General features: G+C 39.2%; 1 protein-coding gene across 1 annotated transcript; it reads right to left on the bottom strand.

Moving 5' to 3' along the window:
* Window positions 1-11,398: 11,398 nt before the first annotated feature.
* Window positions 11,399-84,476, bottom strand: C6 (complement C6). Its single transcript, XM_068990434.1, has 18 exons — window positions 84,344-84,476; window positions 77,815-77,977; window positions 75,647-75,803; window positions 73,938-74,082; window positions 66,817-66,958; window positions 62,053-62,191; window positions 56,744-56,944; window positions 50,826-51,066; window positions 45,341-45,463; window positions 39,538-39,704; window positions 37,913-38,138; window positions 36,602-36,773; window positions 35,912-36,023; window positions 31,536-31,668; window positions 30,445-30,633; window positions 24,789-24,879; window positions 18,677-18,918; window positions 11,399-12,065 (listed from the first exon to the last, which is right to left on the bottom strand). The coding sequence occupies exons 2-18, from the start codon at window positions 77,955-77,957 to the stop codon at window positions 11,890-11,892; spliced, it is 2,799 nt and encodes a 932-aa protein (XP_068846535.1). The 5' UTR covers window positions 77,958-77,977; window positions 84,344-84,476; the 3' UTR covers window positions 11,399-11,889.
* Between the last annotated feature and the right edge of the window lie 20,790 nt (window positions 84,477-105,266).

Raw genomic sequence — 105,266 nt, 5'->3', positions numbered from 1 at the left:
CTTGTCCCTAATAATGCTTTTAGTAAACTCTCAATTGAATGAATAAATACTAAAATGAATTAGTGGATGAATAATTCAAAAAAGAAAATCGGGCTTAATTCTCTTAGGGAAATTATTTGCTTACATGGTTTTTTGTGTTGCTGGTAGATGACGTATACTTCTATATTTCTAATCCCCTTCTAATCCATTTTCTTTATTTCTCTTATGCTTTCACTTCTATTCAAGTAAGTGTATCACTTGCTGTATCAATAGCTCTCTGCTATGCATTTTGAAGTTTACTAAGAAGAATTTCAGCTTAGCTCCTTTGCTCATGTATATCACTATCAATTTTAGTAGACTACTAATAAAATTGATAATATCTCTTTAAACATGACACTGAAGCATATGGTAAATATTCAGTATATTATTGTTGTTGTTGTTACTGAAACAAGCACCCTAGGTTAAGTATGCTTGAAGCGTCTCCTGAGAACTGAATCTTGCTGGTTTTCATGGGACAAGGAGCCTGTAACAGAATGCATGTAAACTTTAGTACTGATTACACTGCTTACTTTACCCCACCTTTTTTTTGGTAGCAAGACTTTATGGATGAAGGAAGCAGTTTGTTGATTTGTATTTTGGTGCTAGCCCATTATCTTTCTGGAGACCATAACAGATAATTCACAGAGAAGCATTTTGAGTAGCACTACTTGAGTCAATTTTGGTACAGGTGATCTTGGTTCCAGGTTTTGAGTTGGAGGATAAATTGTCTACCCTTTGACATGGCACATTCTTCTTTCATCCCAGACTGTCATTTTACTCTCTACCATTTTTCTCTCCTTATTTTTCCTCCATTCCTTGCTATTTTAGAGCCATAAACATTCTAGAGGTAATAGGAGAAATGAAATATTTCCTTTGACCACTGGGTATGGATTTTAGAGATTCCTAAGATTAAAGCTAGAATCAGCCAGCAGGGCCAGCCAAGGCGGAGGACTTGAGCACAATGCTTGAAGGAACAAACTTGCAGAAAATGCTGGCCATGTGATCTTATTGCCACATGATCTTACTGGCACAAGCCTAGGAAAGCTGTGGAAGCCTTGAAGAGGGTGTGAGAGTGGGTGAGGGATAGGGTTTGGATTAGCGCCAGTGTCCAAGGACTCAGAGCACGTAGGGAGTATGATTCCTGTTATATAATCAATTGTACGCCTCAGCCTAGAGCTGAAACAGTTTTCCTGACTGGGTTTCTAATTGAGTGTGTGCTTTTATCTGTTCTGGACATTCTGATGTAGTAACTCTGGGTGGGACTTGGGAATCAGTCTTTTTAAAAAGCTCCCTAAATGGTTTTGATGATCGCTAGGTTTGGGAACCACTGTTAGTAGATTTATTATTGCTGTAACAGTGTCTCCACTTTCTGAGGGAGGCATCACTACTCTGATTCAAGGCCTTACATTCTTGTAACTCAGTGGACCTTTTGAAGCTTTGCTATGACACGGAACTATTGTATTAGGTATGGTGATCAGTCTCAAGGGAATTGCACCCATCCCTCCACCTCTCTTTCTTCCAGAGGGCTAGTGTCCAAGCTGCTTTACTCTGTATGACCTTGCCTTCTGATCACAGTTCATTGGTCTACACATAACCATCTTACTGAAGCAAGATTAGTGAGAGTCTTCCTGGGGGTTTTAACTTGAATCGCAGAGAGCCAAGATTTATCCACTCATTTCCTTAAAATTTGGCTGTCATGCTTTCTACTATGCGATAGAGCTCATCTGTGGAGATAGAGAATAAGGCAGAATGCATAAAGAAACTTAAATATGAGATAAGGAGACAGTCCTAATTGTATTCAAACATGAGTATTTTGGAAGGTTCTAACATCTCTGGTCCCATGTTATGGGGTCAGAAACAAAGAGGATAGGACATCCTTACTATTTGCAGGAATGATATTGGTCTTCTACTTTGTGAAATGATTTCTCTTTAATTTTTTTAAAAAAGCTTTCAAGTTTATGGAGAACCCTGAATCTCTTATCTTAATGATGTTTGGAGTACACCAGATGTGGCAGACAGAATCAGGTCTCCCTAAAGATGTCTATCTTCTGATCTCCAGAACCTGTGACTGTGTGACCTTACGTGCGCAAAGGGAATTTGCTGATGTTATTAAATTAAGGATGATGAAAAAGAGAGATGACTCTGGACTGTCTGGGTGGGATCAGTGTAATCACAAAGGTTCTGATAAGAGAAAGTGGGAAGAGAAAAGAGGAGGAGGAAGATGTGATGCCAGAAGCAGAGGTAGGAGTGATGAAATTTCTAGGTTCAAATACGGGGAGAGAGAACCAGGTGCCAAGGGAAGCAGACAATCTCCAGGGGCTAGAAATGATAAGGAAAGGGATTTGCTCCTAGAGTCACAAGAAAGAGTCAGGGCTGTGATCACTAATGTTCTGTGTGGAATGATCAGTGGCCATCAGCCCTTAAGTGCAGTCAAAGAGTCCTAAATGATTCTTGTTAATAATTTAATAGAATCCAGCTTTTTTCTTGTTGTTGTTTGTTTTTCTGATATGCTCTCATCCTGGTCTCAACAGATTTGACTGTTTGAGGTAATTCATATAAGCAGAATCATACAATATTTACTTCACTTAGCATAATGTCTTCAAAGTTAATCCAGCATATGTCAGAATTTCCTTCTTTTCAAGAGATGAATAATATTCTCTTGTATGTATATATATGTTTTGTTCATTCATTCATCCATTGATGGACAGTTGTAGAACCCACATCTTAATGAGAGAGAGTAAAAAATTGGCAGCCATCTCTATTATTATCACTACAGTAAGTGAAGTCGCTCAGTCGTGTCTGACTCTTTGTGACCCCATGGACTGTAGCCTATCAGGCTCCTCCATCCATGGGATTTTCCAGGCAAGAGTGCTGGAGTGGATTGCTATTTCCTTCTCCAGGGGATCTTCCCAACCCAGGAATTGAACCCAGGTCTCCCACATTGCAGGCAGACGCTTTACTGTCTGATAACCACAGTGTAATTATAAAAATCAACAAATTTTTAACATTGTTAGAGTACCATTAGTCCTTGAGTCCTTGAGTTAGACTGGGCAGGTTTGAAGTCTGTCTCTTGTCTCTGCTGTCTACAAGGTATAGACTTGGCAAGTAATTCTGGCCTCTGATCTTTAGTCTCCTCATCTCTAAATGAGGCCAATAATACCTATGTCTTAGGTGGCTGTGAAGCCTAATAAACTATCATGATTCTGGCACCCAGTAGTGGCTTAGAAAGCTTTAGATTTCCCTTTGACCTCATAGAATTAACCATATCGCTGAGTGCTCACGAGGCCTACAATTAATTATTGGCTGGTTGGAAAGCTTTAGAGGCAACTTCAGTTTTCTCAAAAATGATGAAATTCATTATATGCTTAAATTGTTGCCTTATGAGTTTCTATTTCTGAAGGTCCATCTTTCTTTATCACATGCAAGTTTAGTATTATCAACCAAGGGATAGAATTCTCTATTTTTAAAAAACAATTTATAGTCACTTAAAAGAAAAATGTATTACCAATCTAACATGTTAATACAATGTATTAGCATCATGAAGGTACAAACCTCAAGGACTTGACTAATTTCTGAATCAGGATACCTTTGGCTAATGTAGCAGAGCAACAACTCAAAAATAGGTTATGCTATAGAGAAATTGTTATAACAGGAAGACCAGAAACATGGATCCCCCAGAATTGGGTAAATCAGTAGATCAATGATTTCACAAGGGTCCACAAAGGGTTCTTTCTATGTCTCTAGTGGAGTCTCTTCCATATGTTGGCTGGACCACAAATGTAAACCTCCTCATGGTGGCAAGATGGCTGTAGCAGTTTCGAGCATCACATTCAGACATGGCAACATTCAGAAGAGACCATCCTTCCTGTGAACTCTTTCGGAGTAAGAAACTCCTTCTAAGAAGCCCTCCAGAAGATGCTCCTCATCTCCCATTCATCAGATTTGCATCACCTGTACATGTCCAAACCACCTGGGGAGGGAAATGCAACCCTGTAGATTGACTTAAACCAATTGTAGTTTACTTTTTGGGTCTAGTGTTGGGGCTGGTACTAACCTCTTCCAAAATACTGGCCATTGGTCAGGAGCTGAATAAATTGGTGCGGGAGGAGCAGTAAATACTACCTGCTACAGTATACTAGTTAGATTGTGTTATAACCAAGCATTAGAAACTAGAATAAAAAAATCCATTTGGTACATTTGCATCATTAGCAAATTCCTGATGTTCTTTAGAAAGCAGTTTTGATAAGCAATTGGCATGAAACATAATCAGAATGATTTGGTAATCAAGAAAAATGAAGTAGATTTAATTAACTTTGAAATGCTTTTTTAAATAGTAAATGTTTCTAAGATTCTAAAAAATTTCCCAAATATAATAAAGAGATTGTTAAAAGTGTGTTCACCATTTTTGCATTTGCATTTATGTTTCTTTATAGTCCTAGCTGGTAAACTCTCTATGGAAGGATTTGTTTTCTTTTAATTTTAATTTTCCACTAATCAATTTCTCTATAAAATGAGGGATGCAATTATGAATGTATTTAAGAACTAAGCATGATCACTTCTCTTCACTAATTTTAATTTGTTCTGTATTTTTTTTCCAATCATATTAGTGATTATAGGCTCTGTTCAGACCAAAAGCAATTCCTATTTACTTAGTAATGCCCACAGGAAACTGGGTGTTCTAGATGCAATCTGAGCAAGTGAAAGAGATCAGCTTCCTATGTCATCATGTCATCTGTTACAGTTAGGATCAGACAGGTAGTAACAATGTAACAAGTATATCACCCCCACACCTCGGAAAGGTTTATATTTTGCTCATGTCATATACCCACAGAAGTTTGACGACCTATAGAGGACTCTGCTCATGCTAGTGAATCAGGTTGATAGAGGAGCTACCATTTCAAATGTGCCACAAAGGAGGGTTGGGAGGTCTTCATGCCAGCAATTCCTTGTTTTGTCCAGAAGCTACACACATACTTCTGGTCACATTTTATTTGTCAGAATCAATTACCTGGCACCCTAACCCATGGGGGCTACGAAGTGTGTTCCTACCAGGTCCCTGGGAGATGGAGAGCCAGCAATGGTGAGCAGTATTTTTGACAATGGCAAAGATGTACCAGTGTGAATCATTGCCTTTCAGTAGAAGGGGAGACATGCCCTAAAGGAACAATTAGTGTTCAGTTGTTATAACCAAAATGGAAATGCTTCAGTTAGAGTGTGCTCTATACCCTAGTGTTACTATAAATACAGATTTATAAAGGACAACAGAATCTCACCTCATGAACTGGAACTGTGGTATGGCTTTTCCCTCACATTAAGGGTCATATTTTAGGTAAAATGTAGCCTTTTTCAAAATCTACTCTGTCACTGCATACTGGTAAGGTTCAGTTCAGTTCAGTCGCTCAGTCATGTCTGACTCTTTGTGACCTAATGAATTGCAGCACACCAGGCCTCCCTGTCCATCACCAACTCCCGGAGTTCACCCAAACTCACGTCCATCGAGTTGGTGATGCCATCCAGCCATCTTATCCTCTGTCGTCCCCTTCTCCTGCCCCCAATACTGGTAGGGTGGTATCCAGCAAATAATCTTGGAGGGTATTTCCAGCTGCCCAAATTTCCTCTTCACTTTCTAATCATGGGTCTTCCATCCACATTGCTTTTGATATCATAGATTGTTAGGTTTTTGACTTCAAACATCAAGCCATCTCCATTTATATGGTATGAAGCATGATTCATTCTAAAGAGAACTTAAAAAACCTTTACTGCTGGTGTTGCTCATTGTGGTCATGCCTGTGTGAGCACAGTGAATAAGCACATTTCATCAGCTTAGTCTGCATGCTTAGTTGGAGTATTCTACCCATTTCTCTCCCCTGAACAATCTAAGTAAGCCCACAGGCTCTTTAATAAATCATAATTCAGTGGAAAGAATGGCAATAGATGAAGGGTCTCATACAGCAGGAAATAAAGGGAGAAGTCCAGCCACTCTTATCCACTGGTGTTAAATGATAATAATAATAGTATTTGAGTAGGTGAATGCACATTGCATTCTAGGCTATTTAGTAGTTGTGTGTATTATATGTTCTAGCCTATTCTCAGAACAAATAGAGAATTGGCTGGTATTTTCCTGTTTTTATGTGAGGAAACAGTCTTAGATATTTGTTCAAGTTCAAACAGCTGTTCAGTATCTCCAACAGTAATAAAACTTTGGAATTTAGATTTTATTTTATTTTATTTTATTGACTGTCCAGTATTTTTAATTCTCTGATGTTATCCTTACTTCTAATTTTAAAATAGCTTTCTATATTATATAATGCTGATTTAAATACACCTTTAAAATCTCCACAGGGTACTGTAAGTACCTCCAAAATCTTTGCACAACTATAGGTCTAACCCTTGTGACTTGGCAGGTATTCAGACAATGCTTATGAATGAATGAGTGCATCCTTGTGAGGCTCACATGTCTAGCCTAGTTGAAGACTACCATGTGTGCAAATTTAGACCAGACAAGCTGTCTGACCTCCAATGCCAATGTGCTATCAGTTTTCTATACAAGCAGAATCAGTTATCTGTTTTTTCTACTGAAGTTGAAAAGAACATTTCAAGAACAATTTTCATGATTGATTATATATAAAAATTCATGCTGAGTAATATATGTAATGAATAATAGCAGCAAACATGTAAGCATAAGAACAGATCAATATGAAAATAATTTATTAAGTGTGAATTATTTGTACTGTATTTTCTAAACATCTACAATAAGCTTGTGCTACTTTCATGATTGGAATAAAAAGAAAAAAGATTAAAAAATACATGCTGATTCTAGAAAATCTAGGAAATGCAGAAAGATATAAATAAGAAAATAAAAATAATTCCAAATTCCAGAGATTTGTTCTCTCAATCATTCTTCCTAAGGGGATGTGGACACACAAAACTTACACAACTGTAAGCATACATAGTATTGCAGCCTGATTTTTCACATTATCATGTCCTTTAAAATCTTTTTAAAGGATGCTTGTCAGTGGCCTCATACTGTTCTATCGTTTGGAAGGTGCATGATTTATTATTGGACGTTTAGGCTCTGTCAATTTTTTGCGACTATAAATAATGTTGTGATGAACATCTTTCTATATAAATCTCTGTAAGCATGATTTTCAGTGCACCGTCCTTCCCTTGGAGTCCCTTGATTGGTGACACACACCTCTACTAACTGATATTTGACATGTGGGGCTAAAGCTGTGTAGCTAGAACTTGTCAAGAAGACAAATAGTGTATCAGTGGCCTGTCTCACGCTCATAAAATAAAATGGTTACAACCATAATTCTGCAGACCATTTATTTGGCTAACAGCTAGATGCTTCATTGATTCCATACACAATGTATCCCTAAAGAATGAAGGTGACCTTGGAGACAGTCAACCATCAAGAATCCAATTAATCCAGCCTCAGGATATTTGGTGCCCAGCACCGACCAGACCCAGCATGATCTGTTAGATCCTTGCTACTCAGAATGTAGGAAGGGATATGGGTTCCATTTAGTTGTGGGTGCTCTTCAGGAGAAAAAACAGAATAGCTTAAATTTTAACTCTAAGGAATGTTGGTTGTGGGAGTTGTAGGCCTTTGTAGAAAGAGTAATGATGTAGTCTAAAATTTAGTGAGCGTTACTGAAGATTGCCGAAAAGAGGAAATATTTGGTTAAACCTGAATGTCACCACACCAGAGGACTGGAAAAAATCATAGTCTTAGAACTCTGCTTCTAGGACATTTGAGATTTATAGCACGTCTATTTTTAAAGTTCTTTAAACTGGGATCCCATTTATTCTGTAGAATCAACAAAAAATTAAAATCCATATAAAAAATGGACTTGAGTTGGTTTCCAGTTACTTAAGCTACCAGTATGAATGCTTTGCATTCATCTCTAGCCTAAGAGGATAAAGCTTTTACCTTTGATCTAGAATTTATTTAATCTTCTAGGACAGCACTGGAGACTCTAGGTCCAAATTCCAGGTATTTAATATGTCTCAGTTTTGCTCTCTGCTTCGTGGTGACAGTTTTATCACTAGCTTTTAACACTTATTGTACTAAATTGCTATATTAATATTAATGTCAGAGTGTGAAAAATTCAACTGGTAAGTGGTATGCAAATTAGCCTAATGCAAACTTTAATGGATTCATGCACTCAAAAAATCCTTTGAAACAAAGGTAACGAAAGTGATAAAAAGACCAACTAATCACCATTAAAAGGGAATATTACTACAAGTACAAGAAGAAAATACTTTCAAGCAAGCAAGCTTGACTGATTTTAATCAAACAATATGAATATAATAGCTAGTATAAACCTTTGATTATATTATGGGGTATAAATAGAAAATATATATTTTTTTCCTCCAGTCAGGGTGCTCTGGATTGAATTGTGTCTGCAGTAAAAGACAAGTTGAAGTCCAAACACCTAGTACCTGCAAACATAACCTTATTCAGAAATAGGGTCTTCACAGATCTAATACAGTTAAGGTGAGGTCATTAGAGGGGGCCTGACCCAAGATTGCTGTCTGCATATGGTAATGCACATTTAGGCAGACAGGTATGCACAGAGGGAAGGCAATGAAGAGGGCCATGAGATGCTGGAAGCAAAGACTAGAGTGATGCACCCACAAACTAAGGAATGGGCAGCATTTCTGGCAAACGCCAGAAGCCAGAGGAAGCAGGGAAGGGTTCTCTCCCATAAGCTTCAGAAGGAACATGATCCGGTGGACAGGCTGATTTTGGATGTCTAGCCCCCTCGGTCTGTGAGACAATGTATTTCTAAGCTGCCCAGTTTGCAGTGCTTTGTTATGACAGCTTCAGCAAGCTAGCAATAGTCACAGTTTTCCTCTATGCTCTGCCAAAACCCATTCTTCTCTTGCTTCAATTAAGTCTGAGACAGGTCACATAGATTTCTGGTCAGTTACTATTTTTAAAATTCAGTCCAGGTTATGTTTCTAATCTCAGATCCAATTTATATCTCATCTCCTTCCCTGCCTCCAGTATCAGCCAGGCCTGTTGGTCAGAGGACTCGGAGTAGGGAAGGGGTGAGAATGGTTCTTGCAAATTTCCCACCCCTCTTAGAAGTGATGGGCAGAGGCATGTCTCATTCTAGGACACTCTTGTCCCCTGCATATGTTGGATCTGGTTCTCTGCTGTTGGAAGGAAGTGGACTTGGAAAGATGGCAGAAGCTTCTTGATACAACAGTCAGTGATGGGGCATGCCCTCTGCACTTGTTCTTACTAAATCTGACTCTATGATATTGGTGGTCCCTGTGTTTTCTTGGGGTGGTATTCTGCTTTACTCTTACCCATGCTGTCTCCCAGAACTTTCTGTGAGAGAGATAGTTATGCTTCCTTTTGGTGTTCCCAATAGGTTCATGTTCAAGACACAGGTGGCCTCAGAGTTCCTGCCTTTCTTCTTCTCTGTGCTCCTTCCTAGGGAGCCATGTAACCCACCAAAGTCCTCCATTTCTTCTCTGTGCCTTGGGATTGAGGTGGAGAAAGGGCTGCATCCGTCTTTTTTCCAAGTCATGCCACACCACTCCCTTGTCACTATGGAAACAATCAGACCATTTTGTCAACACCCTGCCTCCCACATGCCCTGGACAGCAAGGGGTCTTGGGCTTATGTAAGAGAGAATTCCTCTGGTGTGGATCCATACCTCCCAGAAACTCCTCCAGCAACCTGCTCACCAGCGGTAGTTCTAAGATTCCACAGCCTCCAGCCAGTGAGGGTGGCATCACATATCCTGGATATGGGTGCCCTGACAAGGGATTCTCTCAAGGCTTTGGTTGCCTGGCCTCAGGGGATACTTAGAGCATCTCCCTCCCCCTCATCAAGGGGAAGAAAAGGACTTTGGGGAGGTAATAGGATCTTCACTATGAGCACTGCCTCCCTGCACCTGCAGAGCCCCATAGCCCCCCGTTCCCCCACCCCTGTCAGCCCTAGTCCTGCTGTACAGCCTGGAAAGGTGTGGTGCTGGTGTGAGAGCCGGTAGAGCAGAGCCAAGTCAGTCCTGAGCAAAGTTTCCCGACTCAGTTGTTGGTGTCTCTCCTTTGAATGTGGGACTATTTAATGCCTAAACTTTGCCTTCATTCTCGCATCTTGGGGGTGCTGAGGGCACAAAACTTACAAGAGTAGCCTGTGCCACTTTGGTAGTGAGAAGGGAGTGGGGAAAAGATGAGTCACTGACTCCTGGACAAAGATCAATTCCCACTCAGTTGCCATTATACCAGGAAAATGGGTTTTCTGTTTCTAGGCTTTTCCTTCCTCATATTTATCCTTTGATATTGCAAGATGTTTTAGAGGGTTTTTTTTTTTTTTTAAGATTTGGGATTTTTTTTTTTGGGGGGGCGGTGGGGCTGTGCTGCTCAGCATGTGAGATCTTAGTTACCTGACCAGGGATTGAACCTGTGCCCCCAGCAGTGGGGATGCAGAGTCTTAATCACTGGACCGCCAGGGAACTCTGTAAGATGGTTTAGATTTTGGCTGAGATCTTAATGAGATGGAGGAGGAGTGACATTTAATGTGTAAGCCTAATAAGAGTGCTGCTGGATGGCTGTGACTCACCGCCCCTTCCCTTAGGTGAGCATCCCAGTGAGATTTAGAGGAAGGGAATCTGCTTCTACTCACCTGCTTAGAGACTGACTGGCTCAAGTTGGGATCAGTTACTTTAGTAATTGGATTAGCTGCTTGATGGCTTCACTTCTAGACTGAAAGTTTTCAAAATGTGATCATCAGCAGTCCCACCTAGAAAGCTGGTAGGAAGACAGATTCTCAGGCCCCACCCCTGACCTATTGAACCAGGAACTGGGGGTGGGTTGCAGGCATCTATATTAAAAAGTGCTCCAAGTGACTTCAATGCACTCTCATGCTGGAGAACCACTGCTCCAAAGATGTTTCTCTTCTCCAATTCAAAATGACACCCTAGCCTCTCTAAGAAATGAGTGTCTACTTGGTAGGGCCTAGTATAATAGATATGACTTACCTTAAGAATTATTCTTTTGAAATTTTCTGATGATTTTTCCATCCATCACACACTTTTAGCTTAAAAGCTTTCTGATGTATTTTAGCTGAAGCAAAAAGAGTCTTCTAAGAAGGAGGAAACTTCAGGAATTTAACTACTTTAAGCAAGGCAATTTCTACTTGGATTCAGTTGTCCTTACTATGATGGTTATTAACTATGGAATATTTCCTCACATAAGATGAGGTTTAAGGGTGGGACTCACTTTTCCCTGTATTGTCTTCTCCATAGGAATCATCACCATCAAACATACTATATATTTTGTATGCTTCTATTATGTTCTGTATGTCTTCCTCCACAAGAATGTGAGCTTCATGAAGACCAGGGCTTTTTCTGTTTTATTCAGTGCTGGTTTCCCTACATAGTACTAGGTTTATTACAGACATTCCCAATTATTTATTGAATGAGTGCATGACAGTTGGGTTTCAAGAATGTGCTGTACAAGTTGTTTAGATTTCTATGTTTATTGATTCATTGAAGAAAATTATCGTTTTTATTCTGATTTCTTCTTGTCAGTATGCTTAATACCGCAGGCATCATAAGGTCCTCAGAAGTCCAATCATTTTAGTGTGACATGAACTGAAGAATTTACTAGATTGATGTGGAAGTTATTACCTAGAGATATGCTATAGAGCTGCATGGATGGGAAGTGGACGAGGGAGAAGACACGAGAGAGGCAGGGAGAATTATTGTGTGAAACTAACACCTAAGGATTTTTCTCGGTAACTCCTGAATGTGCCAGCCTGCTGTTTATTCAACAGTGTCCTTTTGTAGGGGTTATTTGAGGGGGTGGGGGGGTAGTAACTCTATTTTATGGGTAATTGTGTTAGGTCTAACACCTCCCAGAATGCAGTATTTCCATTTCCCTTTTGGCACATTTTACAGCTCCTACTTCACATATGTTCATTGTTTTCCCGCTCACTGATGATCCTATTTTGACGCAGAAGAGTTGGTCTCCGCCCTTGGTGCACCGGGAGGGTAACAGGCAGACACACTTGGAGGTGGTGGCTGCAAGGAGAGAGACAGTGTGACTCTCTACAGGGCTTTAGGATTTGATTTTACCTGACTCCTCCCCAGTGCAGCGAGCACTTTGGTGGCAATGAGTGAGAATGCGAGCACAAAGGGACTGACTCAAAAGACCCAACTGTGGTTGAATGGAGTCATCTGGATGTAAGCGAGGAGAGGCAGCTGGTAAGTCAGTAAGATGTAGGAGCCAGGCTACCTCTGACACCTTCTCTCCCACCCTAGCCACATCCAATCAGCTGCTCAGTTCAGTTCAGTCGCTCAGTCGTGTCCGACTCTTTGCGACCCCATGAATCGCAACACGCCAGGCCTCCCTGTCCATCACCAACTCCTGGAGTTCACTCAACCTCATGTGCATCGAGTTGGTGATGCCATCCAGCCATCTCATCTTCTGTCATCCCCTTCTCCTCCTGCCCCCAATCCCTCCCAGCATCAGGGTCTTTTCCAATGAGACAATGCTTTGCATGAGGTGGCCAAAGTATTGGAGTTTCAGCTTTAATGTCAGTCCTTCCAATGAACACACAGGACTGATCTCCTTTAGCATGAACTGGTTGGATCTTCTTGCAGTCCAAGAGCCTCTCAAGAGTCTTCTCCAACACCACAGTTCAAAAGCATCAATTCTTCGGCGCTCAGCTTTCTTTACCATCCAACTCTCAAATCTACACATGACCACTGGGAAAACCATAGCCTTGACTAGACGGACCTTTGTTGGCAAAGTAATGTCTCTGCTTTTAAATATGCTATCTAGGTTGGTCATAACTTTCCTTCCAAGGAGTAAGCATCTTTTAATTTCATGGCTGCAAACACTTTCTGCAGTGATTTTGGAGCCCAAGAAAATAAAGTCTGCCACTTCTTATAATTCTGTACCACATTTTTTATTTCTTCCTAGAATATTCCTAGGTTATGAGGCTTGGCTTCAAAACCACCCCATCACTTCATAATTCATATAAATCTTGTATTCATGAAAGAGTTTTAAAATGACCATTTGGGGTAAAGTTACCAAAGCCAAGTATATTAAATCAATTTAGAGTAAAAGGATATAAGCTCATTTGATCAAAGTTCAAGGTCTTCCACCATTTGGCCTCAATGTCCCTTTGCAGCAGATAGTCTCTGCTTTCTTCATCCCAGATAGAGTGACTCTCTCTCTGTTTCCCAGTAAGGACCCCAAGGGTGGTCCAGTTTTTGTCCACTGCCCATCCTATTCCCTTCTTTTGCCAGACTGGTATGCTCTTTCCAATATTCCTGCCCATGTCCAATGTCTATAAGCCTTAACTCCTCCATGAAGCATTGTATAGCTGCATATCCCCCACCAAGGTTTTCTATAACTAAATTTTAATGGTGTAAATTTCTCAGTACCACATCTGACATTTTTATAGTCTTTCGTTAATTAGCTTCCCTGGTGGCTTGGATGGTAAAGAATCTGCCTGCAATGCGGGAGATTGGGGTTCAGTCTCTGGATTGGGTAGATTCCCCTGGAGAAAGCTAGCTTTTCATACGTCTTTCTCCCAAGCCTCTTACAACTGCTTTGTGAGAGAGCAGTAACCACGACTCATCCATCTGTTTGTCCCAACCAGCTCTTAACAAGGTGCTCAATTAATTCTGCTTCATCAATTGGTTTCAATTCTGAATTTGGGGTGCAGGTATAAGTATTCAAAAAGAAAAGTATTTGAGGGATAATTTATGTTGCCAAAATATCTGAGTTAGATTGAGTATGAAATACCTTTTTAGTTTCCTCTTTTCATAAATGCTGTGGTTCATACTCTTGTTCTGGAGTGCCACATGAACAGATTTCTCTGTGACACCGACTTTTGCTCACCAGCTAAAGAAGGCTGGCACAGGCAGATCATATCTTTAGGGGAAAAATGCTTTCAGTTTTTGGACTGTGTGTAGGATCAAAGGATATTTTAAATGACTTAACTCTTTTATTAAGTAATGTTCATGCTTTATTTTTACTACCCCAAGACATTCTGCTAACGTGACCAATATTTGTTAAGTATTCAAACTTTATATGTTCTGTGAAATGAAAATATCTCCTGCCATATCAACAAACAAGAAATGTCACAGCCATTGGGCTTTCCTGGTGGCTCAGCAGGTAAAGAATCTGCTTGCAATTCAGGAGACCTGAGTTTGATCCCTGGGTTGGGAAGTTCCCCTGAAGGGGTTCTTCCTGGAGAATCCCCAGGGACAGAGCAGCCTGGTAGGCTACAGTCCATGAGGTCGCAAAGAGTTGGACACGACTGAATGACTTAAGCACAGTCACAGCCATCAGCGATTTCTAGCTTCCGAATGTGAATGAGGTCTCCCCACACTGAGATCTAGCAGATGCTGCCACCACCTGTGGTGATTGCTGAGGAGCTGGGGAAATGCAAGAAGCAGCCATCTGCCATTCCTTGAGGTGAACAAGGAAGGAAACAGGATTGGCTCCAGATAGAGGTGCATATGAAAGGAACAAGTTCAGTGAGCAGAGAGGCTTGCATCTTCCCATACAAAGAATGTTAAATTCCTTAACTTGATATCTGATCTTTGATGTTCAGAGGGCCTGCTCCCTTTGTTGCAAACTTGTATATAGCCAGACTCCCCCGCCCGCATCCTTGGAGCAGCTTTCTCAGAGCTACTGAGATCCTGTCTCCCGGGCTCAGGCTCGTGGTCCTAGATGTTCCCAGCAAATAAAATAACTCTCTACTTTCAGGTTGTGACTATAGTTTTAGTTGACTGCTCTTTTTTAAAGACAAGCTTAGGATCCTGGTGACTATGGGATTTAGATATACGTAGGGGTCGCAAAGAGTTGGACCTAACCTAGGGGCTAAGCACGCACACACTAAGCAAAGGGCTAAAAATAAGGATATATTTTGACTAAATCGTTAAGTCATGTATTGTTACTCAGCCAAATTTGGAAAGAATAATTTGTAGGAAAAGAAAAAGGGGCGGGGGGGGGGGAAGAATCTCTTTGAAACAGAGGAGTTCCATGAAAACCTTTCTCCATGATAAACAAGGAAAATAGATGTTAACAGTAAACACATCCCTGAACACCTGTGTTACCTATTGTGGTACAGACAGGCACCATTTGTCCTTCCTGCTGTCCAAATCCCTTTTATTTTTTGTATGTATTTTTGACAATAATGTTCTTACATTATAATTTTTAGAGAAAAAGTTTATTTTTTAAATCCAAAATTTAAATAAATACATAGCTGTACAGTACTTTCAGCTCTTATCTATCACAAATTATTGTCTCTGAGAGAGAAGTCAGTTAGGTGATGGTATTGGTCAGGCAACAAAAAAATGAATAGTAGTGTTCATGATGATTGAACAATGATTAGAGTCAAGCAATGTAAGTATTTAGGCCTGGTTTTCCATCTTCTATGTAAAATTGGAATGCTCAAACTAATTGTACTCATCTCACATGCTAGTAAAGTAATGCTCAAAATTCTCCAAGCCAGGCTTCAGCAATATGTGAACTTCCAGATGCTCAAGATGGTTTTAGAAAAGGCAGAGGAACCAGAGATCAAATTGCCAATATTCGCTGGATAATCAAAAAAATAAGAGAGTTCCAGAAAAACATCTATTTCTGCTTTATTGACTATGCCAAAGCCTTTGACTGTGTGGATCACAAGAAACTGTGGAAAATTCTGAAAGAGATTGGAATACCAGACCACTTGACCTGCCTCTTGAGAAACCTATATGCAGGTCAGGAAGTAACAGTTACTGGACATGGAACAACAGACTGGTTCCAAATAGGAAAAGGAGTACGTCAAGGCTGTATATTTTCACCCTGCTTATGTAACCTATATGCAGAGTACATCATGAGAAATGCTGGGCTGGATGAAGCACAAGCTGGAATCAAGATTGCTGGGAGAAATATCAAAAACCTCAGATATGCAGATGACACCACCCTTATGGCAGAAAGTGAAGAACTAAAGAGCCTCTTGATGAAAGTGAAAGTGGAGAGTGAAAAAGTTGGCTTAAAGCTCAACATTCAGAAAACGAAGATCATGGCATCCAGTCCCATCACTTCATGGGAAATAGATGGGGAAACAGTGGAAACAGTGTCAGACTTTATTTTTTGGGGCTCCAAACTCACTGCAGATGATGATTGCAGCCATGAAATTAAAAGACGCTTACTTCTTGGAAGAAAAGTTATGACCAACCTAGATAGCATATTCAAAAGCAGAGACATTACTTTGTCAACAAAGGTCCATCTAGTCAAGGCTATGGTGTTTCCAGTAGTCATGTATGGATATGAGAGTTGGACTGTGAAGAACGCTGAGTGCCGAAGAATTGATGCTTTTGAACTGCGATGTTGGAGAAGACTCTTGTGAATCCCTTAGACTGCAAGGAGATCCAACCAGTCCATCCTAAAGGAAATCGGTCCTGGGTGTTCATTGGAGGGACTGATGTTGAGGCTGAAGCTCCAATATCTTGGCCACATGATATGAAGAGCTGACTCATTTGAAAAGACCCTTATTTGGGGAAATATTGAAGGCAGGAGGAAAAGGGGATGGAGCATGAGATGGTTGGATGGCATCACTGACTCAATGGACATGAGTTTGGGTAAGCTCCAGGAGTTGGTGATGGACAGGGAGGCCTGGCTTGCTGTGGCCCATGGGGTCACAGAGTCAGACATGACTAAGTGACTGAACTGAACTGATGTGAAATTGCCTTATTCGAGGCACAGGTGAGAAGCCCCAGAGAGTGACTTGCTGAGTAGCCACCATCAGATGGCCTGTTGGCTGTGCCAATCATGGTGACCTTCTGTCATAGATTTCATCCTGCCACCTGTCAAGGGAGCTGGACCTTGATAATCAGCTTTAAGTGGATCAAGAAAAGCCTGGATTTGGTTTATAAAGCATCTCCCTTTTTCCAGGACTGACTCAAAGAACTGGGTTGAAAAGTGAAAGAGAAGTCAAGGGTAATAATAAGGTTTTTATCTTTGTTTTTGCAAAACTAAAGTGGCTTCAGCTAAAGGTAGAAGTTAACAATTCAGTAAGTTCCCGTTGCTTACTTTATGCTTCGATTTCAGATGATTTTTTGAAGATGGGCCAGAGGGAAATCTAGCTGCCTATTTGAGTTCTGTTAAGTCCTAATCTTCAACCCATATTTATGTATTATATGAAGCTCAGTTGAACTATTTCAGGTTCCAATTTTACCCTAGCGCAAATGCACTGCTGTGAAGTTTCTGCTTTTAAGCAGTTCACAAATGAAATGCCAATAGGCAATACACTTACTGAAAATAGAAATGTAATACTATTTTTTAAGTATCAAATAGGCAGAGATATAAACAGGTAATAGCTCCAAGGTTTGGTGAGGGTGTGAAAGGCAGTTTTTATCACACACTGTAAATATGAATATAATATGATAAAGACATTTCTAGAAAGCAAGTTGATACATTGCATCAACAAAGACTTTCTATTTTAAAATAGTATTTATCTAGAAACATTCCATTTAAGTAAAATCTAAGGATAGAATTTTAGAGTATAGATTTACCTGTGATAGATTTGTCTATCACAGCACTGTTTCTAATAGCAAAATCTGGGGGAAAATCTAAATATCAAATTGAAGATTGATTAAGTAAAATCACAAAATGCCCATATAAGTTTTTGCAGACATTGAAAATTATGTGGCAGAATAATATATAATGATATGGAAATAATTTCATGATATATCAAAGTGAAAAAAAACCGCAATATATAAATAAGATGTAGTATTTGATCCTATTGTTTTCAAGTAATATAATCAGTGCTATCCCTGAGGTGTGTGAGGCTCCAGGGAATTTTTTAATGGGGTGTTTCTTTTATATAAATGATTGAAGCCATTCTAAATAGTGTCAACTCCATACTAGCATTCTGATCTCAAGCAATTTTGAGAAAGACTACCCTGCTGGCCAGTGGCTCACCAGGCTGCTCTCTGGGAATGAGGGTCTAGCTCTGAGCCAGGGAAGACTCTGTAGATACAGTCCCAGAGCCTCTTGGAACATCACATCTAATGAGGAGAGAAGGAATAGAGGGTAGGAGAATGTTCCACAAGGGGGGAATAGGGCTTGGGCTCACAAGGAACCTCATGTGGGTTCAAGGCACCCTGCCTATGGAACCCTACCAGCATGGGCTGACCCCAGGCACTACAAGGGGACTTCAAAATACTTGAGGCAGATATTTCTGGTAATTGGTATTGATGAGGAACCCAGTCTAGGCTCAGGGCACTCTACCTATGCTGGCCCCAGCTGGTTCCATCTGCCAGAGGAAACTTAGACAATTTGATAAAGGCCCTCCAAAGGGTGGGGAAGTGGGGTGCTGAAGCATGAGATCAGGATGGGTGTTCTTACTTGGGGATGAAAGGTGAGTCTGATTATGTATGTACAGAAAAAGACTGGAAAGATTTACACCAAAGTTGTTAAAGTAGTTATTTCTAATTGTGGGTAGGTTGGGTTCTAATTTTTCCTGCTATTTAAATCATTTCCTAACATTTTTTACAATGAAAAAGAATTAGTTTTGATTAAGGAAAGGTTATTTATAAGAAACAATGTATAAATACAAATAAGATGTACTAGCTGAGATGAAGGTTAAGTGATAGCTTTTTTAGTATGAATTACCACTGGAGCTTACCTGAACATTTTTCCCAGTTGTAGCAGGTATCATAACCACAGGATTCATTCTTTGTGCTACTGGAGGAAAGTTTTATCCTTTCCAGACCCCATTTTAACTGTGGACCCTCTTCGCATGAACCAATATGTAGAAAATGGAGCTGCTGATTATTTAAACATTTCTCAGCCAAAAGCTTACAAGCAGATGAAGTAAAGTGATGGCTGGATGTTGTATCAAGCACACAGATTTCTTCTGAATAATGTCTATACGGGAGAGAAAAGCAAGCATTTATACATGAAGACTAGAAAAGATGGTGTGTAGCCAACTCATATGTTAACTTTCCACCTAGTTCTGTACCCGTTTCTCTCTTCCCCCCAGTTTCTCTCCTTTCAGTCTCTCATTTAATCTTGCATGCTCTGGGACTCATCTTCCTAAAAAAAAACCAAATCATTTTAAGCTTGTTACTACTCACAATTGCCTTCAAATTAAAGTTAATTCTGATAATCAAAATCTTCTATTTTGAATTCATCCAATCAACTTTCCTTTCTAGAATCAGTTTCCCATCCTTCTTAATCCCTTTTTATCACCTGACAATTGTATTGAGCATTTTCTAGACTGACAAGATTATTCTTCCTTTGCTACCATCCCATGCCCTGCTCAATCCATGTTGCACTGTCTCCCATCTCCAGCTGTCTATGTCCAGATCAATTCTTGGCTACATTTTGAAGCTAATTCTGATCAACCTAGTCTATTTTAGTCTGCACTTCCCCTGAACTCATTTGCAACACCAAAGTCTTAAATATAATTATATAGCATTGCAAGTGTGTTTGTATTGTGACTAACAGCATGAGTTTTTAGGTCAATCTCTGATTAACTCACTAAATCTAAGTAAAGGGATGGGTCCTGTTAACAAGAAGATAGCCATAGTCTTTTTCTTGCTGAGAGGACAAGAACTTGATTACTCCAAACCTGAGTTTCTTCTCTGATGTCAACTTCAGAGTTAAAAATCAGTGCACCAGTGTGTAAATTTGTTTCCAGGAACTGAAGCCCAGAGACAGAACAAAAAGCCACTTTCTAAGTTCAGAGAATTTAAGCTGTGGGGCTAGTCACTCTCACAAACACCTTCGATGCCATATCAAAGAGGACTGAGGCATATAGGAAGAGGCTGGAGAGGGAGGGCTGAGCTGAAATTCAGACAGTTCTAGAGGACAGTCTGTGCTCTCATAGTCTGGCATTGCAAACAAAGAAAGAAGTTCCCTCGGGTTACATGGACAATGTGAATGTTGTGAGTTCTCCCTAGAAGGCCATTTTCTGGGTGAGGAGACCCCAGCAGCAGGTAGCTCATACAAGGTGGACCACTTGTGGTCGATTCTTAGGAAGATAGACAGAGCCATCTTTGGGCTGAGTTACAACAGTGGAATGTTACAGAAAAAGTCCCTGTAGTGGTCTCATAAATAAATAAACAAAGTGTCCCTACAAGTGTTTGTTTACTTGGAACTCAGAAGAATGTGAGAGGCAATCAGTGTTAAAGCTGAAAAAAACCTTGGTGCAAAGAAATAGAAGAAAAATTCCAAAGTAGCAATTATGAACTGCTGCTGCTGCTGTTTAGTCGCCAAGTTATGTCTGACCCTTTGTGACTCCATGAACTGTACCCAGCAGGCTCCTTGTCCACGGGATTTTCCAGGCAAGAATACTGCAGTGGGTTGCCATTCCCCTCTTCAGGGGATCTTCTTGACCCAGGGATCGAAACTGTGCCTCCTGCCTTGGTAGGCGAATTCTTTATCACTGAGCCACCTGGGAAGCCCCAACAATTATGTACATGTGTTTTTGAAGATGAAAATTGCCCTAGAACAGCCTGCATTGTTTAAAATATATAAAAAGTGAAATATCACAACTGGACACAGTCTGTTGACTTCCTATTTCACCATTTATTCATTCTCTTCTTTGATAACTTAATTCTAATTTTATTTACCACGTAGGACTACCCAAGACAGACAGGTCATGGTGGAGAGTTCTGACAAAATGTGGTCCACTGGAGAAAGGAATGGCAAATCACTTCAGTATTCTTGCCTTGAGAACCCCATGAACAGTATGAAAAGGCAAAAAGATAGGACACTGAAAGATGGGTGTGCAATATGCGACTAGAGATCAGTGGAGAAATAATTCCGGAAAGAATGAAGGGAAGGAGCCAAAGCAAAAACAACACCCAGATGTGGATGTGACTGGTGATAGAAGCAAGATCTGATGCTGTAAAGAGCAATACTGCATAGGAACCTGGAATGTTAGGTGCATGAATCAAGGCAAATTGGAAGTGGTCAAACAGGAAACGGCAAGAGTGAATATTGACATTCTAAAGGAATCAGTGAACTAAAATGGACTGGAATGGGTGAATTTAACTCAGATGATCATTATATCTACTACTGTGGGCAGGAATCCCTTAGAAGAAATGGAGTAGCCATGATAGTCAACAAAAGAGTCCGAAATGCAGTACTTGGATGCAATCTCAAAAACGACAGAATGATCTCTGTTCGTTTCTAAGGCAAACCATTCAATTCACGGTAATCCAAGTCTATGCCTGGACCTGTAATGCTGAAGAAGCTGAAGTTGAACAGTTCTGTGAAGACTTACAAGACCTTTTAGAACTAACACCCTAAAAGGTGTCCTTTTCATTATAGGGGACTGGAATGCAAAAGTAGGAAGTCAGGAAACACCTGGAGTAACAGGCAAATGGCCTTGGAGTATAGAATGAACCAGGGCAAAGGCTAATAAAGTTTTGCAAAGAGAACGCACTGGTCATAGCAAACACCCTCTTCCAACAACACAAGAGAAGACTCTACACATGGGCATCACAAGATGGCCAACACCGAAATTAGACTGATTATATTCTTTGCAGTCAAAAAATGTATAGAAAAGATGTATAGAGAAACTCTATACAAAGAGATGTATAGAGAAGCTCTATACAGTCAGCCAAAACAAGACCAGAAGCTGACTGTGGCTCAGATCATGAACTCCTTTTTACCAAATTCAGACTTAAATTGAAGAAAGTAGGGAAAACCACTAGACCATTCAAGTATGACCTAAATCAAATCCCTTATGATTATACAGTGGAAGTGAGAAATAGATTTAAGGGACTAGATCTGATAGAGTGCCTGATGAACTATGGATGGAGGTTCGTGACATTGTACAGGAGATAGGGATCAAGACCATCCTCAAGAAAAAGAAATGCAGAAAAGCAAAATAGCTGTCTGAGGAGGCCTTACAAATAGCTGTGAAAAGAAGAGAAGCAAAAAGCAAAGGAGAAAAGGGACGATAAACCCATTGGAAGGCAGAGTTCCAAAGAATAGCAAGGAAAAGTCTTCCTCAGTGATCAGTGCAAAGAAATAGAAGAAAATAATAGAATGGCAAAGACTAGAGAGCTCTTTGAGAAAATTAGAGATACTAAGGGAATATTTCATGCAAAGATGGGCTCGATAAAGGACAGAGATGGTATGGACCTAACAGAAGTAGAAGATATTAAGAAGAGGTGGCGAGAATACACAGAAGAACTGTACAAAAAAGATCTTCATGACCCAGATAATCATGATGGTGTGATCACTCACCTAGAATCAGACATCCTAGAATGTGAAATCAAGTGGGTCCTAGGAAGCATCACTAGGAACAAAGCTAGTGGAGGTGAGGAATTCCAGTTGAGCCATTTCAAACCCTAAAAGATGATGCTATGAAAGTGCTGCACCCAATATGCCAGCAAATTTAGAAAACTCAGCAGTGGCCACAGGACTGGAAAAGGTCAGTTTTCATTCCAATCCCAAAGAAAGGCAATGCCAAAGAATTCTCAGACTACCGCACAATTGCACTCATCTCAACGCTAGTAAAGTAATGCTCAAAATTCTCCAAGCCAGGCTTCAGCAATACGTGAACCATGAACTTCCAGATGTTCAAGATGGCTTTAGAAAAGGCAGAGGAACCAGAGATCAAATTGCCAATATCCACTGGATCATTGAAAAAGCAAGAGAGGTCCAGAAAAACATCTCTTTCTGCTTTATTGACTATGCCAAAGCCTTTGACTGTGTAAATCACAATGTCTATGGAAAATTCTGAAAGAGATGGGAATACCAGACCACCTGACCTGCCTCTTGAGAAACCTATATGCAGGTCAGGAAGCAACAGTTAGAACTGGACATGGAACAACAGACTGGTTCCAAATAGGAAAAGGAATACATCAAGGCTGCATATTGTCACCCTGCTTATTTAACATATATGCAGAGTACATCATGAGAAACGCTGGGCTGGATGAAGCACAAGCTGGAATCAAGATTGCTGGGAGAAATATCAAAAACCTCAGATATGCAGATGACACCAGAAAGTGAAGAACTAAAGAGCCTCTTGATGAAAGTGAAAGTGGAGAGTGAAAAAGTTGGCTTAAAACTCAACATTCAGAAAACGAAGATCATGGCATCCAGTCCCATCACTTCATGGGAAATAGATGGGGAAACAGTGGAAACAGTGTCAGACTTTATTTTTTGGGGCTCCAAAATCACTGCAGATGGTGATTGCAGCCATGAAATTAAAAGACTCTTACTCCTTGGAAGAAAAGTTATGACCAACCTAGACAGCATATTAAAAAGCAGAGACATTACTTTGCCAACTAAGGTCCATCTAGTCAAGGCTATGGTTTTTTCAGTGGCCATGTATGGATGTGAGAGTCAGACTGTGAAGAAAGCTGAGCGTCAAAGAATTGATGCTCTTGAACTGCAGTGTTGGAGAAGACTCTTGTGAGTCCCTTGGACTGCAAGGAGATCCGACCGGTCCATCCTAGAGGAGATCAGTCCTGGTCGTTCATTAGAAGGATTGATGTTGAAGCTGAAACTCCAATACTTTGGCCCCCTGATGCGAACAGTTGGCTCACTGGAAAAGACCCTGATGCTGGGAAAGTTTGAGGGCAGAAGAAGGGGACGACAGAGGATGAGATGGGTGGATGGCATCACCGAGTCAATGGACATGAGTTTGAGTAAACGCTGGGAGTTGGTGATGGACAGGGAGGCCTGTCGTGCTGTGGTCCATGGGGTTGCAAGGTGTTGGACATGATTAAGGGACTGAACTGAACTGAACTGAATTTTACTGAAAAAAATGCTTTTGCTTCTAGCCAATGATTTTGCTTCTAGGCATTTCATCGCCTCCCTTGCAGGGCCACATGGCCATGTGAACAAGAGAAGAGTAGTGAAATGGGAGCTGTGATGAACCCCCAGGAACTCTCCTTAAAAACAGAGCATGTGTCCATTTCTGATCTTCCTTCCTTTGTACTCCAGCAGAGAAATCTTGCACCGTGATATAACTTCAAGAATGTCAGACCAGGCAATTTTATTTTAATAAAGAGAAATAAAGTATCAGCTATACCTCAATAAAACATAAAGTATGAATATTAGAGTTAAAAAAAGCATAGCAGAACAGACAGCAGGAAGGAGCGTCTTGCTCCTATCTGCAAGAAGAGAATCACCAGACCATCCCTAGACTGCCTTCCCCCTGCATTTATTTTGTAAGATAGAGAAACAAAATTTTACTTTAAGCGAATCTTACTTAGGATTTTTCTCCCACAAAAGTAGTCCTGAAATTAATAAGTACTCTTGACACTCTTGGGTTTATTTAGAAAAAGGCAGTTATAATTACAGAGAGTCATGGCAGCCATATAAGGATATATCATTTTTCTTTATGCTCTCTGCCACCATGTGAAAGAATAAACTGACAAAGAGATGTGTGTGTATGTGTGTGTGAAGTCCATGCTCACACCTCTTTCTCTACTCCAACCTCTTGGAGTCACAACTTCGCTCCTATACTTAGGGGGAAGAAGAAGGCTTTGAGATAATTGTGTCTGATGCTTTAAACAGGATAGAAATGTCTTTATCACCAGAATGAGATTGTTTTAGTACAAAAGCTATGCAAACTTAGGGAGAGATAACTAAGACTGCTTGCTACTCAGTGGGGAAGGAAGAATTCAACAGGGCACAAGGGGTATCAGTTATATTAAAAATAAATATGTTTTGTATTCATGCTTTAAGAAGCCCGGCTCCTTCATGAAGTTGGTTACACTAGACTGGTTTTCTCAGTTCCTAAGCACAGTCCAGAGAGTATCTCTTACCCACAGTCTTCTTCTGGAGACATGCAAACGCATTCAGATCCCAACTGTTTTTGTCCTGGTTGACAGTGACCCCTTAAGCCTGTCAGGATATCTGAAACAAAAGAAAATGAAGACAAGAACAGTTCACAGCATGGATTTCAAGTGGTCAGTTTGAATTTAGGAGAAAAGGCTATGGTGAAATGTTCTCACTTGTCTCCTAGAGTTAGAGCACTCATTTTAGCTTTTTCAAATCTGTTGTTATGAAATAGTCCATCTGAAAAGTCCTTTCTAGCCCTTGTGAGCTGTCACGTTTCCAACCTAAAACTGCTATTAAGTTCAAGAAATTGAAATTGGTGAAATTGTTGTTCGTTTTTCAAATATTTATTGAACGACTATGATTTACCAGCACTGTGATAGATTCTGGCGATAGTGAGTTGAGGAAAATTTGACCCAGATCCCATGCTCACAGAAATTCTAGTCTTCTGAGGAACTCCAGACATTAATCAAACACACACACTCTACACATAGAATTTCTGCTGTTATTAGTGCTATTAAAGAGAAAGCATATAATCAAGAAAATTGATGTAGCCAGGAAGGTTATGAACGGTAAAATGGGAAGAGAAAATGGAGTAAGATGGAAGCAAAGGAAATAGCAGACATGAACGTGCTCAAAAGAGAGAGAACATTTGACTTTCTTGGAATTGAAAGAAAGCCAGGGAAACAAGGGCAAGCAACAAGAAATGGCCAGAGAAATGGCTGTGTGGTGGACTGTGTAGGGTCATAAAGGGCTTTTGAAGGATTTTTGTCTTATGTTATAACCAGTGGTAAATCTCTGATAGGTTTTAGCAGGGGGTGGTGTGACAAAATCAGGTCTGGATGTGGAAAAGAATTTAATTCTGGCTTCTGTGTAGAGGATGCATTTGGAGAGGCAAGGTGGTCAAGACGGTAGAGAATTTATGAGGTTATTATTGGGAAGATCCTCTAGAGGAGGGAAAGGCTACCCACTCCAGTATTCTGGCCTGGAGAATCCCGTGGACTGTACGGTCCATGGGGTCGAAAAGAGTCTGACATGACTGAGCAACTTTCACATTCACTGTAGTAGTTTGGGTGAAAGAGAATGGTCATTTGGATCAAAGTGCCAGAGGTGGAAATGGAGAGAAGTGGGTGAATCTGAGACATTTCAACCATGTAAAATGCATGAGATTGCATATTGTGGGTAGGTTATAAGAACGGTCAAGTGTAATTCTTAGATTTCTGGTTTGCATAAGAGAATAGATGTTGGTGCCTAAACTGAAACAGTAAATATTAGAAAAAGTTAGTGGTAGGGAGGCAAGAGTGATGACTCGAGAATTCCTCTCTGCAAATGCTGAATCTGTGATCTCTTTAAGACAGCCAAACAAAACAGGTGTATAGGAATTTGGATACTCAGGACTAAAGCTCAGTGGAGAAGTCTGTGGGAAAGATTTAAATTTGTTATTAGCCTATGGAGGGATCAATGATGCCCTGGGTATGGGTGAGATTCCTCAGCAGGAGAGTGTAGCATGAGGTTAGGGCACAGATCTGAGTCTTGAGGAACTCCAGCATTTAAAGTCCATGCACAGGCAGGAGCCTGCTAAAGATGCAGGGCAGCAGCCAGAGGGGTAGAAGTTAAACCAGATGGCATTGTGTGTTGGAACTAGGGAAAGAATACATCTGCAGAAGGTCAGCTCTGTCGAATGTTGCTGAGACCAAAGCAAATAAAGACCGAAATATTGTCCATTGGGTTTACCAATATGGATGTCAGTGTCAACAACTGTGCAAATGGATTTTAGGGGATAATGAAAAGCCAGACTTTTCTTATAAGAATAATCAGCGGAGAAATGGACAGCTCCCAAATGTAGCTATTTATCCCTGCCCAATATTCTAGGTACTAGGATGTTATGGTGGGAAAAAGAGAAGTAGAAAAATGAAAACAGCAGTTATCCTCTTTTTCCATGAATCTAAGCAATAGTGGAAAAAGAGACATTAATCAAATAATCATAGGGATGAGTTTATAATTAAAAGCTGAGATAGGTATTTGGAAGAAATATTTCAGGAGACCATATCAGCAAAAAAAAACACAAAAAACTGAGAAAGGTAAGGAAGATTTATAAGGAAATGATGCTTGTGCTAAGATGAGCAATTAAATACTGAATATGAGGACTGGAGATTAAAGTAGAATGAAGAACATGGGTATATTATGTGCTATATGCTGTGCTTAGTTGCTCAATCATGTCCAGCTCTTTGCGGCCCTATGGACTGTAGCCTACCAGTCTCCTCTGTCCATGGGGATTCTCCAGGATACTGGAGTGGGTTGCCATGCCCTCCTCCAGGGGAACTTCCCAACCCAGGGATGGAACCCAGGTCTTCCACATTCCATGCGAATTATATACCTGCATTGCAGTAGGTATATGGAAGGGGAAATCTTAGTTATCTTTGCTTACGTTGAGGCTCACCCAAAGAAGCTTTAGACTGATTGAATTAAACATGGAGCTGACATCCTGAGCCTCCTGGATGAAACACATGTCCCTAGACTGGATCTGACTAATCAGGCATCCATATGACCACAATGGCCTCTGAAAGCAAGTAACTGACAAAGGAGGGAAGGAGAAAGGTATATCAGGCAGGAGGTTTGGTAGGGAAACAGGTTTATGTTACAGGCAAAAATAAAGATTTAAGAAACTGGTACATTTTCTTCTTTGCTGCTATGCATTTCCATTCCCTGCTATTTTCCTCTTTTAGGACCCTCATTCTAGCTGGTGAAATTTGGCTCAGAGCTTTCATGAACATGCAGACCTATAACTGCTGCTAAGTTCTCAGATACTAAGATTTCCATTGGCATGGGCTTGTTTTTCTTTGGTGTCTTGTGTGGCTATGCCTCTTTGGCTTTTGTAAATAAATCCACACTTACTCAGGTCAAGGAGGGACTCTAAGCTATACATTTCCAAAGAGTATCAGTTTTCAAGCACACAGAGCTTTGCTCCCTGCCTACCAGTTTGACGTCATCAGTGACCACATACAAGGATTCTTTGCTCCCTCACTAAGAATCAGGTGGAAGCCAGAACTGGTCCTCAGGTGCTCACACTTTCTGCCCTGCACAATTTGTGAGCAACGTGGAAATGAAAACATTGCAATCTTTAAAGAGTGATGAAGGCAAGAGGATCTTTGGAGGTGTTAATTTCTTAGAGGAAGGGATAAAAATGACAGGGGAGGTGTACGGCATCTCATTTCTTCAGGAAGCAAAATTCTTTTTCACATTGAAAGAATGAAAAGTCTTTCTGGCCAACCAATGACCTGGACATCTCTGTATCACACATCTCCCACCACATTGAGAGTAAAGAGGTTCAGTTTTAGTGATGAATTTCTTTTTCTCTGACTCCTTTCACTGATCTTTCTGCCAACATTGTCGGAGAGAAAGTAGATGAGATGGAGTATTTCTTTCTTTTATCTCGATGTAGAGCATTTTGTTATCTCTCAGTTTGAATTATAACTGCAATTTCTTTTAAAAACATGGAGGGGTGTGTGTATGTGTATACATATGCTGTTATTTGTATAAAGAGAAGGATCTACCTAAGATGCCCAGAAAGTCTTAATTTTGTAAACTGTGTAGTCCCTAAACACATTCATCTCTCTTACATGTATGATCAAGAATCAGGTGAAGCTAAGCCACACTACCAACCTGAAGTGCTCACAGATATCCATATGATCTCTTTATCAATAGTTTTAAGGTTATATAACCGTTGAAAAGTGAAAGTCACTCAATCATGTTCAACTCTTTGTGACTCCATGGACTGTTGCCTACCAGGCTCCTCTGTCCATGGGATTCTCCAAGCGAGAACGCTGGAGTGGGTTACCATTTCCTTCTCCAGGGGATCTTCCCAACCCAGGGACTGAACCCAGGTCTCTTGCATTGCAGGCAGATTCTTTACCATCTGAGCCACCAGGGAAACCCATGTAAGAGACTAAGTTTCTCCTTTTCCTTCAGACATTATAAAAGCACAGAACAGGATAAAGAAGGCAAGGTAGCAGAGAGCTTGAGGAATTAGCAGAGCCGCTTGTTTGACCCAAACTGTCTGGTTTTGGGTCTAATTTAGCATCTTTTTGCCTTTAGTTTTTTCATAGGCAAAATAGGCCTAATCATAGCTGAGCTCAGATAAACCCTCCAGGATTCTCTGATTAAAAATGAGACATAACTTGAACAAACGTGTTGAGAAATTTGGAAGATATGAAATAGTTGAAACTCCCTTCCTTTTCCTCCAAGTAACCAACACACCAGACTAATGGGAGTTCTCAGCTCCTGCTGCCAGCTAGCTGCCTGTCAGAAACTGAACTTCCAGGTTAATATGTTCCTGTCTTTCACAGCTTCACTCTTCTGCACCGCTAGTCCAGTTATAGACTTACCAAGAGTCCGTTTTATTTGTTTCCAAGTCTATTTATGCCAATTCCTCTTGTAATTGTGTATGCTAATTAAATATATCAACTTCCATAATATATCAAACTTACATATAAGTTGATAAATATATCAACTGATAAAATAAAGGAGGAAAAATTATTTTTATAAAAACGAAGTTGAAAACACTGAATAATTTAAAATGGTTTGCAAAAATGTTTCTCTGAATTAACTGTGGATGAAACTACTGTAAAAGATTAAGGAAAAAAATACATATAACCATTTTAAAGCATTTTCTAGTCAAATTTGCTGCAAAAGTTGCCTTTAAGCTTTCACCTCTCTTCAAAACAGTAACTCTCAACTTTGGCTGTATCCAGATTAACTCGGAAAGATTTGTATAAACACAAATACTGGCCCTCCTAGCTCAACGACATCAGAATCAGGGAAAGGGACTTAAGCAGAGGTGGTTTTCAAAGAAGTGCCCTACTTGGAGTTTAAAAACTTATTGTTTTAGAGAAATTGATATGGGATAGCAAAATTGCCGTCTATGGGATGGCAAATGATGAATTAGGTATTTGTTTTATTCAAGAAAGAAATCTTGGAACTCAAATCAGGAGACCCTTTAGGAAATAAGAGGTTGGTCCTATGTTAGAAAATTGGTGAATATTTATATATTTCTATGTTCTAAATTAAAAATAACAGGCTCCCAGTGGCTCAGCAGTAAAGAATCCACCTGCAATGAAGGGACTGCAGGAGATGTGGGTATGATCCCTGGGTCGAGAAGATCCCCTGGAGGAGGAGATGGCAACCCACTCCAGTCTTCTTGCTTGGAGAATCCCATGGATGGAGGAGCCTGGCAGGCTACAGTCCAGGGAGTTGCAAAAAGTCAGACAGGACTGAAGTGACTCATCAAACAAGCAAATAAGTTAATATAAAATGTTTAATTAATTAAAAAGCAGTGTGTATTACTTTTTTGTCACTCTCCAGTTGAGCTAAAATTTCAGTTAACCCTCAATTCTGATCTTGTTATATAAGAGCACTGTGCTCTATCAGAATATTGAAGTATTAGATTGGGAAATAAAATTGACCTCACTCTCCAAGGTTTGAAATTATCCACTTGACCAATAGCTACTTCTGTGTGCCTGAGCTCTTCATCAATACAGGTGAAATACAACTTAGCCCGTCATAAGCAACAGCATCTCTGTGGATGCTACACAGATAATCTCAAAGGACACCACCTTAGCAGACCCCAGGATCCTGAGCTGTTACCTTCTTCACAGCTGAGTGAGTTCAAAATAGGTGGTGTCCAGGAATCCCCACTGCATGTGTACCTCGATGGCCCATTGACAACCAAACCTCTGGGACAGGTTAGCTCAATGGAGTCACCAATTTTATATAATGTCTGAAATGGTGACAGCGTCAGTCCTTCTGGCACTGTTGGCTTGAGGCACTCTGTCCCTGCAGAGAGAGAAACATTTCAGATGCATTTGGTGGAGCAAAACACTCAAGGGATACAGGCAGATTTTGTGCATTCCACTAAATGATTTTATGTGATTGACCACATCGGTTCAGTGTTAATGCTGCCTTTTGAGCAGAAAAATGGGGGCTTGAGGATCCCAGGCTTCCACTGAGAAACTGCCTTTAGTTCCATTAACGGAAGAACTTGCTATGGAAATGATTTCAGATACTCGTAACTTTCACTACATCATTGGGACATTTTCAAGAAATAATCTTTTCACTCTTCTCCCCAGTGAGTTTTCCCAAAAGCAGGGGGGGGCTGCACTGTGGGTGACACAGAGGCAGGATGTTCTAATTGACACTGATTTCAACTTTGTGTCATGGTATTCCATAATAACTCTTTGGAGTTCCCATCTGAACCTTGTTTGAATCACATTTTGACTCTGATGAAGCATGGGTATGTGTGGAGCCTACAAACCCTTGCTCTCTTTTCCAGCAAAGCATGCCAATGTGCTCCAAGGGGAAAACTGCATTTCACATGATATGCCATCTCTGACACCTAAGAGTTAAGCATCATTTCCCTGGGACCCATTAGCTTGCATCTCTTTGTACTCTGGGCCAGGCCGATGTCTGTGGTTGGTTGCAGTTAGCAGAAGTCCCCAATTTCTTTTTAAGCACAAGCCTCACAGTCCGGCTAACATGCAGGGGTGAGAACTAAAATATGAAGACAGTTTGAAATCTAACTTTAGCAGACGAATCCTATTTTCTGTTTCACTAAATCTTTTCACCAGAGTTACTGAAAAATGGTAAAATGTACTAATTAAGGGTGTGACTTTTCTTTATTTATTTTGGGCACGTTCATTCTTTCGCAGAGTCACATAGAGGGTCTGCCCAGTTCTCACGTTGGCATTCCACGTCTCCTTGCCTCCAGCTCCTGTCTGGTAAGCATCTGAAGTACTGGTATCCGACAGCTTTGAATCCAGTAAAGCATAAAATTTCAACTTCTTCTCCAATTGAGTACTGTTTCTTTTCATTCTAGAATTAAAACCGAAATCAGCACATTACCAATGTGATGAATAATATCTTCAAACACCTCAGGGCCCTCCTCGATCTCTTCTGTTCCTTCATTCCTGTATATACTCAGAGTCTGCTAAATGTGCACTTCCAAATATCTCTCAAAGTTCACTCCTTTCCTTTGCCATCATCACTGCCTTTGCTCACAGTACATATTCTCTCTTATCACAACTCAATCCCTGGACCAACAAGATCCCCTGGAGAAGGAAATGGCAACCCATTCCAGTATTCTTGCCTGGAGAATCCCATGGACAGAGGAGCCTGGTGGTCTACAGTCCACCGGGTCACAAAGAGTTGGACATGACTGAGCGACTTCACTCACCATAACTATCGAGCTATCTAACAACCAACTAGTCCCTCTTCTAATCCTTCTTCCATATTTCTAGTTTAAATTGATTAGAATATATATATATATATATATACATATACTTATATTTAGTTAATAACTTACTCTACTCTGTATATGTGATGGCTTACTATTGCAAGAATAAGAAAACTATATACTATCCTGCGGCTATAAACTGAATAAGTAATCTATTCTACATATGCAGCAAATATATGCAATCGCTATGGTAACAAATTGACTACAAATCATTTGAAAGTGTTCCTAATAGCCTATTGGGCATTACATATTTTCCCACTTAATGTGTAAATAAAGTCCAACTATTGGCAAGTGGGAGTTCACGAAAAGATTTTAAGATAAAGTGGATTTTATATTCTTAACTTGGAATATGAAACTTAACCCACTTCCCCATCCTCACCTCTTGCCATTTCTCCCCATAGAATCTATGCTCTAGGAAAACAAAGGCATCTACCATTCTTTGCACATAATATTCTCTTTCATGCCTCCATATCTTTATTAACTGTTTCCTCTGTCCTCAACATCTTCTCTCTTTCATTGTCCTGAGACCCAACTCAAGTAGAATTTCCTGTGTGGGAAATCTCTTTCATTTACCAGTTTCATCACGTGTATCATCCTTTTGGTTTTAGAGAGAAACTTGCACAAAGTTCTATTTGATCACATTTATCAGCCCCACCCCTACGCTTAAACTTGTATAAGCTCTATTTTATGTTTCTCACATTTATCAGCCCCACACCTATGCCTGAGTGGTATTTCTTCTAGCAGATCTCTGCCTCACAAATCTTTGTGTGTTAGTCACTCAGTTGAGACTGACTCTTTGCAATTCCATGGACTCTAGCCCGCCAAGCCCCTCTGTCTACGGGATTCGCCAGGCAAGAATACTGGCGTAAGTTGCCATTCCCTTCTCCAGGATATCTTCCTGACCCAAGGATCGAACCCCGGTCTCCTGCATTGGAAGCAGATTCTTTACCGTCTGAGCCTTACACAGGGCTTGATAACTATGCTGAATAAAATGAAAAACACTCTCCTTTTGAGGAAGACAGTAATGTAACGGTCTCTCCTTACTGAATGGGAGGCAAGTACAAAGAACTGACTAGGAAGTTATTCTCTGAGAATTGAAGATGGGACTTTTGAGGGAGGTGAAAGTTCAGTTATCAACCTTTGTTACTATGTGGCCATGAGATTCAACTTGTCTCCCAGAAGATGATTAATTTTCTGAATACAAAAAGAGTATTCCATCATTGGTTATCATGGATATGGCTATGTTTCCAAGGGGAATGGCATGATGACTAGTATTAATGATCTGGATATTTTATTCAAAGGCTGCACATTTTCCCTCACAATCATTCTGAAATAAGTTATTGTCACAAGCTTCTGCTTCATTTCTCTTATGAAGCTATAACCTATAAGTATATGCTGCAGCCATCAAGCTTTGGTCAACACATCTGCTAGACCAACTTAGCAAAGGCCTTTACCCAAAGTCACTGTCACTTGCCTCTGGGGTAAGTGCCTTTGGTCACTAAACAGATATCTTCACATGCAGTGGCATGATTGCTCTAGCCTGGAATGAGGCATATCTGCCTTTGATTCCATAAAAGGGGCATTTTGCTACTTGGAATTCTAGAAAGTGCTCATTAGGAAAGTCAAAATTGTCTTACTTTTGAGCAAAAACTCTTGTTAGGTAGGAATTAGGCCTTTAATAAAGAGTAAATTGAAACAAGGAGTGAACTTATTCATAGAAATGGAAACATATATTTTAATTTTGTGAACAGTCATTGGAATAATGAATCACTGTTTAAACCTTTTGTGTGTTTTTAAAATTAGAACGTCAATCATTTTAACACTTTAATGTAAGCAACTGACGCAAACAGATTAAAAATTATTTAGAAATCTGGATGTGACAAAGTGCAATTTTGAGGATAATGTTGAAAAGGGCAGGGACTGGCAAACTATTTCTGTAAAGGGCCTTGAGAGTCAATTACAGGCCAGGTAGCATCTGTCACCTTGTGCCATTGTTGCACAAAAAAGTCATAGTCATTATGTAAACAAAGGAATGTAGTTGTGTTCCAAAAAATTCACTTGAAAAAGGACGAACAGGGCCTCCCTGGTAGCTCTGTGGTAAGGAATCCACCTACCAATGCAAGGGACACATTTCGACCCCTGGTCCAGGAAGATCCCACATGCCCTGGAAGTCTGTGCACCCCAACTATTGAGCCTGAGCTCTAAAGCCTGGAAGCCACAACTACTGAAACCTGCTCACTCTAGAGCTTGTGTCTCAACAAGAGACATCGTGGCAGTGAGAAGCCCATTCACCACAACGAAGAGTAAGCCCTGCTTGCTGCAACTAGAGAAAAAAATGGAGCAGCAACAAAGACTCAGCACAGCCAAACGGGAATAAATAAATACTAAAAAAGAAAAGAAAAAGAAAAACAGAGGGCAGACCAGATTTGGCTCCTGGGTATAGTTTGCTGATCCCTGTCCTGAAGGATTTGTTCCCAAAGTGTGGCTCCCCAACTAGCAGCACCAGTATTACAGGAGATCTTGCTTGTTATGGAAGTTTCTGGGCCTTGCTTAAGACTTTGGAGTTCGAGAATCTCTGGTTCTCCAGTAAGGACTAATGAACATTCAGTTCAGTTCAGTCACTCAGTCATGTCCGACTCTTTGTGACCCCGTGGACTGCAGCATGCCAGGCTTCCCTGTCCATCACCAACTCCTGGAGCTTGCTCAAACTCATGTCCATCGAGTTGGTGATGCCATCCCTTTCTCCTCCTGCCTTCAATGGTTTACAGCATCAGGGTCTTTTCTAATGATTCAGCTCTTCACATCAGGTGGCCAAAGACATTACTCCCTTCCAAAATATTTCTCCCCCTTCACACCTCTAGGCCTAGCACCTTATACATGAACAGAAGATGAATGAACAGGGAAGATATATTAGTGCAGACACTGTTCTGTGGCTATTTATTTGCTGGCTTTGGAGAATCGAAGGTTATTGCTCTTTAATCATAAATATGACATAGTTGGAAACAGATGAAAGGCTTTACTGGGTTTAAGAAAGGTAAACTTTCTTTTAAAAATGTGAAATTGATTAAGGCACATGCCTCCTGTGATCAATTTTAAGTATTATGTATCTCCTGAAAATTTATATCTAAAGTCACAGAGCTGTCTAACAAAAAAGTTGTTTTTAATCATAGAAATATACAGTGGTTTAAAGAAAAAAGATAAAAGGTAATAAAGCTTTGATTGCTTAAGAGTTCTATAGGTATTTAGCCTAATAAATCATTATAGGCTCAACACCACCTATGTTATAGTCAAACTAGTTTGTTTCCCTGATAATGTGCCTTAGATGGGGGTTAGTTTGTTTAGATTCAGAAATAAACAGTCGGATCTTATTTGTAGACTCTTAGAGAAGCCATCCGGAGAAGGCAATGGCAACCCACTCCAGTATTCTTGCCTTGAGAATCCCAGGGACAGGGGAGCCTGGTGTGCTGCCGTCTCTGGGGTGGCACAGAGTAGGACACGACTGAAGTGACTTAGCAGCAGCAGCAGCAGCAGCAGAGAAGTCATCCAAACCATTCTTTACTCACATAAATGTGTAATCAGCACATGGGTTAGTGCCAAGGAGCACAAAAGACCCTGTCAGCCTTTGGTCTAACTAGGTATGAGGATGTCTTCAGGGAATTCAAGAGGGGAAGTGGTGGAGCCGTTCTAAATATTACATTTTTTACCTTTTAAGTCAATAGGTTATTAAACTATGAAAAAAATGACTCCACATAAAAGAAAATGCATGCTTCCTAAGCTCTCCTTTTAGGATTCCAAACCTAAAGTGAAGGTCAGGATGCTTACCCGAATAAACCCATTTTCTGTAGGGACTGGTTGAGGACACCCTGAATCTGATTCTAATTCAGGGAGATCAGTTTCTTTCATGTACTCATCATCACTGATGCATGGTTGTCCACTAGAAGGGAAAAAAAAAGATGCGTATAATAAAATAAATATGTACACATACTTAAATGTCTATGTATGTACATATATGGATGCATATATATATATACTTTAGAGCATATATATGCTCTAAAGTGTGTGTATATATGTATACTTTAGAGCATGCTAAGTTGCTTTAATTGTGTCTGACTCTTTGCAACCCCATGGACTGTAGCCCACCAGGCTCCTCTGTCCATGGGATTTCCCAGGCAAGAATACTGCGGTGGGTTGCCATGACCTCCTCCAGGGGATCTTCCTGACCCATAGATAGAACCTGTGTCTCTTATGTCTCCTGCATCGGCAGGTGGGTTCTTTGCCACTAGCACCACTTGGGAAGCCCATATATATATATGTATATAAAACAGATAAAAAAGAGAGAAAATATTAGAGAGGAAAAGGGGTAGTAGCATACCTAACACCTCACTGATATGTTGGAATAGGTAAAATTCTAAGTATTTCTTCACTTAGCAATAAAAAAATAAATGCTGCAAGTCTCTAGCAGTGGGGGTGGGGGCTGCCCACTCTCCCCGGCGCCCGTCTTTCCATCCTTACTCGTTCTGCATTATGGAGAACGTGCAGTGTTCCTCTTGCCGCCTCTCCCCCTCACAGCGTTTTCCTCCTTGCTGAGGGGCAGGGTTGTTGCATTCGCGGGTTCTCAATCTCCTGTAAGTAGCATCACACGAGCTCCAGGAGGACCAGCAGCCCCAGTTGCCATCCACAGCATCTGGAAGACAGGGACATCCACCCACCGATCTCAGTGCAGCCCAGAGAACTGGGGCTTTGAAGCCAGGCCAACTTGGTTGCCTCGCATTTTAGCTGTGGGATCCTTTGCAGAATATCATAGCGTTGTTGTCAGGATTAGAAGAAATTCTCTGTGTAAAGAGGCTGATACATCATCTGTTTTTACTTTCCTGTTCCCACAGGAATAAAATGGCAACAGCTCTGAAAAATTTTCAACTATCAGCAATGTGTCACACAGTACATATATGCATACATCTATGTATACATATTAACATCTTCTGAAAAGCATAGCTATCTAATATATATATTAAAATACATTTCTAAAGGTAATAGACTATATTCTTACTCCCACGACATATCCTCTTTCTAAAGAGGATTAGAGGTAGCCATGAATATATCTTAGTTCAGTATGAAAATTTTGATTGTGGCTTAATTTGTCCCTTATTACAAGCTATCTTTATTCTACATTACAATGCATAAGAGACTCATAACATCAGTATCATATAGTTTACTTTATATTATGTTTTTTATTTTATTTATCTTATGTGATAGGCATTGTGCTGTTTATTTCATATACATATGTTGTTGTTGTTGTTTAGTCAACAACAGTTGTGTCTGATTCTGTGTGACCTGATGGACTGTAGCCTGCCAGGCTCCTCTGTCCATGGGGTTCTCCAGGCAAGAATACTGGAGTGGGTTGCCATTTCCTTCTCCAGGGGATTTTCCTGACTCAAGGATCAAACCTACTTCTCTTATGTTTCCTGCACTGCCAGGTGGGTTCTTTACCACTAGCACCACCTGGAAAGCCCGACTACATAAACACACATATATAACTTTCAAGTGTATAGTGGCCTTATCTCCATTTTATGGAAAATCGATTTAGGCACAGAAAGGTTAGGTGACTTTTCCAAGGTCACACAGCTGATAGGTTACAGCTGAGACTGAAATCAAACTGTTTGACTTTTGAGTCTAATTTTCTCCAGGCCTAATTTCCTTGTGAATTTGCGTAAGGTGGAAATTGCAAGGACAAGTTTTGTTTTGTTTTGCTGTTTTCATTAACCAACCTAGAATACCTTGGGGAGGGGAAAGCTTCCTGACTCCTAGTAAGTTACTGACACTTACTAGATTTGTAATCCGGGGAGCGCCTCTCACAGTTCTCGCCATAGGTGCCGCTCTGGCAAACACACAGACATTCAGTCCCTGAGAGCACGGGGCGGCCATTGTTAGGGCATCGAGCACACTGGCAAGGGTCAAACTTGGCTGCATACTCTTGAAAAGCTCTCCTGAGGTTGTTCCGTCTTGTCACTGCACAGGGGATGTTTCTGACCAGGTCCGTGATGGGAGCAAGCTAAGAGCAGATGGGAGGAGGAAGCTCTAGTCAGAGTCACCTCTTTGGCATATGTTGACATCACCACCCAGTTCTCATGGAATCAGAGGCAAGACCTGGGCAATCGTATGCTTCAAAGCGATTATTGTAGAATACGGCATATCTGTCTATCGAACCAGTAGAGAAAAGCCCTCTCCAGGGAAGGGGAGGGCAGGGAGATTTTTGCCTTCTATGCTGGGTAGACCAGCTGTCTTCAAGATTAGCTGTCTTCCACTGTCCTAAAGTACAGCAGGTGTAATGTACATGGAGTTTACTTTCCCTGTGCTTCTACTATGGAGGAAGCCTCAGATGAGGTGTCCACTTATGAGAATTTACATCATCTTACTTATTAAGCCTCAACGTCTGGAGATAAGTGACTAAGAGTCAGGCAGCTCAGGAATGTTTTGGTGAAACCTCAACAAGTTTGACTCAAGGAGAAAGATCTGGGAAGAGTGAAGAGAGGCTTTCTGTGTTCTTTGTTTTTCTAGGGACAATAATATTGGCTTTTGGTGAACCAGGTGAAAAAATGTGGAGAGAGAACACAAAGAAATGAACTTTCTGGTAGAATCAATAGAAGAATTACAATAACAAATATGGGGGCTAACACAAAAATCAAGGCTCATCAACATTTTAAAACCCCAGAGGAATGACTCTCTTTGCAGTGTGCCCAGATGGATGGCTGGACCACATTTTCCTACCATAACCTGTAGAATTCCAAATATCTTCACACTGCATGTAAATCATCCTACTTTCATGATGATTGAATTCCTTTATTTTCATTTGAATGAAATGAGCAGAATAGTTCCTTTAGGGGCTTTTAAAAATGTGCTTATGTTCCAGGCAAAACTGGTTTAAGTGGCATACGACTGATTTGTGGACAAAGTATTCCAGACATAATAAAAACACCCTTTAATGTAATTACAACAAATATAAGACTGGTAAATTTAATCAGTGGTGATAGAAACAGAATTTCAAATGGATCTAAAATCTCATATATCCCATAGAGCTATAAATGAAGATTTAGGAGTGCTCATCAACTAAAAAATTGCAAGAAAAATACAGAAATCAAATGTATTATATACATGGAAAGATAAAGAGCACTACTCCAGGCAAGTTTAGGCAGTTTTATGCACCAAATTCCCTCTTTTGGTATTTTATGTATGCTACGAATTCTAAATGCCTTACTACAGAATGCTTGTTTGAACAGCAAAAACAAGAGATGTGTAATTCAGTGTTTTCTAAAAAGGTATAGTGTGCATGCACACCAAAGACACATTTCTTTTTTCATCTGAGAAGAAAATGGAAAAGGAATTGTGTGACGCATAGTTTGGTCTGCCAGACAACAGCTTTAGCTCCTACCCATAATGCTTTTCAATCTTACCGCAAAGTCGATCACAGAAGGATTTTCCTTCACTGATTCTAACCAGTCAGAAAATATCCTCTCTTCCGGAGCGGAGCTCCCTTTCTCCCAAGCCAAAGCCGCCGCATACTCACTCCTCCCGCCTTGAACTAGCGATATGGATTTCTCTGATCCCTGCATAAAGGAACCTGCAAGGTATTTCAAGGAAATGACTTGTTTAATTTTATTGCGAATTCAAACTGGAAAGTAAAGCCTATTTGCACAGGAGAAAGAAGCAGATGGCAGAACCTTGTAGCTCCATTAAGTCAGCTAAGTGAAAGCTCTGGAACACACCTCCTGTCCCTAGAGGGAGTTTAATAATAGAAATGATAACCATAGTGCTAACAGCTACCATTTATTAAGCAACTCGTGTATGCTGGGCACTCTACTCTCATTATTCATGTAATTCTCATAACAATCCTGAGAAGTAGATGTTATAATAAACATGGACTTTGAAGCCAGAAGTAATTTGGCCTGGAACACGTGGTTACTAAGGAGAGAGAGGGGGTGGGATACAGATGTAACCCAAGGCCTAAGGACTCTGCCTCCTGCTCTTTGAATGGCAAACCTCTCACTTTTGACTTATATAAGCATATGTCTTGGGCCTCAGAATAGCATAAATCACATGGTTTCTGGCACCCATTCAGTGGACCACCATGCCATAATTGACTACAATTACAGAAAAAGGTGATAGAATGCTTTTAAGCCTAAAGATAGGAGTAAAAGTACAACTAACCAAAGGGAAAAATTAAACATAAGAGTTGGCACAGTGTTGCTTTAGAGGTAATGCATTTACTGTATATAGCAAAGATCTTTTACATACATTTTCAGGACAATTCCTATTAACTCATAGTGTCTTTAATATGAGTGTGTGTGCGTGCTCAGTCGTGTCTGACTCTTTGCGACCCCATAGACTCTAGCCTGCCAGGCTCCTCTGTTGATGGAATTTTCCAGTCAAGAATACTGGAGTGGGTTGCCATTTCCTTCTCCAGGGGATCTTCCTGACCCTGGGATCAAACCTGGGTCTCCTGAGGCTCCTGCATTGGCCTGTGGATTTTTACCACTACACCACCTGGGAAGCCCAGCTTGGTGATAAGAAATTGTAATGAGAAAATCAAATGGTAAAGAGGTTAGTGATATGGGTAATAGTTAATGGCATGGATTTGATGTCTGTTCTGGAGTTTCAGTAAAGTTCAGCCATGCCCCTATTTAGAAATTCTGCAATGAGGGAGACTAGGATGATTAAAACAACGGATGAAATACTCTCTCTATGAAAAAAACTCTGGTCTTTTTCAAAGTGAGCTGCTTAAGAGGGATATAGGAAGAACATTTTAGAAGGTTTTTTTTTTGCATTTATTTTTCATGTGAAATATGAGAGAAATGATTATTTGCCAATATACCATATACCTATTGACAGTGATTCTGATTTGCTAGATTGATATCATATATGTCATAAGTGGAATGACACTATGGTAAGAGTTATATATGATAAGCTTGGAATCTTGAAGAAAGACCTAGAGTTAAGTCTGTTTATTATTCTGTTAACTACTATGAACAGAATGCTCACAAGTGAATAAATGGCTTAAAAAGATTCCAGAAAGAAAATTCAGACTGAAGATGATACCTATAGCGCAAACATAAGCAAAACGACTAGTGGAAGGAAGAACAGATACTTCTCTTTCTTATGCAAGCTTCTCGTTGTCACAACATGACTTTGATACCAAAGCTGCCTCAAAACATATCAAAAGTTTCAAGGAGTTTTATGAAGTATTATCACTATGATATGATATCAAAACCAGGGGTTTCCTAGTGGTTCAGAGGCAAAGAGTACACTAGAATGCAGGGTAGTCGGGTCCGATTCCTGGGTTGGAAAGATCCCCTGGAGAAGGAAATGGCAACGCACTCAGGTATTCTTGCCTGGAAAACCCCATAGACAGAGGAATCTGGCGGGCTATAGTCCATGGGGTCACAGAAGAGTTAGACTTGACTGAGAGACTCAGTGACAACTATGATGAGCAAGATTATGAAAAATTCTATTTTATATAGACTATATTTTGAAACTAGCTCAGGGTTAGAAATAGATATATCTGTATTCTTAAGTGTGCTTTTAGAAAACAACATAAATACGTCTTTGTTTTTAGGCAAATTGTCATTGTGATTGATCAGTGTTAGTTGACAATGTTCTATAAACCAGGCACTAAAAACTTGGGTTGGAGAGTTGACACAATTCAGGAATATCAGCGATGTGTAAGCAGGGTAGGATGGATGGTTGGGTTGATTAATCCGTTTGGATACTACTGCAATAGTCTCTGGGTTTGCAGTATCTTCCTGTTATGAGTTCATTTTGGACATTTTCTCATCTCTATGTTGCATGGATTTTACAGTTGAGTAGTTTTTATTCATTGAGTACTCAAGAATGAACATTTACAGAATGCTCTCAGGTTTTGAGACATCTTTCTGTTATGTTTACATATGAACACATTTTCTTTTCTGTTTTAGAAGTTTGTGAACATTCCTGTATTGTCTTAGCTTTGCATTTTGTGGGTAAGTCTGACGCCAGCCAGATTTTGTTGTTATTCTATAGGGAAATTATTTTTTCAGCTAAGGTACTTGAATTCATTTTAAAAATCTTTGAATTTAGTTAATTAGCTAGAATTTGCCTTGAAATTGTATATTTGAACCATATTTCTGATACAATTAATCAAGACAAATTTCATCCTTTCTTTCTGGGACATGTTCATATATTTACTTATTTATTAAAATAGTTTTTCTCTTTCATTTCTTGAGCTCTCTATTTCAGGAACATTAATTCCCATATATTAAATTATATTTGTCATTCTATTTCCATTAGATATTCTTTAATAATGGTTAATATCTGAATTTGTCTGCATTTATTATGAATTACTTTAGATCTTTTTTAATTAATTTTACTTTCAGACAATTATATCTTGAATTTGCAGTGTCTATTTATAACTATAATGGTGATTCTTTTCAATATTTGTGTCCTTGTACCTTAGTTTTGAAATCTTCCTTTTCAGTTAATTCTTATATTTAATCTTTTCAAACTCTGAGCTCTTGATTTATTGAATTGTCATTCTTATTAAACTATTCTATTGCAAGACAAACTGGTATAGAATCTGTATATTCTCTAATTTACATTACTAGGTTGATTGCATACTGCTTTTTTTTGGCTGTAATACAAATGTGTAGTTATCAAATCATCTCTCATTTTGCTTATGCTCAACATGGGCATCCACATGTAAACCATCAATAGCCTCTGATACTTAAAACTATCTACTTATTATTATAAGTAGCTTAGCTACTTATAATACTGGGGGACCTTGGCTGTCCCCCAGGGACAATATAAGCTTCATATTTGGGGAGTTTCTGTGATTCCCTTTGTTCTGAGCAGAAGCAGTCATCAGTCAGAAAAAGTAAGGGAATAAGAGAATTTTACACAGAGAAGGAGTTATTTATAATGACAAGGCACAGTTGAGAGGATGACTTATTTAGGAAAGAGAGGCAGAAACTTAGCTAGGCAGAAAGTGAGGCAGGAACTTATCTTCAAGGCTATGTGAAGCCATGACATGTTTAAGGCCTGAGTGTTTCATGATAAGATTTGCCTTGGAGAATATTCTTCTCACAGAAAATGTGTATAATAAGGCAAGACCAGAGGCAAAGGGACCAGTTGGGAGGCCTCTGTGGTAATCCAAGTTGGAAATGATGAATGGAAGGTATGTGCATGGAAATGAGGAAATGGGGAGAACTGGGAGACATATTAAGAAGGAGGAATGACTGCTTACTGCATCTAGAGGCAAGAAAGAGGGAGGGAGAAATCAAAGACAGCACTCAGGTTTCTCACTTGGTTGTCTGAGTGTTTTTAATGTGCTACTTTTAGAGCTTCCATGCATGCGTCTGACTCTTGGCGACCTCATGGACTATAGCCTGCTAGGCTCCTCTGTCCATGGGCTTTCCCAGGCAAGAATTCTGGAGTGGGTTGCTGTTTCCTCCTCCATAGGAGGCTCCTGACCGAGGGATCAAACCTGTGTCTCTTGCATTGGCAGGCAGATTCTTTACCACTAAGCCGTCTGGGAATCCCCCCTCTTAGAACTTATCAGTCTGTTTTTTTTTTTTTTAAATTGAAATATAGTTGATATACAATTTTGTGTTAGTTTCCAGTGTACAACAAAATCATTCTGTTTTACATATATATTAAATATGTATATATGTAAGTATTGGAGTAGGAAATGGCAACCCACTCCAGTATTTTTGCCTAGAAAATTCCATGGACAAAGGAGCCTGGAGGGCTATAGTCCATGGGGTTGCAAAGAATCAGACACAACTGAGCACACATATGTAAATATATATATATTTTTTCATAGTTTTTTCCGTTATGGTTTATTATAAGATATTGAATGTAATTTCTTGTGCTATACAGTAGGGCTTTGTTGTTTAGCTATTTTATATATAGTAGTTTAGGTCTTTCCTGGTGGCTCAGATGGTAAAGAGTCCACCTGAAGTGCAGGAGACCCAGGTTTGATCCCTGAGTTGGGAAGATCTCTTGGAGGAGAAAATGGCAAGCCACTCCAGTAATCTTGCCTAGAGAATCCCAAGGGCAGAGGATTCTGTTGGACACAGGAGCTACAGTCAGTTGAGTCACAAGAGTCAGACACAACTGAGTGACTAGGCACACACAGACTTGTTTGTATCTTCTAATCCAAAACTCCTAATTTATCCCTACCTCCGCTTCCCATTTGATAATCACAAGTTTGTTTTCTATGTCCCTGAGTCTGTTTCTGTTCTATAGATAAGTCCATTTGTATCTTATTTTAGATTCCACATACAAATGATATCATATGTTATTTATCTTTGTCTGACTTCACTTAGTATGATAATCTCTAGGTCCATCCATGTTGATGCAAGTGGCATTATTTCATTCTATCTATGGCTGCGTAGTATTTCATTGTATGTGTGTACTACATCTCCTGTGTTTTTAATGGTTGTCTATATGTATCCTTACTTTGTAAACTCCTTGAATGGAAGACCTAGTTCATGTCCATCCTTACTTTACAATGTCTAGTACTCTTGCCTGGAGGGTCCCATGGACGGAGGAGCCTGGTGGGCCACAGTCCATGGGGTCGCACAGAGTCGGACATGACTGAGCGACTTCACTTTCATTTTTCACTTTCATGCATTGGAGAGGGAAATGGGAACCCACTCCAGTGTTCTTGCCTGGAGAATCCCCGGGACAGCGGAGCCTCGTGGGCTGCCGTCTATGGGGTCGCACAGAGTTGGACACGACTGAAGCGACTTGGCAGCAGCAGCAGCAGCAGCAGCAGCAGTACTGGGTTTGGCCCACATGTGTGAAGTCGCTCAGTCATGTCCGACTCTTTGCGACCCTGTGGACTGTAGGCTGCCAGGCTCCTCTCTCCATGGGATTCTCCAGGCAAGAATACTGGAGTGGATTGCCAGTTCCTTCTTCAGGGGATTGTCCCAACCCAAGGATTGAACCCGGGTCTCCTGCATTGCAGGCAGATGCATAGGAAGAATCAATAAATGTGCATTCAGACAACCTAAATAGGAGATAAAGAAAATCCTAACCATGTCCTGTTTTGAGTAGTACCAATATTTGATTTTCTTCCTCCATACCACACATAGGACTCTGAGGCAGATAAATGAAACTACTGAAATAGGAAAATAGTGCAGTCACAGTCAAGTGCAATATGGTACTTAAGTTATTGCCAGTCAGAACCCGCTAGGTAAGCTGCTAAGAGAGTACTGTTACCTTCGTATTTCTCTGACAGTTTGTTAGTGGTGCACCGGTGTTCCACTTTTGTTTTTTTAACAAAAAGGAAGCGTTTCTTTGTTTCAATCCGGATACAATTTTTGGCTTCTTCGTTTGTTAAACCTGGGAAATAAAGTACAAGAAAAAACCCCTGAGAACGCACCCTGGAGAATTCAGAGAAGAGCATGAGACTCTGAGCACTCAGGAAGCTACAGGTACTCTGTACCGGCATCCAGCTCCTCTCCTTCCCGTGAGCTTGAATGATGAATGGCTTTTACTACAAAGGTGGTTCTTCACAGGCCATGGGACATCCTGAAGAGTAAAGGTATTTATGAGTCCCTGCCATCTTCCCTGTGGGGGTCATGTTGGCTTCTCCATGTTGCCTGCACACAGTAAACCTCTAAGCTTGCCCATGCTATTGGCCACTGCCCCTGTACAGCAAGTCAAGAGAAGAACACTTGCTCTGTTTGGTGCCCCATCATCAGGGGGCACCGTTCTTTGGGGGCCACAGCTGATTCTGTGAGGACTGAGTCCGTTTCATTTCTTCCCTTGTTCACCACTGCAAATGTAAATCTCGCTGGTCACTTCTTCCCTGAACACTCATTCCCCTACTCATCTAAGCTTCCTCTCCCTGACTTGGCCGTTCACTCAACCTCTATCTCCAAAACCCTTTCGTTTGTCTCAGAAACTGACTTCCTGACTCATGAACTCTTCAGTGTCCTTCGGGACTGTTCACTCTTTCTCATCTTAATTCAAGCCCATACTTGATACATTTTCCCTGTTGCCTTCAAGGGAGGTTGATGCTGCCTGGTTCCCAGTCTCTTTAGGAATGGGAGCTGGGCTTGATACCTTCCTAGTTTTCCAGGACTGCTTGCACAGGAAGACACACCACAGTTGTACAAGTCTTGTAAAAATCCTTATGCTCTAAGACTCAGAGTATCCAGTTCTAATACCTTTGGTCCTCATTGTTCTGATCTTTTGCCAAACTTCCTCATTTTTGAAGATTTTGGTATCTGAATCAGTCTTTCCCACCCTAATGCTAGTCCATTATCCTTAAGAATTTTAAAATTGGTGGGGGATGTCAGGGATTGAGTGGGACAGAGACAGGGAAACAGGTATGGCTGTTTGGAGGCTGACTTGGTACTGTCTCTCTAGGGTAGTTTGAGAAGTGTTTCCTTTATTCTTTTTAAACAGCTTCCTCAGTCACCTGACCTGGTACGCAAAACACCAAAATTAGAATCCAATTTTTTTGCTGTTTAGTTTAAAATTGCCTTGCAAAATACAAGCACATAAGAGATAGAGCTGTTATGTGAACTATTAAGCACTTTAAAGCAAAGTAGTTTATCAAATACTGATTCTTAGGGTTGCAGGTTACAAGAGCCAGGGAAGAGTGTTATCAGAGCCAGAGGCACCATGTGAGTGTGTGATGCTGCAATATAAACCCGAGTGTTCAGCTTATCAAGGAATGAAGCTGAATAGATGCAGATGAGGTTTCCTACTTTGTAGTTTTTTCAATAGTTTGACACATTGAAAGAGATGAATCAAAGATTGGGAGTAAAAAAAAGTCTTGGTTTGAGGCCCTCGTGTGTACCTGGCATTTTAATTTCTAACAGAAAAGATGGCTGTTTTGATTAGGCTGAATAAATATGACTCATTTTTCTTCCGGTGGCATTGTTCTTATAAATGGGTCAGTCAAATGTTCAGGCAGTGTGAGGAATTTAATGGTCCCCTAACCCTTTCATCTAGTCAAGGCTATGGTTTTTCCTGTGGTCATGTATGGATGTGAGAGTTGGACTGTGAAGAAAGCTGAGCACTGAAGAATTGATGCTTTTGAGCTGTGGTGTTGGAGAAGACTCTCGAGGGTCCCTTGGACTGCAAGGAGATCCAGCCAGTCCATTCTGAAGGAGATCAACCCTGGGATTTCTTTGGAGGGAATGATGCTAAAGCTGAACTTTGGCCACCTCATGCAAAGAGTTGACTCATTGGAAAAGACCCTGATGCTGGGAGGGATTGGGGGCAGGAGGAGAAGGGGATGACAGAGGATGAGATGGCTGGATGGCATCACCGACTCAATGGACATGAGTTTGAGTGAACTCCGGGAGTTGGTGATGGACAGGGAGGCCTGGCGTGCTACGATTCTGGGGTCACAAAGAGTTGGACACAACTGAGTGACTGAACTGAACTGAACTGAACCCTTTCTTATTCTTTCATTAGATTTCTATGATTTATTTTAAATGATTTTTTGAAGTGGGCCATTTTTAAAGACTTTATTGAATTTGTTGCAATGTTGCTTCTGGGTTTTTTGTTTTGCTTTGGTGTTCTGGCCTTGAGGCATGTAGAGTCTTAGCTCCCTGACCAGAGATCAAACTTATATCCTCTGCATTGGCAGGCAGAGTCTTAACCACTGGACTGCTGGGCAAGTCCCTAGCTTCTATGACTTATAAGTGAAAATTCAATTGCATGTGACCAATTCATTAACTATAGCATAATTAATGAACTATAAACCTCATTCCTTTCAGTTTCTGATGGTTACAGGGGAATCCTTCAAGATTTGAATGATGAATCTCTCTTATGAGCCGCGGTATTGCTCACACAGTGTTGAAAATATCAACGCGTTATCAGTGAATTTCTGTACTGGCCTTTTCTTCCCCACAAGACGCGCTGTAGCTTACGTCTGACCCTATCCACACGGACAAAGGAGTCGCTTGATGCTGAAGCACTTGCAGTCTCAAACCTGAGTTTGATGTGGCACAGGAATGAGTATTCCGGAAATGTCCTCAGCTACTCTGACTGGGCAAAGATCAACAGTGTCAATCAAAAATGTCATACTGATAAACAGTGGGGTGAATAGTTTTTCTTCTTCAATCAGAGCAGAACATGACTTCCCAGCAAAAGAAATTTAAAATCAGCATGTTGTATAACATGATATTCTAATTGTTTACTGTTTTCTCTGTGTCCCTGAAGTTCTTTTTACCTTGCACACTGGAGCAAGGTCAACTTTTTATTCAAGCTTTTAAATTGACTGTGGAACACTGCAGAATAGAGGAATACATCAAGAGATGCAAATAAAAAGCAATTTAATTTTGTTTTATTCTTCTTGCACTAGAGAAAGTACTCTGAGGTATTCGAGTCATTTTTTTAAAAAATTAATGACAAGGGATATAATTCTTATTGAATAAAGCAAATAAAACTAAGCCTAAACTCTAGCTCTACACTGTGGTGAAGTAAGGGGAAAAGAACTAAAAAGGGGAAAAGGGAGGAGGCTGAAATATGGATTCATCTAGAGAGTGGGCAAAAACAGACAAGCACATCCACCGGAGAATTCCATTTTAATGAGATTTTTTTCTTAGTGTGTTTCATCTTAAACCACAGTTAAAACTGAGTTCCAATATTATTATTGTGACTCAGAGAAGTATATATATATATATGCACATATTTCATGACTATAAGATTACATATTACATATAAAACATGAGAATATGTCTTATATACATATATATTATGTATAATGTGTAGTGTTTGTATGTGTACATAGGTGTGCATGGTTATATGTTTCCAGTTTTATATGACACCTCAGACTCCCTTTCTTTCTCTTATTATGTATATCTGTGTGTCTAAAGTCTCTACCTTTATTAAAAGAGAAAGAGATGGAAAGTGAGAATATTTCAGGAAGAAAATACAGCTCATCACTCTTCATTTTAGTTATGGGGCTTCAACTATTAAAATCCTGGATGTTTGAGTAAAGATTCACATAGTTCTTTAACGGACCTGAACTCTAAGCCTTTAGCAGCTTTGCTGTAAATGCATGAGTATAGCTTATCGAATGAGAAATTATTCTCTGGGCTACAGCAGCAGTGACCAGAATAATTTCATCCCTAGAGTGAGATGAAACCAAGACAAGGGCCAGAGACTTCCCCCAATCATTTTTGCTCAGCTTTAATGTTGGTGCTGTTCTCAATGGCAAAGACATCAAATTCAGGGAGCAAATATTACTCCAGTGGAAAGGATAACTGTAATGAAATGTAAGAGGCGATGTGGAAAGCCCATCACAGTGTAAATCTCTGGGATTTCAGTTAACTCTGTCAGGCAAAAAATTTTGAAGACCTTCTTACTGAAAATCCTTTTCAAAGACATATATCCCACCTCTTCTCTTTAAAAGCAGATCATGATGGATATCTGCTCATTTAAAGTAGGAAAGACTTAGGGAACCCACATTAAATGTAACTATTTGCCATAATGAGATATAAGAATAGAGGAATTGAAATTCTACTGACCCCAGGGTTGGCTTGGTGTCTTTTAAAAATAAATTCCTGATTTCTTTTGTAGAAGAGTCAAATGATCAAGAATTCTGATTTATTTAGGAGAATTGGACACTTGGCTTCTGGTTATTACACAGTTACTAATCATGTTTTCAAGATAGAAGCATCACAAGAATGCTGTGTCATTTCACACTGAAGCCTGAAAACGAATTTATAAAAAGGTACTTAAGCTCTAATAGAAATGAATATTGGTGACTGAGCAACTTCAGTTTCCCTTTTCGCTTTCATGCGTTGGAGAAGGAAATGGCAACCCACTCCAGTGTTCTTTCCTGGAGAATCCCAGGGACGGGGGAGACTGGTGGGCTGCCATCTATGGGGTCACACAGAGTCGGACACGACAGAAGCAACTTAGCAGCAGCAGCAGCAAGATAATAGTTAAGAAATCAAAAGTTATTTTTTAAACCAAGATTTATATTATTATTTTATATGTAAGCAGAAAATATCACAGATTATATCCCCAGATATAAAATTGCAACTTTTCCTCAAAGAAAAGTGCCTCCCATCTGATTTCAAGTTTCGCCACCAGTAGGGGCATGTCTGGTTCATATTAACTTAGTCCCTTGTCAAATTATTAATTGCTTTTCATCTTTTGCCCTTGGCTTTTAGTTACAATCATTAAAAGAAAAAGACTAGGTTCAGTCTTTAGGACTCAGTGCTTTCATTGCCTAGGGTGCCAGGTTCAGTCTCTGTTGGGGGAACTGAAATCCCACAAGCCATGTGGCAAAAAAAAAAAAAAAAAAAAAAAAGAAACCTGTCAGTGTATGTGTTGTAATTACAATTTTATAAAATTATCTTCTATAAAAATTCTATAAGTAAATTATTTTTTGGAGTTTAGTTCCAAGACAAATTTTGTTTTCCTAGGTGATAGCGTGTATCTCTCTTTAGTTTACCACTGCTAGGCAGTTTATGATGTTCTTAAATGTCAGGAAATTCTGAGACAAATCTGATGCCCAAAGAGGTTAAGCCTATTTATTTCTCCTTCTTCTTTTGACCTGAATTTTCTATTTTTATTTTCTTGAGTATGTACATTTTGGTTGTTCTTCATATCATTTTGGAAATAAAGCATGGTTGAAATAAAGTCAATAAAGAACTGAAAGGATAGAGTAAGAGAAAAATGCAATTCACAGTATCTTATCAGATAAAAATAAGTGTTGAAGAAATCGAACCTGAGTTCTTTAGTTCCTCCTTGCTAAACTGATAAAGGACATCATACACTCCTCCCAGGGAGCCAGAGGTGAAATAGTGAGTCCCGAACTCATCAAAGATCCGGCTGTATAAAGCAGAGTTGTATTCTAGAGGCAGATGGTTAAGTGCTTTCAAGAAGACATCAGAAAGCTGCAGATCTTTAGTTTTCATTGTGAAGTTTAAGACTTTTATGACTTTATGGATCCTAATAAAACTGGAAGCCTAAATGGAAGAGAAGAAAGAAGTGGAAAAAAAAATGATTAAAGGTAATGAAAGCTTGAGGTATCAAACATTAAATGTTTATCGTCAGCTTCATTGTACCCATAGTATTATAATTGTTAACTGTCCATTGAATGTTCCCACATACAAAATGATAATTTTCATCTTATTTTTCCAGTACCTCTTCCTTCAGTTCAGTTTCCTTAGATATTCAAAACGCTAAACAGATAAGATGACCTCAATCATGTAAATTGTGTGACGGAGGAATATGCTGTCTGCCAAAAAGAAATCAAGGATCAAAAAGTCAATCTTGCTTTCTTGATGGTCAATCATGGGTGCATCCCTACTGCATTTTTATTTAGAAAGTCTTGCTAATGCAAATATTTGAAAAAATACTGTATACATTTTTAGCTGGAAGTTACACAATGAGATTCAAGTCGTAGCTTTGTCCACCAGCTGGGGAAAGCATATCAATTCTCTGGGCCTCAGTTGTCCTGGAAAAGTCACCTGTGCACAGCCTTCATCCGTGACACTTCACACTCCTTTCAACTCCAAGATGCTATGACTCAAAATTACTTAGGCGGTAAAATTAAGCAAAATTGTTTGTATCCTCTGTCCTCCATCCACAAACAGAACTATCTGTTTGGAGGTTCTTTTTTTCTTTAATCATCTCTTGTTATCTCAGGTAAATTTAGGATTATGTGGTTGGTAGCTGCCCCAAATTTCATTCCATTAAGTTGTCCTTTTCCATAGACACTGAGTTTTATGAGTATATCCACATATACTGTTGTTTTAAAAATTTTTAGATATTGTAACTGATTTCTTAGTTTTAGCAAATTGTAATGTTTAAGTAATAAAAAGAGAGGGGCATATTTTAGCCAAAAATCTGTATTAGTTAAATTGTTAAACCTGTCATTATTATGGCTGCAAATTATTAAACAGTTATCTTCCCATGTGCTATAATTATGGCACAAAATGACAATCAACACAGAAGGGGAAAAAGAAAAAAAACACTACAAAGCCTGAGGAAGAGACAGCATTCGTTCCCCTCCCTCTCTGTTTCCCTCTTGCTCTTCCTCCCTCCTCCTCTCCCTTTCTCCTTGCTCCCTTCTTCCCTTCAACACATGTTTCTCTCAGCTATCTCAGAGGCAGTGGACACAAATGTGAGCAAGGCAGAAAGAATGCATGGCTTTGTGGAGCTTACATTTTAAGTGTCCATTAACTGTAGGTTTAATACTTGAATTTTGTCATGGAGGTGTGGCCTTGGAAAGGTAGAGGGACATTGTGCTCTTAGGAAGAAGCACTCTTACTCCCTGAATATCTGAAATGTCTGTTTAGTTATGCGCATTGAAATAGGCTGTTCAGAATTTTCAGGTCACTTTAAAAACGAAATTGTGGGAAATAGAAGTGAAATTTTGGTAACTCGGCTTAGCACAAACATCTCCCTGGTGCTCCATTTGCTAGTTTCTGATGGCTAGAACTGGCTATTTTGGACTAAAAAATTACCTGACAGCAAGTTATTAACTATGTATGGTCTATTTCAACATTTTGTTAGATCTTGCATTATTTTAACCTTCTTTTTGTTGGTTCCGTTTTGTTAAGCAATTCCAAAAACTCACTGAATAGTATTTTGACTTTGAAACAGACTGTCTGACCAACCAATGTTTAGTGAGATCTGTGCTTGACAAAATAAAGCATTGAGCGCCACTGAAGGGCTTGAAATGATTTTCAAGCTTGTGGGACCTTGTTTTCAGTATTTGAAGATTAAGAGAGGTTTGCAGAAGCATTTTCTATTTAACCTGAGATATCCTGATTCCGTTCAGATCTAATCAAAGATGTTGGGTTGAACCATACAAAGTTGCCAATCTTGTAAGTCAAAAATGGTTGAATATCAGCAATTTCATATGTTTGAATCTGATACTGTGAATAGTCTGAAATGTTTCCACTTTGAGGCAGATATTAAAGGATCAAATAAAAGCTGTTTACCTACAGATAAGAGTTTTGTAAGTATTATCTAGCATGTTTGAGACATTTAGAAACCAATTCTGAGAAGCAAATCTTAATATTGAAAGCGAAAGTGAAGTCACTCAGTCTTGTCTGACTCTTTGCAACCCTATGGACTGTAGGCTACCAGGCTTCTCGGTCCATGGGATTTTCCAGGCAAGAGTACTGGAGTGGGTTGCCTTTTCCTTCTCCAGGGTATCCTCCCAATCCAGGGATCGAATCCAGGTCTCCCAAATTGCGGGCAGATGCTTTACCCTCTGAGCCACCAGGGAAGCTGGTGTATGTATGTGTCTGTGTAGATACACACACACACACACACACACACACACACACGTGTGGTTCATTCAATAAAAGAAGCCTGCCTGCAATGCAGGAGACCTGAGTTCAATCCCTGGGTTGGGAAGATTTCTTGGCGAAAGGAATGGATATCCACTCCAGTATTCTTGCCTGGCAAATTCCATGAACAGAGGAGCCTGGTGGGCGACAGTTCATGGGATCACAAAGAGCTGGACATAACTGAGGGACTACAACACATACACACACACGCACATATATATTTCAACACCTCCATTTCTCTCCTCATCTTTGACTATATTTTTGGGCAGTCATTTCCAATCCTGGATATGATATTAGAGCAAGCTGCTGCTGTTGCTGCTGCTAAGTCACTTCAGTCACAAGCTGGAGGACTTAAAAAAAAAAAAGCCAGAATCATACACCCAATCCCAGATAGTCTGAATCAGTAAATTAAAAGAAGGACCTGGGGAGATGTATTTTTACTTCCTGGTAATTCTGACACTAACTTGTCTTAATAATTTGGTTAAGTGTGAGGGGCATGATATAATCCATGATATAACCCATAATCCACTCAGAAGTGAACTAACAGGGGCTCCCCTGGTGGCTCAGTGGTAAAGAATCTGCCTGCCAGTGCAGGAGAAATGGGTTTGATCCCTGATCTGGGAAGATCCCACATGCTATGAAGCAACTAAGCCCGTGTGCCCAAGTCCGTGCTCCTCAACAAGAGAAGCCACTATAATGATAAGCCTGCACCCTGTGACTAGAGAGTAGCCCCCACTTGCTACTATTAGAGGAAAGCCTGGGTCGCAACGAAGACCCAGCACAGTCAAAAATAAATCAATGAAAAAATTTTTAAAGTAGGCTAACAATCTGTGTTATAAAAGGAATCTGTTTTGTTCCTTTTTTACATGCTCATATCACTAGAGCTATACTCTTTTCAGAGTTTGATGAAAATAAGCAAGAAGCTTGAAATAGAATGTGGTAGATGTGAATAGTGGGCAAAAATTAGAAAAGTGATTTCAATTCCCAGTTCTGGCATTTCCTCATTTTACGATCATGAGAGTCACTTAGCTTCTTGTACTTGAGTATAGTGCCTGATGCAGGGTAGGTCTGTGATGGATGTCAGTTGAATTAAAAATAAATATATGGACTTCAATCTACTTATCTGCAAAATGATGTTAAAAATATCTACCATTACCTGTTAAATAGTAAAGAAGGCTGAGTGCCAAAGAATTGATACTTTTGAACTGTGGTGTTGGAGAAGACTCTTGAGAGTCCCTTGGACAGCAAGGAGATCAAACCAGTCAATCCTAAAAGAAATCAACCCTGAATATTCACTGGAAGGACAGATGCTGAAACTCCAATACTTTGGCCACCTAATGCCGACTCATTGGAAAAGACCCTGATGCTGGGAAAGATTGAAGGCAAGAGGAGAAGGGGACGATAGAGGATGAGATGGTCAGATGGCATCACCGACTCAATGGACATGACCTTCAGCAAGCTCCAGTAGATGGTGATAGACAGGGAAGCCTGGCATGCTGCAGTCCATGGGGTCGCAAAGAGCTGGACATGACTGAGTGAGCAACAACATTACCTCTTAGGGTTCTTTTGAAGACAAATGAAATGCTTGGAAAATTTATCTGTAAAGTATTATAAGTACTCATATTTACATAAGTATATGAATGAATTAATAAAAAAATATGAGGGACACTATGGTAGAAACATAAAGAGTAATAAAATGGTGCCCTCCAGTGCTGGTGCCTTTGGTTCTGACACTGGTACTTTGGTCTATTCTTCTCACATCTGCCATCAAGTTCTAGGATTCAGGACCCAATCTTCCCATGTGTCTCTTTGGAAAGAACAAATCCTACTTAGAGTGGTGGTTGTAATGAGAAATAGATACTATTTTAAAAGACACTTGTAAATGTCTAAAAATGCTGAATAGAAATCTATCCCCTAAATCATTTAAGAGTTGGAATACATATCTAGAAGATTTTACAAGCAAACAAAGGAAAAAGGAAGATATGAGGAAAGATTAACCAATGAAAATGCAGTTTTATGTATTGAAATATTCCATTAGTTCCTGGCAAGATTAGCAGATAAAGTCCAATGCTTAGAGTACTAAAAATTTCAAATTTCCAGAGAGAGAACAAAGGAAAGAAGATCAGCTTACATGTAATTTTTCCTATGTGACAATAGAAATTAGAATAGTAGAATCACATCCACCAGCTTTCAAGAAAAGAAGACTGTGTTCCAAGATTCCTTTATCCAGTCAAGATGTTTTGCATCTTTATTGTTCAATGAAAAGATAGACATTTGTATATATATAACGATTTAGGGAATATACTTTGCATGTATCCTACCTAAAGAAAACACTGGAAATATGGCAATTGAATAAGAACAGGATCTCAAGAAAGGGAAGATGAAAGAAGAAGTGGTGATGAGCATGTATATGGGATATAGACCTATGTAATATATATACACATACACACATACAAAGAAATACACAAATACAAAATACATATTCTGAACTGGAATTTATCAGTATTATGTGAGGAATTGTTAATAGGGAAGATGGGATCCAGAATAAATGACTAATGAACATATATAATATAAAAAAGAATACAAAACAATCCCTAGGAATAGCTTGGAATACAAAGATTCTATCTCAATAAAACTGAAGGCTTTGGAGGCTTGTGGTGGTAGTGGTGGGGAAAGAAAGAAGCAAATATGTTTGCTAGGAGATTGTGGAAATGGAATGCGGGGAGTAGAAAAATGATTAATCCTTTGGTGAAGGCTATATATTACTTTATGGAATAAAAGAAAGACATTGGTTTAATTATGTGCATTAACCAGAGAAAGGTAAGTACCAGCAGAATTTAAAAGTTTAGTAGAACTTCCAAAATGACCAAAAAAAGTAAGAATAAATGTGACAAAGAAAAGTAAAGAAACAAGAAACTAGCAACAAAGTTAAATGAGTGAGATACATTAAAGAGGAAAGGAGCATGATTAAATATTTCAGGAAAGATACTAAATAGAAGTTGGCTGAATTTCTCCAACAAAGACCCTAGACTGTCAGATTATGTTAAAAAAAAACAATATTCTGTTACATGTGGTTTATAAGAAATGCGCTTAAAATAATAAGACAAAAGTTAAAATAGCAAGAACACAACCACAAGCACAGCCAAATGCTTGCAAAAAAGGCATTATTATCTCTATAACTTTTGAAGTGGGCTATAACAACAACAAAGTAAGTCTACTTAAATCTATGTTAGAAATCCTACTATTTGATATTAAAATGATCTCCTTCTCCTTGCATGATTGCTGGAATCGGTGTTATTTTTCAGGAAAAATTAAAAAGATCAAGAACCACTTTTATTACCGTTTTGTGGGAGGCTTGAATGGCTTGTTTGAAGGCAGAAGCATGGGAGCTGCTTCGACTTCTCTTTGAGGAATAGAAAATCGGTACATGAAAAGAGTCCGTAGCTTGGCCAGAACCTAAGGCTTCTTGATGTTTATTATCTTCAAGGGCAATTAAATCATCGTAGAAATCTGTTTCCAAATCATCTTCTTTAGTTTGCACCTGGAGGAAAATCCACAAGAAATAAAACGTAATTTAGGAAATTAGAGCTATTTGTGAACACCTAATCCAATGAACATTCATTCATTGATGCATTCAGTAAACAGTTATTGTGGACCCATTTTCCTAGAGAACAAGGAATAGTATTAGTCCGTGTCTTCAGGAAGTTAATAGTTTAGTGAGGGAGAGAGACAATCAGACACTCAATGAGAGTAGCATTATGTTTCCAAGAGGATTGCCACAAATAACTATAACATTCAGAGAGGCAATACTAGGGAAGTTACCATCAAGGAAATGACTCCTAAACTGAGATTTAGTGAGGTGACAAGAACACAGACCTAGTTTAGTCTGCCTGTGAATTTGATGCTCTTTGCAAGCTAATGGAAGGTATCTTTCAGAAAATTGAGACCTAGAAAAGTGGAGGGCAGATCTTGTCCTACTCTGCTCTGGCTCCATCCTGAACCCCTCAGCCTTATTCACATACTAGGCATTAGCACTTCACTGGCCAAGTCTGCAAGACAGAGAACAAATCACCAATAATCCATTGGTTCTGTCCGGTAAGTGGTGATCGGTTTTCATCTGACCGGGTCTGGGAAGAAGAGAAAAAGCAGCCAGTGAAACTTGAATTATGAGTCCTTGATGAATTTTCCAAGCACAAGGTAAACCCTTGCTATGGTTATGCTAATAAGAAGAGAACAATGGACAAATTTTTAAAAGTTGCAAATTTGATTGATTGAAGAGTACCTCTTTATGTTAAAAATGCTTGTTTTGTTGGTAATGAAAAAAACTCTTGTTTTAAATTATTTAATATTAAAATGCACTGTGAGGCAAACCACATGTCATAGTTAAATAGCTTGCACAATTAGTCAAGGGAAGAAATAACCCAGCTGCAAGAGAGTCTTGCTCAACAGTAAAATACAGTCAAAAGTTCAGGATTCCTTTGAGACATTGCAGTGCATGCTAGTTAGCTTTTAAAATGTCCAAAAATGAAGTGCATCCATTAACAACAGAGCAATACAACCATAATTAAATGTAGTTGCTGACATTTCTTTAATATTTGTTTAAAAAGCTTGACTACAAATATTTAGTTATATAAATTAACTCTCATGTAAGAAAAGATGTGTCGACTTAAAGAAAAAATATATTTGCATATAAAGTAAGGACATTGGGTATCCTGGGAAGAAGCTCAGAGAGAATCTGACCATGTATGTTAGCTTGGTGAGAAAGCAAGTTTATCGCTGAGCAATGCTGAAAAATTCAACTGGGAAACTGGGGCCAGGTCTCCTATATTCTGATAAAGCATTTGAATTGACTTCTAAAGGCAAGATTTTGCATCTAATAAGTTCTTTAACAATATTAATTGAAGGATTGAAAAATTGGGGATGCCACATATTGTTTTGCAAAGATCATGTTAGCTATAGCTAAACTAGAGGCAAGGAGAGCAGTTTAAAAAACTGTTGCAAAAAAGTTGAAAAAGAAGAATGGCCAGGTCCAGGGCAACATTGGTTGGGTAGAGACAAAGTGGTGGATTTGAAAGATATTTAGGAGGTAAATCAACAGAAGTTGTTGACTAAGCAGAGGTGTATGTGTGTGTGTTCATGTGCCTGTGGGGGGCGGGGGCAGGGGTGGGGAGAGAGAGAGAAATAATGAATGGGAATGCTGTTCCATGAACAGGAATATGGAAAGCCAAGACAATTTCAAAAGGAGAAAGATGAGTTCTTTTCATGATGTGTAAAGAACAGCTGGTGAGCTCTGATTAGCTTCATCTTCCTAGCTTTTCCCAGAAAGAGATGTTAAGCAAACTCTGGGAAAAAGGTTTTAATCCCCATTTTACATCTTATTTCTAGCCCATCCTGACTATCTGTGGATCTTGTGGGCTGATGACCTCCTAGAGCTTGACATATGTCGACATTTCACTTTTGTGTCTGAAGAAAGGAGCTGGGTTTGTAGGGAGGGGTAGAAAACAGTTGAGAGAGGCTGGGGGAACGGACAGGATGGGTGACCCTTGGTTGCTTGTGATGTGAGGGTTAGAGACAGAACCTAAAGTTATGAATTTCACAAGGGATTTGGAGAGGCTTTGGGGCACTGCAGACCTTTGAAGTCTTTCAGGCTTTAGGACGCAGCAAGAAATGTTATCTAGGTAGGTCAGTATATTGTTAAGAATCAAAAAGACTAGTGGTAACTGCGCTCTGTACTTCGCTGGTGACAGTGAGTACTTAGCGTCCAGCCAGTAGCAAGCAGCAACTCTTAAGAAAAGAGATGAGGTGTCCTGAGATAGTGATACAACTCTGAGGACTGGTGCAGGGGTCGTACTGTGACAGAGCTCTGCATTTAGCACTTGGGAGATCCCTGAGGGGCAAGATTCTTCCTACCGTCTTCCATTCTGACTTCCTGTCCAACTGCCTTCCATTCAGCAACCTTCTCTAATCTTTGTGTACCAGCCAGCTCATGAATTCCATTGTCTCAATATGCTCTGATACTATAGAAGAATGGAAGTCAGATGCCTGCTGAATTTCTCTTCCTCTGCTGTTTTCAGTGAGGAATAGCTTAGATTTGCACAGATGCCTGTTAATGGCATGAACAAAGTAATAGCTTGCTAACAGGGGTCAGTGGAAAGTGAGCTACTGTAAGGAAAGTAAGTGACCTCGGCTCTGGTCATTTTCAAACCTTCCTCAGCGGTTGAATATTATCTATAGCCCAATGACATATAGATAGAGACCAACTCAGGTAGCTTCTTAAGGTTGAACGAGTTTCAGAACTACATGGATAATGAAAAGAATATACTTTCTTCTGAATGAGGAATTTCAGGCTGTTATTTCCTGATGAAACTTGGCATGCAGGCTTGGGTTACTAAGTTACTTGGGTAGATCCAGTATTCTGCGGGTAAATGTTTAAAAACCAATTGTCTGAGGGGGGGGAAATAAACAACAAAAAACCCTGTGATTTAATACTACAGCATTGGCCTTTCTCTTGCTGTATATATTCCTACTATGCTGATTTCAAGCTAACTACCTATGTGATACTCTTGAATTCAAACTTGGAAAAAGATGCACAGTAGCAAATTATTATTTTTGGGGGGGGAAGGGGGGGTGGGGAAGCTAATGGTTTTTAACAATTAGCAAGGACTGCCAATTGGCATTGATGGTTAAGTGTTGTGTCCTGCGAATTATTACATAGTACTTTTATGATACAATAAATGCAAGTAGCTTCAAGAGCATAGATTCATGGTCAAATGTGCCAAAATAATTGAGAAGTGATATATTTTGAGTAATTATCATGTGTTTTTAATATCTTTATTTAAATTTAATATCTTTATTTAATCTTAATTTAAGATCATATATTTAATATCTAATAATGGTCATGTTTAATAATCAGCTTACAAAAGTCTTAAAAATTTAACAGTTGGCTTTTGTAAGCTGGAAAAGCTGACTCTAGCACATCATTGGTGAACTTCACAGGTGATACCTTTTAAATGAGAGTTTATGACAGGTACTCAGACCTGGCACTTGTTGCAGAGTCATTAATATCTTTCTTCATACTTTATTATCAAGGTCTCATCTGGCACAAATTCTCATTCCACTGTGCCATTTACCTGCTGCATTACTCTGAGAAGGTTTCTAACTTCAATTATCTTAAATATCCTATTATTAATAAGAGGAACACAAAATAAATTTCTCTTTCTGGGAAGGTTGTTATGGCACTTGAGTAAAACTCATAGTATTACTTAAGCGTAAAGTGTTAACTCTGCCCATATTTTACTATCATGTGTTGAGCCAAGATTTTTTACTTGTAAAACTGTATAAAAGAGATGCTTGCTGAGAGTATAGGCAGTATTTTTTTGGGGGGGAGTTATTTATTTTGAAAGTAAGTTAATGGATTGGTTGTTTAGGAGCTAGAAACCTTTCTTCAACGTAACAATAATTTATATAAACGTTTGGGTTTTAGCTCCTACAAAGCCTACATCTTAAGAATAGAATACATCTTCCATCATTGACAGAATTTTTGATGCTATCTTTTCTTTGGAAATATGTCTCTTCTGAGTTCTTTTTCAGCATTCCAGCAAGACCTTCTCTACCTCCCTTGGCGGTAGTGAATCCTCTGGGGTTAGCATCTTCTGGATCTGTGGCGAGAGAGTGAGTATTTTCTTTACCTGCTCAGGGTCACTTGTTACTCTTGTCACATTTACTTCCAGGCAGAGGTGGGACTTCCCAAGGTAAGTCTCCCCAGAGGAGTTTGAACTTGACAGTTGGATTCCAAGGATATTTCTCCACATCCGTTAATATGTATTAGATGGTTTTTAAGTCGAGTTTGTCAAATTGGAAAATGACTGTATTTATATGAATATAATCTTTTTTTTTAAAGGATCGAATGATTTGCTGAATGCATATTATCTGAAAAGTGGTCTCAGAAATCATTAGATTTTCTGAAATTCTCTCTAGCATGTCAAATTTGTATGCATGGATACAAAAATTAAAGTCCTGTCTTTCCTGTTTGCCTTATCATAAACGAGAAGAAACAAACTGTTTACTTTAGTTCGGCAAGTATGGAGTACTTATCATGTATAAGGCACTGGGCTAGATTCTAAGAATATATAACACACTGCTCCTTATGACTCAGAAAAATGAAAAGAAAACCAAACCAACTAGTAAAATGGGGTAGAAGGTAAGTAGAATTACCCCATTATGCTTAAATTCATCTGGATTTTTAAGATGTGCTTTATGTCTAAATTTTGTGGTTATCTGAGAGAACTATGGTAGAAGATTCTGAATATACCAAGTCATTTATCTGAGTGGGGATCTAGTATAGCTATTTGTTCATGGGAGAAGGCATGGACTCTGGAATTTGGAAAAGTTGTGCTTAAATCTTGAACCCAACTACTTGACAGATGCTTAACTTTGGGCAAATTAGTTTCCTTGTTTTCCATCTGGGAATTGAGGATGAAAACACTGACATTACTGAGCTGTGGAAGGAATAAATGTCAGCACATGATAGTGATGAAGAATGCTCATTACCTTCTTATTCTGTCCCTTCCTTCATGACTCTCTTTTCATTGAAATTTAGCTTATAATCACCTTTGGCATTTGGAATGCCCTCAAGATAGGTTGTCGTACCTCGAAGCTGACATTTTCTAGATTGGCCGCAACACGGTATGGATTACTCGCTCTACTGCTTTTGACAGTTCTACACACTCCTCCAGTGAAAGAGTTATCAAGGACTTCTCCTCTGGGCTCTCCTGCCAGGAAATGAAACCTAGAAACAGAGTAATTGTTAAGAATTCAATAGATGTAAAGCAGTCTTTAACATTTATTGTATTTATATGAAAGAAATTCTTCTCTTAGGCATGTTTTGTCTCTTGACAAATGGCTTGAAGGAAAGTCCATGTTTTCCAGTTTATGGAGAGGTATCCAAAAAGGTCTGGAAGTCAGAGAGCGTCCAGGTCGGTGAGCACACGGAGGTGCAGGTAAGTGGTACCTAAGCAAGGCATGGAAGCTCATGCCCTTTCCACATCCTTGCCATACCTATCTCTCCCAAAAGGGTGTTCATCTGTTAGGTTCTCTCTATTCCACTTATTAAATTGTTCCAACCTTTCATTATGAAATAAAATTTAGGTTTATAATTATTTCAGGACTTACAAAACCAACACAAACTTTGGAAGCAGATTATGAAATAAATTACTACATAATTTATGCCATTCTGGGTCCACTGTCTTTACTATCATATAGTAAAAGAATTCTTATAAAGAGCTAATAATGAAATAGTAACAGCAATATTTTAATAGAATTGTAATCTATCATTAGTTTTTCCTAATAACTATAATGATATTTGAAATCTGTTTAACAAATGCTTACATAATGTTTACTGTGTCTAGTACTGTTTGATCTGTATTTGATATTAATATTATATTTAATTAATATTTATGACAACCATGTGATATAGGTACAATTATTATACCCATTTTACAAATGAGGAAATTGAAGCACAGACAGATTAATTAGCTTAGTACAAATCAAGTATTTAAGAAACTGTTTTGTGGTAGATAAGAACTTCTCCAGAATGCTAATTGTTTTCCAAGTTCTTATAGATATTAATATCTGTTAAATTAATTCTTTAAAAAAAAGTTTTTTGTCAAAAATTTAGTATTGCTGAATCACATATGATGAGATAATGCGTGCACGCTTAGTTGCTTCAGTCATGTCTGACTCTTTGTGACGCTGTAGACTGTAACCCACCAGGCTCCTCTTTGCATGGAATTCTCCAGGCAAGAATAGTGGAGTGGGTTACCATGCCCTCCTCCAAGGGATCTTCTCAACCCAGGGATTGAACCCACATTTCCTGCGTCCCCTGCCTTGCAGGTGGATTCTTTACCACTGAGCCACCAGGGAAACCAATGATGAGGTCATAGAAAATACCCATAATGGCGTCTGCTGCCCATTTCTTGGCACAGAGCTCCCAAAACCCGTGTAATTTATGTAGTAAGAGCACTAAGAGCATCTTTTTTTTTTTTCTAATATTTGGTCTTTGACCTCAGTTTTTGACACAAGGCTGCTAACACCTTGGAATTTCTTGAGTGATAAAAGTGTCTTTTGTTCCAATGAGGTGATTCTTTGTGGGCTCCCAGATGGGTACTGGTCACAAAAAAGATCCTGCCATGATTCAAAGCTTAGACTTTTTAGCTCTATCTTCCATTCTCCAGAGAGGGGAAAGGGGCTGAAAACAGGGGTAATGACTGATTACGCCTATGTAATGAAGACTCCATAAACATCCCAAAAGTATGGGGTTCAGAGAGCTTCCAGGTCGGTGAGCACACGGAGGTGCAGGTGAGTGGAACCTAAGCAAGGCATGGAAGCTCATGCCTCTTCTGCATCCTTGCCGTACCTGTCTCTCCCAACAGGGTGTTCATCTGTATCCTTTATCATATTCTTTCATAGCAAACTGGTAAATTTAAGTAAATTGTTTTACTGGCTTCTATGAGTAGCTCTTGCAAATTAATCAAACCCAAGGAGGAGTTTATGGGAATCTTCGATGTGACAGGAGCACATATGAGAACCTGAACTTGCAATCGGTGTCTGACATTCTGGGGGAGCGACGGCAGTCTTGCAGGACTGAGCCCTGAACCTAGGTGATCTAATACTGTCTTCAGGTAGCTAAGGTCAAAATTCAATTAAATTGTGGGGCAGTCACCTGGGGTCACAGACAATGGCTTGGTGGGGGAAACCCCCTGCCTATGTCTGGCATCAAAAGTGTTGAGGTGTGGCAGTGATGTGAGAATAAAAGATGTACATAACAGGAAAACCCACATGTCAATCAAATCTCAGTAAAACTGATAAAAAAGAATGATTCTTACCTTTCCTGTAAGATATATCTCATAGTCAAATTCTCATCCATATTTGAGTTTATATAAGTGGGCATTTGAGGGAGGAAGTAAGAGGAGCTGGTCTGGGAAAAACTTTCCAAAGTACTTAAGTTAACATGGCTAACACAGGTGTTTAGGACTCATTTTCTGAGTTAAGAGGGGTCAATGAGGAAAAAACAACTGATGATCTTATACTGCCCTTATCCAGTGTACTTATAAGTTCATCACTGACAAGAAAGGGCTTGAGGGAAATGGCTCGCAGGTCATGAGGAATCTCTGATGGTAGTCACTGCTGGCAGAGGCTGAAGATAGGACTTTTGTGGAGGTGGCCCTGTTAGGGCACCCAAAGGAGACTTTTAGAAGTGAAGTCAGCTACGTAGCAGTTTTTAGCACTATTTTCTCTACTCGCCTCTGTGGTATTTAAGTTAATTTTAAATATTTTGGTGTCTCAAACACATTGTGGCTTTTATTATGTTAGGTTTCTAAAGTGTTTTATCTTATTCGACTTTAATGTTATATTTTATAACTTTTTGAATTTCATTAGAATTTCTGTATATAAATATGCATGTGTGTTTGTGTATTTATTTCTATGTGTGTGTGTGCGTCTGTGTGTATGCATTTGTACCTTTTCTGAGCCTGAGAGAACACAAGCAGCACACTATTATTGCCTGGTTCTTGCTTCAGATTTCAGACCTGGTGACTGATGTTGACAAAGTAGCAATGTTGGAATGTCTTATTAAATTCTTTATTGGAAAGATGCCATTTAAAAGTGAAGGACAGTCACTCAGGAAGCTTCTTTTTTTGGGTAGAAATGTGTTGGAGAGAAGCAGCGATTTTAAGGCCAGAAAATTAGAGATTCCAGTAAGCAGCTCTCAGAACTCTCAATCCCTGGGGAGGCGAGGAGAGGACTGGCTGTCCCTGAGCCAGCGGGTTTTGCTCATTTCTGAGAATCCTTGGGACAGCAGCTCTGGCTGGCAGAGTCCCACATAGTCCTTCTGCCAAAGTACACACAGCACGTGGTCTTTCCCATCTGTAACCCGAGAGTCTAGATCAACTGAACAAGAGGTGAGTTTGTAATGTTACCCAGAATCAATCAGAACATTGGAAAATGGGATTATCAGTGGGAGGTTTTGGCTGAGTTTTTCTTCCAAAGAAAAGAAAAAAAGGAAACCATTTCTGTATCTTGATAAGAAGATGCTGTGAAACTCTCTTGTTGAAATAACTTTTAATTAGGAGTTCTCAGTTCAGTTCAGTTCAGTCGTTCAGTTCAGTTCAGTCGCTCAGTCGTGTCCGACTCTTTGCGACCCCATGAAGCGCAACACAACCTCAAATCAGTTTGTAGCCATCTAACTTAGAGCTGGGGAAATTACAGCTGAGAGATGTTCACTTACTTGGTCATGATATTGTGAATTAATGCAGAAGTAGGTGGTGGCTCAGACGGTAAAGAATCTGCCTTCGATCCCGGAGACCCGGATTCGATCCCTGGGTCAGGAAGATTCCCTGGAGAAGGGAATGGCTACCCACTCCAGTTTCTTGCCTGGAGAATACCATGGACGGAGGAGCCTGGCGGGCTAAAGTCCGTGGACTTGTAAACAGTCAGGACACAACTGAGCGACTAACAACTTTCAGATCTAGAACAGGGCTCCTCACTTCCAGATTAATGGCTGTTGCACTTTACTGCTGTCCTTGAGTTTGGTTCTACAGCTGCTAGTTTTCATTCTAATCAAATGAGGTTGTATTTGCAACTGTTGCTGTTTGTCTTTAGAGCCTCAAGGTTCCTTTTTATGCAAGTCGGGCAGTACAAGTAAAGACTTTAAAAATCTCACTACAAAGCAATAAAATCCTGTATAATACTATTTGCTTTCTGGCCAAAAACTGAAGGGAGAATTATTTATCATGAGAACAGGAGAGTACAAGAAATTACCTTTACTGGTTTTTCTTATGCTTTCAACTAAGGCTTAGCTCTTGTTTTCTTTTCTTTTTCTGCTTGTTTTTTTTTTTTTTTTTTAAATAGGATTGTAATAGGGAAATATTGTGAATAAGTTTTAGAAGATCAAAGCTCAATGGTGATTTTTAAAATACCAGTCATTGAATGATGCTTAAACACCATTTGAGAAGTGGAATATTTCCTGCCATATCAGTAAACAAAGGATGTCAGCAATTGCAGCTACCACCAATGGTGAACTGGTGAGCCCTGAGGGAACTCAGGAAGGAAAGAATACCTGCCATAAGACTTTAAACAAGCTATGTTTATGAAGTACTCATAGCATTGTCTACTACACACTGAATGTGAAAATGCTAAATTTAAATTATCATTTTAATTTATTAAATAGCTAAAAATTAAAAGTAATTATTTTCATCATTAAGCCTGGCAGCCAAGTATCAGACAGATAGGACTAGTGGGAGGAGTAAGAGGTTAACGAGGAATGTGAACAGCGGTGGGTCTCACTGCTTCATCGCTGCTGCCAGCTCTGGTTTTGAAATGATTTTACTTCCCAAACGATAAAAAGATGTTACATACCCCATGCCCATCAGCTGTACACTAGGGATGGGTTTATAGCTCCGTGAACATACTGGTTTTTTTCTCCCACAATTCCTTTCATCTGAATTGTCTCCACAATCATTTTCTCCATTGCATTCCAACTTGCTGGCAATGCAGCGACCTGGTCAAGAAATAGTAATATGGACAACAAATGGTCACTTAACAGAGTATTTATTGATTTGAAACATGTTTACTTTAAATTTCAAGGGAAGGTAGAGGGCCAGTTTTCATTATTTTCGATGGGAAATAAGGAAATGGAATAACAAACTGATATTTTCTCTTCTTGTTTAGTATTGCAAGAGTCTGGATAGAGTTAGTCACTCTTGAGCTGATTGTCTGAAATCAAAGAAATAACTCTGGAATCCCATTCCCACTACAGTGAGCTTGCTGCAGAAATCATGTTCTGTAGGAGAAAATTAACAATAAGCTCAGAATTTTGTTTTAATTTAGGATAATAGACTCAAGGTCACTACTTTTATTTTTAAAAAACTGTAATTTCACACACACATGTCTACTGGTACGCATAACAATGTGACTTAATGTCTAAAATTTTATATTGAGAGAAAGAAGCTGGACACAGACGAGTCATGCCATCTGAGTCTTTTATCTCATGTTCAAGAACAAGAAGGATTAACTAGAAACAGGAAACAAGGAACTTTTGGGGTTTATGGCGATTTTCTGTACCTTGATTGGGGGTCGTTTACGTGGGTGTATATATTTGTCAAAATCAAATTGCACACTTACTATCAGTATATTTTACTATATATAATTATTTTGAAAAGTGAAAAAAAAAGTGAAAGTGTAAGTCACTAAGTTGTATCTGACTCTGCAACTCCATGGACTGTAGCCCTCTAGGCTCCTCTGGAGCTTTCTAGGCAAGAATACTGGAGCAGGTTACCATTCCTTTCTCCAGTGGTTATTCCTGACCCAGGGAGAGAACCTGTGTCTCTTGCATTGCACGCAGATTCTTTACTGTCTGAGTCACCAGGGAAGCCCCCACTTTACTATACGTTATTAAATATTTTATTGTAGATACTCACTATATATGATTACTGTTATAATTACCATTAGTAAGAATTTCACTACATACAATTTACTATATCTATTTTTTGGACACATTAAATGCCCGGATACCACAGTGTTAGATAGCAATTTGTGTGAGTGAGTTTAGAAAACAGTACCAACTCAGATAATTCTCTTTCTTTTAAAACTTGCTGAATTTCATTATGATCCTAGGAAACAGTGTGTGCCTGTATATTACTGAAATTGAAACACTCTTTCTACAATGACAGATAGCCCGTCTCCTGCTCCTCAGTCTCTTGCGTATAATCAGAAATGCTGGCATCTGTACCATTATGTACAAGTCTCATCAACAGTGATTGAATGTTTTACTCAAGACTATCTTATCTGGAAAATTCCATGGATAGAGGAGCCTGGTGGGCTATTCAGTCCATGGGGTTGCAACGAATCAGACATGACTGAGCGACTGAGCACCTTCACGCACACACACACATCTCATTACCTATCTTAAATTGTGGTCAACATTTCAGTACAGCTATGAATGACTATTTTGATCAACTGAAATGCTTAAGGAAATTAGATATTCTGTTGAATTGATTTTTTTTTTTAACTAATAAAGAGTTCCCCAGAAAGCACTTAGTTTCAACTTTTGGGGGGTTAATAATCTTAATGGATGATAGAAAAAGCAAGAGAATTCCAGAAAAAAACATCTACTTCTGCTTTATTGATTAGGCCAAAGCCTGTGACTGTGTAGATCACAACAAACTGGAAAATTCTTCAAGAGATGAGAATACCAGACCACCTTACCTGCCTCCTGAGAAATCTGTATGCAGGTCAAGAAGCAACAGTTAGAACTGGACATGAAACAACAGACTGGTTCCAAATAGGGAAAGGAGTACATCCAGGCTGTATATTGTCACCCTGCTTATTTAACTTATATGCAGAGTACATCATGTACAATGCCGGACTGGATGAAGCACAAGCTGGGATAAAGATTTCCAGGAGAAATAACCATAACCTCAGATATGCAGATGATACCACCCTTATGGCAGAAAGTGAGAGGTACTAAAGAGCCTGTTGATGAAAGTGAAAGAGAAGAGTGAAAAAGCTGGCTTAAAACTCAACATTCAAAAAACTAAGATCATGGCATCCAGTCCCATCACTTCATGACAAATAGTTGGGGAAACAATGGAAACAGTGACTGACTTTATTTTCTTGGACTCCAAAATCACTGCAGATGGTGACTGCAGCCATGAAATTAAAAGACATTTGCTCCTTGGAAGAAAAGCTATGACCAACCTAGACAGCATATTCAAAAGCAGAGACATTACTTTGCCAACAAAGGCCCATCTAGTCAAACCTATGGTTTTTCCAGTAGTGATATCTGGATGTGAGAGTTGGACTATAAAGAAAGCTGAGGACCAGAGAATTGATGCTGTTGAACTGTGGTGTTGGAGAAGACTTGGGAATCCCTTGCATTGCAAGGAGATCAAACCGATCCATCCTAAAGAAAATCAGCCCTGAATATTCATTGGAAGGACTGATGCTGAAGCTGAAACTCCAATACTTTGGCCACCTGATGAGAAGAATTGGCGCATTGGAAAAGACCCTGATGCTGGGAAAGATTGAAGGTGGGAAGAGAAGGAGACGACAGAGGATGAGATGGTTAGATGGCATCACTGACTCAAGACATGAGTTTGAACAAGCTCTGGGAGTTGGTGATGGACAGGGAAGCCTGGCATGCTGCAATCCACGGGGGTCACAAAGAGTCGGACACGACTGAGCAACTGAGCTGAGCTGAAGAATCATCAGTAAGAAAGGTGGAATGTAATGCAAGTAATTAAATCATCCTTTGATTATTCAAAATTTTATATCAAGACATTTATTATAGGTACGAGCATCATAATCACACAAGACTGAAAATATAGAGGGAATTAAATTCCTGTCAGTCCTAAGATATAACCTGAAAGACACCCTGTTTTTTAAAATAACACATCTCTAGTTTTTCTTGTTTGCTTTTCTTAGGGCAGTGCAGAATGGTTAATTTAGTTTGAAATAGAGATGCTTTACCTAAAGGAGAAAAAAAAAAGACATATCTTACAGTTTTTAAAAGTTTTGAACCTAGTACTCACAAATTTGAACAAGAGCTGATTTTTTATATTTTACACTAAAACTCCCATTTTATCAGATGGAGGTAGAGATACACATGCAAGGTACAATTCTCATTAACCTAGGTTTGTGATCAGGGTACCAGATATGTAAGAAAGTCTACTCATTTGATACTTCTGTAATGGAGCAGGACCCTGTGGGGCTTTCCCAGCTGGCGTTCTCTCATATCCTCTGCTTTAGCTCCTCTCTGAAGTACCTACTGAATATATATGTATATGTGTGTGTGTGTGTGTGTATACTTTTGAAGCACATGTCCTGAGTTGTTTCACAGGTGTGAACATCCCCCACCAAATGGAAGATGTTAACCTCTTGATGACCATGAACACATAGCCCCAGGCCTCCTGGAGCCTAAGGACTGATAGTGACACAACCCTGTTACCTCATCACCAGCCAGTTAGAGAACTGTGCATGAGCTGATCACATATCCTGTGACTCCCTTCCCTTACCTGGCTTTTAAAAATGCTTTACTGAAATGTTTCAGGGAGCTCAGGGGTTTTTAGGGCTTGAACCACCCATCTCCTTGTATGGCTCTGCAGTTAACTTTCTCTGTTCCAAACTCTGACATTTTGGTTTGTTTGACTTCACTGTGGACTTGTGCTAACAATTTTAGGGATATTATAGAGTCTCTATTAACAAGGGTGGGCTTCCCTGGTGGCTCAGTGATAAAGAATTCACCTGCTAATTCAGGAGACTCAGGTTTGATCTGTGGGTCAGCAAGATCCCCTGCAGAAGGAAATGGCAACTCATTCCTGCATTCTTGCTGGGAAAATCCTACAGACAGAAGGGCCTGGCAGGCTATAGTTCATGGGTTGCAAAGAGTTGGACACTACTTAGTGACTAAACAGCAACAACAACATTAGCAAGGGTAGGGATGAAAGCAAGAGGACCTCTCTTGAGCGATGTTTAGGAATGGGTGGCAGTGTGAAATAGGACTAATGGGACACAGTTGAGAAAGGTTCTAGGTCATGGAAACACAACGCAATAGGAAGTGGAAAGATTTGTAAGCCACAAATATGTCCTATACTAAAGAAGGAATGGCAGAAGTGAAGGGACATTTCAATAGTACAGAATTTGCAGAAGTCAGCATGCCTTAGCCAACACATGCATATATATATTTACACCTGGAATTATGTAGTCATTTAGAATTATATATGATTTTCCTATTTACTTGAATTGATTTATGTTACTACATGGTATATTACTTTTATAACCAGTTGCAAATTCTCATCTCTGTGTTAAAGTTAGGACTTCAAGAGGAGTTCGCATAGTGCATGGGGATTTGCCTCATAGGTTCTTCTCAAAGGTCCATGTATACATTAAAGGGATAATTTCAGAGAATAGCACTGAAACATGTATATTACCGTATGTGAAATAGATGACCAGTGCAAGTTTGATACATGAAGCAGGGCACTCAAAGCCAGTGCTCTGAGACAACCCAGAGGGGTGGGCTGGGGAGGGGGATGGGAGGAGGGTTCAGAATGGGGGGACACAGTGCACCCATGGAAACTGTTTTAAAAACTAAACAAAAAAAAATACAATTCGCCTTGGGAGATTCTGAAGAGCAATCACGAGAGTAGAAAGGAAAGATAGAGATTTTTTCTGTTGTTAACTGATCCAAATATCATCCTGATATTTGTCAGGATGACTTACATCATCCTGATATGTCAGACAAATAATGGTCCATCCAATCTTTTATTCCTTTGAGAGTGGCATTAGTGGATGTTTTTAGGAGAGTACAGTGGTATATCATCTTCAGCGGAATATTCAACAACCAAGAGCCCATGGCATTACCCAGTCAGAATGGTACCCATGTTTGTACCAGAGATTAACTAGTTAATGGTTGGACTGCGGGAAGATCTAGGAATTTCTGATGAAGGGATCTGGACAGTAGGGCAGAGGTCACTAAGAGAGCTCAGGGTAGCAGCTGCTTATCAACCATTACAGCTGCATTTCAATGGTTCAGTTTCTATTACCAGCTATGGACGTATTACTGATGAAGTAGAGATTGCTGTGCCTATACCAGTAACTTTCCTGAAATCACTCATTTTGAACTGATAGCACATGGACATATCTAAAGACTTCTCAGACTTGTGGATATTTTTGACATAAGCTCTTTCATAATGAATTTCATAGATTTATCATCTATTGAATATAAGAGTTCTCCCTGGTTATCTGTTCTAGAAACTACCCTTCAAGCTTCAAATTGATGTACATCAGTTCTAAACTTTTAATATTCTGAATATAGTGCTTAGGTCTGTATTCCCCTTAGCCATTGCCATCAAGGTTTTTCTCATATTCTCTATTTTGTCAATATGTGACATGACCTTATTTATATACAGAAATTCAGAAACTTTTTCTCTCATAGTTCTGGAGTGCAGAAGTCCAAACAAGATTTCTGCAGGGCTGTGCTCCCTCTAAAACTCTGGGAAGGTCCTTTTTGCCTCTTCTCACCTTCCAGTTGGTTGTTGGTTGCTCAGTTGCTCAGTCATATCTGACTCCTTGAGGCCGCATGGACTGTAGCTGGCCAGTCTTCTCTGCCCATAGAATTTTCCCAGCAAGAATACTGGAGTGAGTTGCCATTTGCTCCTCCAGGGGATCTTCCCCACTCAGGAATCGAACCCCCATCTCTTGTGTCTCAGGCATTGGGAGGTGGTTTCCTTACCACTAAGGTCACCTGGGAAGCCCCTTATTTACATAGGCATAATGTATATCTCCCTACCCATGTCTCACCCTCACATCCCGTTTTGGGGATGAGGTACAGAGAGAAAACCCTGGAACCAGCCTTCCTGTCTGACTTTCAGAAAAGATTGGTAAAGCTGAAGGCAGGAAGCAAAGAGTAAGAGAAGAGAAACATTATGCCCAAGTCTGGGGTCAGTTTATGGAAATTCGAAATCTGCCGTCTAGTTCTACTTTTCAGTGTATTTTAGAGTATGCAAATAATTTGGATTTTATTAATCAGAACTCTAATTTTATTTTAACTAAAATTGACTATTTATACAAGAAATCAGTGAACTATGGCCCATGGACAAAAACTGACCTGCTACTTGCTCTTGTAAATAAAATCCTATTGGAACATAGTCATGCTCATTTGTTGATATACTGTTTATTGTATACTGCCAAATTGTGGCAGCTTTGATGCCACGATTCCAGAGCTGAATAGTTGCTACATAGACTGTATGGCCTGCAAAGCCTAAAATATTCACCACCTGGACTTCTCCTGAAAAAGTTTGCAGATCTGACCTATATGGTTCAACATGCTGAGCTTTGGAAAGCTATTAATTAGCAAGAGAATACATAGATTAAGTAGTATATTCAAGGTTTGATTATAATCTAACAATACTTAAATATCAAAATGTATGAATCTGTATGAGAATTGAACTTGAAGGGAATTGTTGCCATTGTTTAAATCATTTGCAGTCTCCTCTTCTGTGATTATCTTTGGAGTCATTCAATGGACCATACCAGAAAATTTGTTACATCATCTCTAACCATCCCCTTTACATAATATCTTAGCATTAGCATCCTTATCTTAATAAACTATATTAAAATTTTAAAATGCATCACTCTTTTTCAATTGCTTATTTCAGTTGTGCTTATTAATAGCCCATTTTTAAAAGTATCTGCTTCCTCCTCTATTTCCTCCTCCTCATTCTCTTCCTCCTGTTTCATAACAGTGTAGGAACCTGGGAACCTGTACTTGATGAGCAAAGGAATCAGGTGAGTGGTCAAGATGATTATAGCCTGAAAGCTGTAATTTTACACATGAATAGTACATAATTGGTAGCATAACATCCCTGTCTCCCTAGGCTTAAAATATGGTGGGACTTTTCTATCATGACTTTCACTGGGAGTCAATTGGAATAACTTTAGTCATTTTTAGTGAAGACTGAACATTTTTCAAAAGGCATTACCACTGTCACAGCGGAATTTATTCTTGCAGTCAGTCTCTTCAATTTTGCAGAGCTTGGATGGAATGCATGGCTGAAAGGTCATGAGAGGTTCAGTGCATGGTTGTCCTCCAAACTGACTGGGGTGCAAGATGGACCTAACCTTAAACTAAAAGGAAAGGAGAGAAAGGTGAGTAACTCTGAGGCTGGGTCAAAGCCAGAAAGTGTCTAAGAAAACTGGGCTTCTCCGTCACAGTAGTGATTTTTCCTATAGTGGCATTTCCTAAATTACTAATGATTTTTTCCCCCAATTCCATTATTGTGTTTTCTTAGGGAAGTCAATACTTTTGGGGTCTCATTTTTCCAACCTGTAAAACGAGGAAGTGGGACAACAAATTTCCTAAGATTTCTAACTCTGAAATCATAGGATTCTAAATTGAATCAAAATCAAATGCACAAATATTTACTGAGCATGTCCTGAGTGCAATAAATCTTCCAGGTCATAACAGTAGCCCTTTTATTCCTCAAAGATAGTGTGAAGTGATAAATGTGAAAGGACTGATGGGGGCGGGCTTATGTATGAGAAAGTCACTGTGGAAACCAAGGCTGGCACATTTTCCACACTTTGAAAGGTTTTAAACTGTCAGTAGTAAATCAAAGTGGAGAAGGTAATGGCACCCCACTCCAGTACTCTTGCCTGGAAAATCCCATGGGTGGAGGAGCCAGGTGGGCTGCAGTCCATGGGGTCACTAGGAGTCGGACACGACTGAGCGACTTCACTTTCACTTTTCACTTTCATGCATTGGAGAAGGAAATGGCAACCCACTCCAGTGTTCTTGCCTGGAGAATCCCAGGGACAGGGGAGCCTGATGGGCTGCCGTCTATGGGGTCGCACAGAGTTGGACACGACTGAAGCGACTTAGCAGCAGCAGCAGCAGTAAATCAGAGTCAGGGAAAGATAGAATAGGATTCAAAAGTACTGACTTTAAAGTCAGAAAAATCCAAGTTCAATATGTAGCTTTCTATTCATTAGTGATGTGTGCTTGGGTAAATTACTTCACCCCTAATGATCTATAACTTCTTCATCTGTAAAATGGGTAGAAAAACAATGTGATGTGAAGTTTGAGTAAGATGATGTGTGCAAAGGAACCTAAACTGTCTCTCTGAGATAGTGGGTGCTTTCCTTGTACTGGGTCAATTCCTTTACTTCCCTAATGTCTGAATGCTTACACCTACCCTGACTGGAATTCACGTGGGCCAGTGCCCTACCTGGAACGCACTTGAGGTAGGTAAATATTGCAGCTGGGAACAATAAACAAATCGAGGGACTTTCCCTTAGCAGGGGCAGTTAAAAGAAAGGGCAAGGAGTCATTTTAATTAATGTACCTCATTTCTGTCTGATTTTAAACTTTGGACTGAATTGCCCATTTTTTAGCACCTGTTTTTGCTTTGTGAGCTCTCACAGGGCAGAGGCAGTGGAAATCAGAGCTGGGTGAGTGCAATACCAATCCTCAGGGTTTGGGGGGTGGCAGGCAGAACTTTTTTGGTATTCACATGCCAATAAAGCATGTCAAATGAATCCTGCCTCCCCCTAAAATATTTCCCTCAGTGGAAGCTGGGACAATTTATTTCCAGAAATTAAAGTAATTCATCATTTCTATGATTGTGGAGTTTGTCAGGGAATTCAAGAATTTATGATTCTGATTTCCTGAATATACCCACATTTCACTTACCCGTTTTTGAACACAAGGGTCACAGTCTGACCAGGGTCCATAATCTCCCAGGCGGCAATTGACAGGGCAAGTTTGCCAGTTACACTCTCTGGACTCCTGCTTGGTACAAAGCTGGCCACAAAAGTTTTCAAAATAGTACTGATCTGTAACAATCCGTCTATAATAAGGAGGAGAAAGCTGCTTAGAATGAGACTCTTTACTGTGGCTCCAGCCCCATAAGAAAAATATTCATTGAGCATCAATTACAGTGAATAAAAGGAAAGAGGTTTTCATGGAAAATCAAGCAGTCCACCATATGTACAGTTTTTACCACTTAATGGAACTCAGGACTGGGTCCATAATTTGTGGGGCACAGTGCAAAATAAAAGTAGGGGGAATACATGTTCAAAGAAGGCTAAGCACCAAAGAATTGATGCTTTCAAACTGTGGTGCTAGAGAACCCTTAAGAGTCCCTTGGACTGCAAAGAGATCAAACCAGTCAATCCTAAAGGATATCAATCCTGAATATTCATTAGAAGGACTGAGGCTGAAAGTGAAGCTCCAATACTTTGGCCACCTAAATGTGAAGAGCCAACTTGTTGGAAAAGACCCTGATGCTGGGAAAGATTGAAGGTAGGAGGAGAAGGGGATGGCAGAGGATGAGATGTTTCAATGGTATCACTGACTCCATGGACATGAGTCTGAGCAAACTTTGGGAGATAGTGAAGCACAGGGAAACCTGGCGGGCTACTGTTCATGGAGTTGCAAAGAATCAGTCATGACTGAGCGACTGAACAGCAACACATTCATAAATTCTTAGGAATTTCCAAAGAGAGGAGGCAGAGCATGAGGCCAAACCACAGCCTGCTCAGAGTGGGGTCCTGTGTGGACTGCACAGGCTACACATCTGTGAAGCCTGCCATGCTGGAATTCCTGGGAGGGACTAGAAGACAGAGAAAGAAGAAAGCTTCTGCCAGTTGCTTAAAAGATGACAATGCAGTGTGGTAAGTACAATGACTGAGATAGAGCCAGAGCTCTGTGTGGCTAAAGATGAAAGGAGAAAGTGACATGAGAGATACATTTTGAAAAATGCACGTGAGTTTTCCAGGCAACAAAGGGAAGGGCGTTCAGAGGAAACAGCTTGTGCACAGATGAGCAGGGAAGGAGTATGACGTGTCCATGGAGGAGCTTGTGGGATGGACCCGAGAAGAGCATAATCGAGAGGGATGAGCTTTTATTATGGTACTTTATTTGGTAGTAAGTAGTGAGCTACTCCAGTACTCTTGCCTGGAAAATCCCATGGACCGAGGAGCCTGGTAGGCTGCAGTCCATGGGGTCGCTGAGTCGGGCACGACTGAGCGACTTAGCAGCAGCAGCAGCAGCAGTGAGCTACTAAGGGACTTTTGAGTAGGGAAATATTATGAACAAATCTGTTCTTACATCCAGAGTGGATGGTTTATTGAGGCCATCAGGTGGTGATTTTAATGAGACTCACACTACATATGTAAAAATAGTTTTCTAAAATAGATCTCTAAAATGTTCTATAACAGTTAAAAATACATTAAGTATATGCCTTTTTTCTTCCAAGTCACGTGAGCATCTTCATAGAACAGAAATATCTAACAGATTTAAAGAAACTGTGGGGGAGGAATAATCTGAATTAATGAAAAGACTGAATTTTTAAATGTTATCAAGTAAAACACAGTTTTCTTGCCTTCTTGTCCATGCCAACAATCGAGCTAATAGCTAGCAGTGCTGCTCAATTGAGGTCCTGTTAGACTCAGTTTAATGAGTAGAAAATTCTCTATAATTAACTCACTAACTGTAGGCAAGCAGAGTTATGTGCTGATTGAAAAAAAAAAGCCCAAGTAGTGATTCTAAGTAAATTAAATAGTCAACTGAAAATATTGAACAGATTCTTAATTGAATTTCTTTAAAATGCTTCAATTTTATGGAGAGAACAAAAGTAGACTCCACTTTAACCTTATGTGGAAAAGACATCAAATTCCACCCAAATTCATGAGTTCTTTTTAAAATTAAAAAAAAAAGTTTGCAGATTTTACTCTGCAAAAATTATACTTGCAGATATATTTTCTTTCCCATTGCTTAGTGTGGCACTTTTTGATTTTGCTAATTCTGTCCTTGAGGTTTCCCAGGGCACAAAGAAAAGCTACAAAGCCCACACCCACCTCTCTCTGGTCTGGGTTCCAGAATTGCAGGTTTTTGAGCAGCTGGACCACTGAGCCCATGGGTAATGATCACAGAAACAGGCTTGGCTCTTGTTAATCAGAGCACTCAGCAGGATAAAATACAAGATGGACTGTCTGGCCATGCCTGGAGGGCCTCCAGATCCTGAAAAGAAATGATGTAATACATATTAAACATTCATGGGGTAAAACTTAACAAATCATTCTCAGTTACATTCTCAAATATGATCTTTGAAAACATCTTGCCTTCCTTAAGTCAACACATATAAATTCACAGCCTTATGAGTATAAATCCCATTTCTAAAAAGATTTTTAGGGTGGACACTCCCATAGTTCAAAATCCCAGTACTAGTTAGGTTTCTCTGAACTGTGAGTGATAGGCTACAAGACAAAATGTGTAGTAAATATTTGTATCTCATTCCATTCCAAAATGGAATTTTTTATATGATCTTACACTTTTTTGAGATAATTACTTATTTTGTGCAGACAATACCCTCAAGTATTACCTAGTACTTCCTTTCAGTTTTTCATACCTTTCTGGGACTGGGGAAGGACTTTGGAACCTTTCTTTCTGAAGCTCTGTTTAGTTTCCTGGCATCTTGGCATTAATAGCTTGCTCAAGAGTTCATTGTCCCATTATCTCTACTTTTAGACTCAGAGAAGTTAGAGCTGGAAAGGGTCTTTGAAACCTTTAGGTTAAACTCCCTCATTTTAAGGATGGTGAGGCTGAGGCTTTAGCAGGTACAATAAGGTTGAAGCAACATGACAAGTAAGCCCAAGATTCCACATTCTTAGCTGAGATGTATCCCTTCATTTGATTTCTAGTAATACTAATCTACATGCTTGGAACTTCACCACCTAGAGCACAAGAGGGTTTGCTCAGATGTGGCTAAATGCCAGAGAAAACTTGGACCAGTGGTTGCCCATGTGCTATGGAGCCTTGAGAATGAATGGAGTTAGCAAAACCATACTTTCCCCCCAATACTGCCATTTTGATTTTTGTATCTCTAACAAAACATGCACTCAATATGCCAGCAAATTTGGAAAACTCAGCAGTGTCCACAGGACTGGAAAAGGCCAATTCTCATTCCAATTCCAAAGAAGAGCAATGTCAAAGAATGTTCAAACTACAACACGATTGCACTCGTGTCACATGCTAGCAAAGTAATGCTCAAAATTCTCCAAGCTAAGTGGCAACAGTTATCAGTATCAGTTCAGTTGCTCAGTCGTGTCTGATTCTTTGTGAACCCATGGACCGCAGCACGCCAGGCCTCCCTGTCCATCACCAACTCCCAGAGTTTACCCAGACTCATGTCCATTGAGCTGGTGATGCCATCCAACCATCTCATCCTCTGTTGTCCCTTTCTCCTCCTGCCTTCAATTTTTCCCAGTATCAGGGTCTTGTCAAATGAGTAAGTTCTTTATATCAGGTGGCCCAACTATTGGAGTTTCAGCTTCAACATCAGTCCTTCCAATGAATATTCAGGACTGATTTCCTTTAGGATGGACTGGTTGGATCTCCTTGCAGGCTAAGGGACTCTCAAGAGTCTTCTCCAACACCACAGTTCAAAAGCATCAATTCTTTGGTGCTCAGCTTTCTTTATAGTCCAATACCCACATTCATACATGACTACTGGAAAAACTATAGCTTTGATTAGATGGACCTTTGTTAGCAAAGTCATGTCTCTGCATTTTAATATGCTATCTAGGTTGGCCATAGCTTTTCTTCTAAAGAGCAAATGTCTTTTAATTTCATGGCTGCAGTCACCATCTTCAGTGATTTTGGAGCACAAGAAAATAAAGTCTGTCACTGTTTCCACTGTTTCCCCATCTGTTTCCCATGAAGTGATGGGACCAGATGCCATGATCTTAGTTTTCTGAATGTTGAGCTTTAAGCCAACTTTTTCACTCTCCTCTTTCACGTTCATCAAGAGGCTTTTTAGTTCCTCTTCACTTTCTGCCATAAGGGTGGTGTCATCTGCATATTTGAGGGTTTTGATATTTCTCCCAGCAATCTTGATTCCAGCTTGTGCTTCATCCAGCCCAGCGTTTTTCATGATGTACTCTGTATATAAGTTAAATAAGCAGGATGACAATATACAGCCTTGACGTACTCCTTTTCCTATTTGGAACCAGTCTGTTGTTCCATGTCCAGTTCTAACTGTTGCTTCCTGACCTGCATACAGATTTCTCAAGAGGCAGATCAGGTGGTCTGGTATTTCCATCTCTTCAACTGTACATGAACCAAGAACTTCCAGATGTACAAACTGGATTTAGAAAAGGCAGAGGAACCAGATATCAAATTGCCAACATCCATTGTATCATAGAAAAAGCAAGAGAATTCGAGAAAAACATACACTTCTGCTTCATTGACTATGCTAAAGCCATGGACTATGTGGATCACAACAAACTCTGTGGAAAATGCTTAAAGAGATGGGAATACCAGCCTACCTGCCTCCTGAGAAACCTATCTGTAGATTAAGAATCAACAGTTAGAACTGGACATGGAACAACAGACTGGTTCCAAATAGGGAAAGGAGTATGTCAAGGCTGTATATTGTCACCCTGTTTATCTAACTTCTATGCAGAGTACATCATGCAAAATGCCAGGCTGGATGAAGCTCAAGTTGAAAGTTGGAATCAAGATTGTTGTGAGAAATATCAATAACCTCAGATATGCAGGTGACACCACTCTAATGACGGAAAATGAAGAGGAACTAAAGAGCCTCTTGATGAAGGTGAAAGAGGAGAATAAAAGAGCTGGCTTAAAGCTCAACATTCAGAAAACTAAGATCATGGCATCTGGTCCCATTAGCCTCACGGCAAATAGATGGCGGGAAAAAAAGGAAACAGTGACAGGCTTTATTTTCTTGGGCTCCAAAGTCACTGTGGATGGTGACTGAAGCCATGAAATTAAAAGATGCTTACTCCTTGGAAGAAAAGCTGTGACTAACCTAGACAGTGCGTGAAAAAGCAGAGACATTACTTTGCCAACAAATGTCTATCTAGTCAAAGCTATGGTTTTTCCAGTAGACAGGTACCAATGTGAGAGTTGTACCATAAAGAAGGCTGAGTGCTGAAGAAATGATGCTCTTGAACTGTGGTGCTGAAGAAGACTCTCGAGAATCCTTTGGACTGCAAAGAGAGCCAACTAGTCAGTCCTAAAGGAAATCAGTCCTGATATTCATTGAAAGGACTGATAAATATTCAGCTGAAGCTGAAGCTCCAATACTTTGGCCACTTGATGAGAAGAGCTGACTCATTGGAAAAGACCCTGATGCTGGGAAAGATTGAGGGTGGGAGAAGAGGGTAACAGAGGATGAGATGATTGGATGACATCATCGACTCAATGGACATGAGTCTGAGCAAACCGGGAGACACTGAAAGACAGGGAAGCCTGGCATGCTGTATAGTCCATGGGATTACCAAGAGCCAGACATGACTGAGGGATTGAACAACAACAACTTCCGGTATACAGCAAAGTGATTCAGTTATATATATATATATATGCTGGTGCTGGTTTAGACACTAAGTTGTATCTGACTCTTACAACCCCATGTACTATAGCCTGCCAGGCTCTTCTGTCCATGGGATTCTCCAGGCAAGAATACTGGAGTGAGATGCCATTTCCTACTCAGAGGATCTTTCCAACCCAGGAATAGAACCTGGGTCTCCTGCATTGCAAGCAGATTCTTTATTGACTTAGCTATGAAAAAAAGAAAGAAAGTGAAGTTACTCAGTTGTGTCCGACTCTTTCTTTGCAACCCCATGGACAGTAGCCTGCACCAGGCTCCTCCATCCATGGGATTTTGTAGGCAAGAGTACTGGAGTGGGTTTTTCATTTCCTTCTCCAGGGAATCTTCCGACCCAGGGATCGAACCCAGGTCTCCCGCATTGTAGACAGACGCTTTACCGTCTGAGCCACAAGGGTTAGAGATTAGCCAAGAGTTATAGACTTAGCTATGAGGGAAGCCCAAATACATATATAAATAAACTGGATGTATGGTTCCCTGTGCTATGCAGTAGGATCTTGTTTATTTCCTTTGTATATAGTAGTTTGCATCTGCTAACTCCAAACTCCTAATTTATCCCTCTCCTACCCATTTTCCCTTTGGGTAACCATAAATTTGCTTTCTATGTCTTCGAGTCTGTCTTGTAAATAAGTTCACTTGTATCATATTTTATGTTGCCCATATCATATGGCATTTGTCTTTCTAACTTACATCACTTAGTATGTCAGTCAGTAAACATTTTCAAATTGTCCTACAAGCTCAGAGAAAAATGCTAGTATAAAAGCAACAAAATCCACTGACATGTGGCTGAATATGTCCTTTAATTTAAAATGGAATTGACACCTATTTGACTATTCAGTGAGTGAAATATAAAGGAACAGAATTCATTATCACTGTCTGAGGAGACAGAACTGGTAGACAGAAACTGAAGATGCTTTTCATGATTTTTATTCAAACTTTAAAAAAATTATTTTTAATTGGAGGATAGTTACTTTACAGTATTGACCTGGTTTCTGCCATACATCAACATGAATCAGCCATAGGATACATGTAAGTTGCTACACCCATAGGCTGTTTCAATCATATAAAACAAGAGACTCCTTTAAAGACCGCTGCACTTGCCTGCCAAATTTAGTTCTCTCAGTCATGTCTGACTCTTTGTGACCCCATGGACTGTAGTCTTTCAGGCTCTTCCACAGGGATTCTCTAGGCAAGAGTACTGGAGTGGGTTTTCATGCCCTTCTCCATGGGATTGTCCCAATCCAGGGATGGAATTCAAGTCTCCCACATTGCAGGCAGATTCTTTACCACCTGAGCCACGAAGGTAGCCCAATTTTAGTTCACTGGTTTTTAACTCACCTTTTCTGGTTTTCTTCAGCAATACTGAACCATAGACTTTGGGATAAGAGTGTCCAGAAATTAGGCTGGGTTCAAACCAAATACATAGTATGAGTTTTATATACTACACATCAGACCCAAGCTGAGACTGAATGATTTTCTACTGGCTTTCTACCAGCTGCCAAAGGCCTTGAGGCTTCTAAACAATGTGAAGTCTTCTTATTAATCACTAGACAGACCACATCCCATTCCCCACTCCCAAATTGGGACCTTCTCAAGCAGGAACCATTTCAGCAAGGAAGGAGACCTAAACAGAGGGGTTTTTCCTGTTGTTTATTTATTTGATCTTTTTCTTATTAAATTTTGAGGAGATAGATATGTTCCAGAATAATTCAGTTGTAAAGAAAATAAATTCTTATTTTGTGGGATCAGCATGTAAATGATCAGGAAAAATTGAATTCCAAGAGATTACTAGTTCTCAATTCTCAGCAGACACTCTGTTTTAACTTCCAAAAGCTTGAAAAGTATAGGTGGATTTTATTCCTCTTATCATAAAACTGCAATAACAGAATCCATATAAAATATGCTAATCTCATATTTGGCTATACTACTCTGAGACAATTTGGAAAATGCTATAAATGAAGATGATAATGCCAAAGATTCTTATTTGAGGAGATGCTAATAAAATAGCTAATCAGTAGCTTCTCCTTTTATGACATTTTATTGTTATAAGGAAAAATTGCCTTATGTTAAAATAATTCTCATTCAAATAAAGATAATTATTTCTTTTATTTTTTTATTATCATAGCCCAGCATCTAATATCAAAGCATTCCTTATTTATCGATTTTTAACATCTTTAGACATTTTGGAGATATCTAAAATTTCATGCAGGCATTATGCCCATTACCACACAATTTTCATATAAACATGGAACAAAAAGAATTTTCAGTGAATAGAGAAATGTAGTTAAGAAAAATTTTCCACTGCAGTAGCATAGTAGAAGAGCAGCAGCTCTGCAAGTTTTCTCATTGCCCACACTTTCGAACTCGAAAACTGAGCGGTTCCATTGAACCACTGAAGATGGCTATGTGAACGTTTGGAGAAGTCTATTATAAGTGAAATCCATTTATTCTGATCTGTCACCTTCCCATGTCCTTGACTCACATGAATGATTTGTTCCTAAGGCCGTTCAGCACATCTTACCTGACAGGTTCAGAGGGTGTTCTAGTCTGACCCTAAGTTCAAGTTCTTCCTTTCCATCTTCCTGTAAATGTCTTGACTCTCTTATTTTTTATTTTTTCCTTCTGCGCATGCCCTAGAAGCTCAAGAAGTCGTATTCACCTCTGCTGGTGCTGTCTGGGGAGCCCAGGCACATGACTAGTCTTTGACTAAAAGGTATGTTTGCTCTACTTTTAAATGTAGTTTATCTCATAGAAAAACTTGATTCACCAAGGCAGCTCTCTGGAAGAACACTTCTTTGAGAAATATGAACCTTTTGGTTCTTTTGAGGTTTAAGCAAAATAGTTACATCTTATTTTAAAAGGAAGTAAAGGACTGGAATCTGTTATGTATTTTCACGCATGAAAGGACAAGTTTGTTGGAAGCATGATCTACAATTTTGAAATCTTAAAATCACAAATGAAATCATTATGTCACTTACCTTAAACAAAGATTGTGGTATCCAGTTTGTGGTATCCAGAGAGTTAATCTGCAGATGGCTAAGGAAACAATAGGTACTCACAGTGAAAAGGGTTTATAGAATAATCCAAACAAATCTTTTTTCCCCTTTGCTAGCTGACACAAGGTCATGTCCCAGAGATCTAACAACACCTAGAGCACTGTCAGAACAAACATTCCGTGGGAAATCTGGACTTTGGAAATGATTACTTCAATCAGCAGTAATCCTGAAACTTTTTTTTTCCCTTGTTAAGTTTTTTAAAATTTATTTTTATTTGGAGGAAAACTGCTTTACAATGTAGTGTTGACTTCTGTCATACATAAGTATATATATGTCCCTACGCTCTTGAACCTCCCTCTCACCCTCTAACTCATCCTACCCTTCTAGGTTGTCACAGAGTACTGGGTTGAGCTCCCTGTATTACACAGCAATTTGCCACTAACTATCTCTAGCTATCTATTTTACATATGGTACTACTACTACTAAGTCACTTCAGTCGTGTCCGACTCTGTGCGACCCCATAGACAGCAGCCCACCAGGCTCCCCCTGTCCCTGGGATTCTCCAGGCAAGAACACTGGAGTGGGTTGCCATTTCCTTCTCCAATGCATGAAAGTGAAAAGTGAAGAAAGTGAAAAGTGAAGTCACTCAGTTGTGTCTGACTCCTAGCGACCCCATGGACGGCAGCCGGCTCCTCCATCCTTGGGATTTTCCAGGCAAGAGTACTGAAGTGGGTTGCCACCCTTAGGACATAAGTCTGGCATATTTCACAGAGAAAAAAAGGGCAACACATATGCTACTTCTACCCACTTCCCTTGTTTCTTACAGAACTGGTCTAATTGTAAAACAGTATTATGCTTAAGAGACTCTCCAACCGGCCACCATTCGCCGTCCTCCAGTGGATACTGTGGCCATGCAGTATCACATAGGAAGACCAGGTGTGTCTTCTTTAAGCCCTGGGGATCAAATCTATCCCAGTTTTTCAGGATACAGTTCAAAGGAGTGAGGCTGTGTGTGGAATATCACACAGCCATAAAAAAAGGAATGAACTTCAGTTACTTCTGTTGAGGTGGATTAACCTAGAGCTTGTTACGGAGTGAAGTAAGTCAGAAAGAGAAAAACAAATATCATATATTAACACATATATATGAAATCTAGAAAAATAGTACTGATGAACTTATTTGCAGGGCAGGAATAGAGATACAGACATAGAGAACAAACTTGTGGACAGAGGAGGGGAAAGACAGGGTGGAACTACTCCTTAGTTCTCTACAGTCACACTATGTTTTTATAAATGGTATGAGGTAGAATAAAGTAAATGAAACAAAAACAAAAAACCTTGTAGCTAATATCAATAGCTAGTGCAAAAATACTGAACTTTTTCTTCCTAAGACCAGAAAAGAGACAAGATGCCTGTTATCACCATTTTTATTCTGTACTGCACCAGAGATCTTATCCAGTGCAATCAGGAAAGAAAAAAAAAGTATCACATTGAAAAGAAAGTAAATTGAATTATAGATAGAATAATAGTGTACATAGAAAATCCAAAAGGAGTTACAGATATAGATTAGAATTAATAAATGAATTTAGTAAGGTTACTGGATACAAATTTATTATCAAAAAAGTATTTCTATATCCCAGCAAACCCAAGAGAAAACTTACTGTCGATTCTGGCCATCACCAGCTAGGTGATTTTTAACAAATCACTTTACTTCATTGAATCTGTTTCCTCATTTGTAAAATAAATGTTTCTCTAATTTTTTTAAACAGTATAAAATGTCTTTAAAAAATACCAATTATATCCTCATTATGGAAAGAAGCTAAAACAAATATTCTTCAGAAAAATTAAATTTTCACCAAGTGGTGGGCGTGATTACCTCAGTAGTATAAAGATTCATAGGAGCACAGCAGAGAGCCAGTACTCCAAGATACCATGCTTTAACATGCATTCTAGTAACTTACCCAAGACCAAAGCAAGTCAGACCCAGAATACAAGTTTGTCTTCTTTCTCCTATGTTGTATTGAGACTTTAAAGACTGAAAATTTAAGCTAAGAAGGAAGGAAAATTGGTGCACTGCACGCCAGTGTTGCGGACACTTGGGGCTGGTGTAGCAATTTCAACCATGAGGATCTGAGACAATAAAGAAGAGAGGAAATATTTTATGCCTGGGTAAGAAAATATATCCTTTGTGTGTGAGTACTTCTTTTTCTAGTTGGTTCTTTGAGGGACTAAAATTAAATGCATTTTCCCTAAGGTACTGTGTTTGGACTTAAGGGAAAATGCTAAAAGTCAGACCCTGGAGAGGTAAGAGCCCAGACTCAGTGGAATGAAGCTAGATAGAACTATTAACTAATGTGCGCTATAAGAGAGAGAGAGAAGTGAAAATAGTGTGTGTCATGGTACAGGAAAAACACAGGTTGAAAGAACTGAAGGCTGCATACAGGAATTCTTGAGAGAAGGTGCAAATATCTATGATGCAAGAGTGACCTGGCATCAAAGGAGAATTTAGCATCTTTTCAAAGATGTATTTGGATTCTCCATCTTGTGTTCTCGTGGATGGTTAAATGACATATCCCACTCAGGGTCCTTTTCTAGAGCAGGGATGGGGAAACTAAAGCCAGTGAGACAATTCTAGCCTGATGTCTATTTTGTAAATAAGGTTTTTTTTGGAATAAAGTCACACAATTAGTCATTATCTATGGCTGCTTTTGTACTACAACGGTAGGACTGAGTAGTCCCAACAGAGACTATATAGCATGCAAAGCCAAAAATATTTATTATCTGGCCCACTACAGAAAAAGTTTTCTGAATCCTACAACACCAAAGGGAAAGATTCCTAGTCTGATCAGTACAACCACTATGTCCAGTTGGCTTTGAGAAGTAGCAGTAGTGTTACTTGGCGTCTAATACATAGGTGTTGTTTCAGAGCTAGGAGCTGAATGCTTGTGTACAATTATGTTCAGGACTACCCCGGGTGAGAATACGAGTGCTCTCTAAATGATATTTGGACGCATGCTGCTGAGAAACAAAGCATACTATGAAGTTCATCAGAGCTCTCTAAGCAATTGCAGACTTTATAAAGTGTTGGCTGGTGACATGAAATACCTTTTCGCACAAAATGCTCCGTATTTTCATAATGTAGAAATTTGCTAGTGAGCTTAAATTTGACTGACCAGTAAAAAAGGCTTTAATTGTAGAGAAACAGAAGGGTGTGGGAGGAACTTAGAGCCAGGATGTGGAAACTTAAGAGAGAGCAATTATCGTTTTTCCAGAAGGAGAATGTGTATTGTTAAAAATCTTTATTCCTCTCCTAATGATGATAGATTCACAACCAAACGGTATTTTCTGCCAAGAAAATAACCCCACACATAAGATAATGAACAGTGGGAGCTGCTGACTCTCTGAAGGCTTTTTCATATGTTAAATATTCACATGCCAACTTATCATTAGAGCAAAAATACTGTAATTTCTCATTAGCACCAAGACTAATGACCCCATCTATTTCACAAGCCCTTTAGAGTGTACTTTGTCAGTCAGTGTGTGAGTTGATAAAGTGAAATGCAAATTAAATTATTTCACATGGAGAATCATAGATAAAAAGTCTCAAGTGGAGAAAACAGAAGTTTGCTTTGGACCGCAGGCTACTATGATCTTTTTCTCTTTCCCTCTGCTACTAAAATTATTAGAATAGTCTAAATTCACTACATTCACTTTTCAATTCTCTATCGGCTCCTGGATGTGGTCAGTCAGTTCAGTCACTTAGTCATGTCCAACCCTTGTGATCCCATGGACTGCAGCACGCCAGGCCTCCCTGTCCATCACCAATTCCCAGAGCTTGCTCAAACTCATGTCCATCGAGTTGGTGATGCCATTCAACCATTTCATTCCATGTCCAGGTACAAGATGTATGGTAACTCTCATCCCATGTCCAGGTACAAGATGTACTGTACCTGAACATGGTACAATACATATTTTTTCTCAGGAAATTTCTCTCTTTTCTCTTTTTATGATTCTCTGCCTACTCCCATCTGGTATTCTATCTTCAATCTCTTTTCTTTTGTAAGGTATTTTATCAACAGCCTTAGATACACAGATGATACTACTCTAATGCCAGAAAGTGACGAGGAACTAAAGAGCCTCTTGCTGAGGGTTAAAGAGGAGAGTGGAAAAGCTGCCTTAAAACTCAACATTCAAAAAACTAAGATCATGGCATCTGGCCCCATCACTTCATGGCAAACAGAAGGGGACAAAATGGAAGCAGTGACAGATTTTCTCTTCTTGGGCTCCAAAATCACCAAGGATGGTGACTGTAGCAATGAATTTAAAAGACACTTGTATCTTGGAAGGAAAGCTATGAAAAACCTAGACAGTATATTAAAAGTCAAAGCTATGGTCTTTTCAGTAGTCATGAACGGATATGAGAATTGGACGATAAAGAAGGCTGAATGCTGAAGAACTGATGCTTTTGAATTGTGCTGGAGAAGACTCTTGAGAGTCCTTTGGAGAGCAAGATCAAACCAGTCAATCCTAATGGAAATCAACCCTGAGTACTCATTGGAAGGACTGATGCTGAAGTTGAAGCTCCAATACTATGGCCACCTGATACAAACAGCTAACTTGTTGGAAAAGACCCTGATGCTGGGAAATATTGAAGGCAAAAGGAGAAGAGATCAGCAGAGGATGGATAGTTGGATGGCATCATCAATTCAGTGGACATGAACTTGGGCAAACTCTGGAAGATGGTGAGGGACAGGAAAGCCTGGCGTGCTACAGTCCATGGGGTTGCATGAATCATACACAACTTGGCTACTGAACAACAACAATAACAATTTTCTCCTTCCATGACATTATCTATCCCCTTTGTATTGACTGCTTTTTTGCCCACCAATCTGTATTCTAACTTTCATTAATAGTATCCATAGAGAACATCCTATTACAACGATGACATCTTCTCTCCTCATTTCCTTTATTCTCAGTTCAGTTCAGTTCAGTCACTCAGTCGTGTCCGACTCTTTGAGACACCATGAACTGCAGCACACCAGGCCTCCCTGTCCATCACCAACTCCCGGAACCTACCCAAACTCATGTCCATCGAGTCAGTGATGCCAACCTCTGTCGTCCCCTTTTCCTCCTGCCCCCAATCCCTCCCAGGATCAGGGTCTTTTCAAATGAGTCATCTCTTCTCATCAAGTGGCCAAAGTATTGGAGTTTCAGCTTCTACATCAGTCCTTCCAATGAACACCCAGGACTGATCTCCGTGAGGATGGACTGGTTGGATCTCCTTGCAGTCCAAGGTACCCGTAAGGGTCTTCTCCAATACCACAGTTCAAAAGCATCAATTCTTCAGTGCTCAGCTTTCTTTATAGTCCAACTCTCACATCCATACATGACTACTGGAAAAACCATAGCCTTGACTAGATGGACCTTAGTTGGCAAAGTAATGTCTCTGCGTTTTAATATTCTGTCTAGGTTGGTCATAACTTTCCTTCCAAGGAATAAGCATCTTTTAATTTCATGGCTGCAACCACCATCTGTAGTGATTTTGGAGCCCCAAAAAATAAAGTCAGCCACTGTTTCCCCATCTATTTCCCATGAAGTGATGGGACCAGATGCCATGATTTTTGTTTTCTGAATGTTGAGCTTTAAGCCAACTTTTTCACTCTCCTCTTTCATTTTCATCAAGAGGCTCTTTAGTTCCTCTTCACTTTCTACCATAAGGGTGGTGTCATCTGCATATCTGAGTTTACTGATATTTCTCCCAGCAATCTTGATTCCAGCTTGTGCTTCATCCAGCCCAGCATTTCTCATGATGTACTCTGCATACAAGTTTAATAAGCAGAGTGACCATATACAGCTTTGACATACTCCTTTTCCTATTTGGAACCAGTCTGTTGTTCCATGTCCAGTTCTAACTGTTGCCTCCTGACCTGCATATAGGTTTCTCAAGAGGCAGGTCAGGTGTTCTGTTATTCCCGTCTCTTTCAGAATTTTCCACAGTTTCTTGTGATCCACACAGTCAAAGGCTTTGGCATAGTCAATAAAGCAGAAATAGATGTTTTTCTGGAACCCTCTTGCTTTTTTGATGATCCAGCGGATGTTGGCAATTTGATCTCTGGTTCCTCTGCCTTTTCTAAAACTAGCTTGAACATCTGAAAGCTCACAGTTCACGTATTGCTGAAGCCTGGCTTGGAGAATTTTGAGTATTACTTTACTAGCATGTGAGATGAGTGCAATTGTGCGGTCGTTTGAGCATTCTTTGGCATTTCTTTTCTTTGGGATTGGAATGAAAACTGACCTTTTCCAGTCCTGTGGCCATTGCTGAATTTCCCAAATTTGCTGGCATATTGAGTATAGTACTTTCACAGCATCATCTTTCAGGATTTGGAAAAGCTCAACTGGAATGCCATCACCTCCACTAGCTTTGTTCGTAGTGATGCTTTCTAAGGCCCACTTGACTTCACATTCCAGTATGTCTGGCTCTAGGTGAATGATCACACCATCGTGATTATTGGGTTGTGAAGCTAGGTTCTAACTCCTGTAACTCTCTCTTGTCTATGCACTTTGCATCTTTTCCACCTCTTCACCTAGTGAGCCATGATGACCTCACACCATGAAGATCTTATCAGTGGCTTAATTTATCTCTAGCCTTTGGACTCTTCCTGTAATTCCTTTCGAACTACTTTGCTAGAGTAGTTCAGAAGCTCAACTCAGTTCTATAGCTCACCTCCCAGTTGCACAAACTATGCAAAATCTCAGTGTTGCTCTTTTTCGAAAGGCTGTTGGATTAGGAATAGAGTCCCAACACCTAATTTTTTTAAGCCCAGAGCAATCTGACCCTACATTAGCTCTTTAGACGTATTTCTCTTCTTCCATTGGTACCATCATCCAGCTAGATTGGAAAATTTGCTGTCCCTCGAAATGAGATATAATTTCTCCTGTATTTCTTTCTTGGAACTCTTCCCCCCTCAATTCCAAATTCTGAATTATTAGAGTATTGTGCATCTGTTCTTCTTAGGCCAATCCAAATTTATTTCCTTCTTAAACTTTGTAGAAATTAACAAATCAGCTAAATATTTACTAAAAATGGCTTACTTTTCCCCCTATAGTTGTACGGAAAGAGAAAGCTAGAAATTGGATAGCTTCCTTCAGGTAGCATCATGTAGGATTAACCTGTAAGACAGAAGGAAAGAGGCCAAGAAAAAAGGCCATTCAAAGTTCAAGTGTGACTGTTAAAAGAGGTAAGTGGGCTGTATTGAACACTGTTTATCTTCAGGGTTGTGAGTAGCTAATGAGTGAAGCAATAAAAGCAACAGAGATGTGAGGTCCTTGAGATAGTTCTGATGATGTGCTTTGAGGGAACATTTTTATTCTGATAATGAGGCTGTGAAAAAATACTGAAAAGTTAATAATGATCACTGATGTGATCCTCTGGGCTTACGGCAATAGATGAAGCATGGAACAAAGAATAAGTCCAAGTAAGAGATCAGTGAGGTCTTGGCTAGGTTTGAGGCTTCAAGGCAAAGGAAGAAATGTTTTGTTGGGGCAAATCAACATCTCCAGTTTTTAACAACAGGCTAAGAGTAAAAGTCAATGAGAAATAGAGCACATCCTCTCTTCACAATTTGCATCACACAAATAAATACCCATTTTCTTCAAGATCTTTAGGGAGGAATTATTTTAGTTAAGTATTTGAAAGTCTAACAGGACATAAACAGGATAGATATAGCATCTTTACCAGAGCAGTGCAACACAGCAAAAGTAGAGAGGAAAAGAAAGAAATGGAATGAATTGAAGTGTTTAGAGGGGTGTTATGTAGCTGTCTGAGTCCATCAATTACCAGCATTGTGGTGTGACTAGCTTTGTGGTTCTTATAATTGCAAAATACCCTTTAACAGTAACCATCAGTAAACTTTGAAAAAATACAAATTTATTACTTACAGAAACTGGAAATTTTACAGCATACCTGGAACCACACAGTGAAGTCTTTGGTAGAGAGAGAGTGCAAGAGTGAATGAACAAGCACCAGGGGTTCTTCTTTTATTGGGGTCAAGGGTGGAGGCCTAAGGTTCCCCAGGCTCACTCTTTATTGGTGAATTTAAAATCTAAGAGCGGGAATTTAAAGCTTGAGAAGAGAAAAATAGTGGCCCAAAACAAAGGAGCCTCAGTGGAGAAGTGGCCTCTTTATTTAGTCATGTGACTGCGTTGTGTTTATTCTAGATAGCTGTGTTTGAAGTGAACGACTCTTTGCAGTGAATTTCTTGGCGATCAAAGCTTAAGTCAAGCACATGGATTACAAAAAAATAAAAAAGAAAAAGAACACCCTCCTTCCCCTGCAACTGTCAAGGGTTGCACTACAGGAAGTCACTTTTAAAAATAACTAAACTCTGGTGCATATTTCTATTTTTTAATAAATGATGACAAAGGACAGTCTTACAGTGACAGAATATTCAGCTCCTGTTGACATGGTATAGTATGTGATGCAAAGACAAAGAAGTTTCTTGATTTCATGATTATTTTTTCAAACACTTTAGAAAGTGAGACTGATCGCTTAACTGTGTTTATTCTTTCTATGACCCAATAAAAAGCCACTGTTCCTTACCAATATATTAAATCTTGATTTTAAGAGTGTTGATAATGAATTCAAACTACTTCCAAACCTATCCTCAATTTGGAAATATTTTTAAAAAACTGTTTCCCGGTTCATTTTGAAAATATCCCTGGAGTGCCACCTATATATTAGTGAATGAATTCAACCCTGAATATAATTGTGGCTAAAATAGATATTGCTCTCATGAGGTTACTTATAGTATATTAGGCAAAATGTATTAAAAATAAGCACACACATAAAGTGTATAACTTTTGAAATAATAACTTTAAAACTGTTTAATTAAATATGAAGAGTGCTATAAAAATAATAGTTGGCCAGGAGAAAGTATAAAGGATATGGAATTTAGATTTGGAGGTCAGAAAAGGATGAAGGATGAACATGTGAGCTAAGCTGTGTTAGATGAATGTGTGTGCTAAGTTCCTTCAGTAGTGTCCAACTCTTTGCGACCCCATGGATTGTAAACTGTCAGGCTCTTCTGTCCATGTGGTTTTCCAGGCAAGAACACTGGAGTGGGTTGCCATTTCTTCCTCCAAGGGATCTTCATGACCCAGGGATCAAACCTGGCTCACCTGTGTCTCCTGCATTGAAGGTGGATTCTTCCGCTTGAGCTATCCGGGAAGCATTTCTTAATACTACCACCCACGTAACTGCCTTTATCTTAATCCCAGGCATTTACATTATAGTCTTAATGTAACCTACATAACACACTGTTGTAATGGTTGCTTTAAATTATATATTTATGATAGGGATGACATTGTCCTCAAGAGGATGAAAATGGTTGTTGGTGAAGATGGTGAAAAATTCTTGGCTATTACAATAGTCTGTAAAAATTCACCCAACAGAACCTTATTCCTTAGGATTTAATTTCACTTACTGGGTTTCTTGGGTAGCACATGAGCAGTAATGACATTGGATTCGAGGAAAATATACAAAATATAAGATGAGTGCTAAGAAATTGTGGTGAGTAAATGGCTTCTTTTTTTTCAATTAGGTGATTTATCTCAAGGCATATTTGCAAGAAATGGTCTTCGTGTCTTTTGGCTGCCATTGGATCATTGATTGATCCTCAGTGTCTGTGTGTGTGACTTGGGCTTGAGAATTAAATAAAAATATTTTCAGTTTATTTTATTGAATTCAACAAAAGTTATTTAACATGTCAAGAACTAAAAAGACAAAAAACCCCCCAATATTCAAATAAATAAATACCTAGCAGTTCTTTATTGTCTCATGTCAAGTAAAAATTAAAAGTTGATTTCACTAAAGATAATTTTTAAGAAATTTAATATTTCAGTTCAGTTCATTTCAGTTCAGTCGCTCAGTCATGTCCAACTCTTTGTGACCCCATGAATCACAGCACGCCAGGCCTCCCTGTTCATCACCAACTCCTGGAGTCCACCCAAACCCATGTCCATTGAGTTGCTGATGCCATCCAGCCATCTCATCTTCTGCTGTCCCCTTCTCCTCCTGCCCTCAATCTTTCCCAACATCAGGGTATTTTCGAATGAGTCAGCTCTTCACATCAGATGTGCAAAGTATTGGAGTTTCAGCTTCAGCATCAGTCCTTCCAATGAACACCCAAGACTGATCTCCTTTAGGATGGACTGGTTGGATCTCCTTGCAGTTCAAGGGACTCTCAAGAGTCTTCTCCAACACCACAGTTCAAAAGCATCAATTCTTCAGCGCTCAGCTTTCTTCACAGTCCAACTCTCACATCCATACATAACCACTGGAAAAACCATAGCCTTGACTAGATGGACATTTGTTCACAAATGTTATATTACTTTTATCAAAAATGTATTGCTTTGAGAGGTCTTATTACTATGTATTATATACCTTACTAATTCACTATTATATTTTTTTACAACTTTCAGAACTAAATAAATTACATTAAAATTTACTTAGCAATAATTACGCAGTCATGGGTTTCCCAGGTGGTGCTAGTGGTAAACAACCTGTCTGCCAATGTAGGAGATGCAAGTTCAGTTCAGTTCAGTCGCTGAGTCGTGTCCAGCTGTTTGTGATCCCATGGACTGCAGCATGCCAGGCTTCCCTGTCCGTCACCGACTCCGGGAGCCTGCTCAAACTCATGTCCATCGAGCTGGAGAGACCCAGGATTGATCCCTGGGTTGGGAAGATCCCCTGGAGGAGAGCATTGCCACCCACTCCAGTATTCTCGCCTGGAGAATCCTATGGACAGAGGACCTGCAGAGCTACAGTTCATATGGTTGCAGAGTCGGACCTGAGGGCAGCAACTTAGCAAGCATGCAGCTGTGCAGTTATGAAGTTAGGTTATGTGACGTCGCTTTTAAATTTTTTAACGTAACTTTTAAGTTAAAAATTTAGTCATTCTAAACACTATACTAAGCAAAAAGAATAAACTTTAGATTGTTGTTTTTGTACATAAAGCAGATATATGTACAACATATAAACAGGTGTGCCATATATGTCAAGTATTAAAATTTTATTGCAGGAGTTGAGGGAATGACCAGGCAAAAGGTGTCTAAATAGACTTCGAAGGGGCAATAAGGAAAACAAAGTTTGGAAAACTGATTTAAGCTGTTGTATATATTTTAAAGAAATTAAGAAGGGGAAAAAACACTATTTTTGTGTATCTCCAATGTTCTCCATCTCACTTGTTAAGATCTGTTTTCTAAACCTAAAATTATGTATCTTAAGTGAGGTGAGTTGGTGCTTCCTAGTCCTTTTCTTCCACAGGGTTCTGCGGAAAATGGACTGTCTTCTCTTTAGAATTCTTCTCTGTGTGACTCTTAGCATGTAGCTTCCTCTGTTCTAAGTCAGGTACTATCCTTCCATCTGTTTTTTGTTTTCTAAAAGATGTGAAGATGTTATGTCTTCTGAGCTCTCCTCTATTCTCTGCATCCTTTTGAATTTGCAACATTTTATTTCTTTCCTGTTATAAAGAGAAATTGATGAAGTAAGTTCATATGGCCAATTGCTATGTTCAGTAGAATTTCACATAGCCTTTCAAGTGAGAATACATTTAATCTCTTACCTGTATTCATTTAATCAGATACTTTCCCTGTTCTTCTCCTCATCCTAAGATATTTTAACTTGTGTAAATCCTTTTGAATTTCTATCACAAATTAAGCTTTTCAATCTGTTTTGAATACAGATATAATGAATACAATTTATGAGAATGTAAAGGGAAAGATTTGCATTCAGCCTGAAGCTGAACTTGCCTCAGGTACTATTGTAATAAATAAAGGCATTGTGTTTTATGGTTTCATCTATACTTGACATTTAAGAATTAACAGTTATTGTTACCCCATTGGGTACTGGGGAGATACATGTTATTTGAGGCAGGAAAACAAAGAGAGTAGCAGAGAATTAGTTATAAAACTGTGGTGATTTTATTGTTTTAGAGTGACTAGATGGTTGAATGAAATTGTACTTGATTAAACATGCTTTTTCTGCTCTTCTCTCCAGTGATACTAAAGGGGATCCACAGGGAATATAGCTACACAACAGACTGGGTGGATGAGCAATCCCAGGTGCCAGGTTACCAAGTGAAGCTTTCAAGATGCAAGGATGTGATAAAAAGATGAAAGCATAGTCCCTTTTCCCTTCAGGAAAAGAGATCTCAAAATATGTTTTCTTGGCACCATGGAATATGCCTAACTGACCGTTTGCATGATTACACTGACTCAAGTCTTTGCTAACAGGTAAAGTGAAGTGCAGTGCTCAGCTGCCTCAGTCATGTCCAACTCTTTGCAACCCTATGGACTGTAGCCTGCCAGGATCCTTGTCCGTGGTGTTCTCCAGGCAAGAATACCGGAGTGGGTTTCTGTGTCCTCCTCTGGGGTTTCTTCCCAACTCAGCAATTGAACCTGTGTTTCCTGCATTGCAGTTAGATTCTTATGCATTGAGCCACTATGGAAGCCCAAAGTGAAGCAGTCTATTTGAATGAAAACAGTATTCCCCTAGTCTTCAATGCATGGAAGACAACAAAGAAGACAACAAAGTTCCACTGTAGGAACTTCACAGTTTATTTAACCAGTCTACTTACTTGAAAAAAAAATTTTATTGAAGTGTGATTGATACAAAAAGTTGTATGTATTTAATGTATATGACCTGAAGAGTTTGGAGATAAATATACACTATTATGACAATCTATATCAATAACCTCAGATATGCAGATGACACCACCCTTATGGCAGAAAGGGAAGGAGAACTAAAGAGCCTCTTGATGAAAGTGAAAGAGGAGAGTGAAAAAGTTGGCTTAAAGCTCAACGTTCAGAAAACTAAGATCATGGCATCTGGTCCCATCACTTCATGGGAAATAGATGGGGAAACAGTGGAAACAGTGTCAGACTTTATATTTTTGGGCTCTAAAATCACTGTAGATGGTGACTGCAGCCATGAAATTAAAAGACGCTTACTCCTTGGAAGGAAAGTTATGACCAACCGAGATAGCATATTGAAAAGCAGAGACATTACTTTGCCAACAAAGGGGCATCCAGTCAAGGCTATGGTTTTTCCAGTGGTCATGTATGGATGTGAGAGTTGGACTGTGAAGAAAGCTGAGTGCAAAAGAATTGATGCTTTTGAACTGTGGTGTTGGAGAAAACTCTTGAGAATCCCTTGGACTGCAAGGAGATCCAACCAGTCCATTCTAAAGGAGATCAGCCCTGGGTATTCTTTGGAAGGAATGATGCTAAAGCTGAAGCTCCAGTACTTTGGCCACCTCATGTGAAGAGTTGACTCATTGGAAAGGACTCTGATGTTGGGAGGGATTGGGGGAAGGAGGAAAAGGGGACAACAGAGGATGAGATGGCTGGATGCCATCACCAACTCGATGGACGTGAGTTTGAGTAAACTCCAGGAGTTGGTGATGGACAGGGAGGCCTGGCGTGCTGCCATTCATGGAGTCGCAAAGAGTCAGACACGACTGAGTGACTGAACTGAACTGACTGATGCCATAAACATATCCATCATTTCCAAAGGTTTCTTTCCATCCTCTTTATAAGAATACTTAACATAAGATCTACCCTCTGAACAAAATTTTTAAGTATACTATACTGTATTGTTACCCTTAAGCACTATGATGTCGAGTAGATCTCTAGGATTTATTCATCTTGCATAACTGCAAGTTTGCACCCTTTGGCTAAGAGCTCCCATTACCCACTCCCCGTAGTCCCTGGCAACCACCCTTCTCCTCTCTGCTTCTAGGAGTCGTATCCAGTGTACTGTTGATCCAAGTACATTTATAAAATTTAGAAAAGCTAGTAACTAATACAGTACTTCTATCTAATTTTGTTGTATTGTGACATGAACAGTTTACATTTTTCATATTTCAATACTGTTAATTGTTTCAATACTATCCTTTATGGCCTTTTTTCTCTCCAGTATAGAATCTAGCCCCAAATCTTGTTTCATTTAGTTTCATTGCCTCTTTTAATATAACAAGACATGCCTAAATTTTCATGGTCATTTGCTGCATTAATTAATTTGAGGAATAAAGACCAGCTAATTTTAGAATATTTCTCACTTTGGGTTTGCCTAAAAGTACCACACCTGAAGATAGATAACATCAAATGATTTCTGAATCTCAAAGTACCATTGCATTTGAGACTAAGTGCATTTTGGAAATGTTTGAATTTGCTAATATATATTTAAGATTAATGTCTTAAATATTAATTTAAGATTAATGTCTTAAATATTAATTCAAGATTAATAAATTTTATTCATTGAATAATTTATTAATATAATTAATAAAATGCTAATTGAATTTAATTTGCTTATATATATTTAAGATTTATGTCTCTATGTTCAAGAGAAAGACTGGAATATAATTGTCTTCTAATGTATTGGTCAAATGTCAGTAATAAGATTATATTGGCCATGATAAACAAACTTTTTTTGTAAATAATGTGACAGAGTTTAAGATTAATGTTATTTAAAAATATTTGCAAGTAAATCCAATACAGACCTAACTTTTGGAGAGGTAAAGAATTTAATAAAACACAATATCTATTTAATCAAAATAGACTATACAAATTATCTATTTCTTTTCTTGTGTTTTGATATTTTTGTTTTTCAAGAATTTGTCCATTTCTCTTTTTCTTTCTATTTTTTGGCATAAAGTTGTTCAAAATATGATAATTTTAGATTCTGCAGGCTCTCTAATAATGTCTTTTATTATTCCTAATGTTAGCATTTTTGTTGATAATTATTTTCTCTCAGTATTGATTAAGTTTTCTCAATTGTATTAGTCTTTTCAAAGCTCCAATTTTTGGTCTTATTAATTATCTCTTTAGCATTCTTGTTTTCTGTTTTATCACCTTCTGCACTTTATAATTTTCTTTTCATTTCACTTGGGTTTAATTTTTTTTAAGTTTTAATAAACTTGTATTATTTGTTTTCAGTTTTTTCATCCTAAACACATACATTTAAGGTTTTAAATTTACCTTACACATTGATTTCATTTTATTCTACGAGATTTGATATGTTGCATTTGCTTTTCAAGTTAAAATATTTTTTATTTGCCATTTTTATTACATCTTTCATCCATAGATAATTTAGAACTGTACCACTTCATTTCCAAACATTTTAGAATACACATACATAGATAAGTACCACTGTTATTTGAGAGTATATTTATATATTTCCATCCCTTCGAATTTTTGAGGCTTGTGATTTGATCCAGTGAGTGATTGTGCGTGTGTGTGCCTGCTCAGTCACTCAGTGCTATCTAACCCTTTGTGACCCCATGGACTTTAGCTCGCCAGGCTTTTATCTACCAACATAAGACAAATGTTTCACATACACTTGAAAAGTGTATATGAAAAATTTTGTAATCTTTTACCTATTCCAATTTAGTCAGATTTATTAATAGCATTCTTCAAATCTTCTGCATCTTTACTGAATTTTGGTTGCTTGTCCTATAAGTTACTATTGAGCAGTGGACTAAAATCTTCCATATCACTGCCTATCCCTTGAGTTCTGGCTATCTTAGAAGTCTACTAGCTTTTGGCTCCCTAGGACTATGAGACTCCAGAAAGCTCTAATCTCCTGCTTTTTGTTAAGACTCTAGCCCATATCATATGTCAGACAATTCTTTAAAAAGAAAAGTGACAGAGAATTTTTTTTACCACAGTGGATTTTCCTTTGCTCAGCCTTCTTGATTGCTAAAGTATTTCTTGCCTTGCTTATTCTTTTTTTAATTTTAGCTTTTAGAATTGTTTTTAGAAGAGTTTGGTCTGATGGGTAGTACTCTGCCAGAGAGAAAAATCAAAAGTCACACATGTTTATTTCCTAATTGGCAAAGTAACCTTCACGTTTTGTAGAAATTTGGAAAGTTAGAAAAGTAAAGAGAAAAATTTGAAAATCATCCAACATTTTCACCTGGTTAATTCCTAGTCATCTTTCTGCTTGCAACCTCGATTAACTCCTTCAGAGTCTAATCAGCCCTTATTCATATTAATTAGATACTATTCATAGCACTTAGTTAACACTTTCCACAATGTGTTATCATAGATTTATTTTTATATTTATTTTATTAGCATTCAGTTATTAGTGACAGTGTGGTAAGGACATATTTCTGCTCCTCTCTGTAAATAGTATCTATCATAGCCTAGAACATAGCAAATATTTGATATTAATAAAATGTGCTTTTCTACCAGCCTTATTTCTTTGTGTGTGTATATTTTAAATTAATATTCTGTCATGCATATCATTTTGTCTGCATTTTTATATTTTTAAAATTCACTTGAGAATATCATAAACATTTATCTATACAAAAATTTTCTTCTAATGCTAGCTCAGTCACCAATTTTGACCTGGGAATGTAAATTAACATTTTTAGGGTTCAGTTATCTCATCTTAAATAAGGAAATGATAATTGCTCTAACTACTGTTTCTGATAGTTGCCAAAAGTAAGTGAAACCACTGATCTATAAGGAGATGGTGGCATAAAAGATATTGGATATGAAGTAGTTAAACAATGATGACAAACTGCTGCTACCACTGTTATTTGATGTATGGTCTACAAAAAGTGTAACTGGACTATCTGATTTGAGAGATGCTCACCTAAGATCTCTAAAGAAGGTGTAACTGTTTCTACTGACGTCATAGATAGAAAAGCTCTTCACCGGTAGAACATTCACATCATGGCAGAGGGATGAGCATCAAAGGCCAATAATGTAAGAAAAGAGCATAGAGCTATTCTCGTTACAGAAAAGTAAGCAATTAACTTTTTGTAGTGCACTTTAGAGGGAGGCAAGCACATCTGCAGAAATGTGATAAATACTCAGTTGTTTCTAAGTAAGTGCATGAGCAAAAATAAATCAGTGCATTTTTAAAATAAAGGATGGGAAGGAAAAAGAGCTCTCCCATCTTAAAGATTTGAAAGAACGCTGTGAAAGAAACAGCAATATCCAGGTGAGACCAGATCATTTTGTCTAGCTACGCTAGATTATTATCATCATCATCGGCTGCTGCTGCTGCTAAGTCGCGTCAGTCATGTCTGACTCTGTGCGACCCCATAGACGGCAGCCCACCAGGCTCCTCGGTCCCTGGGATTCTCCAGGCAAGAACACTGGAGTGGGTTGCCATTTCCTTCTCCAGCGCAGGAAGGTGAAAAGTGAAAGTGAAGTCGCTTAGTTGTGTCCGACTCTTAGCGACCCCATGGACTGCAGCCCACCAGGTTCCTCCGTCCGTGGGATTTTCCAGGCAAGAGTACTGGAGTGGGGTGCCATTGCCTTCTCTGAGATTATCATTAGGTGATATGAGAATGTTACCTATGTATACATTTACAGTTTACTTAGCTTTTTCAATAAATTAATTTGTTGTTTGACTCTGGTTATACTAAGCATGGGCTTCTCTGGTGTCCTTGTGGTAAAGAATCTGTCTGCAATACAGGAGACCCAGGTTTGATCCCTGGGTTGGGAAGATGCCCTGGAGGAGGGCATGGCAACCCACTCCAGTATTCTTGCCTGGAGAATCCTCATGGACAGAGGAGCCTGGTGGGCTACAGTTCATGGGGTTGCACAGAGTTGGACATGACCAAAATGACTAAGCAGCAGCAGCATACTATGAATGTGGTAATGTTATTGAACATTGCATCAGTAATTTCCAGAAATATTTCTGTCTCTTGATAAATCCCTGAAAGTAAATTAAACCTTCAAGCATTCCTATATATGATACCTGGATGGATAGACTTAGCTTAACCAATAGAGATAAAATTTTGGTAGCCAGAGTTTACAAAACCAGGTAAACAGTATAGAATGCTCTTCCATAAAGATGATTCTTCCTGGGTGAGCGTAGCATTATTTCTTTTAAAGGATAAAGTAGAAAGCACTGTATATTATAATGGCAAGGTATTGATATTGATGTGGTCCAAAGTAACTAGATTCCTTGTTTTAATAATAGAAATTCCATTTCCTCATGTTCAGGGCAAAATTCTAGCATTTTCCCACTAATGAAACTTTATTATTCTATTTCTTTGGGTTAGAAAATGTTGCATAACTCAGGGAACTGGGATCATTTCATCAGAGAATTTGACAATAAATATATTTCCCCAAAGCTTGTTCTTTTAAGTTCTCTCTGGCAAAGTGGCCATTTAATCAACAGAGTGAGAAAATAGAGATTTAGTCTAGGGCTTAATTAACTAAGACTGAATGTAGGAACTAGAAGAAACTGAAACATTCATTAGTCTGTGGTTTCTCCAATTTAAAAAATAATTGTTAGTGATTAATGAAGCAGTCTCTTACCTTTTCCATTCCATTTCTGGAAACAGAAACACAGAAAATCCTCTGCTCTGAGACTGCTGTTCTAAGGTGATTCCATTTGTTAAAGATGCCAAGGGAACACAATTACTTATGTTCATTAGTTACTAGATAAATCAAATCAGCTTGATAACCATGAGAAATTAAGAAAGTTATGAGGAGCCAAGGATGCCAAAGTGGTAAAATATGGAAGAACATTTGAAATTGTGAGTTATTCAGAATAACTCACAGTTTATTGCTACTTGTTGCTATAATAAATCTTTACTAATGGAACTCTATTAATTTGGAGTTTGGGATGATCTGAAATCTTGGCTGAGATTTGTCCTTTCATTCATTAGGAAGATAAAGTTTGCAAAGCAATTTGGTAGTCAAGCCATGAGGATAATATTTTGAAAGCCCAGGTCCTCTGGTGCCCTTCTTTTAAAATAAATAATAAATGTCATTGTTACAGTTTTTAAATTTTCCCCTGAAGAAGAGGAAAACACAAGGGCAGGCCTTTCACACATGAAGCAGAAGTAATAGAACCCTAAGACCACTGGGAAAAAAAGGGAAGAGATGAAGAATTCAAGGGAGTAATGGCAAGAGGTGAATCATGAGCAGTGGTGTCTTGGTAAATGTTTTCAGTTGCATTTGCCAATTTCTGTTCTGTAAATACTTCATGGAAAATTTCAAGCTACCAATCTGATTTCATTGAATGGGGAGCTGGGAAGATACATTACCCATAAATAACCTCAAGGGCATAAATATTAGTGAAGTCTATTGTATTAGAAAAATGCTAATAAAATTAGTAAAGATGTATTGAAATTATTAGAACAGGATGAGTTGAGTATTTATTAGCTTTGTTCTTGATATAATTAATTTAAATTTAAGTTTGTATGATTTTATTGAAAATGATGTCCATGTTTAACAACTGGCTAGCAACATCCCTGAAAATACAACGGTCAGCTTTCATGAGCTGGTATAAGCTGCCTCTAGTATACCACTGTATCTTGGCTACACTCTCTCTCCCAAAACTGAGATCCTGGGAGACAACAAAACATATCCAAATACATTTTGGGAAATCCAAACACCTTTTGGGAAATCCAAACATGTTGAACCTTGAACGTTTATTCCTAGGATTCTGAAGAGATTATACAGATCTTTCAGGGAAGTCTCAGTTCAGAATGATGTCATGAATAATATGGTTGGGGACGTAAAAGCAGTGATGTTCTTGGAGGAACTGAATGCACTAGGAATAATTTTCTCAATGCCTGAAGCCCGTCTGTGGTGTCCAGAAGTTTCTGTGTGACTATATAGTGTGATGAGAAAAGGTTGAGAAAACTGAAAGAATAAAAGAGGCCTTGACTAGGTGCTATGCCAGGAACACATATTTCATAACAGATGTTAGGGTAAAGCATCAAAAGAACAGAAGGAAAGTGGTTCCAGATGAATACCTGCTGAAGATGCTTAGTAATGCGCTAAGACAAAGCATATCCTGGCGGCAGCCAGCAAGACGTGGAAGGACAGTTTCTGGATCGTTGACCCCACCCCACCACCTCTATGAATATTTGGATGAATCTTGAAATGGTGAAGGCGGAATAGAAGCCCTATGACAGAGCATAAACAGTTTTGATAAGGAGTTTAAAATTTGAGCTACTGAGTACTTACCTTAAACAATACTACTAATAGAAAGGTTTAGGGTATTGAATTTAGTCATTGAGTTAGGGGTGGGAAGGCAAGAAGAACTCATAGAAGATAAAGTTACACTTTTGAGGTACATCTGAGCTCTGGCAGGTAAACTTCAATTCCACTATAGTCAGCTCCCATTGTTAAGGAGCATGTTTCCTTACAAGTCATTTCTCAAAGATCTCTCTATAAATTATGTATTTAAAGCAATAAATTTTCAATACAAAATAGTAAATTTGGTTTCATTCCCAAATAAATTTCTGGCCAAGATTTTCCTTTACATTTCAGTCTTATGTTTGTAAAAGCTTTAAAAAATCTCATGCTTATGCCTTCTGTTACCTCCAAAGCAGTGTGTCTAAAATCTGAACATCTTAGTCTCCATTTTTTCCCCACCAAGTGATTTTACAACTAATTCTTCCTTATCTAATAGTGGTGCCATGCTTGTTCTGATTCTCCTGACTTAGAACTTTGATAGAACTGTTTATTTCTTCCTTTCGTGAGATCTATATATTCTCAGTCAACAGGCCCTTTCAATTCCGCCTTCATGGTGACTCATCTCTTTATTCCTTTCGGTGCCACATGTCTTAATGGTAATCCAGGTCCCTTTCATCTAGTGTTTAAATAACTCTGGTAGCATCTTAGCTGCTCTCTACTTTCAGTCTCTGCTCTTCCTTCATCCTTCTAAAAATAATGCTGTTGTGGTCTTCCCATTGACTCTTGTTCATCACCCTGCTCTTAATCCTCTGCGGCTCTCTGTCAAGGTTTACGTTAGTCTAAGTGCTCAGTGTGGCAGTCACTGCCTTCCATCAGCCAGTTTGTTGTTTTAAACAGAGCACTGCAATTCTTTCCTATCACAAACTGTTTTTATGGCTAACAATTTGCCTTTT

Source organism: Capricornis sumatraensis, chromosome 18, assembly GCF_032405125.1.
Source record: "Capricornis sumatraensis isolate serow.1 chromosome 18, serow.2, whole genome shotgun sequence".
In the NCBI taxonomy this organism is placed as follows: Eukaryota; Metazoa; Chordata; class Mammalia; order Artiodactyla; family Bovidae; genus Capricornis; species Capricornis sumatraensis.
This window is presented reverse-complemented; position numbering and strand designations above follow the sequence as displayed.

Excerpts from the sequence above, each read along its gene's own strand:
- C6 (XM_068990434.1), bottom strand. The coding sequence starts at position 77,957 with ATGGCCAGACAGTCCATCTTGTATTTTATCCTGCTGAGTGCTCTGATT. Across the intron at positions 51,067-56,743 it reads TTCAAGCCTCCCACAAAACG|GCTTCCAGTTTTATTAGGAT; the intron begins GTAATAAAAGTG and ends TCTTCCATTTAG. Across the intron at positions 36,024-36,601 it reads TTCTCCATAATGCAGAACGA|TGGACAACCATGCATCAGTG; the intron begins GTAAGGATGGAA and ends TTTCCCTTCTAG.